This window comes from Salvelinus fontinalis, unplaced genomic scaffold (assembly GCF_029448725.1).
Source record: "Salvelinus fontinalis isolate EN_2023a unplaced genomic scaffold, ASM2944872v1 scaffold_0272, whole genome shotgun sequence".
NCBI classification, from domain to species: Eukaryota; Metazoa; Chordata; class Actinopteri; order Salmoniformes; family Salmonidae; genus Salvelinus; species Salvelinus fontinalis.
In genome coordinates this window covers 1-118,715 of record NW_026600481.1, presented here as the reverse complement: position 1 = coordinate 118,715, position 118,715 = coordinate 1, and the positions used below count along the sequence as shown (strand labels likewise).

At 44.1% G+C, this 118,715-nt stretch overlaps 10 protein-coding genes and 1 long non-coding RNA gene across 13 annotated transcripts; 2 read left to right on the top strand and 9 right to left on the bottom strand.

Annotated features, from left to right (window-relative positions):
• Nucleotides 1-2,517: 2,517 nt before the first annotated feature.
• On the bottom strand, nucleotides 2,518-4,393 carry LOC129845302 (fatty acid-binding protein, adipocyte-like). The gene is made up of 4 exons (XM_055913185.1): nucleotides 4,223-4,393; nucleotides 3,938-4,110; nucleotides 3,708-3,809; nucleotides 2,518-2,719 (listed from the first exon to the last, which is right to left on the bottom strand). Exons 1-4 carry the CDS (start codon nucleotides 4,293-4,295, stop codon nucleotides 2,666-2,668), a joined length of 402 nt encoding a protein of 133 aa, XP_055769160.1. The 5' UTR covers nucleotides 4,296-4,393; the 3' UTR covers nucleotides 2,518-2,665.
• A 9,792-nt stretch (nucleotides 4,394-14,185) lies between these two features.
• On the bottom strand, nucleotides 14,186-16,683 carry LOC129845303 (hairy/enhancer-of-split related with YRPW motif protein 1-like). The gene is made up of 5 exons (XM_055913186.1): nucleotides 16,463-16,683; nucleotides 16,159-16,234; nucleotides 15,953-16,036; nucleotides 15,719-15,800; nucleotides 14,186-15,562 (listed from the first exon to the last, which is right to left on the bottom strand). The coding sequence occupies exons 1-5, from the start codon at nucleotides 16,549-16,551 to the stop codon at nucleotides 14,931-14,933; spliced, it is 963 nt and encodes a 320-aa protein (XP_055769161.1). The 5' UTR covers nucleotides 16,552-16,683; the 3' UTR covers nucleotides 14,186-14,930.
• A 33,934-nt stretch (nucleotides 16,684-50,617) lies between these two features.
• On the top strand, nucleotides 50,618-52,399 carry LOC129845313 (uncharacterized). Its single transcript, XM_055913198.1, has 2 exons — nucleotides 50,618-50,886; nucleotides 51,619-52,399. Exons 1-2 carry the CDS (start codon nucleotides 50,767-50,769, stop codon nucleotides 52,225-52,227), a joined length of 729 nt encoding a protein of 242 aa, XP_055769173.1. The 5' UTR covers nucleotides 50,618-50,766; the 3' UTR covers nucleotides 52,228-52,399.
• Nucleotides 52,400-52,761: 362 nt separating this feature from the next.
• LOC129845314 (uncharacterized) lies at nucleotides 52,762-56,486 on the bottom strand. Its single transcript, XR_008758035.1, has 2 exons — nucleotides 53,361-56,486; nucleotides 52,762-53,195 (listed from the first exon to the last, which is right to left on the bottom strand). It is a non-coding gene; the product is annotated as an uncharacterized LOC129845314 (long non-coding RNA).
• Nucleotides 56,487-59,718: 3,232 nt separating this feature from the next.
• On the top strand, nucleotides 59,719-61,220 carry LOC129845311 (uncharacterized). The gene is made up of 2 exons (XM_055913196.1): nucleotides 59,719-59,907; nucleotides 60,430-61,220. The coding sequence occupies exons 1-2, from the start codon at nucleotides 59,788-59,790 to the stop codon at nucleotides 61,012-61,014; spliced, it is 705 nt and encodes a 234-aa protein (XP_055769171.1). The 5' UTR covers nucleotides 59,719-59,787; the 3' UTR covers nucleotides 61,015-61,220.
• Nucleotides 61,221-61,586: 366 nt separating this feature from the next.
• On the bottom strand, nucleotides 61,587-72,138 carry LOC129845312 (stathmin-2-like). Its single transcript, XM_055913197.1, has 5 exons — nucleotides 71,959-72,138; nucleotides 68,201-68,299; nucleotides 66,014-66,186; nucleotides 65,429-65,620; nucleotides 61,587-63,262 (listed from the first exon to the last, which is right to left on the bottom strand). The coding sequence occupies exons 1-5, from the start codon at nucleotides 71,975-71,977 to the stop codon at nucleotides 63,203-63,205; spliced, it is 543 nt and encodes a 180-aa protein (XP_055769172.1). The 5' UTR covers nucleotides 71,978-72,138; the 3' UTR covers nucleotides 61,587-63,202.
• A 1,392-nt stretch (nucleotides 72,139-73,530) lies between these two features.
• On the bottom strand, nucleotides 73,531-77,192 carry LOC129845304 (uridine phosphorylase 1-like). The gene is made up of 4 exons (XM_055913187.1): nucleotides 76,732-77,192; nucleotides 76,016-76,225; nucleotides 75,606-75,752; nucleotides 73,531-74,767 (listed from the first exon to the last, which is right to left on the bottom strand). Exons 1-4 carry the CDS (start codon nucleotides 76,892-76,894, stop codon nucleotides 74,613-74,615), a joined length of 675 nt encoding a protein of 224 aa, XP_055769162.1. The 5' UTR covers nucleotides 76,895-77,192; the 3' UTR covers nucleotides 73,531-74,612.
• Nucleotides 77,193-78,765: 1,573 nt separating this feature from the next.
• Nucleotides 78,766-79,924, bottom strand: LOC129845300 (uridine phosphorylase 1-like). The gene is made up of 3 exons (XM_055913182.1): nucleotides 79,854-79,924; nucleotides 79,480-79,597; nucleotides 78,766-79,026 (listed from the first exon to the last, which is right to left on the bottom strand). Exons 1-3 carry the CDS (start codon nucleotides 79,922-79,924, stop codon nucleotides 78,796-78,798), a joined length of 420 nt encoding a protein of 139 aa, XP_055769157.1. The 3' UTR covers nucleotides 78,766-78,795.
• Nucleotides 79,925-83,390: 3,466 nt separating this feature from the next.
• LOC129845297 (uridine phosphorylase 1-like) lies at nucleotides 83,391-98,889 on the bottom strand. Of its 2 annotated transcripts, XM_055913180.1 has the most exons (9): nucleotides 98,836-98,889; nucleotides 98,329-98,397; nucleotides 98,044-98,100; nucleotides 97,428-97,545; nucleotides 96,563-96,721; nucleotides 88,513-88,627; nucleotides 85,419-85,628; nucleotides 85,009-85,155; nucleotides 83,391-84,625 (listed from the first exon to the last, which is right to left on the bottom strand). In XM_055913180.1, exons 3-9 carry the CDS (start codon nucleotides 98,094-98,096, stop codon nucleotides 84,471-84,473), a joined length of 957 nt encoding a protein of 318 aa, XP_055769155.1. In that variant the 5' UTR covers nucleotides 98,097-98,100; nucleotides 98,329-98,397; nucleotides 98,836-98,889; the 3' UTR covers nucleotides 83,391-84,470. The 2 variants fall into 2 exon arrangements, with proteins under 2 accessions (XP_055769155.1, XP_055769154.1); XM_055913179.1 differs by lacking the exon at nucleotides 98,836-98,889 and having other exon boundaries at nucleotides 98,329-98,804.
• Nucleotides 98,890-99,062: 173 nt separating this feature from the next.
• LOC129845310 (uncharacterized protein C8orf88-like) lies at nucleotides 99,063-103,703 on the bottom strand. The gene is made up of 7 exons (XM_055913194.1): nucleotides 103,306-103,703; nucleotides 102,386-102,465; nucleotides 101,937-101,992; nucleotides 101,728-101,812; nucleotides 101,403-101,509; nucleotides 101,139-101,191; nucleotides 99,063-100,893 (listed from the first exon to the last, which is right to left on the bottom strand). Exons 2-7 carry the CDS (start codon nucleotides 102,462-102,464, stop codon nucleotides 100,884-100,886), a joined length of 390 nt encoding a protein of 129 aa, XP_055769169.1. The 5' UTR covers nucleotide 102,465; nucleotides 103,306-103,703; the 3' UTR covers nucleotides 99,063-100,883.
• Nucleotides 103,704-105,004: 1,301 nt separating this feature from the next.
• Nucleotides 105,005-111,279, bottom strand: LOC129845309 (RNA-binding protein 12B-A-like). Of its 2 annotated transcripts, none has more exons than XM_055913193.1 (2): nucleotides 111,001-111,279; nucleotides 105,005-107,858 (listed from the first exon to the last, which is right to left on the bottom strand). In XM_055913193.1, the coding sequence occupies exon 2, from the start codon at nucleotides 107,830-107,832 to the stop codon at nucleotides 105,457-105,459; it is 2,376 nt and encodes a 791-aa protein (XP_055769168.1). In that variant the 5' UTR covers nucleotides 107,833-107,858; nucleotides 111,001-111,279; the 3' UTR covers nucleotides 105,005-105,456. The 2 variants fall into 2 exon arrangements, with proteins under 2 accessions (XP_055769168.1, XP_055769167.1); XM_055913192.1 differs by having other exon boundaries at nucleotides 111,133-111,279.
• Nucleotides 111,280-118,715: the final 7,436 nt, after the last annotated feature.

Below are 118,715 nucleotides of genomic sequence, written 5' to 3'. Positions count from 1 at the left end.
CTTTTGACCAGAGCCCTATGGACCCCCCTATGGGCCCTAGTCAAAAGTAGTGCACTATATAGGGAATTGGCTGCCATTTGGGATGAAGTCTTTGCATCCACAACAATTAGCCTGTTACAGATGAGAGGTCACAACGTAGACCTTAAACTGGGAGCTTTCTGATCCAATAGTTATGTGCATACTTGATACATTTGGCAAACACAATGTTCGAGGAATAGGTTGGTCTTGGTTTTCAAGAAACACTCCCGGATGTGTTGACTGAACTATCGTGTGTGTGTGTGTGTGTGTGTGTGTGTGTGTGTGCGTGTGGGTGTAACCAACTAGCTTGCAACTGTAGTGACGCTATCATGACAAATCAACACTTAGTTTCAAAAAGCACATGAGATCATGTGTGAAAAATCTGACCATGAAGCAAAAGACAGTTGGTCTTCTCTCAAGGTCTGCATCCCAAATGACACCCGATTCCCTTTATAGTGCATTGGGCTCTGGTCGAAAGTAGTGCACTATGCAGGGAATAGGGGGACATTTGTGATGCAGAAGGTTAGGCCCGGGTCAAAAGTAGTGCACTATGCAGGGAATAGGGAGACATTTGTGATGCAGAAGGTTAAGGTTTACAATTGCATCTCAACCCAGAGCCAGATACAAAAAGGTGCTTGTCATTCATTCATTCATCAGTCTAGCTCCATTAGGCAGCAACAGCAATACTAATCCAGTGGTATTACAACTTTAATACTCAGAACTTACTCTGTATATAAAGAAGAGCTTTTTGCTGTGTTCCTAACCAAGTGGGAGGTGGGATGTTACCAGTTGTGAAGCCTTACTCTGTTCATGAACAAGAGACTGTTATTGCTGTGTTCCTAACCAAGTGGGAGGTGGGATGTTACCAGTTGTGAAGCCTTACTCTGTTCATGAACAAGAGACTGTTATTGCTGTGTTCCTAACCAAGTGGGAGGTGGGATGTTACCAGTTGTGAAGCCATAAATACCAGTTAGATGCATTCGCGTGCTTTGAACTTGAGGAACGCTGATTGGCTAATGGCTAACAAGCTACGTAAACCATAATCTAACATCAGAGGTCCGCATGTGGGAGAAGTGGGAGCTCAGGATGATAGTTTCCCACTAGTAATTACCAGTTGGAAGGGCGTTCAAATGGATTTTCCCCCAGTCGTATGTGGTAAATTCCCACTTAGTTACGTACGCAGCATAAGGCGTCAGGCATCATCTAATGGGTGCTGGAAGGCTATGAAGAGGGCTGGACAGTACTCCCTCTTGCATTGTGCATTCTTATTGGATGCAACATTTTTGGGACCAGTTGGAAATGAGCTCATTTGGACTAATCTTTCTGGGAGATTTCTGTATTTGGTTAGCCCATAACAGTAGGGCGATATTGGTCAGTCTTATGGGAGATGGCATAACCTTTACTTTTTGGACTACATGACTCCTCCCAAATGAGCACCCCATTCCATAGAAGCACTGGCACATCTAAACCTCTGACAAACTTAACTTTGTCTTGAAATGTCACAATTTCTGGTCTTGGGTCTACATACTAACCTGTCAGGGCTCATTTATCCCAGAGGTAGGCCTACAACAGAACAGTCAAACCAGAATAAGTACTATGTAGAATGTAAGCCAATGATATATTTTTTTAAATAGTCAACTTGGCACCTGTACTTGTAGTTTGAGAATTTTAAAATTTGGCACCCAGCCTGGGTAAGCTTGTGATTTCCCACCCACGATGAATGGGTTCTGGATTCATTACAAAAGTAATGAACAAAAGTTGACAAGGGCCCTTAAGGCTTGTGAAAACTAGTGCACTATAAAGCTAACAGGGTGCCATTTAGGACACAGCCAAGTGAGATGATCACTTTCAAGTAGGACCTTTCCTAGAGAGTCTTGGAACAAACAGCAGTGATGCAGTCATAACAGCAGCAGTACCACTGGGCAGACCACTTGTCCCAGTAATCAAATTCAGAAGCACCTGAATGGTGCTGAAAAGTTTACAGCATAGAACAGTCCTAAATGGGCAAAGACACTCAATACAGGTTTTAAAGTTCAGTAATATATAATTAGCAGCAGCAAGCCAAATATGAAGGCATCCAGGGTTTAGTTTCCATGCCATTGCTCAGACAATACTTGGTGTTCCTCAGTTTAGGAATGGTGATAGCAGTTTCACAATAAAAATAATTTCCCCCCACTAGTCAGTCATGTAATTTTTTGCTTAATATTGTAGACAAAAGGTCCATTTTGGACATTCTCTGTCACCAGTCCTCAAAATAGGTACATTGTGAAATCAATGTATTTTGCAGTGAACACTTAGTGTAGCGCACTCAGAGCAAGCTAACATCAATTTATTGGAGAAATTGACACTGAAATGTATTGAATGTTAGCACCACCTACAACCAAGGTACTCAGGATAGACCTTCAGAGATTTGCCCGTTTGTAATCCACATTGATTAAGTTCAATGAATAGGCCTTAGCCTCCAAACTGGCCTACATATTGCAATGAAGGAAATACCACTTTTCACTAAGGAGAACAATTGACTTTATTGAAAGCTTCATGGGATTTTGGTACCAATTGAGTCAGTGAATTTAACATGGTAGGTATTGAACAGATAATATGCATGTTTTTGATTTGCTGGTGAGGTCTTCAATTCAGCAGACTGGATTCACACCTCTTTCTCATAGGTCCTTAGCGCCACCACATCATCCATTACACATTTCTGGAAAAGAGAGCAGTACACGCTTTAGGTCATGCAATGACACCCATGTCAGAACCTAAAACTCAAAATGTAATGACACATTCAGTGCGCAGTGATGAACAAACCACCAAATCATCCTGAGTGCATCAGTCGTTCCACTAAACTGCAGTCTGAATGAGCCAAACCATGTTAACTTCCTTTAAACTGAAGGGCATCAGAAGCTAAATGTGACAGGGTAGGAGTTAAAATATCAAATATAAAAAGGGAACTGACAATGTTGGTCAATGAACAGAGCGTAGATAAGTTAACAGGTTTTATACAACGCTGTCTAAACCCTGGATGACTGACAGGGGCACTGTATTGATGCCACTGTGCAGGCACCTTAGTACTCAATTATAAAATATGTTGGAATCTATATTAATTCATTCTATAAGACAATTTTAAATTATGTGAGCTAAATAGTGCATTATAAAACTGATGTTACTGTCCCCACTACAACCCCCCCCCCCCAAAAAAAAACATTCCATTGAAATACTGTAGAATTCCATTCATTCCTATGGAGGACTGCTCCTACTGGAAAGTGCCAATATGGCGAACAGCAGCAAAGCCTCGCAATGGCAAAGCCAACACATGCATCAGCAATCCCGGGGTTATGTAAGTCATTGGTTTTATTAGCACTCGATTACCAATTAATCCTTTAGTTTAAAAAAGGTAGCGTGTTGCACATGACTGCAATTGTTTATCAAGCCACGCTTCCCAGCCAAAATTATAAAGGACATTTTGAACACGTCCGTGCGTAAAAACGCGTGCCATCCTTGTTGGTACCCCAGGAGAACGCAATTTGCAAGAGATGGACGACAACGTGTATTGCATATTGACGATAACATGCACCATTGAACAATATTGCAATATCAAGCATGGACATATTCCAAAATACGCGTATCAAAAAGGCATATTTTATGTCCAACCAAGCAGAGAAGGGAAAAGCAATAAAGAGATTAAACCTTACCGCAATCAATTTTCCATCTTGCAACTCCCGCTCGAGCGTGGTAGTCTTGCCGTCCCAAGTCTGTTTTTGCACCAGTTTTCCGTTCTCAAAAGTCACCAGAGTCTGGAAATAGAGTAGTGTCACGAGGGCACATGACTCCATCAAGTTTAAAGTAAAAAATAAATGCAACTCAATTGTAAACCACACTACTGTAACAACCGGCATGTCTATGGTGTGGATTCTGCACCCACCTTGGTTTTCCTGTCATCTGCAGTCATCTCGTCGAATTCTTCATTCAATTTAAACTTGGTCTCTGTGGTTTTGAAAGTGCTCTGGGATTTCATTGATATTACACCGTCGTCGATGCTGAACAGCAAATTGGGCTTCGCCATATTCCCCATCTGCCGAGTAGCAAAGCCCACACCTGTGAAACAAACGGATATTTATCTAGCCAATTTTAGTAGGGTTCTAGATCGACATGCAACATTGTCTTTCATTTAAAAAAAACAGCTTCATTTATAAAGGTAAGACTTTACCTATTGCCTTCATATATTCATCAAAATTCTCGCTGGAAGTCATCTTCCAAGTTCCAACGAATGCCTCGACCATGTTGTAAATGTTAGCTAATCAACAACACAAACCACGTTATTCACTCACAAACTCACACTGCTTCGACTCTGCAATAATTACATCTGGGCCTGTTGTCATATTTGAAGCCTCCCCTAGCACGTGCTTACCCATGCAAGCCAATCAAGTGCTAGAACTGGTTCTTCCATGGAAACGGAGAGGATGAGGGGCGGGGAATAAATTATATTCGGGCAGGGGCACAGACTGCACTGTCTTTGGCAGGGGTCTTCAACCTTTTCTTACCCAGAGACCCCCCTGCCAGGCAAACCGGAGACCAAGGAACCCCAATCACATGTTAGCAAAAATAGATTTAAAAACATCACGTACTGTATCTTGTCTTATCATCAGGTGAATGATAATGTCAAGGAGTAGTAATCAACATTTTCAAATGAATAGATTTGGTAGATAGTTTTTCATTATTTTGACCTCAACACATGATAGCCTAATTGGAAGAGAACGTGTAAACCCTAACATAGCCAATTAGCTAGAAAGGTAACTCATTTTCACTAAGAGCAGCTGTTTAGCTGGTAAAACAGAGATTAAAGACAACAAGGATGTGTTGGCATAAATGAATGTACACGTCAAGAAAGCCTACCAGCAGCCAGCGGCTCTTGAAGCAATGGCCGCCTATTCCAGGCGCTTTTTGAAATTGTGATTTGCTCAATATTAGGAATTGGAGAAAAAAAAACAATTTTCTACTGTGGGTACGTAATACACATTTTGTTTATTCCATTATTCCATTATATTATTCCATTATATTCATAAAAACATTTAAATAAATACAAATATTTTTCACTTTTTTATTTATTTTAATATATACACTACCCTTCAAAAGTTTGGGGTCACTTAGAAATGTCCTTGTTTGTGAAAGAAAAGCACATTTTTGCACATTAAAATAACATACAATTTATCAGAAATACAGTGTAGACATTGTTAACGTTGTAAATGACTATTGTAGCTGGAAACGGCAGAAGTTTTATGGAATATCTACATAGACGTACAGAGGCCCATTATCAGCAACCATCACTCCTGTGTTCCTATGGCATGTTGTGTTAGCTAATCCAAGTCTATCATTTGAAAAGGCTAATTGATCATTAGAAAACTCTTTTGCAATTATGTTAGCACAGCTGAAAACTGTTGTGATGAATAAAGAAGCAAGAAAACTGTCATTCTTTAGACTAGTTGAGTGTCTGGAGCATCATCATTTGAGTGTCTGGAGCATCATCAAAATGGCCAGAAACAAAGACCTTTCTTCTGAAATTATATTCTTGTTCTGAGAAATTAAGGCTATTCCATGTGAGAAATTGCCAAGAAACTGAAGATCTCGTACAACGCTGTGTACTACTCCCTTCACAGAACAGCGCAAACTGGCTCTAACAGGAATAGAAAGAGGAGTCGGAGGCCCCGGTGCACAACTGAGAAGAGGACAAGTACATTAGAGTGTCTAGTTTGAGAAACAGACGCCTCACAAGTCCTCAACTGGCAGCTTCATTAAATAGTACCCGCAAAACACCAGTCTCAACGTCAACAGTGAAGAGGCTGGGATGCTGGCCTTCTAGGCAGAGTTGCAAAGAAAAAGCCATATCTCAAACTGGCCAATAAAAGATTAAGGTGGTCAAAGAACACAGACACTGGACAGAGGAGCCCCACGGTGGAGGTGTCATAATACCCATTAAACTTAGAGGTCAAACAGGGAAATGGTTCCAAACGTTTTTCCACCATTCATTTTTCCCATAGTGGATTTTAGAAACACTTAAAATAAGGGCTGTGTATCATGTAGACTTAACCTGGCGTGATGTTTTGATAACCATGTCAATCAAGTTCGGACAAGGTGACTTTTATCAATATATTCTTCTCTATTTGCTCTCAGATTCTAAAATGCTAATTTTAATCAAACTAGACATCAAATCAAATCAAACTTTATTTGTCACATGCACCGAATACAACAAGTGTAGACTTTACCGTGAAATGCTTACTTACAAGCCCTTAACCAACAGTGCAGTTCAAGAAGAGTTAAGAAAATATTTACCAATGTCACGTTCCTGACCTATTTCTGTTAATTTGTTATATGTGTTAGTTGGTCAGGACGTGAGTTTGGGTGGGCATTCTATGTTTTCTGTTTCTGTGTTGGTTTTGGGTTGCCTGGTATGGCTCTTAATTAGAGGCAGGTGTTTGGCGTTCCTCTAATTAAGAGTCATATTTAGGTAGGCGTTGTCACAGTGTTCGTTGTGGGTGATTGTCTTCCGTGTCTGTGTATATGTTTGCACCATACGGGACTGTTTACGGTTTGTTCGGTTTATGTAGTCTGTTCCCTATTCGTGTGTTCTTCTTGTTTTATGTAAGTTCGTCGTCTAGGTCTGTCTACACCGTTTGTTGTTTTGTTAGTTTAGTTAAGTTCGTGTTTTCTTTAATAAATTATGTGTTCAAACTCCACTGCGCCTTGGTTCGATCAATACTCCTCCTTTTCGGGCGAAGAGGAGGAGGACCACCGTTACAGAATCACCCACCAAATCTCCAGAACCAAGCAGTGGAGTAAACGGAGTAAGGGACAGGAAAAGAAGGAGGAATGGACTTGGGACGATATATTGGACGGGAAAGGTTGCTACACATGGGAGGAGATCCTGGCTGGTAGGGATCGCCTTCCATGGGAACAGCTGGAGGCACTGAGGAGAGCAGAGGCTACCGGAGAGAGGAACCGGAGTTATGAGGGAATGCAAAAGCCCATGAGTAACACCCAAAAATTTCTTGGGGGGGGCTAAGAGGTAGTGGGCCAAGGGCAGGTAGGAGACCTGCGCCCACTTCCCAGGCTTACCGTGGAGAGCGGGAGTACGGGCAGGCGCCGTGTTAAGCAGTAGAGCGCACGGTGTCTCCTGTACGAGTGCATAGCCCAGTGCGGGTTATTCCACCTCCCCGCACTGGTAGGGCTAGATTGGGTATTGAGCCAGGTGTCATGAGGCCGGCTCAACGCGTCTGGTCTCCAGTGCGTCTCCTCGGGCCGGCATACATGGCACCTGCCTTATGCATGGTTTCCCGGTTCGCCTACATAGGCCGGTGCGGGTTATTCCACCTCCCCGCACTGGTCGGGCGACCGGGAGCATTCAACCAGGTAAGGTTGGGCAGGCTCAATGCTCAAGAGTGCCAGTACGCCTCCATGGTCCAGTATTTCCGGCGCCACCTCCCCGCCCCAGCCTAGTACCTACAGTGCCTACACTACGCACTAGGCTACCAGTGCGTCTCCTGAGCCCAGTTCCTCCTCCACGCACTCTCCCTGTAGTGCGTGTATCCAGTTCGGTGCCTCCAGTTCCGGCACCACGCACTAAGCCTCCTGTGCGTCTCCAGAGCCCTGTACACACTGTTTCTTCTCCCCCTACTAATCCTGATGTGCTTGTCCTCAGCCCGGTGTCACCAGTGCCGGTACCACGCACCAGGTATAGAGTGGGCTTTGAGAGTACAGTGTGCCCTGTCCCTGCTCCCCGCACTAGTATGAAGGTGCGTGTCCTTAGCCCGGTGCCTCCAGTTCCGGCACCACGCACCAGGTCTACAGTGCGCCTTATCCGGCCAGAGCCATCCGTCTCCCCAGCGCCATCTGAGCCATCCGTCTCCCCAGCGCCATCTGAGCCATCCGTCTCCCCAGCGCCATCTGAGCCATCCGTCTCCCCAGCGCCATCTGAGCCATCCGTCTCCCCAGCGCCATCTGAGCCATCCGTCTCCCCAGCGCCATCTGAGCCATCCGTCTCCCCAGCGCCGTCTGAGCCATCCGTCTGCCATGAGCCTGCAAAGCCGCCCGTCTGCCATGAGCCTGCAAAGCCGCCCGTCTGCCATGAGCCTACAGAGCCGCCCGCCAGACAGGAGCCGCTAGAGCCGCCCGCCAGACAGGAGCCGCTAGAGCCGCCCGCCAGACAGGAGCCGCCAGAGCCGCCCGCCAGACAGGAGCCGCCAGAGCCGCCCGCCAGACAGGAGCCGCCAGAGCCGCCCGCCAGACAGGAGCCGCCAGAGCCGCCCGCCAGACAGGAGCCGCCAGAGCCGCCCGCCAGACAGGAGCCGCCAGAGCCGCCCGCCAGAGCCGCCCGCCAGACAGCAGCCGCCAGAGCCGCCCGCCAGACAGCAGCCGCCAGAGCCGCCCGCCAGACAGGATCCGCCAGAGCCGCCCGCCAGACAGGAGCCGCCAGAGCCGCCCGCCAGACAGGAGCCGCCAGAGCCGCCCGCCAGACAGGAGCCGCCAGAGCCGCCCGCCAGACAGGAGCCGCCAGAGCCACCCGCCAGACAGGAGCCGCCAGAGCCGCCCGCCAGACAGGAGCCGCCAGAGCCGCCCGCCAGACAGGAGCCGCCAGAGCCGCCCGCCAGACAGGATCCGCCAGAGCCGCCCGCCAGACAGGAGCCGCCAGAGCCGCCCGCCAGACAGGAGCCGCCAGAGCCGCCCGCCAGACAGGAGCCGCCAGAGCCGCCCGCCAGACAGCAGCCGCCAGAGCCGCCCGCCAGACAGGATCCGCCAGAGCCGCCCGCCAGACAGGAGCCGCCAGAGCCGCCCGCCAGACAGGAGCCGCCAGAGCCGCCCGCCAGACAGGAGCCGCCAGAGCCGCCCGCCAGACAGGAGCCGCCAGAGCCGCCCGCCAGACAGGATCCGCCAGAGCCGCCCGCCAGACAGGATCCGCCAGAGCCGCCCGCCAGACAGGATCCGCCAGAGCCGCCCGCCAGACAGGATCCGCCAGAGCCGCCCGCCAGACAGGATCCGCCAGAGCCGCCCGCCAGACAGGATCCGCCAGAGCCGCCCGCCAGACAGGATCCGCCAGAGCCGCCCGCCAGACAGGATCCGCCAGAGCCGCCCGCCAGACAGGATCCGCCAGAGCCGCCCGCCAGACAGGATCCGCCAGAGCCGCCCGCCAGACCGGATCCGCCAGAGCCGCCCGCCAGACAAGATCCGCCAGAGCCGCCCGCCAGACAGGATCCGCCAGAGCCGCCCGCCAGACAAGATCCGCCAGAGCCGCCCGCCAGACAGGATCCGCCAGAGCCGCCCGCCAGACAGGATCCGCCAGAGCCGCCCGCCAGACAGGATCCGCCAGAGCCGCCCGCCAGACAGGATCCGCCAGAGCCGCCCGCCAGACAGGATCCGCCAGAGCCGCCCGCCAGACAGGATCCGCCAGAGCCGCCCGCCAGACAGGATCCGCCAGAGCCGCCCGCCAGACAGGATCCGCCAGAGCCGCCCGCCAGACAGGATCCGCCAGAGCCGCCCGCCAGACAGGATCCGCCGAGAGCCGCCCGCCAGACAGGATCCGCCGAGAGCCGCCAACCAGACAGGATCCGCCGAGAGCCGCCAACCAGCCAGGATCCTCCGAGAGCCGCCAGCCAGCCAGGATCCTCCGAGAGCCGCCAGCCAGCCAGGATCCTCCGAGAGCCGCCAGCCATGAGCGTCGAGAGCCGCCAGCCAGCCATGATCGTCGAGACCCGCCAGCCAGCCATGAGCGTCGAGAGCCGCCAGCCAGCCATGAGCGTCGAGAGCCGCCAGCCAGCCATGAGCGTCGAGCCGTCAGCCTGCCATGAGCGTCGAGAGCCGTCAGCCTGCCATGAGCGTCGAGAGCCGTCAGCCTGCCATGAGCGCCGAGAGCCGTCAGCCTGCCATGAGCGTCGAGAGCCGTCAGCCTGCCATGAGCGTCGAGAGCCGTCAGCCTGCCATGAGCGTCGAGAGCCGTCAGCCTGCCATGAGCGCCGAGAGCCGTCAGCCTGCCATGAGCGCCGAGAGCCGTCAGCCTGCCATGAGCGCCGAGAGCCGTCAGCCTGCCATGAGCGCCGAGAGCCGTCAGCCTGCCATGAGCGCCGAGAGCCGTCAGCCTGCCATGAGCGCCGAGAGCCGTCAGCCTGCCATGAGCGCCGAGAGCCGTCAGCCTGCCATGAGCGCCGAGAGCCGTCAGCCTGCCATGAGCGCCGAGAGCCGTCAGCCTGCCATGAGCGCCGAGAGCCGTCAGCCTGCCATGAGCGCCGAGAGCCGTCAGCCTGCCATGAGCGCCGAGAGCCGTCAGCCTGCCATGAGCGTCGAGAGCCGTCAGCCTGCCATGAGCGTCGAGAGCCGTCAGCCTGCCATGAGCGTCCAGATTCGTCAGTCAACCATGAGCGTCCAGATTCGTCAGTCAGCCATGAGCTGCCCTTCAACCTGAAACGGCTATATACCCAGAACTGCCCCTCAGTCCAGAGCTGTCTCTCTTTCCGGAGCTGCCTTTCAGTCCGGAGTTGCCCCTCTATCGTGATCTCCCTCTCTATCTTGATCTACCTCTATTTTCTGATCTATCCCTCTGTCTGGTGCTATCCCTCTGTGTTGATTTATCTCTCTGTCCCGGTGCTGTCCATGTCATTGATGTTACTAAAAGGATTTTGTGGGGGTAAATTGAGGGTGGACATTTTTAGGGGGAGAGGGAGGTTAGGATTGATTATGGTGGGGTGGGGACCTCGCCCGGAGCCTGAGCCACCACCGTGGTCAGATGCCCACCCAGACCCTCCCCTAGACTTTGTGCTGGTGCGCCCAGAGTTCGCACCTTATGGGGGGGGTTTATGTCACGTTCCTGACCTATTTCTGTTAATTTGTTATATGTGTTAGTTGGTCAGGACGTGAGTTTGGGTGGGCATTCTATGTTTTCTGTTTCTGTGTTGGTTTTGGGTTGCCTGGTATGGCTCTTAATTAGAGGCAGGTGTTTGGCGTTCCTCTAATTAAGAGTCATATTTAGGTAGGCGTTGTCACAGTGTTCGTTGTGGGTGATTGTCTTCCGTGTCTGTGTATATGTTTGCACCATACGGGACTGTTTACGGTTTGTTCGGTTTATGTAGTCTGTTCCCTATTCGTGTGTTCTTCTTGTTTTATGTAAGTTCGTCGTCTAGGTCTGTCTACACCGTTTGTTGTTTTGTTAGTTTAGTTAAGTTCGTGTTTTCTTTAATAAATTATGTGTTCAAACTCCACTGCGCCTTGGTTCGATCAATACTCCTCCTTTTCGGGCGAAGAGGAGGAGGACCGCAGTTACAACCAAGTAGACTCAAACTAAAAGTAATAAATCAAAGTAACACAATAAGAATAACAATAATGAGGCTCTATACAGGGGGCACCGGTACCGAGTCAGTGTGCGGGGGTACAGGTTAGTTGAGGTAATTTGTAGATGTACTGTAGGTGGGGGTGAAGTGACTATGCATAGATAATAAACAGCGAGTAGCAGCAGTGTACAAAAAGGAAGGGGGGTCAATGTAAATTGTCCAGTGGCAATTTTATTAATTGTTCAGCGGTCTTATGGCTTGGGGGTGGAAGCTGTTGAGGAGCCTTTTTTAAATTTAAATTTAAATTTCACCTTTATTTAACCAGGTAGACTAGTTGAGAACAAGTTCTCATTTGCAACTGCAACCTGGCCAAGATAAAGCAAAGCAGTTCGACGCATACAACAACACAGTTACACATAGATTAAACAAATATACAGTAAAAAAAGTCTATATACAGCATGTGGAAATGAGGTAGGATAAGGGAGGTAAGGCAATAAATAGGCCATGGTGGCAAAGTAATTCCAATATAGCAATTCAACACTGGAATGGTAGATGTGCAGAAGAGGAATGAGTAAGTAGAGATACTGGGGTGCAAAGGAGCAATATAAATGAATAAATACAGTATGGGGATGAGGTAGTTGGGTGGGCTATTTACAGATGGGCTATGTACAGGTGCAGTGATCTGTGAGCTGCTCTGACAGCTGGTGCTTAAAGCTAGTGAAGGAGATATGAGTCTCCAGCTTCAGCTTTTGGTCCTAGACTTGGTATCATGCAAGACTACAAATCCTGCACGTCATCTGTAGCTGACATCTTTGCTAACAGATATTGTGTAAATTTAAAATGTACACAAGACAGTTCACAGATTTGTCAATTTAAATACAATTTTCCAATTTATTAATCTATTCATTACTACATTTAGCTAACATTAGATATCTAATCTTCTTTGCTTCGTTTCAGCAGTCCCGTCCAGATCATCATGGCATGTGTAGTTCTTTATGATAGACACATTAGCCACTAATTAGCATTTCATTTTTTGGGGTGGTAAATACAGGCAAATTTATTGATAAAAGTCACCTTGTCCTAGAGAGATTTACAGTTATCAAAAATCACGCCAGGGTAAGCTTACACGAAACATAACACTTTTAAGTGTTTCTAAAATCCCCAATGGGAAACATTAATGGTGGGGAAATTATTGGAACCATTTCCGTGATTGACCGCTAGTTTTTATGGGTATTATGACTCATCCTGGGGTACTTTATCTCCACCCTGCAAATTCTATTAAATTCTGTTATATTCTGTTCTATTCTATTTTGTTTTGTTCTGTTCTATTCTGTTTTGTTCTATTCTGTTCTGTTCTGTTCTATTCTGTATTGTTCTGTTCTATTCTGTTCTATTCTATTCTGTTCTGTTCTGTTCTATTCTATTGTAAAGCAGTGAGGTCCATTGAGCCAGCAGATGGAGCCAATGAACACCATATTGAACGATATTCCACGTCTTTATTTATTTTTCACAGAAAAACTCCATATTTTCATCCAACATAGTTTGTGTGACTGAGTAACAGATTGTAAAGAACAGGGAGGGAAGAAAAATCTTGAGGGACCTGCATGGTTACTGTTATTAACATGATTGTCCTTTATGTACGCTGAACAGTTCATGACTCCAGGTCCAATAAAATACATTTCAAAATAGCTTTTGAAGTTTTGTGATTGTATGTTCATAAATGGTAGAATATGGCTTTTTTTTTTATTCCTGAAAAGTTTCAGTTTTGGAGATATTATGTTTTTCTTTCCGCCGGGACGCTATAAACCGTACACTAATGATTTGGCTGCAGCAAGTCTCCATCACTAGTTTTCTACTGCCACCCAATAGTATCTAGTGGATAAATTGCATACTACCACAGCAGGAACTTAAAGGGCACATTGGAAACCTATTCCCTACTGTACACTACTTTTGACCAGAACCCCATGAGCCCTAGTCCAAAGTGATCTACTGTTGTCTACAGGCTTCAGTATGTGTCATCAAGCTGCCATCTATACCTCAGTCTTGGTCCCACTATAGTCTCCTGCCCAGACCAGACCATATTAGTGGGGTCAGACCAGACTATATTAGTGGGGTCAGACCAGGCCAGTCCATATGAGTGGGGTCAAGGGGCATTGATGAATTCCTCAAGGATTTCCTTTTAAACACTTCCTGGGTATTCATGGAGGCAACAATGGCGCTAAAACGAAGTTTGGAGACTGTGTCTCGACCAACCCTAATCTCGTCAACCCAGAACCAAAATCTTGCGTCTGTCCATGAGAGATCTCTCTGCTATATTACTGTTAGCTACCACTTTGCTCATGTATAAAACATATAGTACATACAGATGTAGGATCTTAATTTGAGCCAGGTTGTTACAACAGGAAAATAATCCTGCAGCAACAGAAAATGTGAATTATTATGTGGATTATAATTAATGGACTATTTTGTAGGGGTTGATAAATTTTTCTGTAGGGCAAATCAAGTCTGACATTTCAATGTGGAAATTACACACTTTAGAAGCCTTTTTAAAACTCGAATTTGAGCCAGGTTGTTACAACAGGAAAATAATCCTGCAGCAACAGAAAATGTGAATTATTATGTGGATTATAATTAATGGACTATTTTGTAGGGGTTGATACATTTTTCTGTAGGGCAAATCAAGTCTGACATTTCAATGTGGAAATTACACACTTTAGAAGCCTTTTTAAAACTCGAATAACAATACAAGTTTGCATTTCCTGCTGTGTAGGACGATGCTCAGCAACAGAAGAGTGATCAAATGAAGATCCTACATCTGTATGCAACTCCTTCATTCACCTAAAACCAAGGACAAAACGCAGTTGAAACTGATAAATGATTTGAGTTTATTTGAAGTGATGTGGGAAGTGGACAACATACTCTAAGCCCCACAGCAACTCATACTGTAGGTAAAACACATGAATCCTGAGCATTGATCAAAAAAACATGTATCTTCTTACAAACTCAGTTTATTGGTACAAAAATATTACAAAACTAGTTTTTTTCAACGTTGCTTTCTATATAAAGCATGTTCGACAATCCCATATAGACATAACTAAAGTGTTAGCAGATCCAGTTCATGTGTAACTCTATTTATGCTATGTTGCAGATGTCTTCATTCTCTTTCAAAGATGCAGGAGTTATATTTTTTACAATATTGTATTTGACCTACAAATACCCCAAAATCCTTCTCTTAGTCCACTCTGATAATAAACTAAATGAAATCAGTTAGTGGTCATGAAACAATAGTCAGTCCTTTCCTACCTTGGAGGCCATACCTGGGCTCACAACAACATTTAACATGAATTACTCATGATAAAAACATATAGGATAGAACACTATGTTATCTATGTTCCTTTATACAGCAGTACTGACAAAGGGAGGTGGCATTAGCTTCAGCCCATCCCCCTCATTGCCAGAGGGGGAAAACAGATGAGACAGCCAGGTACTCCTGCTGGGTTTGTGGAGTGTTGGCGGGAGGCAGATTGGCGGGTGGCAGATTGGCGGGAGGCAGGTTAGCGGGAGGTGTGGATTTTAGCTGTTGCATTCCGTCCTGATCACAAGAGTTCAGAAGGCCCCGATCTCTGTCCCCCAGGGCCTGTAAGGCTGATTTCTCAGGGCTGTGGAGGAGCCTGCTGAGTTGAGGGCTGCCGGGGATACTAGGGGAAAAGTACTGAAGGAGAAGGCAGACAGGGAGGAGAGGGAGGAGAGGAGGGGTGGTGGTTGGGAGAGCTTGGAGGCTGAGACTGGCAGGGCCAGCCCCAGGGGTAGATTGTCATTCGGGGGCACCCTGAGTGCCTCTGAGGGGGCCGTCACACTGAGTCTGGAGGTCACTGAGGTATCAGTAGAACAGGGGGATGACATGGAGGAGAAGATGGAGCAGGAGGAGGGTGGGCTGCTGGTACTGTGGGGGGCTTGTGTCCGTCCCTGGGGGAGTGGTAAGAGGAGGGGGGGTTGCAGGTGGGCGGAGGGAGTCCTCAAAGCGGAGCCCCAGGCTAGTTGTCCAGGGTGTCCAGTCAATACAGTGTGGATGTCTCTCTGAGAGGCGTAGTTGTTGAGGTGGGAGACCAGGCGTACGCGGAGTGGGTCGACACTATTCCAGCCCTCCATGATGCTTAGGTAACGGGCCGTCTCTGACAGACACTCCCTGAAGCCCAGGCTGCGGTAATCCTTGGCCCGGGCGTGGGCTTCAAAATACCCTACCAGGAGAGGGAGGCAGAGGGTCAGGAACAGGAACTACTACTAGTTCCCTACAAATATGCAGAAGTTTTTCTAGAAGTTTCCCTATCACAACATATTTTTTTACAGGCTTTCATCATAAATCAAATCTTTGTATTGTTTTGGTATTGACTCACCTTGTCCGCTGGCAGCATGTATCATCTTCAAATGATCCACAGTAATCTGCAAAATTTCAGCTTTTTCCAATTTTGACGATCCCTGTGACAAAAGGCAACATTCGATTAGATTGTGTTACTGGTAAAATAACAGTCCTAACCAAAGATGTAGAAAAGGCGGAAGTTGACTACTGAGATGAATGTACTCTGAATCCAATCGGTCTGTATGGTATATACACTTGTACTGTAGCCTACCTGCTTCTCAAACGCACTTGGCACAAGTCTTCTGAGATCAGTCAGGCTGTTGTTGATTCGGTCACGTCGCCGTTTCTCAATAATCTGTGGATGAGAGCGAGGTATAATATGATTTTTGGGGTCTCCGACAGCATATCAAGGTGATGGTGAACCTTAATAATGGCAATATTTGGTGCGTAATTACGCAAGTGAAATGTAATACTCACTCCTCTGCGTCGTTTTCTGGCTTGAGTTTGAGTGGTTTTCGGGGGTGACATCAAGTCATGCGGAGAGTCAAGGTTTCTGAAATAATCAAAGTAATTTTCATTTAGTTTCAATAACATATTGGTGACGATAGGCTTCTGTCACGCATAGCCTGTTTTTCAAGAGAGATACAATGTGTAGAGATGCGTGATTTAGATTAGCCTACCACAAAAAAATACACACTAGGCCTATATCAGAATTACAAATAAATTGATTTTCTCATTTAAAAAAGATTGAATTATGTTGAAAACTGAATTTTCAACATACACATTTTCGTCACCACTGTCCTTCTCCACTTCTATATTGTCATCAAGTTCGCTATCAGACGAACAGCTGTAATTGTGATTTCGTCTCATTTTGCTCCAGAATCCCAAGTAACAATATTCAGTATAGATTGTCCCTCAATGTGAACTCCGCAAATCCTGTGAAAGCGACGTGTCCGCGCAACTGTTTAAAGTCAAGCCTTGTTCTCAGGGTATTATTTTCAGACCATGTAGCTTAAAATGAGAGGGGTGGGGAATAGGCGGCCTCTAAAAGTACTAAGCCTATTAAAATCAAGCTGACGTTTGAGTGACATGTTTTGTTGTTTTTGCTCAATGAGGGCGGGGCCTCTCTGGGTGCCAGTATGGGCGATACAAATATAATCTGTAGACTCCAAATGTAGGCCTAACATTAGTTAAAGATGCACTAGGCAGAAATCGCTCCGCAATTTCCTGGTCACTAAAATTCTAATAGTTCGCCTAATTTCAGTTTACGCAAAAAAACAAATGTTTTATTTTATTTCATAATTTTTTTTGTACCCTTATTTTACAATGTAAATTTACTGAGAACAGGTTCTCATTTACAGCAATGACCTGGAGAATAGTTACAGGGAGAGGAGGGGAGATGAATGAGCCAATTGGAAACGTAAGAACGGGAAGCATAGCAATAGCACACATAGAACAGATCTAACGCTTCTTAGACTTGCTTTCAACAAGAATGACATATCTATAACACCATTTTCTATGTGAATTTGGTCAAGTCGCCCAAAAAGTGACATATTGCAGCTTTAAGACAACCCACAGAATATATTTTCAATCACCACTCAATAAATCGTTTTAACCTCCTCAAGGATGTGTCCCAAATAGCAGGCTATTCTCCATAAAATGCACTACTGTTGACCAGATCCCTATAGGGGTGCCACTTGGGGCTCAAACCAAGACTCCCAGGCAGCCAGCCTGTCAGTCGGTCCTCAGCCCCCCTGTTGAGCTCCCAGTCAGGGGCCACAGGAACCATTAGCCCAAGAGCTCTCGCCTTCTTCACTGGTGTGTAACAGGACTCATGGGCCATTAGGCAGAGTGTGTTGTTCATTGTATGCTGTCAGCTGTGTGGGTCAACAGCAGCATTGATCGGACTGGAGGCCCCAGTGGCTCTTGTTGCTTCAGTTGCCAAGCACTTCTAGGAAGTTCCCTGTTCTGAAGAGCAACCAGGTGAATTGACTGGCTCAAGGAGCCTGAATGGTACCCTCACCTGGGAAACATTCAGCCAGTAATTGGAGAAAGAAAAGCATGACACTGACAGATCTTTACCATGGGCAAAACTAGATGTTTCTCCAGAGTTGAATCAACAGTTGTCTGTCTCTGTTCTGTTCCCAGCAGCACCTTGGAGCAGGTCTCTGCCCTGTCTGTCTCTGTTCTGTTCCCAGCAGCATCTTGGAGCAGGTCTCTCCCCTGTCTGTCTCTGTTCTGTTCCCAGCAGCACCTTGGAGCAGGTCTCTCCCCTGTCTGTCTCTGTTATGTTCCCAGCAGCACCTTGGAGCAGGTCTCTCTCCCTGTCTGTCTCTGTTATGTTCCCAGCAGCATCTTGGAGCAGGTCTCTCCCCTGTCTGTCTCTGTTCTGTTCCCAGCAACACCTTGGAGCAGGTCTCTCCCCTGTCTGTCTCTGTTCTGTTCCCAGCAGCACCTTGGAGCAGGTCTCTCCCCTGTCTGTCTCTGTTCTGTTCCCAGCAGCACCTTGGAGCAGGTCTCTCCCCTGTCTGTCTCAGTTCTGTTCCCAGCAGCACCTTGGAGGAGAGCACCTGTTTCCCTGGCCTGTCCATCATTCTCCCTGCATGACATTCTCCCTGCATGACAGTCTCCCTGCTGGACAGTCTCCCTGCTGGACAGTCTCCCTGCTAGACAGTCTCCCTGCTAGACAGACTCCCTGCTGGACATTCTCCCTGCTGGACAGTCTCCCTGCTGGACAGTCTCCCTGCTGGACAGTCTCCCTGCTGGACAGACTCCCTGCTGGACATTCTCCCTGCTGGACAGTCTCCCTGCTGGACAGACTCCCTGGACAGCCGCCCTGAACAGTCTCCCTCGACTGCCTCCCTGAACAGTCTCCCTGGACAGTCTCCCTGGACTGCCTCCCTGGACAGCCTCGCCTGGACGGCCTCCCTGGACGGCCTCCCTGGACGGACTCCTGGACAGTCTCCCTGGACAGCCTCCCTGGACAGCCTCCCTGGACAGCCTCCCTGGACAGCCTCCCTGGACTGCCACCCTGGACAGTCTCCCTAGACAGCCTCCCCTGGACTGTCTTCCTGGACGGTCTCCCTGAACGGCTTCCCTGGACAGTCTCCCTGGACAGCCTCCCTGGACAGCCTCCCTGGACAGCCTCCCTGGACAGCCTCCCTGGACAGCCTCCCTGGACAGTCTCCCTGGACAGCCTCCCTGGACAGCCTCCCTGGACAGTCTCCCTGGACAGTCTCCCTGGACAGTCCCTGGACAGCCTCCATGGACAGCCTCCCTGGACAGTCTCCCTAGACAGCCTCCCCTGGACTGTCTTCCTGGACGGTCTCCCTGAACGGCTTCCCTGGACAGTCTCCATGAACAGTCTCCCTGGACAGTCTCCCTGAACAGTCTCCCTGGACAGTCTCCCTGGACAGCCTCCCTGGACAGCCTCCGTGGACAGCCTCCCTGGACAGCCTCCCTGAATGGCCTCCTGGACAGCCTCCCTGGACGGCCTCCCTGGACAGCCTCCCTGTGTTATTCTCTCTGTATTCCAGAATGCTTAGGGAGTTCTGACAGGCGTTTGGCAGAACAGTCCACAGACCTAACAACTCAGCCAGATCAACGATAACCACTTGCTTTACCTTGACCCCAGACAGAAGCCGTACATGGCCCCTCTGTGACTTTTCCCTGAGCTTCAGTGGATTTTAGAGGCGTCGCTCCAACTCTGTTTATGGAGCTGTTAGCACTAATCAGGCTCTACGGTGGTGCTGCTACATCAACACTATGTAATCGTAACAAATGGCACCCTATTCCTTATATAGTGCACCACTTTTGCATGACCCTGTTTAAAAGTAGTGCACTATATACACTTTAGGGTGCCATTTGGGACACAGACTAGCCAAGACTGGTGGTCAGATGGTTTCCATTACCCAGACACAAACCGTTCTCCTCACACTGACTACTGTCAAGGCCTTCTGTATTGGTACTGAATTATTTGTGTTCATTACACACAGTTATGTTACTTTCCCCAGCAAACCAATTATGTTACTTTCCCCAGCAAACCAATTATGCTACTTTCCCCAGCAAACCAATTATGTTACTTTCCCCAGCAAACCTATTATGTTGCTTCCCAGCAAACCAATTGTTACTTTCAACAGCAAACCAATTATGTGGCTTTCCCCAGCAACCAATTATGTTGCTTTTCCCAGCAAACAAATTGTTACTTTCCCCAGCAAACCTATCATGTTGCTTTTCCCAGCAAACCAATTGTTACTTTCCCCAGCAAACCTATCATGTTGCTTTTCCCAGCAAACCAATTGTTACTTTCCCCAGCAAACCAATTGTGTTACTTTCCCCAGCAAACCTATTTCAACTCTCATATCTCTTCTGGATACTTGGATGTTTGCCCTCATGGCATTGGAACAATTATGTCTTCTGATTTGCAATGATTTGCCCTTAGTTCGTTTGCTTCGTCTTTATGTTACATGATTGTAATATTTTGACCTTACTGTAAAGAACTATAAATATGGCACCAGAACTATTATAATGAACTAATTCAAGAATCCCATGGACCATGAGCCTCATACTGCTTCTCAAGGCAGAGCCAGGAAGTTAAAAGCTATGAGAAAGCATTTGTTAGAGAACTGGCGTGTGCCCAGCTGCCTTCTTCAGTCTTCCCTCAGGTTTCCCTTAGTGACTGTTTGTGTGTGTGTGTGTCTCAATGAGTGTGTGTGTGTGTGTGTGTGTCTCAGTGAGTGTGTGTGTGTGTTCAGGAGGTGCTGCTTCCCACAGCCCTGAGCTAATTCCGCGGTAACTCAATCTCCGTGTGAGCGGGTCCCGGTTAGCGTTATCCCACCCGTCTACAGGCCCTCTCTGGCTGGCTGAGTGTGACACACACACACACACACACACACACACACACACACACACACACACACACACACACACACACACACACACACACACACACACACACACACACACACACACACACACACACACACACACACACACACAGCAGGTAAGTCTCACAGGAACCTCCCCAGGGTTGATTTACTGTGTCGACTGTGGGGTCTGTCGGCAGCAACAGCACTCAAGACTTATCATCTTATCTGTCATGCAACAACTGCAAGAGAATAAGGGTGTGTGTGTGTGTGTGTCTGATATGTCGAGACACGTGTGTGAGCACTGTGAAAGCTGGTTTCTGAGAGTTAGGCATAAGGAGAGGTCTCTGCTGAATTTGTGCGTGTGTGTGTGTGTGTGTGTGTGTGTGTGTGTGTGTGTGTGTGTGTGTGTGTGTGTGTGTGTGTGTGTGTGTGTGTGTGTGTGTGTGTGTGTGTGTGTGTGTGTGTGTGTGTGTTGACTGACTGCATGGTAAGGATTTATTTCTTGATCATCATTCTTAACCTACTAGTGTAAGAGAACACATTAGTAAATCAATAATTCAAAGTTCTCATTTAATGTAATAATTAGAATCCTAAATAGACAAAGACATTTAAAAGAGTAAATAAATGCCACACAATATACCACATAGTGACTCCAGAGACTTAGAGGGTGTCCCAAATAGCACCCTATTTCCTATGTAGTGCACTACTTTTGATGAGGTCTCTGGTCAAAGTAGTGCACTATATAGGGAATAGGGTGTTATTTGGGACAGAACTTTAGACATGCATCTCGGCGCTACCCATGGTGCTCCTAACCTGCCTGTGTCCCCCCAGACACCCTCAGTACAACAATGTTATCCTGTGGGCCACAGCTTCCTGTCTCCCTCCCACTGGTTCCAGTCTACACCCAGTCAGTCAGTCAGTCAGTCAGTCAGTCAGTCAGTCAGTTAGTCAGTTTGCACTCAGTCAGTCAGTCAGTCAGTCAGTTTGCACTCAGTCAGTCAGTCAGGTAGTCAGTACCCAGTCAGTCAGTCAAGCAGTCAGGTAGTCAGTACCCAGTCAGTCAAGCAGTCAGTCAGTCAGTCAGTCAAGCAGTCAGTCAAGCAGTCAGTCAGTCAGTCTGTACCCAGTCATTTAGTCAGTACCCAGTCAGTCAAGCAGTCAGTCAGTCTGTACTCTGATCCACCAGGGGTCTATAATATAACGTGTGTCGGCCGGTCGCCCAGTCAGTCAGCTTCTATACCAGGACCAGACCAGACCAATTCCTACCAGCCATCAGACCAAAATACACCTTCCTTCTCACTGTTCACCTTCCTACCTTTGTTGGCATCCATTCATTTTAGTCTGCGGTTGTATTTGGACAGATAAGGCCTTGTAAAAGCATCCATTAAGTTTAGTCTGCGGTGGTATTTCGACAGATAAGGCCTTGTAAAAGCATCAATTCATTTAAGTCTGTGGTTGTATTTGGACAGATAAGGCCTTATAAAGTTATCCATTCATTTTAGTCTGTGGTTGTATTTTGACAGGTAAAGCCTTGTAAAGTCATACCTTCATTGTAGTATGCGTGGTTTCTGGGCAGGTGAAGCCTTGTAAAGTCATACCTTCATTGTAGTATGTGTGGTTTCTGGGCAGGTGAAGCCTTGTAAATTCTTACATTCATTGTAGTATGCGTGGTTTCTGGACAGGTAAAGCCTTGTAAATTCTTACATTCATTGTAGTATGTGTGGTTTCTGGGCAGGTGAAGCCTTGTAAAGTCAGACCTTCATTGTAGTATGCGTGGTTTCTGGACAGGTAAAGCCTTGTAAAGTCATACCTTCATTGTAGTATGTGTGGTTTCTGGACAGGTAAAGCCTTGTAAAGTCTTACATTCATTGTAGTATGCGTGGTTTCTGGACAGGTGAAGTCTTGTAAAGGAGGATGTGTTCACTTCCGTGTTCCTCTGTTTAGTCAAAGGTTTGTTTTGATTTGACGACAGCTCCTCAGGTTACACACCAGTGACATCACATGGACGCGTCCTAAATGGCATCCTAGTCCCTAAACCCTACATATAGTGCACTACGTTGGACCATGTAGCAAATAGGGTGCCTTTAAATTAAACACTAACCTTCTCTTGAATTCTAGAATCTTCAAAGAATGTTTTCATAAACTATTCAAACCATTAACCCAAAATAAAAAATATATATTTTAAACACAAAGTATTGGCAACACAATATGTATGTTTGGTAGACTTGGTGCATTCTTCCAAACCTACTGCCATATCTCCCCTGTAACAGAGTTCAGATCACACCATAAGCAGGCACACAGTAATCCGACACACCTACTACCAGCATCCAGCCTTAAGCAATGACACAATGGTTGGAAGGCAGGCAAGGCAGCCCTAAAGACTGGTTCCCAAACCAGCACAACAGGAGACAGCACGTGAAGTCCTCACCAGGGAAGTGAGGACCAAAGAGCAAACAGCTTTTGAGGCCACACATTGTCCCCCGACCTACATTCCTGAAAAACTATGTTTGCATATCAATGGGAAAGTGGCAAAAACAAAAACTGGAGTGAAACGTAACTCTGGCTGGCTAAGATCACAAAGTAAGAGGCTGGACCTGCTGCTACTATAGAGAGAGACTGGAACTGCTACTATAGAGAGAGAGACTGGACCTGCTACTATATAGAGAGAGACTGGAACTGCTACTACTATAGAGAGAGACTGGAACTGCTACTATATAGAGAGAGACTGGACCTGCTACTATATAGAGAGAGACTGGGTCTGCTACTGTATAGAGAGAGACTGGACCTGCTACTATATAGAGAGAGACTGGACCTGCTACTATATAGAGAGAGACTGGACCTGCTAATATATAGAGAGAGACTGGACCTGCTACTACATAGAGAGAGACTGGACCTGCTAATATATAGAGAGAGACTGGACCTGCTACTACATAGAGAGAGACTGGACCTGCTACTACATAGAGAGAGACTGGACCTGCTACTATATAGAGAGAGACTGGACCTGCTAATATATAGAGAGAGACTGGACCTGCTACTACATAGAGAGAGACTGGAACTGCTAATATATAGAGAGAGACTGGACCTGCTACTATATAGAGAGAGACTGGACCTGCTACTATATAGAGAGACACTGGACCTGCTACTATATAGAGAGAGACTGGACCTGCTACTATATAGAGAGAGACTGGACCTGCTACTATATAGAGAGAGACTGGACCTGCTACTATATAGAGAGAGACTGGACCTGCTACTATATAGAGAGAGACTGGACCTGCTACTATATAGAGAGAGACTGGACCTGCTAATATATAGAGAGAGACTGGACCTGCTACTACATAGAGAGAGACTGGACCTGCTAATATATAGAGAGAGACTGGACCTGCTACTATATAGAGAGAGACTGGACCTGCTATTATATAGAGAGACACTGGACCTGCTAATATATAGAGAGAGACTGGACCTGCTACTACATAGAGAGAGACTGGACCTGCTACTATAGAGATAAACTGGACCTGCTACTATATAGAGAGAGGCTGGACCTGCTACTACATAGAGAGAGACTGGACCTGCTACTATATAGAGAGAGACTGGACCTGCTACTATAGAGATAAACTGGACCTGCTACTATATAGAGAGAGAGACTGGACCTGCTAATATACAGAGAGAGACTGGAGACAGAAAGAGACAGGACCTGTTGCTATAGAGTGAGACTGGACCTGTTACTATAGAGTGAGAGAGACTGGACCTGCTACTATACAGAGAGAGACTGGACCTGCTACTATACAGAGAGAGACTGGAGACAGAAAGAGACAGGACCTGTTGCTATAGAGTGAGACTGGACCTGTTACTATAGAGTGAGAGAGACTGGACCTGTTACTATATAGAGTGAGACTGGACCTGTTACTATATAGAGAGAGAGACTGGACCTGTTACTATAGAGAGAGAGAGACTGGACCTGTTACTATAGAGTGAGAGAGACTGGAGACGGAAAGAGACAGGACCTGTTGCTATAGAGTGAGACTGGACCTGTTACTATAGAGTGAGACTGGACCTGTTACTATAGAGTGAGACTGGACCTGTTACTATAGAGTGAGAGAGACTGGACCTGTTACTATATAGAGTGAGACTGGACCTGTTACTATATAGAGAGAGAGACTGGACCTGTTACTATAGAGAGAGAGAGACTGGACCTGTTACTATAGAGAGAGACTGGACCTGTTACTATAGAGAGAGACTGGACCTGTTACTATATAGAGAGAGACTGGAGACAGAAAGAGACAGGACCTGTTGCTATAGAGTGAGACTGGACCTGTTACTATAGAGTGAGAGAGACTGGACCTGCTACTATATAGAGAGAGACTGGACCTGCTACTATATAGAGAGAAACTGGACCTGCTACTATAGAGTGAGATTGGAGACAGAAAGAGACAGGACCTGTTGCTATAGAGTGAGACTGGACCTGTTGCTATAGAGTGAGTGAGACTGGAGACAGAAAGAGACAGGACCTGTTGCTATAGAGTGAGACTGGACCTGTTACTATAGAGTGAGAGAGACTGGACCTGCTACTATATAGAGAGAGACTGGACCTGCTACTATATAGAGAGAGACTGGACCTGCTACTATAGAGTGAGACTGGAGACAGAAAGAGACAGGACCTGTTGCTATAGAGTGAGACTGGACCTGTTGCTATAGAGTGAGTGAGACTGGAGACAGAAAGAGACAGGACCTGTTACTATAGAGTGAGAGAGACTGGACCTGCTACATGTCAGCTGCCTTTGCTGCAGTAAAGTCTTCCTTTCCCAGTGGAAGCACAGTGCTAGCTGGCAGCCTCAGACCTGTGGGAAAATCTGTTGTGGCTAACAATTGATTCCGCCCTGCCAGCCCCATTACTTTCTACTGCATTCAAACTTTCCCCGGCCTGCAGAAAGCCTTTTGGTGTTAGTACAGCCCCTTTCTCTCTCTCTCTCTCTCTCTCTCTCTCTCTCTCGCTCTCTCTCTGTCTCTCTCTGTCTCTCTCTCTGTCTTTCTGTCTCTCTCTCCGTCTCTCTCAATTTCAATTTCAATTTCAATTTAAGGGGCTTTATTGGCATGTTTTCTCATGATTTGGTTGGGTCTAATTGTGTTGCTGTCCTTGGGATCTGTGGGGTCTGTTTGTGTTTGTGAACAGAGTCCCAAGACCAGCTTGCTTAGGGGACTCTTCTCCAGGTTCATCTCTCTGTAGGTGATGGCTTTGTTATGGAAGGTTTGGGAATCGCTTCCTTTTAAGTGGTTGTAGAATTTAACGTCTCTTTTCTGGATTTTGCTAATTAGCGGGTATCGGCCTAATTCTGTTCTGCATGCATTATTTGGTGTTTTACGTTGTACACAGGATATTTTTGCAGAATTCTGCATGCAGAGTCTCAATTTGGTGTTTTCCCCATTTTGTGAAGTCGTGGTTGGTGAGAGGACCCCAGACCTCACAACCTTAAAGGGCAATGGGTTCTATAACTGATTCAAATATTTTTAGCCAGATCCTAATTGGTATGTCGAATTTTATGTTCCTTTTGATGGCATCGAAGGCTCTTCTTGCCTTGTCTCTCAGATCGTTCACAGCTTTGTGGAAGTTACCTGTGGGGCTGATGTTTAGGCCGAGGTATGTTTAGTTTTTTGTGTGCTCTAGGCAACGGTGTCAAGATGGAATTTGTATTTGTGGTTGTCGTGGTCATTTCCTGTATTACTCAATGATGAGAGAGCAAACCACACACAAGTCAGAGTTATATTATAAAGTCTATCTTTAATTATATATGAGCTTCGTGGTCATTTCCTGTATTACTCAATGATGAGAGAGCAAACCACACACAAGTCAGAGTTATATTATAAAGTCTATCTTTAATTATATATGAGCTTCACCATAGCCCTTTTTGACTCTCAGATCAATTCAGTGTCTATAAATGAATTCTCTGAGAGTCCCTACAAAACAATTCTTAGTATCATTTATAGCCAAGACACAACCCTCTCAACTCACATGATGAAACACAGATCTTAGGAACAGTTCACAAATAACCTTTTACTTGAAAGAGGAGTATCCCATAATTCATAGCATTAGCTATAAATTATCGTTCAGTTTGGTCTCTTTAAACCGAGGTTCTAATCTCGTTCTTGGTACCACTTAGGACCAAAACATTACCTCATCCAATGGCATATATCAATTGTCAATTCTAGATACTCCCATCTCAAATACACCCCCTCCTGGACAAGCTCAGAAAGGGGAGTGATTCTCTAGGTCATATACCATGAAAGATAAGTTCAACACATCAGAGGAGTAATACAATGGTTCCAGACACTGCCATTCTCCTCCCCTCTCTGGGCCCCAAGTGACTTTTCCCTAGAGAGAAAGAAAATGCAACAGTCAACAGTATAGTCCAAAAGAAGACATTCTAATGACAAGCATAAAGATAAATAAAACATCCTATTTATATATGTTACCTAACTAATTCTGATTCAGCTACGACATGGTCCTGGACCTTTTTTGGAACACCATTATTTTGGTCTTTCTGAGATTTACTGTCAGGGCCCAGGTCTGACAGAATCTGTGCAGAAGATCTAGGTGCTGCTGTAGGCCCTCCTTGGTTGGTGACAGAAGCACCAGATCATCAGCAAACAGTAGGCATTTGACTTCAGATTCTATTAAGATGAGGCCAGGTGCTGCAGAATGTTCTAGTGCCCTCACCAATTTGTTGATATATATGTTGAAGAGGGTAGGGCTTGAGCTGCATCCCTGTCTCACCCCCCAGCCCTGTGGTCTTTTGCCAATTTTAACCACACACCTGTTGTTTGTGTACATGGATTTTATAATGTCGTATGTTTTTCCCCCAACACCACTTTCCATCAATTTGTATATCAGACCCTCATGCCAAATTGAGTCAAATACTTTTTTGAAATCAACAAAGCATGAGTAGACTTTGCCTTTGTTTTGGTTTGTTTGTCAATTAGAGTGTGCAGGGTGAATACGTGGTCTGTCGTACAGTAATTTGGTAAAAAGCCAATTTGACATTTGCTCAGTTGTCATGCCCTGGCCATAGAGAGGTTTTTTATTCTCTATTTTGGAAAGGCCAGGGTGTGACTAGGGTGGGCATTCTAGTTTATTTCTATGTTTTCTATTTCTTTGTTTTTGGCCGAGTGTGGTTCCCAATCAGAGGCAGCTGTCTATCGTTGTCTCTGATTGGGAATCATACTTAGGCAGCCCTTTTTCCCTCCTTCAGTGTGGGATCTTGTCTTTGTTTTGAGTGCATGTAGTTTGCACGACGAAGCTGTTTGGTCGTATTGTTTTTTGGTGTACATTTAAATTAAAGAAGAATGTACGCCTACCACGCTGCACCTTGGTCTCATTCCGACGACAAACGTTACATCAGTACATTGTTTTCACTGAGGAAATGTACGAGTCTGCTGTTAGATATAATGCAGAGGATTTCCCCAAGGTTGCTGTTGATGTATACCCCACGGTAGTTATTGGGGTCAAATTTGTCTCCACTTTTGTGTATTGGGGTGATCAGTCCTTGGTTCCAAATATTGGGGAAGATGCCAGAGCTAAGGATGATGTTTAAAAGTTTAAGTACGAGCCAATTGAAATTTGTTGTCTGTATATTTTATCATTTCATTGAGACCATCAAAACCACAGACCTTTTTGGGTTGGAGGTTTGTATTTTGTCCTTGTTAGGAATTTTGTTAATAAATAGTTAAAACAAATTCTAGCTTTAGATAAAACTATAAGGAATTGAACTCTGCACGCCTGGTGATGAGAGATTTGTGTTGTGGGTCATAAAATAAGCAGAAAGGGTCGTTAAACTATGGTTGAACTGACCCAACTTAGCCCTGAGGTGTTTAGATAAGGCTGTGGGTAGCTTTATAGGTCTTCCTAAAGTGGTAATAAATTATAGTGAGCCTTCAGAATAATTGATTATATGTGTGTCATGTGTGTGCCCTGTGAAGTTGGAATGAACTTTTGAACCTGTTTTCTATTTGTCAGGACAATGAGACTTATTCTGTAACCTATGACGTCATATCTTGTATATAAACCTGTGTTTATGATCAAATGGCAGCGTGCTCCGAGAATAAACACTATTATCTAATTTTAATAAGACTGTATCCTGTCTATTTTATGTTAATAAGTATCTTACAAATTATCATAAATAGACAGATTGAATTTAATTAATGAGTACATTAGAGGAATTATTTAATTCCACTAACAGTCCTGTAGTTAATTCAATGTAATTGGAGAATCCATTGGGTTCTGGTAGTGTCACGCCCTGACCATAGAGAGCCTTTTTTACTCTCTATTTTGGTTTGGTCGGGGTGTGACTAGGGGGGGGTGTTCCTATCTAGGTTGTCTAGTTCTATGTTGGCCTGGTATGGTTCCCAATCAGAGGCAGCTGTTTATCGTTGTCTCTGAATGTGGATCATATTTAGGCAGCCATTTACCCCATTGTGCTATGAGGGATCTTGTTTTTGTGTAGCTGCCTGTGAGCAGCCCAGAACGTTACGTTTCATTTTCTTCTGTATTGTTTTTGGTGAGTTTCATATTTATTAAACATGTGAAACTCTAAGTACGCTGCGCCTTGGTCCATTCATTCAGACGAGTGTGACAGGTAGTCTTTATAAATAGAAAAAATTAAACAAACAATAAAAGAATAAACACAACCCCCTAAAGACATCATCTCTTAGAAAAAACAAACAAGAGTGGAGAGATTTTGGTATTTTTCAACAGGTAATGCCTCCTCTCAGACAGACTACTGTGTGTGTGTGTGTGTGTGTGTGTGTGTGTGTGTGTGTGTGTGTGTGTGTGTGTGTGTGTGTGTGTGTGTGTGTGTGTGTGTGTGTGTGTGTGTGTGTGTGTGTGTGTGTGTGTGTCTAAGATTTGTATTTGATCGTGTTTATATTTTTGCTGTTTGTTCCATACATCTCCATTTTGGATAGATAACTCTTCGTGTTGTTTGTTTAGTGTTTTTCAATTTTCCCAGAAGTGGTTTCAGTCTATGGATTATTCAATTACATTGAGCTGATTTCTGACGTGCTGTTCCTTCTTTTTCCGTCGTGTATTTCTGTATTGTTTTAGTGATTCACCATAGTGAAGGCGTAGACTGAGGTTTTCTGGGTCTCTATGTTTTTGGTTGGATAGCTTTCTCAATTTTGTTCTTATGTGTTTGAATTCTTCATCAAACCATTTGTCATTGTTGTTTGATTTGATAGGGAAGCTGAGAGGTCAAATATACTGTTAAGATTTTCTACTGCCAAGTTTACACCTTCACTATTACAGTGGAACGTTTTGTCCAGGAAGTTGTCTAAAAGGGATTGAATTTGTTGTTGCCTAATTGTTTTTTCGTAGGTTTCCACAATACATTCCTTCCATCTATAGCATTTCTTAATATTATTCAGTTCCTTTGGCTTTGATGCCTCATGATTGAGTATTGCTCTGTTCAAGTAGACTGTGATTTTGCTGTGATCTGATAGGGGTATCAGTCTCTCTCTGTCTCTCTCTCTTCCTTCTCTCTCTATCTCTATCTCTCTCTCTCTTCCTTCTCTCTGTCTCTCTTCCTCTCTCCCTCTGTGTCTCTCTCTATCTATCTCTGTCTCTCTCTTTCTCTCTTCCTTCTCTCTTGTCTCTCTTCATTCTCTCTCTTTCTCTCTTCCTTCTCTCTCTCTCTTCCTTCTCTCTCTCTCTATCTATCTCTGTCTCTCATTCTCTGTGACACCCTACTTATTCTCTCTTTTCCTCCTTTCTTTTTCCTTTCTCATTATTTCTCCCTTACTCCCTCTCATTTTTAATCCCAATTCCACCATCTGTTAAGGTACTTACATACAATACACCAGACAGCCAACCCACTGATGGTGAATACAGAGAGAGAGTTAATGTAGTTATATACAATACACCAGACAGCCAACCCACTGATGGTGAATACAGAGAGAGAGTTAATGTAGTTATATACAATACACCAGACAGCCAACCCACTGATGGTGAATACAGAGAGAGAGAGAGAGAGAGAGAGAGAGCTAATGTAGTTATATACAGTACACCAGACAGCCTGATGGTGAATACAGAGAGAGAGAGAGTGAGAGAGAGAGTGAGAGTGAGAGAGGGAGAGAGAGCTAATGTAGTTACACACAGTACACCAGACAGCCAATGCTTTTGGGATTTTGCCCAATTGCCTCCTGTTTACGTAGGACCACAGTCAACCACGACCAGCAACAGGCAAGACACACACACCCAAGCACACACAGACGCACACATCACACCAAACACACCCACACACAAACACACCACACACCCCACACACACATGCACTTCCCCTCTATGAAAGCGTGGCATCACAACATGTTGTACCATTAATAATAAATGAATACTAAACACCTTACTACTATGTCTAGTGCCAATCCTTCCAATCCAACACTGCCATTCAATGTTAAGGAGATTGGCTCTGAAATGCAGGGATAAGGTGCGGTGGCTTGTTGTCATGGCAATTCACCAGTCTGTCGTTGTTACCTCCAATGGGATAATCATCACACATGTTATTAGAAAAGAGACACCCCCCATATCATCACACTATATTATTAGAACAGAGAAACCCCCCATATCATCACACTATATTATTAGAACAGAGACACCCCCCATATCATCACACTGTTATTAGAACAGAGACACCCCCCATATCATCACACTATGTTATTAGAACACAGAAACCCCCCATATCATCACACTATGTTATTAGAACACAGAAACCCCCCATATCATCACACTATGTTATTAGAACAGAGAAACCCCCCATATCATCACACTATATTATTAGAACAGAGAAACCCCCCATATCATCACACTATATTATTAGAACACAGAAACCCCCCATATCATCACACTATGTTATTAGAACAGAGAAACCCCCCATATCATCACACTATATTATTAGAACAGAGAAACCCCCCATATCATCACACTATATTATTAGAACAGAGAAACCCCCCATATTCACACTATATTATTAGAACACAGAAACCGCCCATATCATCACACTATATTATTAGAACAGAGAAACCCCCCATATCATCACACTATGTTATTAGAACACAGAAACCCCCCCATATCATCACACTATATTATTAGAACAGAGAAACCCCCCATATCATCACACTATATTATTAGAACAGAGACACCCCCCATATCATCACACTATATTATTAGAACACAGGCACCCCCCCATATCATCACACTATATTATTAGAACAGAGACACCCCCCATATCATCACACTATATTATTAGAACAGAGACACCCCCCATATCATCACACTATATTATTAGAACACAGGCACCCCCCCATATCATCACACTATATTATTAGAACAGAGACACCCCCCATATCATCACACTATATTATTAGAACAGAGACACCCCCCATATCATCACACTATATTATTAGAACAGAGACACCCCCCATATCATCACACTATATTATTAGAACAGAGACACCCCCCATATCATCACACTATATTATTAGAACACAGGCACCCCCCATATCATCACACTATATTATTAGAACAGAGACACCCCCCATATCATCACACTATATTATTAGAACAGAGACACCCCCCATATCATCACACTATATTATTAGAACAGAGACACCCCCCATATCATCACACTATATTTTTAGAACACAGACACCCCCCATATCATCACACTATATTATTAGAACAGAGACACCCCCCATATCATCACACTATATTATTAGAACACAGGCACCCCCCCATATCATCACACTATGTTATTAGAACAGAGACACCCCCCATATCATCACACTATGTTATTAGAACACAGAAACCCCCCATACAATCACACTATATTATTAGAACACAGGCACCCCCCCATATCATCACATTATGTTATTAGAACAATGACACCCCCCATATCATCACACTATGTTATTAGAACACAGAAACCCCCCATACAATCACACTATATTATTAGAACAGAGACACCCCCCATATCATCACACTATATTATTAGAACACAGACACCCCCCATATCATCACACTATATTATTAGAACACAGACACCCCCCATATCATCACACTATGTTATTAGAACAGAGAAACCCCCCATATCATCACACTATATTATTAGAACACAGGCACCCCCCATATCATCACACTATATTATTAGAACACAGACACCCCCCCATATCATCACACTATATTATTAGAACACAGACACCCCCCCATATCATCACACTATATTATTAGAACAGAGACACCCCCCATATCATCACACTATATTATTAGAACAGAGAAACCCCCCATATCATCACACTATATTATTAGAACAGAGACACCCCCCATATCATCACACTATATTATTAGAACACAGACACCCCCCGATATCGTCACATTATGTTATTAGAACAATGACACCCCCCATATCATCACACTATGTTATTAGAACAGAGACACCCCCCATATCATCACACTATATTATTAGAACACAGAAACCCCCCATACAATCACACTATGTTATTAAAACACAGACACCCCCCGATATCGTCACATTATGTTATTAGAACAATGACACCCCCCATATCATCACACTATGTTATTAGAACAGAGACACCCCCCATATCATCACACTATATTATTAGAACACAGAAACCCCCCATATCATCACACTATATTATTAGAACACAGACACCCCCCATATCATCACACTATATTATTAGAACAGAGAACCCCCCCATATCATCACACTATATTATTAGAACACAGGCACCCCCCATATCATCACACTGTGTTATTAGAACAGAGACACCCCCCACATCATCACACTATATTATTAGAACAGAGACACCCCCCATATCGTCACACTATTATTACAACAGAGACAGCCCCCATATCATCACACTATATTATTAGAACAGAGAACCCCCCCCCCATATCATCACACATGTTATTAGAACAGAGAAACCCCCCATATCATCACACTATATTATTAGAACACAGACACCCCCCCATATCATCACATTATGTTATTAGAACACAGAAACCCCCCATATCATCACACTATATTATTAGAACAGAGACACCCCCCATATCATCACACTATATTATTAGAACACAGACAACCCCCGATATCGTCACACTATTATTAGAACAGAGACACCCCCCATATCATCACACTATATTATTAGAACAGAGACACCCCCCATATCATCACACTATATTATTAGAACAGAGAACCCCCCCATATCATCACACTATATTATTAGAACACAGACACCCCCCCATATCATCACATTATGTTATTAGAACACAGAAACCCCCCATATCATCACACTATGTTATTAGAACACAGAAACCCCCCATATCATCACACTGTGTTATTAGAACACAGAAACCCCCCATATCATCACATTATGTTATTAAAACACAGACACCCCCCGATATCGTCACATTATGTTATTAGAACAATGACACCCCCCATATCATCACACTGTATTATTAGAACACAGAAACCCCCCATATCATCACACTGTGTTATTAGAACACAGAAACCCCCCATATCATCACATTATGTTATTAAAACACAGACACCCCCCATATCATCACACTATGTTATTAGAACAGAGACACCCCCCGATATCGTCACATTATGTTATTAGAACAATGACACCCCCCATATCATCACACTATATTATTAGAACAGAGACACCCCCCATATCATCACACTATATTATTAGAACACAGAAACCCCCCATACAATCACACTATATTATCAGAACTGAGAAACCCCCCATATCATCACACTATATTATTAGAACAGAGAAACCCCCCATATCATCACACTATATTATTAGAACAGAGACACCCCCCATATCATCACACTATATTATTAGAACACAGAAACCCCCCATATCATCACACTATGTTATTAGAACAGAGAAACCCCCCATATCATCACACTATATTATTAGGACAGAGACACCCCCCATATCATCACACTATTATTAGAACAGAGACACCCCCCATATCATCACACTATATTATTAGAACTGAGAAAACCCCCATATCATCACACTATATTATTAGAACAGAGAAACCCCCCATATCATCACACTATGTTATTAGAACAGAGAAACCCCCCATATCATCACACTATATTATTAGGACAGAGACACCCCCCATATCATCACACTATTATTAGAACAGAGACACCCCCCATATCATCACACTATGTTATTAGAACACAGAAACCCCCCATATCGTCACATAATGTTATTAGAACAATGACACCCCCCATATCGTCACATTATGTTATTAGAACAGAGAAACCCCCCATATCATCACACTATATTATTAGAACACAGACACACCCCATATCATCACACTATATTATTAGGACACAGACACCCCCCATATCATCACACTATATTATTAGAACAGAGAAACCCCCCATATCATCACACTATATTATTAGAACACAGACACCCCCCATATCATCACACTATATTATTAGAACACAGACACCCCCCATATCATCACACTATATTATTAGAACACAGACACCCCCCATATCATCACACTATGTTATTAGAACAGAGAAACCCCCCATATCATCACACTATATTATTAGAACACAGGCACCCCCCATATCATCACACTATATTATTAGAACACAGACACCCCCCCCATATCATCACACTATATTATTAGAACACAGACACCCCCCCATATCATCACACTATATTATTAGAACAGAGACACCCCCCATATCATCACACTATATTATTAGAACAGAGAAACCCCCCATATCATCACACTATATTATTAGAACAGAGACACCCCCCATATCATCACACTATATTATTAGAACACAGACACCCCCCGATATCGTCACATTATGTTATTAGAACAATGACACCCCCCATATCATCACACTATGTTATTAGAACAGAGACACCCCCCATATCATCACACTATATTATTAGAACACAGAAACCCCCCATACAATCACACTATGTTATTAAAACACAGACACCCCCCGATATCGTCACATTATGTTATTAGAACAATGACACCCCCCATATCATCACACTATATTATTAGAACAGAGACACCCCCCATATCATCACACTATATTATTAGAACACAGAAACCCCCCATACAATCACACTATATTATCAGAACTGAGAAACCCCCCATATCATCACACTATATTATTAGAACAGAGAAACCCCCCATATCATCACACTATATTATTAGGACAGAGACACCCCCCATATCATCACACTATATTATTAGAACACAGAAACCCCCCATACAATCACACTATGTTATTAAAACACAGACACCCCCCGATATCGTCACATTATGTTATTAGAACAATGACACCCCCTATATCATCACACTATGTTATTAGAACAGAGACACCCCCCATATCATCACACTATATTATTAGAACACAGAAACCCCCCATATCATCACACTATATTATTAGAACAGAGAAACCCCCCATATCATCACACTATATTATTAGGACAGAGACACCCCCCATATAATCACACTATTTTATTAGAACACAGACACCCCCCCCTCCCTCCCTCCCTCCTCCCTCCCTCCCCGCAGACCTAAATGTGTTGGTCATGCATTATTAAGTGCAGCCATGTGTTGAGATGGTGTTGTTGGTCGGTGGTTGGTTGTCAGGGTCTAACACTAGCCACATGTCTAATGAAAGGTAAGTGTTCTACCCATCCAATTAGTCCACAATTAGGGTCACCACTCTGTGCTTTCGCATCTGTGCCCCTCACTCAGCCCATGGCTGACTGCTGACTAGCCAGCAGGGAGTGAAAGGGGAGGATGAGGGTGATTGGGGGAGGGGGGGTGGGGACTGTCACATTAAATTAGCTGGCTGTCACATTATGTCTTGTGTTGCAATATCCTGATTTCGAGAACAAATGTTGTTTTGGAGGGGTTTTCCACTTTGTGTGTGTAATGTGTGGGGCATTTGTTTGAGGATCATAGTAATGACAGACACCCTGTACATAGAAAAGTGCATGCCTTGTTTATGGAATAGATATAAGATATACTGAACAAGATATACAGCTGCAAACACACAAACATTGAGCACATCTTAAGTATAAGATAAGGTTTTGACTTCTAAAGTAAGAGCCCATGTTTTTACCATGTGAGACGTGCAGTCACAGCTGGACAGGAGGACAGAGGGACAGGGGGACAGAGGGACAGAGGGACAGGGGGACAGAGGGACAGAGGGACAGAGGGACAGTGAGACAGGGAGACAGGGGGACAGGGGGACAGAGGGACAGGGGGACAGAGAGACAGAGGGACAGGGGGACAGGGGGACAGAGGGACAGAGGGACAGGGGGACAGGGGGACAGGGGGACAGAGGGACAGGGGGACAGGGGGACAGGGGGACAGAGGGACAGGGGACAGGGGGACAGAGGGACAGAGGGACAGGGGGACAGGGGGACAGAGGGACAGAGGGACAGGGGGACAGGGGGACAGAGGGACAGAGGGACAGGGGGACAGGGGGACAGAGGGACAGGGGGACAGGGGGACAGAGGGACAGAGGGACAGGGGGACAGGGGGACAGAGGGACAGGGGGACAGGGGGACAGAGGGACAGAGGGACAGGGGGACAGGGGGACAGAGGGACAGAGGGACAGAGGGACAGTGAGACAGGGAGACAGGGAGACAGAGGGACAGGGGGACAGAGGGACAGTGAAACAGAGGGACAGGGGGACAGGGAGACAGGGGGACAGAGGGACAGGGGGACAGGGAGACAGGGGGACAGGGGGACAGAGGGACAGGGGGACAGGGAGACAGGGGGACAAGGGGACAGGGGGACAGGGGGACAGAGGGACAGGGGGACAGGGAGACAGAGGGACAGGGGGACAGAGGGACAGGGAGACAGGGGGACAAGGGGACAGGGAGACAGGGGGACAGAGAGACAGAGGGACAGGGGGACAGGGAGACCGAGGGACAAGGGGACAGGGAGACAGGGGGACAGTGAGACAGGGGGACAGGGGGACAGGGGGACAGAGGGACAGAGGGACAGGGGGAGGCCTCACGCCCAGGGATTTATCAGTGATTCTCATGACTTGGGCAAGAGCAGAGCCAGTCAGTCTTTATATAACAAGCAGCTGGGGGAGGGGGCACTTTCCCATGTTGTCAGGGTCAGGGGTCAACTCTCTAAGTACTGTAGCAGTTGTTTTTCGTCACAATAATCTGGGCCTACTGTTGCAGATCTGAGGGGAGCATAAAAGGGAAGTACACACTTCTCTACTCTCACGACAAGCCCTCCCCTCCTCCGACTACACTCCATAACTGGGGCTCTGCTCTCCTCTCCTCCACTCCATAACTGGGTCTCTCCTCTCCTCCACTCCATAACTGGGGCTCTGCTCTCCTACACTCCATAACTGGGGCTCTGCTCTCCTCCACTCCATAACTGGGCCTCTCCTCTCCTCCACTCCATAACTGGGGCTCTCCTCTCCTCCACTCCATAACTGGGGCTCTGCTCTCCTCCACTCCATAACTGGGTCTCTCCTCTCCTCCACTCCATAACTGGGGCTCTGCTCTCCTCCACTCCATAACTGGGGCTCTGCTCTCCTCCACTCCACAACTGGGGCTCTCCTCTTCTCCACTCCACAACTGGGGCTCTGCTCTCCTCCACTCCATAACTGGGTCTCTCCTCTCCTCCACTCCATAACTGGGGCTCTGCTCTCCTCCACTCCATAACTGGGTCTCTCCTCTCCTCCACTCTACAACTGGAGCTCTGCTCTCCTCCACTCCATAACTGGGGCTCTCCTCTCCTCCACTCCATAACTGGGGCTCTGCTCTCCTCCACTCCATAACTGGGGCTCTCCTCTCCTCCACTCCACTCCAAAACTGGGGCTCTGCTCTCCTCCACTCCATAACTGGGCCTCTCCTCTCCTCCACTCCATAACTGGGCCTCTCCTCTCCTCCACTCCATAACTGGGGCTCTGCTCTCCTCCACTCCATAACTGGGCCTCTCCTCCACTCCATGACTGGGGCTCTCCTCTCCTCCACTCCATAACTGGGGCTCTGCTCTCCTCCACTCCATAACTGGGGCTCTGCTCTGCTCTCCTCCACTCCATAACTGGGGCTCTGCTCTCCTCCACTCCATGACTGGGGCTCTGCTCTCCTCCACTCCATAACTGGGGCTCTGCTCTCCTCCACTCCATAACTGGGGCTCTGCTCTCCTCCACTCCATAACTGGGGCTCTGCTCTGCTCTCCTCCACTCCATGACTGGGGCTCTGCTCTCCTCCACTCCATAACTGGGGCTCTGCTCTCCTCCACTCCATAACTGGGGCTCTGCTCTCCTCCACTCCATAACTGGGGCTCTGCTCTCCTCCACTCCATAACTGGGGCTCTGCTCTGCTCTCCTCCACTCCATAACTGGGGCTCTGCTCTCCTCCACTCCATAACTGGGCCTCTCCTCTCCTCCACTCCATAACTGGGGCTCTGCTCTCCTCCACTCCATAACTGGGGCTCTGCTCTCCTCTCCTCCACTCCTTAACTGGGGCTCTGCTCTCCTCCACTCCATAACTGGGGCTCTGCTCTCCTCTCCTCCACTCCTTAACTGGGGCTCTGCTCTCCTCCACTCCATAACTGGGGCTTTGCTCTGCTCTCTGTGTCTGCATCCAAAATGGAACCCTATGTTCCCTATATAGTGCACTATTTTTGACCAGGGCCCATGGTAGTGCACTATGTAGGGTGCCATTTGGGATGCACCTTGTGATTGCATTGTACCATGTGCAGCTTGCAGCACCTCCCAGTGTTATGGACACAGAACAAGCAGCGTCTCAGTGAGAGGAGCAGCGGCCGCCCCCTAACGCCCCCCCCCCCCCCCCCCCCCCCCCCGTCCATCGGTGTGCTCTGAAGACTGGGGGCCCGAGGCACAGAGACAAGATCAAAGCAGGAAGCATGAAAAGGCTCCCATCACACAAGTAAGCCTCCTTCCTACATACACACACACACAGAGCCTTGAGCCTCTCGTCCCCCTTCATGCAGCAGCCGCCCGTGGAGGCTGTGAGGAGAGGGCAGGTCCCAAGGCCGTGTGAGCCTGACAACAGATGGCTGAGACTGGGGAGCACGGACCATAACACATGCCCCCTGCTGGAGCTCAGAGCTGGCAACAACATCTCAAGGACATTCTCCGTGCCTGTGAGAGAAAGTGGGCTTGTTTGACTTTACAGCTGACATGATGCATTTAGGGTAACTGACTGTGATCTTCATATAATAATGAGTAGTTATTTAGGATGCAAAGTGTTCAGTAGATCAGACATGTGTATATTCCACAATTGGCAGCACTCCATGCCCAGAAATGGGCACCATGGCTCTTCCTATAGATAGTATAAATAGTTGTGGTTAAATCACACTGCAGTCTGTGCTTTCATACAAACTCAAATCAATCACAACGTTCCCATTTATAAAAAACATTTGTCATTCTCAGAGTTATCTGTTTAGACAAGTGACTTTCCCTGGACAAAGATTTTTTCCATCACGTTGTGGGTTGAGAAGGTACCGTTGTTGACACAGGCCTGTCATAACTAAATAAAAGGCAGTACTAAAGCATCTAGAGTAATCCTGTAGGATTAGGTGGAAGGTCCTGGTCTACAGGTGAAGGATTACTCCTCTATACACAGAGCAGGGACAGGTGGATTACTCCTCTATACACAGAGCAGGGACATGTGGATTACTCATCTATACACAGAGCAGGGACAGGTGGATTACTCCTCTATACACAGAGCAGGGACAGGGGAAGGATTACTCCTCTATACACAGAGCAGGGACAGGTGGATTACTCCTCTATACACAGAGCAGGGACAGGGGAAGGATTACTCCTCTATACACAGAGCAGGGACAGGGGAAGGATTACTCCTCTATACACAGAGCAGGGACAGGTGGATTACTCCTCTATACTCAGAGCAGGGACAGGTGGATTACTCCTCTATACACAGAGCAGGGTCAGGGGAAGGATTACTCCTCTATACACAGAGCAGGGACAGGGGAAGGATTACTCCTCTATACACAGAGGAGGGACAGGGGAAGGATTACTCCTCTATACACAGAGCAGGGACAGGTGGATTACTCCTCTATACTCAGAGCAGGGACAGGGGAAGGATTACTCCTCTATACACAGAGCAGGGACAGGTGGATTACTCCTCTATACACAGAGCAGGGACAGGTGGATTACTCCTCTATACACAGAGCAGGGACAGGGGAAGGATTACTCCTCTATACACAGAGCAGGGACAGGTGGATTACTCCTCTATACACAGAGCAGGGACAGTTGGATTACTCCTCTATACACAGAGAAGGGACAGTTGGATTACTCCTCTATACACAGAGCAGGGACAGGGGAAGGATTACTCCTCTATACACAGAGCAGGGACAGGGGAAGGATTACTCCTCTATACACAGAGCAGGGACAGGTGGATTACTCCTCTATACACAGAGCAGGGACAGGGGAAGGATTACTCCTCTATATACAGAGCAGGGACAGGGGAAGGATTACTCCTCTATACACAGAGCAGGGACAGGTAAGGATTACTCCTCTATACACAGAGCAGGGACAGGGGAAGGATTACTCCTCTATACACAGAGCAGGGACAGGTGGATTACTCCTCTATACACAGAGCAGGGACAGGGGAAGGATTACTCCTCTATACACAGAGCAGGGACAGGGGGATTACTCCTCTATACACAGAGCAGGGGCAGGGGAAGGATTACTCCTCTATACACAGAGCAGGGACAGGGGAAGGATTACTCCTCTATACTCAGAGCAGGGACATGTGGATTACTCCTCTATACACAGAGCAGGGACAGGGGAAGGATTACTCCTCTATACACAGAGCAGGGACAGTTGGATTACTCCTCTATACTCAGAGCAGGGACAGGGGAAGGATTACTCCTCTAGACACAGAGCAGGGACAGGTGGATTACTCCTCTATACACAGAGCAGGGACAGTTGGATTACTCCTCTAGACACAGAGCAGGGACAGGTGGATTACTCCTCTATACACAGAGCAGGGACAGGGGGAGGATTACTCCTCTATACACAGAGAAGGGACAGGTGGATTACTCCTCTATACACAGAGCAGGGACAGGGGGTGGATTACTCCTCTATACACAGAGCAAGGACAGGTGGATTACTCCTCTATACACAGAGCAGGGACAGGTGGATTACTCCTCTAGACACAGAGCAGGGACAGGGGAAGGATTACTCCTCTATACACAGAGCAGGGACAGGGGGAGGATTACTCCTCTATACACAGAGCAGGGACAGGGGGAGGATTACTCCTCTATACACAGAGCAGGGACAGGGGGAGGATTACTCCTCTATACACAGAGCAGGGACAGGTGGATTACTCCTCTATACACAGAGCAGGGACAGTTGGATTACTCCTCTAGACACAGAGCAGGGACAGGTGGATTACTCCTCTATACACAGAGCAGGGACAGGGGGAGGATTACTCCTCTATACACAGAGAAGGGACAGGTGGATTACTCCTCTATACACAGAGCAGGGACAGGGGGTGGATTACTCCTATATACACAGAGCAAGGACAGGTGGATTACTCCTCTATACACAGAGCAGGGACAGGTGGATTACTCCTCTAGACACAGAGCAGGGACAGGGGAAGGATTACTCCTCTATACACAGAGCAGGGACAGGGGGAGGATTACTCCTCTATACACAGAGCAGGGACAGGGGAAGGATTACTCCTCTAGACACAGAGCAGGGACAGGGGGAGGATTACTCCTCTATACACAGAGCAGGGACAGGTGGATTACTCCTCTATATACAGAGCAGTGACATGTTGATTACTCCTCTATACACAGAGCAGGGACAGTTGGATTACTCCTCTATACACAGAGCAGGGACAGGGGAAGGATTACTCCTCTATACACAGAGAAGGGACAGTTGGATTACTCCTCTATACACAGAGCAGGGACAGGTGGATTACTCCTCTATACACAGAGCAGGGACAGGTGAATTACTCCTCTATACACAGAGCAGGGACAGGTGAAGGATTACTCCTCTATACACAGAGCAGGGACAGGTGAATTACTCCTCTATACACAGAGCAGGGACAGGTGGATTACTCCTCTATACACAGAGCAGGGACAGGTGGATTACTCCTCTATACACAGAGCAGGGACAGGTGAAGGATTACTCCTCTATACACAGAGCAGGGACAGGTGAAGGATTACTCCTCTATACACAGAGCAGGGACAGGGGAAGGATTACTCCTCTATACACAGAGCAGGGACAGGTGAAGGATTACTCCTCTATACACAGAGCAGGGACAGGGGAAGGATTACTCCTCTATACACAGAGCAGGGACAGGTGAAGGATTACTCCTCTATACACAGAGCAGGGACAGTTGGATTACTCCTCTATACACAGAGCAGGGACAGTTGGATTCCTCCTCTATACACAGAGCAGGGACAGGTGGATTACTCCTCTATACACAGAGAAGGGACAGGTGGATTACTCCTCTTGACACAGAGCAGGGACAGGTGGATTACTCCTATATACACAGAGCAGGGACAGTTGGATTACTCCTCTATACACAGAGCAGGGACAGGTGGATTACTCCTCTATACACAGAGCAGGGACAGGTGGATTACTCCTCTATACACAGAGCAGGGACAGGTGGATTACTCCTCTATACACAGAGCAGGGACAGGGGAAGGATTACTCCTCTATACACAGAGCAGGGACAGGTGGATTACTCCTCTATACACAGAGCAGGGACAGGGGAAGGATTACTCCTCTATACACAGAGCAGGGACAGGTGGATTACTCCTCTATACACAGAGCAGGGACAGGTGGATTACTCCTCTATACACAGAGAAGGGACAGGTGGATTACTCCTCTAGACACAGAGCAGGGACAGGGGAAGGATTACTCCTCTATACACAGAGAAGGGACAGGTGAAGGATTACTCCTCTAGACACAGAGCAGGGACAGGGGGAGGATTACTCCTCTATACACAGAGCAGGGACAGGTGGATTACTCCTCTATACACAGAGAAGGGACAGGTGGATTACTCCTCTAGACACAGAGCAGGGACAGGGGAAGGATTACTCCTCTATACACAGAGCAGGGACAGGGGGAGGATTACTCCTCTATACACAGAGCAGGGACAGGGGGAGGATTACTCCTCTATACACAGAGCAGGGACAGGGGGAGGATTACTCCTCTATACACAGAGCAGGGACAGGTGGATTACTCCTCTATACACAGAGCAGGGACATGTGGATTACTCCTCTATACACAGAGCAGGGACAGTTGGATTACTCCTCTATACACAGAGCAGGGACAGGGGAAGGATTACTCCTCTATACACAGAGAAGGGACAGGTGGATTACTCCTCTATACACAGAGAAGGGACAGTTGGATTACTCCTCTATACACAGAGCAGGGACAGGTGGATTACTCCTCTATACACAGAGCCGGGACAGGTGAATTACTCCTCTATACACAGAGCAGGGACAGGTGAAGGATTACTCCTCTATACACAGAGCAGGGACAGGTGAATTACTCCTCTATACACAGAGCAGGGACAGGTGGATTACTCCTCTATACACAGAGCAGGGACAGGTTGATTACTCCTCTATACACAGAGCAGGGACAGGTGAAGGATTACTCCTCTATACACAGAGCAGGGACAGGTGAAGGATTACTCCTCTAGACACAGAGCAGGGACAGGGGGAGGATTACTCCTCTATACACAGAGCAGGGACAGGGGAAGGATTACTCCTCTATACACAGAGCAGGGACAGGGGAAGGATTACTCCTCTATACACAGAGCAGGGACAGGTGAAGGATTACTCCTCTATACACAGAGCAGGGACAGGTGGATTACTCCTCTATACACAGAGCAGGGACAGTTGGATTACTCCTCTATACACAGAGCAGGGACAGGTGGATTACTCCTCTATACACAGAGCAGGGACAGGTGGATTACTCCTCTTTACACAGAGCAGGGACAGGGGAAGGATTACTCCTCTATACACAGAGCAGGGACAGGGGAAGGATTACTCCTCTATACACAGAGCAGGGATAGGGGAAGGATTACTCATCTGTACACAGAGCAGGGACAGGGGAAGGATTACATGCACATTTGTGGTCTGCTGGAGGTCATTTTGCAGGGCTCTGGCAGTGCACCTCCTTGCACAAAGGCGGAGGTAGCGGTCCTGCTGCTGGGTTTTTGCCCTCCTACGGCCTCATCCACGTCTCCTGATGTACTGGCCTGTCTCCTGGTAGCGCCTCCATGCTCTGGACACTACGCTCACAGACACAGCAAACCTTTTTGCCACAGCTCGCATTGATGTGCCATCCTGGATGAACTGCACTACCTGAGCCACTTGTGTGGGTTGTAGACTCCGTCTCATGCTACCACTAGAGTGAGAGCACCGCCAGCATTCAAAAGTGACCAAAACATCAGCCAGGAAGCATAGGAACTGAGAAGTGGTCTGTGGTCACCACCTGCAGAATCACTCCTTTTTTGGGGGTGTCTTGCTAATTGCCTATAATTTCCACCTTTTGTCTATTCCATTTGCACAACAGCATGTGAAATTTATTGTCAATCAGTGTTGCTTCCTAAGTGGACAGTTTGATTTCACAGAAGTGTGATTGACTTGGAGTTACATTGTGTTGTTTAAGTGTTGCCTTTATTTTTTTGAGCGGTGTACATTGCATACACACAAACTGCAGCTATCTGACTCCAGGTTTCAGCAGACACACTGGTAGTGATTACCATTACTCATTTGCTTAAAAAGTTAAAACTTCAGATTTGAAATAACCCCACTTCGTCAAATGTTGTGTCCCGAATGGCACCCTTTTCCCTATGGGCCCTGGTCAAAAGTAGTGCACTAAATAGTGAATAGTGTGTCAACCTCCCTCTGCCCCCGAGGATCCTGTCTCCATTATTCATGAGCCCTCAGGTTGGGCCCTGGGAACAAGCCTGGCGAGGCCCTGAGTCAATAAGAGGCACTGGCCTCCACAATGGCCTCAACCTCCAACTACACAACTACACTGTTGACAGACACCAACACAAAGGAGCAGACAGGGGCTCCCCCTACGTTCTCACATAAAGAAGAATGAGTCAGTGTGCTGCGGCTCCTAGCTGCTGTTTGTACAGCATATAAAGCCACTGTTGGCCCCATCAATAGGGGACTGGAGTGTTGATGAAACGCTGGGAGAAAGGCCTCCGCTGTGACTGCCAGGGAGAGTTCATGTTCATTACAGGGTATCTCGGGGCTCTACAGCCTGCTAGATGACACCTGACTCCACCCTGGGTGAGAAGACAACAACTTATCCTTTTATTAGGGTGGTAAACAGCATGCTATAGAATACTGGGATGTTAGACTATAGAATACTGGGATGTTAGACTAGAATACTGGGATGTTAGACTATAGAATGCTGGGATGTTAGACTATAGAATACTGGGATGTTAGACTAGAATACTGGGATGTTAGACTATAGAATGCTGGGATGTTAGACTATAGAATGCTGGGATGTTAGACTTTAGAATACTGGGATGTTAGACTTTAGAATACTGGGATGTTAGACTTTAGAATGCTGGGATGTTAGACTAGAATACTGGGATGTTAGACTAGAATACTGGGATGTTAGACTATAGAATGCTGGGATGTTAGACTTTAGAATGCTGGGATGTTAGACTAGAATACTGGGATGTTAGACTATAGAATGCTGGGATGTTAGACTTTAGAATACTGGGATGTTAGACTTTAGAATGCTGGAATGTTAGACTTTAGAATACTGGGATGTTAGACTTTAGAATGCTGGAATGTTAGACTTTAGAATACTGGGATGTTAGACTTTAGAATACTGGGATGTTAGACTTTAGAATGCTGGAATGTTAGACTTTAGAATACTGGGATGTTAGACTTTAGAATACTGGGATGTTAGACTTTAGAATACTGGGATGTTAGACTTTAGAATGCTGGGATGTTAGACTTTAGAATGCTGGGATGTTAGACTAGAATACTGGGATGTTAGACTTTAGAATACTGGGATGTTAGACTAGAATACTGGGATGTTAGACTTTAGAATACTGGGATGTTAGACTTTAGAATACTGGGATGTTAGACTTTAGAATGCTGGGATGTTAGACTAGAATACTGGGATGTTAGACTATAGAATACTGGGATGTTAGACTAGAATACTGGGATGTTAGACTATAGAATGCTGGGATGTTAGACTATAGAATACTGGGATGTTAGACTATAGAATACTGGGATGTTAGACTAGAATACTGGGATGTTAGACTATAGAATGCTGGGATGTTAGACTTTAGAATGCTGGGATGTTAGACTAGAATACTGGGATGTTAGACTATAGAATGCTGGGATGTTAGACTTTGGAATACTGGGATGTTAGACTTTAGAATGCTGGAATGTTAGACTTTAGAATACTGGGATGTTAGACTTTAGAATACTGGGATGTTAGACTTTAGAATACTGGGATGTTAGACTTTAGAATGCTGGGATGTTAGACTTGAAATTACAAGTGCTGCACCAGATCAAGACACTCACATACAAGACTTAAGACTTCAATAATGGCACTATAGGGAATCTGAAAAGCCCCTTTCATTCAATGCAATACGGTATTGTCAATACAATAAAGTTCAATATAAGCTTGTCAAAAGGTTTTACTGCCCCCTGCTGGAAACAATAGCACTCTGTGTTTGCCATTTAGGAATGGGTTCATCTTGGAAAACCCAGAACAAAAATTGGGTCAGATACTCGATTTATGTAACATAGTCTGTCCACAAGAGATCAGGAATGGGACTTTGGGTTGATTAGATTTAGCAACCGTTGTAGAACTGGAAACCTTGATGGAGCAAACAGGAAATGTTCCTGAAACAAGAGAGTAAACATCATAGCTATCAGTATGTCCACATGTCTGTCTGTCTGTCTGTCTGTCTGTCTGTCCTGGTCTGTCCTGGTCTGTCCTGGTCTGTCCTGGTCTGTCCTGGTCTGTCTGTCTGTCTGTCTGTCTGTCTGTCTGTCTGTCTGTCTGTCTGTGTCAGTCCGTCTGTCTGTCTCTCCACCCAAGGTTAGGGAGACAGGGTTGTTTGTGTCAGCTAACCCAGTTATTGTCTATCTGCCTTTCCATCTTGCAGACTCTGGGGAAGTGGGTGTCTATTGTTGAAAGTTCAGGCCGTCCTTCCTGGTAGCTAATACTGAATACATTGTTACACAGTGCCTGGATAAGGGACGTAGACTTCTATGGCTTCAGTATTCTGGATCAGAGGATTCTGATGCTCCAGGATCAACTCTAACTTTACTCTGCATGACAATAACACATGGACCTCAGTGACCCCCATCCCTGTTACTGAGGTTCTCCTAACAACGTGCTCAGACTGCCTCCTGACCCTGGAGAGATGGGATGAGGATGAGAAGTCCTACACCTCTCTAACGCTCTACAGTAGGAGAAGGGAGCTCACCGCTACTGAACTGGACTTCTATAAGAAACAGATGGATTGTCTCAATCTGCCACCAGCGACGTTCATGGAGCCACAGAAAGATCTTTGTCCCGACCCAACTTCATTTTTCTCGTAACAGAAGTAGTGTTTACCACTGCGGTTTCATACTCTTTAAAAAATATATATATATTTCTTCCCCTTTTTCGTAGTATATAATTGATAGTTACAGTCTTGTCCCATCACTGCAACTCCCGTACGGACTCGGGAGAGGCGAAGGTCGAGAGCCGTGTGTCCTCCAAAACACAACCCAACCAAGCCGCACTGCTTCTTGACACAATGCCCACTTAACCCGGAAGCCAGACGCACCAATGTGTTGGAGGAAACACAATACACCTGGCGATAGTGTCAGCATGCACTGCACTAGAGCACGATGGGACAAAAACATCCCTGCCCGGCCAAACCCTCCTCTAACACGGACGTCGCTGGGCCAACTGTTCGCCACAGGCTGCGACAGAGCCTGGACTCGAACAAGGATCTCTAGTGGCACAGCAAGCACTGCGATGCAGTGCCTTAGATCACTGTGCCACTCAGGAGGCGCCTGGTTTCATAACCTCTTGTCAACAAAACCCACTGGGTGTTGGTGTCCAGACCGACCTCATAATCTAGCCACATACCCAGCAAATACACTTGTTACAGTCCCAATTATTATCTCTTTCACAGTCAGTATGTTATGTTGACCCCTGAGTTCAGGTTGTTTTTACAGTCAGTATGTTATATTGACCCCTGAATTCAAGTTGTTTTTACAGTCAGTATGTTGTGTTGACCCCTGAGTTCAGGTTGTTTTTACAGTCAGTATGTTACATCGACTCCTGAGTTCAGGTTGTTTTTAAAGTCAGTATGTTATATTGACCCCTGAATTCAAGTTGTTTTTACAGTCAGTATGTTATGTTGACCCCAGAGTTCAGGTTGTTTTTACAGTCAGTTTGTTATGTTGACCCCTGAGTTCAGGTTGTTTTTACAGTCAGTATGTTGTGTTGACCCCTGAGTTCAGGTTGTTTTTACAGTCAGTATGTTACATTGACCCCAGAGTTCAGGATGTTTTTACAGTCAGTATGTTACATTGACCCCAGAGTTCAGGTTGTTTTTACAGTCAGTATGTTATGTTGACCCCTGAGTTTAGGTTGTTTTTACAGTCAGTATGTTACGTTGACCCCTGAGTTCAGGTTGTTTTTAGTCAGTATGTTATGTTGACCCCTGAGTTCAGGTTGTTTATACAGTCAGTATGTTATGTTGACCCCTGAGTTCAGGTTGTTTTTACAGTCAGTATGTTATGTTGACCCCTGAGTTCAGGATGTTTTTACAGTCAGTATGTTATGTTGACCCCTGAGTTCAGGTTGTTTTTACAGTCAGTATGTTATGTTGATCCCTGAGTTCAGGTTGTTTTTACAGTCAGTATGTTATGTTGACCCCTGAGTTCAGGTTGTTTTTACAGTCAGTGTGTTACATTGACCCCAGAGTTCAGGATGTTTTTACAGTCAGTATGTTACATTGACCCCAGAGTTCAGGTTGTTTTTACAGTCAGTATGTTATGTTGACCCCTGAGTTTAGGTTGTTTTTACAGTCAGTATGTTACGTTGACCCCTGAGTTCAGGTTGTATTTAGTCAGTATGTTATGTTGACCCCTGAGTTCAGGTTGTTTATACAGTCAGTATGTTATGTTGACCCCTGAGTTCAGGTTGTTTTTACAGTCAGTATGTTATGTTGACCCCTGAGTTCAGGATGTTTTTACAGTCAGTATGTTATGTTGACCCCTGAGTTCAGGTTGTTTATACAGTCAGTATGTTATGTTGACCACTGAGTTCAGGTTGTTTTTACAGTCAGTATGTTATGTTGACCCCAGAGTTCAGGTTGTTTTTACATTCAGTATGTTATGTTGACCCCTGAGTTCAGGATGTTTTTACAGTCAGTATGTTACGTTGACCCCTGAGTTCAGGTTGTTTTTACATTCAGTATGTTATGTTGACCCCTGAGTTCAGGATGTTTTTACAGTCAGTATGTTATGTTGACCCCAGAGTTCAGGTTGTTTTTACAGTCAGTATGTTATGTTGACCCCTGAGTTCAGGTTGTTTTTACAGTCAGTATGTTATGTTGACCCCTGAGTTCAGGTTGTTTATACAGTCAGTATGTTACATTGACCCCAGAGTTCAGGTTGTTTTTACAGTCAGTATGTTGTGTTGATCCCTGAGTTCAGGATGTTTTTACAGTCAGTATGTTGTGTTGACCCTTGAGTTCAAGTTTTGTTTAAGAATAGGTTAATTTCAGAAACTCAGAACTAAAATGTTCCTTATTTGCTCCAGATACTCATTTTAAATTATGTAGTCTGTCCACACAAGATTAGGAGTCGTTTTAGATGAAGCAACAGTGGTGGAACTGTGAACCCAGACAGCAGAGCAGGACAGTGGGAGGAGCTATAGGAGGACGACCTCATTTGACTGGCTGATCTGATGTACCATGAAAGGCAGAGGAGAGCAAACATTAGATCATATAAAGACTGGAACTATCCTTGGCATCACTGAAACATCAACAGGCAGAGTGAGACAGACTTACTGTACAGAGACACAGGGAGATTCATTATAGTGAGTGAGACAGACTTACTGTACAGAGACACATTATAGTGAGTGAGACATATTGAGATATGTTGCTGGCTGTGTGTGTCACTGTTGTCCTGGGCCTTCTCTCAGTGAGTGGCTCCCAGGCGGCCCCTTTAACCTGTGAGGATCTCCTGAGACCACTGGAGCTGAGCAGTGTCACTCAGGTACTATCTACTGAACTGTACTGTCTGTCTGTCCATCCACCTGTCTGTATGTCTGTCCGCCTGTCTGTCCGTCCGTCCGTCCACCTGTCTGTCTGTCCGCCTGTCCGCCTGTCCGTCTGTCCGTCTGTCCGTCTGTCCGTCTGTCCGTCTGTCTGTATGTCTGTCCACCTGTCCGTATGTCCGTCCGCCTGTCTGTCCGTCTGTCCGTCTGTCCGTCTGTCCGTCTGTCCGTCTGTCCGTCCGTCCACCTGTCCGTATGTCTGTCCGCCTGTCTGTCCGCCTGTCCGTCTGTCCGTCTGTCCGTCCGTCTGTCCGTCTGTCCGTCTGTCCGTCTGTCTGTCCGTCTGTCTGTCTGTCAGTACGTCCGTCCGTCCGTCCGTCTGTCCGTCTGTCCGTCTGTCCGTCTGTCCGTCTGTCTGTCTGTCTGTCTGTCTGTCTGTCTGTCTGTCAGTCAGTACGTCCGTCCGTCTGTCTGTCTGTCTGTCTGTCTGTCTGTCCGTCCGTCCGTCCGTCCGTCCGTCTGTCTGTCTGTCTGTCTGTCTGTCTGTCAGTCAGTACGTCCGTCCGTCTGTCTGTCTGCCTGTCTGTCTGCCTGTCTGTCTGTCTGTCTGTCTGTCCGTCTGTCTGTCAGTACGTCCGTCCGTCCGTCTGTCTGTCCACCCATGGTTAGGGAGACAGGGTTGTTTGTGTCAGCTAACCCAGTTATTGTCTATCTGCCTTTCCATCTTGCAGACTCTGGGGAAGTGGGTGTATATTGCTGAGAGTTCAGACCGTCCATTCTGGGAACAAATACTGTATACCTTATTACACAGTGCCTGGATAGAGCTCTCTGTGCCGGTCGGTACCCAGAACAACATTCTTGACATCGCCCAGTTCTATGGCTTCGGTATTCCACATCAAAATGCTTTTGGATTCGGATGCTCCAGGATCGACTCTAACTTTACTCTGCATGACAATAGCACATGGAGCTCAGTGAACCCCATCCCTGTTACTGAGAGCCTCCTGACAACGTGCTCAGACTGCCTCCTGACCCTGGAGAGATGGGATGAGGATGAGAAGTCCTACACCTCTCTAACGCTCTACAGTAGGAGAAGGGAGCTCACCGCTACTGAACTGGACTTCTATAAGAAACAGGTGGATTGTCTCAGTCTGCCACCAGCGACGTTCATGGATCCACAGAAAGATCTCTGTCTCGACACAACTCCACTCATAGAAGATCAAATTGCGAAGGAAGTTGAGAATGCAGTTAATTTTATTTCAGAGATTCCAAGAATGCTCAGAAATGCATTTGAACAAGTAAAGAATTCTGTTTATCAGCCATTTTCTGAAATGTTCGGTTAATGAGTAGTTGCCTCCTCCCTGATAGGAGGGAGCATGTAGGCAGCAGTAACCCAGGGTTACAGTACCTAACCCAGCAAGCCTGTAAACAGTGTCTGATGCCTTGATGTGGGACCAAACTCCACTCTGCTCGTGTTGCTCTACATTCAACACAATAAATACAGATTAAGACAAATGTGATTTACATTGTTTTGTTTGTCCCAATAATCAGCTACAATCGGGAGCATTTAAAAAGAAAAGGAAATATAATGGGTGATAGTCTACTTCAGGGTTTCTCAAACTGGGTCCTGGGGCCCCCAAGGGAACATTCAGTTTTTCCCCTAGCACTACACAGCTGATTCAAATCATCAAAGCTGGATGATTGGTTGATTATTTGAATCAGCTGTGTAGTGCTAGGGCAAGAATCAAAAGGTGCACCCCTCAGAGTCCCCAGCGCCGAGTTTGGGGAACCCTGTTCTACTGACATCACTTACAGTAGCCAACTCAACGTCTCTTGTCGACAGCAGGACAGTCATTCCTAAAACATCAACTACTCAATATGTTTAGGTCATTGGTTCTTTTATTTGGCAGTTTACATGTTTCCTTGACTTTAGCACAGAAAATAATGAGATGGTACTTATCCAATTAAAAATACTGTTAATACTGATTGTGTGTGTGTGTGTGTGTGTGTGTGTGTGTGTGTGTGTGTGTGTGTGTGTGTGTGTGTGTGTGTGTGTGTGTGTGTGTGTGTGTGTGTGTGTGTGTGTGTGTGTGTGTGTGTGTGTGTGTGTGTGGAGGGGTCGGGTGGGTGGTGCAGTGTGGTGGTAGTGAAGTCCTCCACCCTCCAGGTCTTGGTGTCTGCTGTGGAGTTTCCAGGGGTTGGGCGGCTGGGTGGAGGGACGTGGTTGGTGGACATTGGGGAGAGGTGGGGCTCACGCTGTCAGCTCGTCCCTCAGCTCTTTGTTCCTGCGCACCACGGCTGCATGTCTCTCCTGAAACACAGGACACAGACACCACAGATAGAGAGGACGAAGTTAACATCCACACTGGACAGGAAGTAGAGCTATAGCATATGCAGTCAGGATGACCCCTAGTGGTCTCTTAGAATGAAGACTCTATTTTAATTGTAGTTCTATCATTCTAATTCTAGATCACACCTTCTCCTGCAGGCGTTCCATCATGGCTGCCAGGTGGGCCTGGCGGTTCTCCTTGATCTGCTCCATCTTACATTAATATTACGTTACTACCCTGCTACACCATTACTACTACACCATTACTACTACTACTACTGCAGTACATTTACATTTACATTTTAGTCATTTAGCAGACGCTCTTATCCAGAGCGACTTACAGTAGAGTGCATACATTTTATTACATTTTTTACATACTGAGACAAGGATATCCCTACCGGCCAATCCCTCCCTAACCCCTAACCCGGACGACGCTATGCCAATTGTGCTACTACTACTACTACTACTACTACTACTACTACTACTAGTACTACTACTACTACTACTACTACTACTACTACTACTACTACAGTACTACTACTACAACGACTACTAGTAATAGTACTACTACTACTACTACTACTACTACTACTACTACTACTACTACAGCACTACTACTACTACTTCAATAGTATTACTACTAACACTGCTACTACTACAGTATTACTACTACTACTACAGAACTACTACTACTACTGCAGTACTACTACTACTACTACTGGCAATCTTCTGTTTTGGCATATTTCTGCTTTACCAAATGAGCAGAGTTACAAACTTCACACACCAGTCGTTATACTTAAACTACATAATTTTTAATAAGAGCTTTGCAATAGCCTTTTTTGACTTTCAATGATGCGCTATCTCTAATAAACCATTGAAAAGTACCAACAGAAAAGTACAAAGATCTTTTATAGCCAAGATACACCCCTCTCAACTTATACTGACGAACCACAGATCTTAGGAACAGTTCACAAAGGTTAAGATTTGTATGAAAGATATCTATAAAACTTAGCAGACAGTTACTGCTGTGTCAACAGTTTTCATTGTAAAGACCAGTGTCTGGCCCCCTTACTCCAAAAGGGAACTGTCTCTCCCTGGTACGGCATAGAACAGAACCATTAGCTCATGTTCTCTGGAATGCTCTTTAGGTTTTATCACCCAAAGACATCGCAAATCTCCTCTGTCAGTGCTATCTCATAGAGGCCCATCCTCAGTGGAACACACACACACACAATAGTTAACAGAATATTCTATTCTGTCGAATAAAACAACCATTATAATGCAATACAAGCATTATAACATAATCTTGCAATTTTCCACGACACTTCTCTCAACTTCTCCTGCAGGCGTTCCATCATGGCTGCCAGGTGGGCCTCCCGGTTTTCCTTGATCTGCTCTGTCTTTGTGGTGTCTCAGTCTGCCACCAGCGACGTTCATGGATCCACAGAAAGATCTCTGGCCCGACACAACTTCCTGTTTCTCATAACAGAAGTAGTGTTTACCACTATGGTTTCATACCCTCTGGTTAACAAAACCCACTGGGTGTTGGTGTCCAGACTGACCTCATAATATAGCTACATATCCAGCAAGCACACTTGTTACAGTCCCTATTATTGTCTCTTTTACAGTCAGTATGTTATGTTGACCCCTGAGTTTAGGTTGTTTTTACAGTCAGTATGTTATGTTGACCCCTGAGTTCAGGTTGTTTTTACAGTCAGTATGTTGTGTTGACCCCTGAGTTCAGGTTGTTTTTACAGTCAGTATGTTATGTTGACCCCTGAGTTCAGGTTGTTTTTACAGTCAGTATGTTGTGTTGACCCCTGAGTTCAGGTTGTTTTTACAGTCAGTATGTTATGTTGACCCGTGAGTTCAGGTTGTTATTAGTCAGTATGTTACATGAACCTTGGAGTTCAGGTTGTTTTTACAGTCAGTATGTTACATTGACCCCTGAGTTCAGGTTTTGTTGAGGAATGGGTTCGTTCGGGGCTGTGGTAGAGCAGGTTGAGAGCTTCAAGTTCCTTGGTGTCCACATCACCAACAAACTATCATGGTCCAAACACACCAAGACAGTCATGAAGAGGGCACAACAAACCCTATTCCCCCTCAGGAGACCGAAAAGATTTGGCATGAGTCCTCAGATCCTCAAAAAGATTTACAGCTGCACCATCGAGAGCATCCTGACTGGCTGCATCACTGCCTGGTAAGGCAACTGCCTCCGACCGTAAGGCACTACAGAGGGTATTCAGCTAGTTAAGGTCTTGTTGAGCAGCCAATTAGTAGAATCAGGTGTGTTAAATCAGGGTTGGACTGAAAACCCACAGTACGGTAGATCTCCGGGAAGAGGGTTGGGCAGCCCTGAGCTAATCAAATGGCTACATTTAACATTTACATTTAAGTCATTTAGCAGACGCTCTTATCCAGAGCGACTTACAAATTGGTGCGTTCACCTTATGACATCCAGAAGGCTACCCAGACTATTTGCATTGCACCCCCCCCCCCCCTGTAAATGCTGCTTCTCTGTTTATTTTCTATGCATAGTCACTTTAATTGACTATGTACCAGTACCCCCTGTATATAGCCTCCACATTGACTCTGTACCGGTACCCCCTGTACATAGCCTCCGCATTGACTCTGTACCGGTACCCCCTGTATATAGCCTCCACATTGACTCTGTACCGGTACCCCCTGTATATAGCCTCCACGTTGACTCTGTACCGGTAACCCCTGTATATAGCCTCCACATTGACTCTGTACCGGTACCCCATGTATATAGCCTCCACATTGACTCTGTACCGGTACCCCCTGTGTATAGCCTCCACATTGACTCTGTACCGGTACCCCCTGTATATAGCCTCCACGTTGACTCTGTACCGGTACCCCCTGTATATAGCCTCCACATTGACTCTGTACCGGTACCCCATGTATATAGCCTCCACATTGACTCTGTACCGGTACCCCATGTATATAGCCTCCGCATTGACTCTGTACCGGTACCCCCTGTATATAGCCTCCACATTGACTCTGTACCGGTACCCCCTGTATATAGCCTCCACATTGACTCTGTACCGGTACCCCATGTATATAGCCTCCACATTGACTCTGTACCGGTACCCCCTGTATATAGCCTCCACATTGACTCTGTACCGGTACCCCATGTATATAGCCTCCACATTGACTCTGTACCGGTACCCCCTGTATATAGCCTCCACATTGACTCTGTACCGGTACCCCATGTATATAGCCTCCACATTGACTCTGTACCGGTACCCCCTGTATATACCCTCCACATTGACTCTGTACCGGTACCCCCTGTATATAGCCTCCGCATTGACTCTGTACCGGTACCCCCTGTATATAGCCTCCACATTGACTCTGTACCGGTACCCCCTGTACATAGCCTCCACATTGACTCTGTACCGGTACCCCCTGTATATAGCCTCCACATTGACTCTGTACCGGTACCCCATGTATATAGCCTCCACATTGACTCTGTACCGGTACCCCCTGTACATAGCCTCCACATTGACTCTGTACCGGTACCCCCTGTATATAGCCTCCACATTGACTCTGTACCGGTACCCCCTGTATATAGCCTCCACATTGACTCTGTACCGGTACCCCATGTATATAGCCTCCACATTGACTCTGTACCGGTACCCCATGTATATAGCCTCCACATTGACTCTGTACCGGTACCCCCTGTATATAGCCTCCACATTGACTCTGTACCGGTACCCCCTGTATATAGCCTCCACATTGACTCTGTACCGGTACCCCCTGTATATAGCCTCCACATTGACTCTGTACCGGTACCCCCTGTATATAGCCTCCACATTGACTCTGTACCGGTACCCCCTGTATATAGCCTCCACATTGACTCTGTACCGGTACCCCCTGTATATAGCCTCCACATTGACTCTGTACCGGTACCCCCTGTATATAGCCTCCACATTGACTCTGTACCGGTACCCCCTGTATATAGCCTCCACATTGACTCTGTACCGGTACCCCCTGTATATAGCCTCCACATTGACTCTGTACCGGTACCCCCTGTATATAGCCTCCACATTGACTCTGTACCGGTACACCCTGTATATAGCCTCCACATTGACTCTGTACCGTAACACCCTGTATATAGCCTCCACATTGACTCTGTACCGGTACCCCCTGTATATAGCCTCCACATTGACTCTGTACCGGTACCCCCTGTATATAGCCTCCACATTGACTCTGTACCGGTACCCCCTGTATATAGCCTCCACATTGACTCTGTACCGGTACCCCCTGTATATAGCCTCCACATTGACTCTGTACCGGTACCCCCTGTATATAGCCTCCACATTGACTCTGTACCGGTACCCCCTGTACATAGCCTCCACATTGACTCTGTACTGGTACACCCTGTATATAGCCTCCACATTGACTCTGTACCGGTACACCCTGTATATAGCCTCCACATTGACTCTGTACCGTAACACCCTGTATATAGCCTCCACATTGACTCTGTACCGGTACCCCCTGTATATAGCCTCCACATTGACTCTGTACTGGTACCCCCTGTATATAGCCTCCACATTGACTCTGTACCGGTACACCCTGTATATAGCCTCCACATTGACTCTGTACCGGTACCCCCTGTATATAGCCTCCACATTGACTCTGTACCGGTACCCCCTGTATATAGCCTACACATTGACTCTGTACCGGTACCCCATGTATATAGCCTCCACATTGACTCTGTACCGGTACCCCCTGTATATAGCCTCCACATTGACTCTGTACCGGTACCCCCTGTATATAGCCTCCACATTGACTCTGTACCGGTACCCCATGTATATAGCCTCCACATTGACTCTGTACCGGTACCCCATGTATATAGCCTCCACATTGACTCTGTACCGGTACCCCCTGTATATAGCCTCCACATTGACTCTGTACCGGTACCCCCTGTATATAGCCTCCACATTGACTCTGTACCGGTACACCCTGTATATAGCCTCCACATTGACTCTGTACCGGTACCCCCTGTATATAGCCTCCACATTGACTCTGTACCGGTACCCCCTGTATATAGCCTCCACATTGACTCTGTACCGGTACCCCCTGTATATAGCCTCCACATTGACTCTGTACCGGTACCCCCTGTATATAGCCTCCACATTGACTCTGTACCGGTACCCCCTGTATATAGCCTCCACATTGACTCTGTACCGGTACCCCCTGTATATAGCCTCCACATTGACTCTGTACCGGTACCCCCTGTATATAGCCTCCACATTGACTCTGTACCGGTACCCCCTGTATATAGCCTCCACATTGACTCTGTACCGGTACACCCTGTATATAGCCTCCACATTGACTCTGTACCGGTACCCCCTGTATATAGCCTCCACATTGACTCTGTACCGGTACCCCCTGTATATAGCCTCCACATTGACTCTGTACCGGTACCCCCTGTATATAGCCTCCACATTGACTCTGTACCGGTACCCCATGTATATAGCCTCCACATTGACTCTGTACCGGTACCCCCTGTATATAGCCTCCACATTGACTCTGTACCGGTACCCCCTGTATATAGCCTCCACATTGACTCTGTACCGGTACACCCTGTATATAGCCTCCACATTGACTCTGTACCGTAACACCCTGTATATAGCCTCCACATTGACTCTGTACCGTAACACCCTGTATATAGCCTCCACATTGACTCTGTACCGGTACCCCCTGTATATAGTCTCGCTGTTGTTATTTCACTGCTGCTCTTTAATATACTTTTTTATTCATCTATTTTTTACTTAACACTTACTTTTCTTAAACTGCATTGTTGGTTCAGGGCTTGTAAGTGAGCATTTCACTATAATACAACTACACCTGGTGCATTCAGCACATGTAACAAATAAATCATGTGATTTGATTTCAGAAACTCACAACTAAAATGGTGCATAATTGCGTCAGAAACTAATTTTATGTTATGTAGTCTGTCCACAAGAGATTAGGAGTGGGACTTTGTCTTGTTTAGATTTAGCAACAGTGGTGGAACTGTGAACCCAGACAGCAGAGCAGGGAGGAGCTATAGGAGGACGGCCTCATTGTATTGGCTGGAATGTAGTCAAATGGAACGGAGTCAAACATGGTTTCCATATGCCTGATGTGTTTGATACCGTTCCAATTATTCCATTCCAGCCATTACAATGAGCTCGTCCTCCTATAGATCCTCATACCAGCCTCCTCTGCCAGACAGTACAAACAGTAAATGTCCCTGACATCTGATCTGATGTACCATGAAAGGTAGAGGAGAGCAAACATTAGATCATATAAAGACGGGAACTATCCTTGGCATCACTGAAACATCAACAGGCAGAGTGAGACAGACTTACTGTACAGAGACACAGGGAGATTCATTATAGTGAGTGAGACAGACTTACTGTACAGAGACACAGGGAGATTCATTATAGTGAGTGAGACAGACTTACTGTACAGAGACACAGGGAGATTCATTATAGTGAGTGAGACAGACTTACTGTACAGAGACACAGGAAGATTCATTATAGTGAGTGAGACATATTGAGATATGTTGCTGGCTGTGTGTGTCACTGTTGTCCTGGGCCTTCTCTCAGTGAGTGGCTCCCAGGCGGCCCCTTTAACCTGTGAGGATCTCCTGAGACCACTGGAGCTGAGCAGTGTCTCTCAGGTACTATCTACTGAACTGTACTGTCTGTCTGTCTGTCTGTCTGTCTGTCTGTTTGTTTGTCTTTTTGTCCGCCTGTCTGTCTGTCCATCCACCTGTCCGTCTGTCTGTCTGTCTGTCTGTCTGTCTGTCTGTCTGTTTGTTTGTCTTTCTGTCTGCCTGTCTGTCCGCCTGTCTGTCTGTCTGTCTGTCCATCCACCTGTCTGCCTGTCCGTCTGTCGAACGGTCGGTCGGTCCGTCGGTCCGTCTGTCTGTCTGTTTGTTTGTCTTTCTGTCCGCCTGTCTGTCCGCCTGTCTGTCTGTCTGTCCATCCACCTGTCCGCCTGTCCGTCCATCCGTCCGTCCGTCCGTCTGTCCGTCCGTCCGTCTGTCTGTCTGTCTGTCTGTCTGTCATCTGTCTGTCACTCCATCTGTCTGTCCATACGTCTGCCTGTCCGTCGTCTGTCTGTCCACCCATGGTTAGGGAGACAGGGTTGTTTGTGTCAGCTGACCCAGTTATTGTCTATCTGCCTTTCCATCTTGCAGACTCTGGGGAAGTGGGTGTATATTGCTGAGAGTTCAGATGGTCCTTTCTGGGAACAAATACTGTATACCTTATTACACAGTGCCTGGATAGAGGTCTCTGTGCCGGTCGGTACCCAGAACAACATTCTTGACATCGCCCAGTTCTTTGGCATCAGTATTCCGCATCAAAATGCTTTTCGATTCAGATGCTACAGGATCAACTCTAACTTTACTCTGCATGACAACAGCCAATGGAGCTCAGTGACCCCCATCCCTGTTACTGAGGTTCTCCTGACAACATGCTCAGACTGCCTCCTGACCCTGGAGAGACGGGTTGAGGATGAGAAGTCCTACACCTCTCTAACGCTCTACAGTAGGAGAAGGGAGCTCACCGCTACTGAACTGGACTTCTATAAGAAACAGGTGGATTGTCTCAGTCTGCCACCAGCGATGTTCATGGATCCACAGAAAGATCTCTGTTCCCAAGCAACTCCACTCTTAGAAGATAAAATTGCAAAGGAATTTGAGAATGCAGTTAATTTTATTTCAGAGATTCCAAGAATACTCAGAAATATTTTTAACGAATTAAAGAATTATGTTTATTAGGCATTTTCAATGTTTTTTGTGTTTGATGAGTAGTTGCCTCCTCCTCCCTGATTGGTTTCTGCCCACCATGTATTCTACAGTAACCCAGGGTTACAGTACCTAACCCAGCAAGCCTGTAAACAGTGTCTGATGCCTTGATGTGGGACCAAACTCCACTCTGCTCGTGTTGCTCTACATTCAACACAATAAATCCAGATTAAGACAAATGTGATTTACATTGTTTTGTTTGTCCCAATAATCAGCTACAATCGGGAGCATTTAAAAAGAAAAGGAAATATAATGGGTGATAGTCTACTTCAGGGTTTCTCAAACTGGGTCCTGGGGCCCCCAAGGGAACGTTCAGTTTTTCCCCTAGCACTACACAGCTGATTCAAATCATCAAAACTGGATGATTGGTTGATTATTTGAATCAGCTGTGTAGTGCTTGGGCAAGAATCAAAAGGTGCACCCCTTAGAGTCCCCAGCGCCGAGTTTGGGGAACCTTGTTCTACTGACATCACTTACAGTAGCCAACTCAACGTCTCTTGTCGACAGCAGGACAGTCATTCCTAAAACATCAACTACTCAATATGTTTAGGTCATTGGTTCTTTTATTTGGCAGTTTACATGTTTCCTTGACTTTAGCACAGAAAATAATGAGATGGTACATGCCATGTTGACAGAACCCCAAAGCTTTATTCAGCGAAGCTTGAGACACATGGAGGCAGAACACTTGTACTGTAATAGTCAGCTTGTGGAGGATGCAGGCAGATCGTTGTGACATATCTAAAAAGAGTCATTTTTGTGTGCTGAATGTGGAGCATCCATTCTCTGTCTATGGAACTACCAGAGAGAGGACGCTGATGATATGACACCTCACTTGAAACACACACACACACACAAACACACACATGTAGACTTAGAGTGAACACGTGTGTCGTGTCAGTCTATCAAGATAAAGGAAAGGGGGCTTTAGAACATTCTACTGGCCAGGATGTCATGTATGGTGGCTCTATGATGTCATAACATTCAAGTCTCCAGATTCAGTGGACATATCAGACTAGAGTAAACTAAAGTTAATCACCTGGCTTGCATCCCAAATGGAACACTATACCCTTTTTACTGCACTACTCTGGTCAACAGTAGTGCACTTTATAGGGAACAGGCTGCCATAGTATATAGTCAGGGGTCAGTCTGGAGGAAGTGATAAACAGTTGATCCCTCTGGAGACAAATTGTTAAAGAGGACCAATCACCTCTCTTGTTCCAGCTACCTCAAGATCATTTGAGGACATGTGGACATTTTAAGCCGAGAGTTTGGCAGATTGTTAATGTGCGTTCATAGCGTGTGTGCAAATGTTTGTGTGTGTGTGGATGTGTGTGTGTGTGTGAGTGTGTGCATGTGTGTGGATGTGTGTGTGTGGATGTGTGTGTGCGTGTGTGTGTGAATGTGTGTGCGTGTGTGTGTGCGTGTGTGTGGATGTGTGCGTGTGCATGTGTGTGGATGTGTGTGTGTGCGTGTGTGTGGATGTGTGTGAGGTGATCAAATGGGATGCGCTGTCAGGAGTCTGAGTTCACTACCTGTTAACATTCTTCACAAAGACACAGAAACTGACATGATCAGAAAACAATGCAAACGTCAGCTAACAACCAACTCACAACACCAAAAAAGACTTTCACAAAAAAAATTATTGTAGATTCAAATTTCAAGAACCAATAAATAATTAGATAACAAATTAAACATTTGAAATTGTACAACGCAGTACATTTGATACACTGGTTTGCGCTCAATCAGCCTAGCCTACCCATCAAGATAGATACAAAAATGAAGTATTTACAAAATAATACCCATGTTTTCATGTTGTTCATTTTTTCCCCTTCCAAAAAAAGTAAATCATTAATTATCCAATTAAAAATACTGTTAATACTGATTGTGTGTGTGTGTGTGTGTGTGTGTGTGTGTGTGTGTGTGTGTGTGTGTGTGTGTGTGTGTGTGTGTGTGTGTGTGTGTGTGTGTGTGTGTGTGTGTGTGTGTGTGTGTGTGTGTGTGTGTGTGTGTGTGTGTGTGTGTGGAGGGGTCGGGTGGGTGGTGCAGTGTGGTGGTAGTGAAGTCCTCCACCCTCCAGGTCTTGGTGTCTGCTGTGGAGTTTCCAGGGGTTGGGCGGCTGGGTGGAGGGACGTGGTTGGTGGACATTGGGGAGAGGTGGGGCTCACGCTGTCAGCTCTTCCCTCAGCTCTTTGTTCCTGCGCACCACGGCTGCATGTCTCTCCTGAAACACAGGACACAGACACCACAGATAGAGAGGACGAAGTTAACATCCACACTGGACAGGAAGTAGAGCTATAGCATATGCAGTCAGGATGACCCCTAGTGGTCTCTTAGAATGAAGACTCTATTATAATTGTAGTTCTATCGTTCTAATTCTAGATCACACCTTCTTCTGCAGGCGTTCCATCATGGCTGCCAGGTTGGCCTGGCGGTTCTCCTTGATCTGCTCCATCTTACATTACTATTACGTTACAACCCTGCTACACCATTACTACTACACCATTACTACTAATACCACAGAACTACTACTACTACTGCAGTACTACTACTACTACCACTACTACTATTACTACTACTACTACTACTACTACTACTACTACTACTACTACTACTACAGTACTACTAGTATTACTACTACTACTTCTACTACTACTACAGTATTACTACTACTACTACAGTACTACCACTACAACTACTACTATTACTACTACTACTTCTACTACCACTACAGTACTAATACCACCACTACTACTACTACTACTACTACTACTACTACCACTACAACTACTACAGTACTACTACTACTACTTCAATAGTACTACTACTAATACTACTACTACTATGACAGTACTACTACTACTACGACAATAGTAGTACTACTACTACCACTACTACTACTACTACTACTACTCCTACCACAGTAGTACTGGTACTACTACAGTACTACTACTACTTCAATACTACTACTACTACTACTACTACTACTACTACTACTACTACTACTACTACTACAGTATTACTACTACTACTATTATTACTACTACTAATACTACTGCAACTACTACAGAACTGCTACTGCCAGTGCTATAAAAGTACTACTACAGTATTACTATTACGACAGTAGTACTAATACAGTTCTACTATTACTACAGTACTCATACTACTACTACTACTGGTAGCTAATACTGAATACATTATTACACAGTGCCTGGATAAAGGACTTTGTGCCGTTCAATGTCGTAGACTTCTATGGCTTCAGTATTCCGGATCAGAGGACTCTGACGCTCCAGGATCAACTCTAACTTTACTCTGCATGACAATAACACAAGGAGCTCAGTGATCCCCATCCCTGTTACTGAGGTTCTCCTTACAACATGCTCAGACTGCCTCCTGACCCTGGAGAGATGGGATGAGGATGAGAAGTCCTACACCTCTCTAATGCTCTACAGTAGGAGAAGGGAGCTCACCGCTACTGAACTGGACTTCTATAAGAAAGAGGTGGATTGTCTCTACACTACTACTACTACTACTACTACTACTACTACTACTACTACTACTACTACTACTACTACTTCTACTACTTCTACTACTCCATCGATACTACTACAGTACTACTACTACTATTATGACTACTATACTACTACTACATTACTACTACTACTACTACTACTACCACACTACTACCACACTACTACTACTACTACTACTACTACTACTAGTAGTAGTAGTACTACTACTACTACTACTACTACTACAGTACTGCTACCACTACTACTACTACTACATTACTACTACTACTACCACCACTACTACTACTACTCCATTACTACTTATACCACTACATTACTACTACTACTACTATATTACTACTACTACCACTACTACTCCATTACCACTACTACTACTACATTACTACTTCTACTACTACTACTCCATTACTACTACTACTCCATTACTACTTCTACTACTACTACCACCACATTACTACTACTACTACTACTACTACTACAGTAGTACTACTACTACTACACTACTACTACTACTACTACTACTACTACTCCATGAATACTACTACTACTACTACTACAGTAGTACTACTACTACTAACGCTACTACTGTTACTACTACTACTCCATTATTACTACTACTACTCCATTACTACTACTACTACTCCATTACTACTACTACTACTACTACTACTACTACTACTACTACTACTACTACTACTACTCCATTACTACTGCTACTACTACGACTACTACTACTCCATTACTACTACTACTACTACTACTACTACTACTACTACTACTACTCCATTACTACTGCTACTACTACTACTACTACTCCATTACTACTGCTACAGTACTACTGGCCAGTCTTCTCTCACCTTCTCCTGCAGGCGTTCCATCATGGCTGCCAGGTGGGCCTCCCGGTTCTCCTTGATTTGCTCCATCTTCATGGTCAGCTTCTCTTCTGCCATTTTGCTGAAGTTGTTGTTCTCTTCCATGGCCTTGAGCAGCACATCCCTCTCATGCTCCCTCTTCTCTGCCAGGGCCCTCAGCACCTGGGCCTCCTGGGACTGGACCACAGAGAGACCATGGATGTCACCATAGAGTTGGCATCACTAGAATGGTCAAAGCACCTCCGACCACAGTAATTTGAAGGGTACATTCAATATGGCCGCCGATCCATTCACCACGGAATATGAACTTGAATGGGACAGCTGTTCTGTTGATTCTAATTATATGGATATTAATTATTATATCAACATGCTTTGCCCTGGGATTGCCTACTCAAAGATCTATAAGTATATACACTCTAAGGGAAAAAAGGTGCTATCGGACAACAGACATTTTGGTTGCAGGTAGAACCACGGAACCAAAAAGGGTTCTACTACGGGGACAGCCGAAGATCACTTTTGGGATCTTTTTTCTTAGTTTTATCATTCTAGTTCTATAGTTCTACTACTCACCCTCCTCCGGTCCTCAGCTGCCTCCAATTTCTTCTGGATGTCCTCTAGGGACACCTCCCTCTTGGGGGGCGAAGCGATGCTGTGGGCCACATCTGACACCGGGGAGGGGGGCTTCAGAATCACCTCAAAGGCTTGGCCCGACGCCCGCTTGTTGATTGGCTTCACCTCCATGTCTGAAAACAAGTGAAAAAGTTTATAATTTTTTTCTGTGGTCTGGTATTCTGGGGTCTGGTCTTCTGGGTTCTGGTCTTCTGGGTTCTGGTCTTCTGGGTTCTGGTCTTCTAAGTTCTGGGTTTTGGTCTTCTGGGTTCTGGTCTTCTGGGGTCTGGTCTTCTGGGGTCTGGTCTTCTGGGGTCTGGTCTTCTGTGTTTTGGGGTCTGGTCTTCTGGGTTCTGGTCTTCTGTGTTCAGGATGGTTGGTAATTGAGGTGATAGCCAGTGTCTTCCTATTGCATTCTTACTCACGGCTAAAACGATTTTAGAGAGCAGTTTGTCAGTATTGTTGAGTGCTTGTGGAGAAATTCCGAGATACGTTATGTTATTTGGATGTCCACTTTAAACATGTCTTTGAGTTTAGAGATTATGTTTGTCCAGGAGAGTTGTAATTTAGGACATGTCCAAAAGATATGGGAAGATACGTGCATGTGAAACCACTTCATTTCATATGTGTCTTGTGTATGTTTTTCTGAGGGGTTGGAATTAAGCATGAGACAGTTCTCTGTTGGACATCCATGTACTTTGGACATTAAAGTCATGTTCTTCAATTCAGGAGGACATCCAAAACAATAAATAAATATCCACAAATACAATAAAGGGCACAGCTCCTGGATTGACCTGAAATGGCATCAGGTCAACTACAGTGAAATTCAGACTACAATGCTTTGACTTGATCTGAAAGATGACGCATTGGAATTAAAAAGTGTTGTGTTACGTTCCCCAGCAAAGACACCAAAAATGTCGCTCAAACAAAAGGGGGAACAAAGAGTCCCTGACCAACAAGCAAAACAAAACAGGTGGGGTTTAAGGAGGGGTTCTGAAAGACACTCATGGGGGTGTCCACTGGAAGGTGACTAGCAACAACAACTGGAACAGAAAAGATACCCACCATGAGACCCACTAAATTCACCCAAGAAGAGGCAAACAAAAGAAAAACTAACACCAAACTTAAAGACAGGAAGCAAACCAAAAAGGAGGAGCAAAATAAAAGCAATTAAAGGATTATTTTTGTCTAGAAATCAAAACAGGGAGCGCCAACTAAAGGAGTTAACACTCCATGTCTATACAGTACCAGTACAGTACCATCTATACAGTACCATCTATACAGTACCATCTATACCAGTACAGTACCATCTATACAGTACCATCTATACAGTACCAGTACAGTACCATCTATACAGTACCATCTATACAGTACCAGTACAGTACCATCTATACAGTACCAGTACAGTACCAGTACAGTACCATATATACAGTACCAGTACAGTACCATCTATACAGTACCATCTCTACAGTACCAGTACAGTACCATCTATACAGTACCATCTATACAGTACCAGTACAGTACCATCTATACCATCTATAAGTTTGGACACACCTCCTCATTCCAGGGTTCTTCTTTATTTTTTACTATTTTCTACATTGTAGAATAATAGTGAAGACATCAAAATTATGAAATAACACATATGGAATCATGGAGTAACCACAAAAGTGTTAAATAAATCAAAATATATATTATATTTAAGATTCTTCAAAGTAGACACCCTTTACCTTTGAGGTTACCTGGAGGTGTATTGGGTCATTGTCCTGTTGAAAAACCCTTGAATGAGTAGGTGTGTCAAACGTCTGACTGGTATTATATATATATATATAATTTTTTTATTTTACAATCTTCATTTTCCTCTTTTTATTTTTCTTATAATTTTTGAGTTTTTGAAAAACTCACGTACGCTTCTATAACTCTCGTCCCCTTGGAACGAGCTCAACCAAGACAATACTCAAAACAAATTGTGAGCCAGGGCAACAAACTGGCTAAACGCAAAACGTATAAACTGCCCACCCTTGGGAGATAATCAGCAACCAAGTTGTCCTTACCACAGACATGTCTGATTTCAAGAGGAAAGTCCTGCAATATCTGTAGTAACTTTCCTGTCCTGATTGGTTCTTACCTCTCGTGTGACCTGGTTCTTACCTTCGAACTCACAGACGACCAGCTTGTTGCGTGCCTCTGGATAGAAGCAGGAGCAGATGAGGGAGAAAACAGACAGCTCCTTCATCTTCTCTTTGTATGCTGAGGGAATACAAGCACACCAGACGGTTAACACTGCTACGTGGAGGAGTCCAAAATGGCCCCCTATTCCCTATATAGTGCTTTATCACACTATTCTCTATATAGTGCTTTATTTCACTATTCTCCATATAGTGCTTTATCACACTATTCTCTATATAGTGCTTTAGCACACTATTCTCTATATAGTGCTTTATCACACTATTCTCTATATAGTGCTTTATTTCACTATTCTCTATATAGTGCTTTATCACACTATTCCCTATATAGTGCTTTATCACACTATTCTCTATATAGTGCTTTATCACCCTATTCCCTATATAGTGCTTTATCACACTATTCTCTATATAGTGCTTTATCACCCTATTCTCTATATAGTGCTTTATCACACTATTCTCTATATAGTGCTTTATCATACTATTCTCTATATAGTGCTTTATCATACTATTCTCTATATAGTGCTTTATCACACTATTCTCTATATAGTGCTTTATCATACTATTCTCTATATAGTGCTTTATCATACTATTCTCTATATAGTGCTTTATCACACTATTCTCTATATAGTGCTTTATCACACTATTCTCTATATAGTGCAAAAGTAAAACACTATAGGGAACAGGGTGCCATTTTTGACACAACCAAAGTCAGACACTATAATGGCACCTATAGGAGATAACATTGTCATTATGCTGTTTATTGACTGTGGAAAAAAGAGCATTCATACAGACTTGCTTCACACCGACAGAATTAAAGCCTTGTCCGAGCTGGAGCGGCTCATACAGAACATTCATACAGACTTGCTTCACACCGACAGAATTAAAGCCTTGTCCGAGCTGGAGCGGCTCATACAGAACATTCATACAGACTTGCTTCACACCGACAGAATTAAAGCCTTGTCCGAGCTGGAGCGGCTCATACAGAACATTCATACAGACTTGCTTCACACCGACAGAATTAAAGCCTTGTCCGAGCTGGAGCGGCTCATACAGAACATGACAGATTTGGTTCACACCGACAGTATTAAAGCCTTGTCCGAGCCGGAGCGGCTCATACAGAACATTCATACAGGCTTGCTTCACACCGACAGTATTAAAGCCTTGTCCGAGCTGGAGCGGCTCATACAGAACATACAGATTTGGTTCACACCGACAGTATTAAAGCCTTGTCCGAGCCGGAGCGGCTCATACAGAACATTCATACAGGCTTGCTTCACACCGACAGTATTAAAGCCTTGTCTGAGCCGGAGCGGCTCATACAGAACATTCATACAGACTTGCTTCCCGCTGACAGTATTAAAGCCTTGTCTGAGCCGGAGCGGCTCATACAGAACATTCATACAGACTTGCTTCACGCTGACAGTATTAAAGCGGCAGGTAGGTAGCCTAGTGGGTAGTGGTTGGGGCGGCAGGTAGCCTAGTGGTTAGAGCGTTGAGCTAGCCTGAAAGGTTGCTAGATCGAATACCCAAGCTGACAAGGTAAAAATCTGTGGTTCTGCCCCTGAACAAGGAAGTTAACCCACTGTTCCTAGGCCGTCATTGTAAATAAGAGTTTGTTCTTAACTGACTTGCCTGGTTAAATAAAGGTTAAATAACATAATAAAAAGCCTTGCCAGAGCAGCCCATAACTGATCATGAATTTTTGTTGAACTTGAGCGCTACTAATGAATTGTATCATGATCTGATAACAGTAAGCTAATGAGCATTAGCTAAAGGCTAGATGCTACTCTATCTTAATAGAGTTTTAATCGTCATTATTACGAGGAAGTCGTCACTTCAATAGTGATGGAGGGATTTAGAAGAGACAGGCTGTGTCCAAATTCAAAATGGCACCCTACTCGCTTTATAGGGCACCACTTTGGATCAGGGCACCATATGGCACAAAGTCTCTCAACACCAACACCAAAATAAATACCTACTGTATTACTATCACCCTGCTGTATTAGGTACCAGTAGCCCTGACTTCACTAAGGTACAGCATCAGAGAGAGAGAGAGAGAGAGAGCTCTGTCCAAAGAGGACGGCAGATTGTCAATACTGATTAGCCAACTGCTGCAAATGCCAGCAGCGTGTGGAGCGGCCCATTGCTGCAGGGCTGGCCACTATCCCAGCCTGCTGTCTGGCGGCCTGCTACACCTGCGTGCCATGGCCCACTGCTCAACACAGCCTGCTGTCTGGCAGCCTGCTACACCTGCGTGCCATGGCCCACTGCTCAACACAGCCTGCTGTCTGGCGGCCTGCTACACCTGCGTGACATGGCCCACTGCTCAACACAGCCTGCTGTCTGGCAGCCTGCTACACCTGCGTGTCATGGCTCACTGCTCAACACAGCCTGCTGTCTGGCAGCCTGCTACACCTGCATGCCATGGCCCACTGCTCAACACAGCCTGCTGTCTGGTGGCCTGCTACAGCTGCATGACATGGCCCACTACTCAACACAGCCTGCTGTCTGGTGGCCTGCTACAGCTGCATGACATGGCCCACTACTCAACACAGCCTGCTGTCTGGTGGCCTGCTACAGCTGCATGACATGGCCCACTACTCAACACAGCCTGCTGCCACATGTCATCAGAATCACTGAGATACAATGGAACTGCATGAATCCATTTCCATTCCATAATAGAATGAAGGCCCTACTGAACATGAAATACATTCCCGCACTATGGAAACCCAGGAGCAAATATTTCTAGGTAAAACAGAGATCAGAGGAAGTAGGCCTATGACTTTTAAGTGTTGGCTATTCTATTGCCAGACTAGACAGAACAGAGAATCAACTCTTTTTGATAGTCAGTCACTTTTACAGTTCCACTGAGAAACAACTCAGAAAAATGTCAAACAAGACATAAAGCAACACTGTTTTTCTCTCCCCCTTCGTTGTGTGTTATATTGACATATAACCGTTTAATTCAGTGTAGAATCCTTCACTAAAACAAAATACTCTAGGCCATATTGTTTTGCATTGGCATATCATGGCTGATATTGATGACAAGGCCCATATTCATTTATACTTTTTGTTTAATATCTTAAATGTAACCCACATTTACTGTAATATAAAACGCACAAAACTGCCAAATGATCCTAAATCCACATCAGACAAATGATGTCATCAGACAAACAAATACATGACTAACTATTGTAGCCCAACAAATGAACCACTGAATTCAATGCATTGTCAGCATGCCCCTTTCATTCACCTAAAATTGATTCCCTTCAAATTCGAGCTCAAACAAGCGATATAACCGTTATAAGAGTATACTCATAAAAGTACATAAATGAATGAAGGAATTATATCTCAGCCTGTCAGACTGTGTTGAAATGGTAGTCAGACCGGCGTATTGGGTGGGGTCTCTCTGCATTATGCTTCTACTAGAGCCTCCGCCGTATCACCAGCAGTAGGTGCAGCGTTGTAAATAAAACCGCTATAAATAAGAAAAAAACAATCGCGCCAACATCTTAACCAGAATAAATCTTACACTTGATATAAAATCATAACATCCATAAAATGTCCAATCTGTAAGAGCAGTTTTTGTCTGCCGTCTCTATGGGCCCAAATACTGTAATAAAATAATGAGGATGATGCAGGTGTCCGCACAGATCTCAGCCTCCATCCCTATAACAAACTCTAACAATTATCCATGCTGAAAAATCGTACTCGCATCCTTACCAATTGCAGTTTTGGCCATGGCTGTCTACGGGTGTTGCGGCTATGGTCAGAGGGGCGAAAATGTTGTTTTAAGGCACTGAGTCAGCGAAAAAGACAAGACCGGGGGCTGAGATCAGGATGAGAGGTGCGGAGCGAGCTGGAAGATGGGAGCGGTTGAATTATGAGCGTCTCTGCGCACGAGCAGATTGCTTGGCCACCCTCCGTCCTTTGACGCGCATCTCTCGTCGAGATCAGACATTCCATCCACAGCAATAGAATAGGCATAGTGGTACTGTAGGAATAGCCTACAGTAAAATGTTACAGAGGTACATTTTGAGGAAAAACGTATAAAGTATTCTATTTGAAAAGTTTAAATACTTACAAATACACTACATGACCAAAAGTATGCTGACACCTGCTGGTCGAACATCTCATTCCAAAATCATGGGCTTTAATATGGAGTTGGTCCCCCTTTGCTGCTATAACAGCCTACACTCTTCTGAGAAGACTTTCCACTAGATGTTGGAACATTGCTGCGGGGACTTGCTTCCATTTAGCCACAAGGGCATTAGTGAGGTCGTGCATTACACATGGTGATCTTAGGCTTGTGTGCGGCTGCTCGGCCATGGAAACCCATTTCATGAAGCTCCCGACGAACAGTTCTTGTCCTGATGTTGCTTCCAGAGACAGTTTGGAATTCGGTAGTGAGTGTTGCAACCAAGGACAGAGAATTCTTACGCTCAACGTGCATCGGCACTTGGCGTTCCCGTTCTGTGCGCTTGTGGGTCCTACCACTTTGCGGCTGAGCCGTTGTTGCTCCTAGACGATTCCAATTCACAATAACAGCACTTACTGAACAGCTGACCAGGCTAGCTCTATCAGGGCAACAATTTGACAAACTGACTTGTTGGAAAGGTGGCATCTTATGACGGTGCCACATTGAAAGTCACTGAGCTCTTCAATAAGGCCATTCTACTGCCAAAGTTTGTCTATGGAGATTGCATGGCTTTGTGCTCGATCATATACACCTGTCAGCAACAGGTGTGGCTGGAAGTCGAATCCACTAATTTGATGGGCTGTCCACATACTTTTGTATATAGAGTGCATATTACGATATATAAACCTATGGAACTCATTCATGACCTAAACACATTCGCAGGTCCCACTTGAACGTGCCCCTAGCTCACGTATGCTAAAGGCTACCAGACTTTGTAAATGGCTTCAGACACAGCAAAAAAGAGGAAACATGGAGCATCATCACAATGTTGGTATAGAGAATTAGTGCATTTATCAATGAGACAAGGCAATGCTGCTAGGGGCATGAGTCAATCAATGATCAATGTCAATCAACTGAAATATGCATGACAGAAATCCCAAGTCCTATGGGCCAGTTTCCCGGACACAGCTAGTCCTGGACTATAAAGATAGTTTCAATGGAGAGTCTACACTGATCTTGCTTTTACGTCCAGGTCCTGGTTTAATGTGTGTCCGGGAAACCTCCCCTACAGGGACGGCTTCTGTATCTGTATTTATTAAGGATCCCCACTAGCTGCTTCCTAATGTTGATGACAGAAACCCATTTTAATCACACTGAAATATTAACAGTATTTGTGGTTTTATTACTCATTAGGTGACATTAAAAGACCTCAGTTACATATTTTCTCAGTAACAGGACAACACGCTGAATGTATGATGATGGTTTCAGAGCAACATTTGATAGTACAGTACAATGCAGTGTTCAAAGTAGCTAAAGATGTGCAGAGAAGTCTTATCTTTAATATTCATAACTTGCTCGTTACCATAGCTACAGCATATAAAACTAAAGTATACATACTGGTGAATTCAAACAAAACAATTCATGTTAAAGGCTTGGGGTTAAAAAAAAGATCAAGGAGTTTCAAAAACAAACTGTGTATAATATATTTTCTAATGTTTCTACACAAAGCAACAACTTCTGGAACAAGTTACTTTACTTCACCCAGCATTGGTTTATTTGGTATAAAAACAGAGGTGGTGTCAAGTAAGAGGTGTGTTTGATGTTTCTCATGATTACTATACTAATTTGGTTACACTTAGCTACAACCCAGAAACAATAGATACGGTAGATATATATTGTCTTCTATACGGTCAATGATTGCTATTGAGAATGATTGCTATTGAGAATGATTGCTACTGAGAATGATTGCTATTGAGAATGATTGCGAAAATACATAGTGAAAGCAGCCAGGCTATATGGAATGAAGGACAGTGCTGCCCTCGACTACACTTACACCGAGTATACAAAACATTAAGAACACCTGCTCTTTCCATGACAGACTGAACAGGTGAATCCAGGTGAAAGCTATGATCCCTTATTGATGTCACATGTTAAATCCACTTCAATCAGTGTAGATGAGGTGGAAGAGACGGGTTAAAGAAGGATTTTTAAACATAAAGACAATTGAGACATGGATTGTCTATGTGTGCCATTCAGAAGGTGAATGGGCAAGACAAACGTGCCTTTGAACGGGTCATGGTAGTAGGTGCCTGGAGCACCGTTGTTTGTCAAGAACTGCAAAGTTGTGGGGGGGGGGGGGTAACTCAATATTAGGAAAGTGATCTTCATGTTTTGTGTACTCTCTGGACAAGAGGCCTTTCATAAGTCACATAATATCAGAATGCTAAAATGCAAGAGCCTAGCTTTTGCTAGAGGCTGAGGCTTTGAGCATCTTCTTGATCAGGTGACCGACCAGTATCTGAGGACGTTGTTGGTAGCTGTGGAGAACTTCATGAGAGCTGTTCAGCTGGTCACCTTTCTGACGGTCCAATAGCGTCACACACACCACGGCCGCTTCAGAGGGACACAGAGACAGAGGACAGAGATTGATTATTTACTAGTCCTGAGGCCAGTCTGCTACAGTATCATGTCAACTCCTCAAACATGAGACAGGGAGTTGGCATGACAACACAACTATTTATTTACCAGCAACACAATACTGAACTTTGATACTACCAAAAGATTCAACATTAGGACCTTCAAGTGAATGAATATGATGTAAAACACATATATTTAATACATCTATTCAAATACATATGCATTTTTTTACATCTTTAACGCATACAAAGTCAAAGGTTTTGTTTCTTTATTTAAAAAAGCTTTATGTTTGTGAATTTATTTATTTATTTAACCGTTATTTTACCAGGTAAGTTGACTGAGAACACGTTCTCATTTGCAGCAACGACCTGGGGAATAGTTACAGGGGAGAGGAGGGGGATGAATGAGCCAATTGTAAACTGGGGATTATTAGGTGACCATGATGGTTTGAGGGCCAGATTGGGAATTTAGCCAGGACACCGGGGTTAACACCCCTACTCTTACGATAAGTGCCATGGGATCTTTAATGACCTCAGAGAGTCAGGACACCCGTTTAACGTCCCATCCGAAAGACGTCACCCTATACAGGACAGTGTCCCCAATCACTGCCCTGGGGCATTGGGATATTTTTTAGACCAGAGGAAAGAGTGCCTCCTACTGGCCCTCCAACACCACTTCCAGCAGCATCTGGTCTCCCATCCAGGGTCTGACCAGGACCAACCCTGCTTAGCTTCAGAAGCAAGCCAGCAGTGGTATGCTGTTAATATGGCTTGTACAGTCATCATGGACAGCTACAACTACACCAGTGGTGTACCTTTCAGACCGCTGAGTTGACACATGGCAGCAAACACAGAAGACTCCATCTCGATGTTACGAACCCCAGACTCATAGGCCTTGGTCAGGTAGTCCTGCTTCTCCTTCTCTGTGTAGGAGCAGAAGGCCCCATCCAGGCGCGCTTGTCCTGGACACACAAAATACCAGCTAGCTACACACAGTAACTCTAGTAGGGCACATCAATATAACCTGAGTGCCAGTCTGTTTGTGCCATCATGCCAACTCACTCATTGTCATGCCTAACATGTTGGGCTTTACAATGACGGCAATGGAGTTGACAGGAGCACAGACAGACCGGGTATCATGTTAACACAGCATAATTATTTTATTTTTAAAGACAGATTGGCAGACAACAAGCAGAAAAGTGAAGTAGCGTATAAAAACCGACACCTTCATAGAAATCCATTGTGCACATAGTGTTTCCGATGACCGTCTCAAATTGACCCAGGTCCTTGCTACACTGGAGCAGCTCTTCAGCCAGACCTTGGTGCAGGTCCGTGCTGCGCACCACAGTATTCCCCAGGATGACCTGCTCCAGCCTGGGCAGGAAGGTGGCGTCTACTGACTTCTTGGTGACAACAACCGTGCCAGGATCGAGGCCTGGAGAGAGAAAGGGGAACAGAGTGGATGGACAATGTACAGCAAATATGGCTTGTTTTAGGCCTGTGTCCCAAATGGCACCCTATTCCCTATAAAGTACACTACTTTAGAGTTCCTGAGTTGCGCAGCGGTCTAAGGCACTGCATCTCAGTGCAAGAGGCATCACTGCAGTCCCTGGTTCGAATCCAGGCTGCATCATATCTGGCTGTGATTGGGAGTCCCAGAGAGCTGGGGTAGGCCGTGATTGTGAATAAGAATTAGCTGACTTGCCTGGTTAAATAAATAAATATATAGAGAATAGGGTGCCGTTTGGGACACATATTTAGATGAATCAAAGGACTTTAATTGATTGATTGATTTAAACACCCCATATTAGTGTTATTACTAGTTTGACTACAGTGGGATTCAGATGTGCTGTGGTTAATCAGAAAGGAATTCAATCATATCCAAAGCACTTGAGAAGTACAACCAGACAGAAAACGTCTAAATAAACTCTCTAGGCCTACCTAATCCACCGGAGGTCCCAATGCGAATGATGGTAACATCAGTGCAGCGAGCATGGTGGAGGAGCTTGATGAGCTCGTGTAACATGATGGCGATGGAGGGGATACCTATGCCATGCTGAAAAACAAAGAGAGAGAGACACGTGATGTCATAGATGTACCACATTACACCACCACAGTCTCACGTCAGATAGCATGGCGACCTTGTCTGCACTAGTTCATGGCAACGCGGTTGCGTTAGAAGGACGACACTGATTAAGCCACTCAATTCATTCTGTTCGGCAGAACACACTGCTACACTAACACGTCCATTTATTTGACAAAGAAACCTTCTCTATTACTTTATATTACATTTCAAACCCAGGACATCGATTACAATTCCACCCAAAGGTGCAACATCGTGAGTGCGTCCCAAATAGCAGCATATTACCTCGTGACGGCCTTTGTCCAGAGCCCTTGTCCAAAGTAGTGCAATATAGAGTACCATTTGAGACGCAACCCGTGTTAAACTTACTAACATCTAGTGACTCTATAATAAACTACAAGTGATTGAAACCCGTGTTAAACCTACTAACATCTAGTGACTCTATAATAAACTACAAGTGATTGAAACCCGTGTTAAACCTACTAACATCTAGTGACTCTAGTGACACTATAATAAACTACAAGTGATTGAAACCCGTGTTAAACTTACTAACATCTAGTGACTCTATAATAAACTACAAGTGATTGAAACCCGTGTTAAACTTACTAACATCTAGTGACTCTATAATAAACTACAAGTGATTGAAACCCGTGTTAAACTTACTAACATCTAGTGACTCTATAATAAACTACAAGTGATTGAAACCCGTGTTAAACCGACTAACATCTAGTGACTCTATAATAAACTACAAGTGATTGAAACCCATGTTAAACCTACTAACATCTAGTGACTCTAGTGACTCTATAATAAACTACAAGTGATTGAAACCCGTGTTAAACCTACTAACATCTAGTGACACTATAATAAACTACAAGTGATTGAAACCCGTGTTAAACTTACTAACATCTAGTGACTCTATAATAAACTACAAGTGATTGAAACCCATGTTAAACCTACTAACATCTAGTGACTCTAGTGACTCTATAATAAACTACAAGTGATTGAAACCCGTGTTAAACCTACTAACATCTAGTGACACTATAATAAACTACAAGTGATTGAAACCCATGTTAAACCTACTAACATCTAGTGACTCTAGTGACTCTATAATAAACTACAAGTGATTGAAACCCGTGTTAAACTTACTAACATCTAGTGACTCTATAATAAACTACAAGTGATTGAAACCCGTGTTAAACTTACTAACATCTAGTGACTCTATAATAAACTACAAGTGATTGAAACCCATGTTAAACCTACTAACATCTAGTGACTCTAGTGACACTATAATAAACTACAAGTGATTGAAACCCGTGTTAAACTTACTAACATCTAGTGACTCTATAATAAACTACAAGTGATTGAAACCCGTGTTAAACTTACTAACATCTAGTGACTCTATAATAAACTACAAGTGATTGAAACCCGTGTTAAACCTACTAACATCTAGTGACTCTAGTGACTCTATAATAAACTACAAGTGATTGAAACCCGTGTTAAACCTACTAACATCTAGTGACTCTAGTGACACTATAATAAACTACAAGTGATTGAAACCCGTGTTAAACTTACTAACATCTAGTGACTCTATAATAAACTACAAGTGATTGAAACCCGTGTTAAACTTACTAACATCTAGTGACTCTATAATAAACTACAAGTGATTGAAACCCGTGTTAAACTTACTAACATCTAGTGACTCTATAATAAACTACAAGTGATTGAAACCCGTGTTAAACTTACTAACATCTAGTGACTCTATAATAAACTACAAGTGATTGAAACCCGTGTTAAACCTACTAACATCTAGTGACTCTATAATAAACTACAAGTGATTGAAACCCGTGTTAAACCTACTAACATCTAGTGACTCTAGTGACACTATAATAAACTACAAGTGATTGAAACCCGTGTTAAACCTACTAACATCTAGTGACACTATAATAAATCAGAAGTGATTGAAATGGCGAGTGGTATTTTATTTCTTCACGTACGCTGACGGACAGCACGGGGCCAATCTTGTACATGGCATAGCGGTCAGTTCCTGCACAGATGTTGGGGTACTCAGCCTTGGGGTCCTCCAGACTCAGCTCTCCAGCAATGTACTCTATGAAGGACTTCATTCTCCAGGGACTGCCCCCAACACACACAAACTGAGACATGAACATAAGAACAGACCATGTAAATGTTAACGTCCTGGGAATGAATACAAAAAGTTAAAAGAAATACAGGGCTGCTTTCCTGAACCCAGATGCTTTCCTGAACCCAGCAACACAACATGACAACAACATGGTAGCATCATGATAGCAGCACAAAACATGGTACAAACAATTATTGGGCACAGACAACAGCACAAAGGGCAAGAAGGTAGAGACAACAATACATTAAACCTAGTCCTGGATTAAAACACATGTTCTATGGTGAATGTCCATTGAAAGGTTTTTTTTTAGTCCAGGACTAGGCTTAATCTGTATCTGGGAAATAAGACCAATGTGTGATGAATACAGAAAAGCTGACCATATTGAATGCAGGAAATAAGATGTTATGAATGTCCATTTACTGATGCAATCTAGCTAGTAGCCTAATGAATCAATCAGTAATCTTACTTTGACGTCCCCAAACATGGCAGGCAGGTTGTGTGTGGAGGTCCCCAGGTTAAAGTGGTAGAGAAAGTCATCTTTCATCCCATCCAGGTGTGGGTTATGTACATAGAAAGTGCTTTCACTAAGAAAATCAATCATACAAGAATATTTAGGGAAGACCAGTCATTTATTTGACTACCTCCTAAACTTCTGGGCCCGTGTTCTATAAAGCAGATTTGCTTTTGGTTCAACATGTCCTCACTGTCTTCGTATTACTGTATGTCAATAGAATATAATCGCCTGGTTGTGAGTCATTTTCCTTCATCCTTGTATGGTGTAATGTATTGCTCAATGATACGTGCTTCTGTGCAGGGAGTCAATTTCTCTGAATGACACACCTCTCTGTGTAACGGCTTTCGTTGGTGGAAGGAGAGGAGGACCCAAATGCAGCGCGGTAAGTGTTCGTCATCATTTTAATCGTAAAACTGAACACTACACAAAATAACAACGAGGAGAAAACGAAACAGTTCTGCAAGGTGAACAGACACTACACAGAAAATAAACACCCACAACCAACATGGGGAAAACAGGCTACCTAAGTAAGATTCTCAATCAGAGACAACGAACGATACCTGCCTCTGATTGAGAACCATGCCAGGCCAAACACATAGAAATAAAACAACATAGATAAAAGAACATAGACTACCCAGCCCAACTCACGCCCTGACCAACCTAACACAAAGACATTAAAAAGGAACTGAGGTCAGAACGTGCCACTCGGCCGTTTCCTGGTTTTATGAATAAACTCAAATATAGTGCACTGAGGGAGTGGTTAGCCCACTGTCAAAAGTCAATGTAAAATGTACAGTACAAAAGTCAAAGCTTTATTAGGGTGTTATTTCTCATGTTGACGTTGAATTAATTACATTTTCAGACGACAACACTAATCAAATCACTTTGATGATATAGTTATAGACAATGACGTGTCCAACCATTACTTATAAGAAGTTACTGTACCTCTCCCACAATGTCTCATTCTTTTCATCACTGAAACCTGGTCCCGATGCCATATTCCTGAAAAAACTAAGAAGCCCAACCACCGGAGCAAACACATGAAATTAACTTCATTTCCAAATGTTGGATTTGTCAAATTCAGACATAGATATCTTCACTACTGGTCCAGTTAGTGATACGAACATCGGTTTCTGCCAGGATGTGATGTATCCCATATCCGTAGTCTGTAGGCTATCATCGACTACTATCAAAAATATGCCGGCTGGTATATGTCAGAGAAACAGCAATTGAATATATGTAGATTACCTGTAGCAGGTAGATGATTCGCATATGCACGATGCTGGGTTAGATGCTCCCCGTTTCCTAAATATCTATCTGCAGTGTGTAAAGGGTTGCGTCAATCAAATCTGCTATCAGGATAAAATGTGATTCAGAGTCACCGAATATACTTTAAGAGTTTTTATTGAACATAAGCAATAAATGGTAAATGCAATTTTCGTATATACGGGTTCACTGTATCACCACGCAGGGTAAAGCAGAAAACTGACTGAAATAGTACAGACATCTTCTTTTATACTGTGACAGAGGTAGTCCCAACTTTAGAGTTGGCCTGTAATTAGAGGCTTAGTGTGGTTTAAACTTGCTAGCCTATCGGTGGTGCCCAGACTGGTGCCAGCCCCACAGCACTCAGGATTCAGATGTCCGGAATGGTGTTTGTGAAGATTGACCTGAGTTGTCGGTTTCTACACATTCCTCAGTTCCTGTTTTCTTGTTATTCAGCATTTTTTTACACATTTCTCATTTCCTGTTTTCTTGTTATTCAGCATTTTTTACACATTTCTCATTTCCTGTTTTCTTGTTATTCAGCATTTTTTACACATTCCTCAGTTCCTGTTTTCTTGTTATTCAGCATTTTTTACACATTTCTCATTTCCTGTTTTCTTGTTATTCAGAATTTTTCCTACACATTCCTCAACCTTGTGGTTTGCACAGTCGACACCCTAGATTAAATTAAGAACAGCTGTTCTGCAGTCGCTCTATGTTTTGTGATTAACATGTCCTATTTCTATAAGGCATATATTTTTGTTAAAAAGAGAACAAAACCATGCTTCACAAATGTGGTAAATGTATAAGAGGCAGTAAATGAAAGCTGTGCTAAGGAACTTGTCACTGACGTTGGGTTGTCACTAGTTACCACAGCCACAAAGTCAAAATTGTGTACATCTTAAAAATTCATGAAAACTAAAATTAGTTTTTGGTCTTAATTTAAATGTTAGGCATTAAAAGGTTAGCAGTGGTGTTTCTATTTAACATCTGATTTTAAGAAGATAAATTGAAGAAATAGTCGGGGTTTAGCCATAACTATGACTTTGTGGCTGTGGCAACTAGTGATGACCCTGCCATTGTCTGTATATGAAGGTGTCACTAGTGAGTACGTTTACATGCGCACTAATAATTCGATATTAAACGGATTATGGCAGTTGGCCGAGTACGGCAATAGTCAAGTAAACACTTTAATCTGTTTATCTTAATCGTCATGAAGTCAAAATAGAAGCATACACCGATTAAACCCTGCTTTTTGTTTTTTTAGCAATCTTTCGAATTATCATCACATCTAACCAGTTTAATTGGAGTATCTGGTCTGCGCATGTGCTAGCACCGGTAGCGCAACCCACCTCTTATGAGCGAGTGACTCTGGAATTATGCAATTTACAAATAGTTCACATACAAACTTTATGTCCCAACTCAGAGTCAAATAGACTTGGCAAAAATAACATGATCTCGGTGGAAGAACTTTTATTGGCAATTTTTGGAATTTATTGAAGTCCCATCAGGTAGCCTGATTTCAGATGCGTCCAATCAAACATGTTTAGGAAAATCGTTCTTGCAAAACATGTACACGTTTTAAAACGAACTATTATATTAATCTGACTATACTCAATAATCGTATTGTGTGCATGTAACTGGACTCACTGTAGACGTAACTCATGAACATCAAAACGCCAGCAGGGAAGATGTTACACAGGATCTGTGCGCACCACTGGCGCAGTTTTCACACTAGTGAATGACCACTTGAATGGTTATTGTCTCTGGTTTCTCGTTTACGCAGTGTGACTCAAATTGCTGTTTTATTCTTACATGTAAACTGGATTACATGGCGAGGTTTCATTTTTACAGATTTTGATAATGCAAGGTTCGAATTTGAGGTATAGTCAGCATTTGAGCTGCTTTTGGTGTAAAATGACACTTCACAGGACAACATTTGTCATCCAAATATATATTTTTTTGTATAAGAGCAGAGAAATGTACAGGGCTATTAGGGCAGATCCCTGATCAGCTCATACGTCTTGGAGCAAGGAGAGGATGTGCACCATAGTACACTAAATTAAATAGGCTATCTTCACAATGTGCAACTTGAAAGTCAAAATCAATGGGGGGGGGGGGGCACTTATTTAACCTACTGCATCTCTGAAAATACATGGTTACACTTTGGCAGTCCCTTTACATTAGCATAGGAAAGTCCTCTCAGCCTTGTATCAACAAACAGCCAACATCTTGGAATGAAGCCCGCCATCATGACTAAGCCTCGATAGGCAAATAGCTTATAACAAAATAAGGATAACTCAAATAAATACACTTCAAAAATAAACAGCCACTCAATTTTACCATTCCACACTACAACAGTCTCCGAACACAAGTTGCATAATAAAGTACCCCTTATGTGCACAGGCAAGTCAAGGCGGCGGGTTTCGCTAACTTTGTGCTAATTTAGACTGCCGTTATTCACATTCATCAACTACTATAGAATAAACTGAGAAAATGTGCCCTACAGGGACGGCTTCTGTATCTGTATTTATTAAGGATCCCCACTAGCTGCTTCCTAATGTTGATGACAGAAACCCATTTTAATCACACTGAAATATTAACAGTATTTGTGGTTTTATTACTCATTAGGTGACATTAAAAGACCTCAGTTACATATTTTCTCAGTAACAGGACAACACGCTGAATGTATGATGATGGTTTCAGAGCAACATTTGATAGTACAGTACAATGCAGTGTTCAAAGTAGCTAAAGATGTGCAGAGAAGTCTTATCTTTAATATTCATAACTTGCTCGTTACCATAGCTACAGCATATAAAACTAAAATATACATACTGGTGAATTCAAACAAAACATTTCATCTTAAAGGCTTGGGGTTAAAAAAAGATCAAGAACTTTAAAAAACAAACTGTGTATAATATATTTTCTAATGTTTCTACACAAAGCAACAACTTCTGGAACAAGTTACTTTACTTCACCCAGCATTGGTTTATTTGGTATAAAAACAGAGGTGGTGTCAAGTAAGAGGTGTGTTTGATGTTTCTCATGATTACTATACTAATTTGGTTACACTTAGCTACAACCCAGAAACAATAGATACGGTAGATATATATTGTCTTCTATACGGTCAATGATTGCTATTGAGAATGATTGCTATTGAGAATGATTGCTACTGAGAATGATTGCTATTGAGAATGATTGCGAAAATACATAGTGAAAGCAGCCAGGCTATATGGAATGAAGGACAGTGCTGCCCTCGACTACACTTACACCGAGTATACAAAACATTAAGAACACCTGCTCTTTCCATGACAGACTGAACAGGTGAATCCAGGTGAAAGCTATGATCCCTTATTGATGTCACATGTTAAATCCACTTCAATCAGTGTAGATGAGGTGGAAGAGACGGGTTAAAGAAGGATTTTTAAACATAAAGACTATTGAGACATGGATTGTCTATGTGTGCCATTCAGAAGGTGAATGGGCAAGACAAACGTGCCTTTGAACGGGTCATGGTAGTAGGTGCCTGGAGCACCGTTGTTTGTCAAGAACTGCAAAGTTGTGTGGGGGGGGGGGGGTAACTCAATATTAGGAAAGTGATCTTCATGTTTTGTGTACTCTGTGGACAAGAGGCCTTTCATAAGTCACATAATATCAGAATGCTAAAATGCAAGAGCCTAGCTTTTGCTAGAGGCTGAGGCTTGGAGCATCTTCTTGATCAGGTGACCGACCAGTATCTGAGGACGTTGTTGGTAGCTGTGGAGAACTTCATGAGAGCTGTTCAGCTGGTCACCTTTCTGACGGTCCAATAGCGTCACACACACCACGGCCGCTTCAGAGGGACACAGAGACAGAGGACAGAGATTGATTATTTACTAGTCCTGAGGCCAGTCTGCTACAGTATCATGTCAACTCCTCAAACATGAGACAGGGAGTTGGCATGACAACACAACTATTTATTTACCAGCAACACAATACTGAACTTTGATACTACCAAAAGATTCAACATTAGGACCTTCAAGTGAATGAATATGATGTAAAACACATATATTTAATACATCTATTCAAATACATATGCATTTTTATTACATCTTTAACGCATACAAAGTCAAAGGTTTTGTTTCTTTATTTAAAAAAGCTTTATGTCTGTGAATAACACTGTTAATATGGCTTGTACAGTCATCATGGATAGCTACAACTACACCAGTGGTGTACCTTTCAGACCGCTGAGTTGACACATGGCAGCAAACACAGAAGACTCCATCTCGATGTTACGAACCCCAGACTCATAGGCCTTGGTCAGGTAGTCCTGCTTCTCCTTCTCTGTGTAGGAGCAGAAGGCCCCATCCAGGCGCGCTTGTCCTGGACACACAAAATACCAGCTAGCTACACACAGTAACTCTAGTAGGGCACATCAATATAACCTGAGTGCCAGTCTGTTTGTGCCATCATGCCAACTCACTCATTGTCATGCCTAACATGTTGGGCTTTACAATGACGGCAATGGAGTTGACAGGAGCACAGACAGACCGGGTATCATGTTAACACAGCATAATTATTTTATTTTTAAAGACAGATTGGCAGACAACAAGCAGAAAAGTGAAGTAGCGTATAAAAACCGACACCTTCATAGAAATCCATTGTGCACATAGTGTTTCCGATGACCGTCTCAAATTGACCCAGGTCCTTGCTACACTGGAGCAGCTCTTCAGCCAGACCTTGGTGCAGGTCCGTGCTGCGCACCACAGTATTCCCCAGGATGACCTGCTCCAGCCTGGGCAGGAAGGTGGCGTCTACTGACTGCTTGGTGACAACAACCGTGCCAGGATCGAGGCCTGGAGAGAGAAAGGGGAACAGAGTGGATGGACAATGTACAGCAAATATGGCTTGTTTTAGGCCTGTGTCCCAAATGGCACCCTATTCCCTATAAAGTACACTACTTTAGAGTTCCTGAGTGGCGCAGCGGTCTAAGGCACTGCATCTCAGTGCAAGAGGCATCACTGCAGTCCCTGGTTTGAATCCAGGCTACATCATATCTGGCTGTGATTGGGAGTCACAGAGAGCCGGGGTAGGCCGTGATTGTGAATAAGAATTAGCTGACTTGCCTGGTTAAATAAATATATAGAGAATAGGGTGCCGTTTGGGACACATATTTAGATGAATCAAAGGACTTTAATTGATTGATTGATTTAAACACCCCATATTAGTGTTATTACTAATTTGACTACAGTGGGTGTAAAGGCTTTCTTCCAGGGGTGAAGGAGAGGACCAAAATGCAGCGCGGCTAGTGTTAAACATGTTTAATACAAACACAAGTGAAACACTACAAACAACATACAAAATAACAAACGTGCAAAACCGATACAGACCTATCTGGTGCAGAACACAAACACAGAGACAGGCAACAAACACCCACAAAATCCCAACACAAAACAAGCCTCCTATATATGAGTCTCAATCAGAGACAACGACTACCATCTGTCTCTGATTGAGAACTCACACTAGGCTGACATAGAAACAGACAAACTAGACACACAACATAGAATTCCCACCCAGCTCATGTCCTGACCAACTAAACACACAAAATAACAGAAAACAGGTCAGGAACGTGACAGAACCCCCCCCTCAAGGTGCGAACTCCGGGGGCACCCCTAAAACTCAAGGGGAGGGTCTGGGTGGGCATCTGTCCGCGGTGGCGGCTCCGGCGGTGGATGAGGGCACCACTCCACCATTGTCTTTGTCCACCTCCTTAGCGTCCCTTGAGTGGCAACCCTCGCCCCCGACCATGGTCCAGGAACCTTCACCAACTCCCCTCTACAATAGAGGAGACAACTCAGGACAGAGAGGTAGTTCAGGACAAAGAGGTAGCTCAGGCCAGAGAGGTAGCCCAGGACAGAGAGGTAGCCCAGGACAGAGGGACAACTCCGGACTAGTGGCAGCTCCGGACTGAGTGGCAGCTCATGACTGGAGGGCAGCTCATGACTGGAGGGCAGCTCTGGCAGCTCCTGACTGGCTGGCGGCTCTGGCAGCTCCTGACTGGCTGGCGGCTCTGGCAGCTCCTGACTGGCTGGCGGCTCTGGCAGCTCCTGACTGGCTGGCGGCTCTGGCGGCTCCTGACTGACGGACGGCTCTAGCGGCTCCTGACTGACGGACGGCTCTAATGGCTCGGGACAGACGGGCGGCTCTAATGGCTCGTGGCAGACGGATGACTCAGATGGCGCTGGGCAGACAGATGGCTCAGACGGCGCTGGGCAGACGGATGGCTCAGACGGCGCTGGGCAGACGGATGGCTCAGACGGCGCTGGGCAGACGGATGGCTCAGACGGCGCTGGGCAGACGGATGGCTCAGACGGCGCTGGGCAGACGGATGGCTCAGACGGCGCTGGGCAGACGGATGGCTCAGACGGCGCTGGGCAGACGGATGGCTCAGACGGCGCTGGGCAGACGGATGGCTCAGACGGCGCTGGGCAGACGGCAGACTCTGGCCGGCTGAGACGCACTATAGGCCTGATGCGTGGTGTAGGCACTGGTGGTACTGGGCTGGGGCGGGAAGGTGGCGCCGGATATACCGGACCGTGAAGGAGGACACGCGCTCTTGAGCACCGAGCCTCTCCAACCTTACCAGGTTGAATGGTCCCCGTAGCCCTGCCAGTGCGGCGAGGTGGAACAACCCGCACTGGGCTATGCAGGCGAACCGGGGACACCACCTGTAAGGCTGGTGCCATGTACGCCGGCCCGAGGAGACGTACTGGAGGCCAGATACGTTGGGCCGGCTTCATGACATCCGGCTCGATGCCCAACCTAGCCCTCCCAGTGCGGCAAGGTGGAATAGCCCGCACTGGGCTAAGCACGCGTACTGGGGACACCGTGCGCTTTACCGCATAACATGGTGTCTGACCAGTACGACGCCCTCTCACTCCACGGTAAGCCCGGGGAGTTGGCTCAGGTATCCAACCCGGCTTCGCCACACTCCCCTTTACCCCCCCCCCCCCCCCAAATTTTTGGGTGAGCCTCTCGGGTTTCCAGCCACTCTGCCTTGCAAGCACCTCATAATGCCGCCTCTCCGCTTTTGATGCCTCCAGCTCCGCTTTGGGACGACGACACTCCTCTGGCTCTGCCCAGGGTCCTTCTCCGTCCAGAATCTCCCCCCATGTCCATTCCTCCTTGTACTGCTGCTGCTGTTGCTGCTGCCCGTTGCCACGCTGCTTGGTCCGGGTTTGGTGGGTGTTTCTTTAAAGGCTTTCTTCCAGGGGTGAAGGAGAGGACCAAAATGCAGCGCGGCTAGTGTTAAACATGTTTAATACAAACACAAGTGAAACACTACAAACAACATACAAAATAACAAACCGTGAAAACCGAGACAGTCCTATCTGGTGCAGAACAAACACAGAGACAGGAAACAAACACCCACAAAATCCCAACACAAAACAAGCCTCCTATATATGAGTCTCAATCAGAGACAACGACTACCATCTGCCTCTGATTGAGAACCCACACTAGGCTGACATAGAAACAGACAAACTAGACACACAACATAGAATTCCCACCCAGCTCACGTCCTGACCAACTAAACACATACAAAACAACAGAAAACAGGTCAGGAACGTGACAGTGGGATTCAGATGTGCTGTGGTTAATCAGAAAGGAATTCAATCATATCCAAAGCACTTGAGAAGTACAACCAGACAGAAAACCTCTAAATAAATTCTCTAGGCCTACCTAACCCACCGGAGGTCCCAATGCGAACGATAGTAACATCAGTGCAGCGAGCATGGTAGAGGAGCTTGATGAGCTCGTGTAACATGATGGCGATGGAGGGGATACCCATGCCATGCTGAAAAACAAAGAGAGAGACACATGATGTCATAGATGTACCACATTACACCACCACAGTCTCACGTCAGATAGCGTGGCGACCTTGTCTGCACTAGTTCATGGCAACGCGATTGCGTTAGAAGGACGACACTGATTAAGCCACTCAATTCATTCTGTTCGGCAGAACACACTGCTACACTAACACGTCCATTTATTTGACAAAGAAACCTTCTCTATTACTTTATATTACATTTCAAACCCAGGACATCGATTACAATTCCACCCAAAGGTGCAACATCGTGAGTGCGTCCCAAATAGCAGCATATTACCTCGTGACGGCCTTTGTCCAGAGCCCTTGTCCAAAGTAGTGCAATATAGAGTACCATTTGAGACGCAACCCGTGTTAAACTTACTAACATCTAGTGACTCTATAATAAACTACAAGTGATTGAAACCCGTGTTAAACCTACTAACATCTAGTGACTCTATAATAAACTACAAGTGATTGAAACCCGTGTTAAACCTACTAACATCTAGTGACTCTATAATAAACTACAAGTGATTGAAACCCGTGTTAAACCTACTAACATCTAGTGACACTATAATAAACTACAAGTGATTGAAACCCGTGTTAAACCTACTAACATCTAGTGACTCTAGTGACACTATAATAAACTACAAGTGATTGAAACCCGTGTTAAACTTACTAACATCTAGTGACACTATAATAAACTACAAGTGATTGAAACCCGTGTTAAACCTACTAACATCTAGTGACTCTATAATAAACTACAAGTGATTGAAACCCGTGTTAAACTTACTAACATCTAGTGACTCTAGTGACACTATAATAAACTACAAGTGATTGAAACCCGTGTTAAACTTACTAACATCTAGTGACTCTATAATAAACTACAAGTGATTGAAACCCGTGTTAAACTTACTAACATCTAGTGACTCTATAATAAACTACAAGTGATTGAAACCCGTGTTAAACCTACTAACATCTAGTGACTCTATAATAAACTACAAGTGATTGAAACCCGTGTTAAACTTACTAACATCTAGTGACTCTATAATAAACTACAAGTGATTGAAACCCGTGTTAAACCTACTAACATCTAGTGACTCTATAATAAACTACAAGTGATTGAAACCCGTGTTAAACCTACTAACATCTAGTGACTCTATAATAAACTACAAGTGATTGAAACCCGTGTTAAACTTACTAACATCTAGTGACTCTATAATAAACTACAAGTGATTGAAACCCGTGTTAAACCTACTAACATCTAGTGACACTATAATAAACTACAAGTGATTGAAACCCGTGTTAAACCTACTAACATCTAGTGACTCTAGTGACACTATAATAAACTACAAGTGGTTGAAACCCGTGTTAAACCTACTAACATCTAGTGACTCTATAATAAACTACAAGTGGTTGAAACCCGTGTTAAACCTACTAACATCTAGTGACACTATAATAAATCAGAAGTGATTGAAACCCATGTTAAACCTACTAACATCTAGTGACTCTAGTGACACTATAATAAACTACAAGTGGTTGAAACCCATGTTAAACCTACTAACATCTAGTGACTCTATAATAAACTACAAGTGATTGAAACCCGTGTTAAACCTACTAACATCTAGTGACTCTATAATAAACTACAAGTGATTGAAACCCGTGTTAAACCTACTAACATCTAGTGACTCTAGTGACACTATAATAAACTACAAGTGATTGAAACCCGTGTTAAACCTACTAACATCTAGTGACTCTATAATAAACTACAAGTGATTGAAACCCGTGTTAAACCTACTAACATCTAGTGACTCTATAATAAACTACAAGTGATTGAAACCCGTGTTAAACTTACTAACATCTAGTGACTCTATAATAAACTACAAGTGATTGAAACCCGTGTTAAACCTACTAACATCTAGTGACACTATAATAAACTACAAGTGATTGAAACCCGTGTTAAACCTACTAACATCTAGTGACTCTAGTGACACTATAATAAACTACAAGTGGTTGAAACCCGTGTTAAACCTACTAACATCTAGTGACTCTATAATAAACTACAAGTGGTTGAAACCCGTGTTAAACCTACTAACATCTAGTGACACTATAATAAATCAGAAGTGATTGAAACCCATGTTAAACCTACTAACATCTAGTGACTCTAGTGACACTATAATAAACTACAAGTGGTTGAAACCCATGTTAAACCTACTAACATCTAGTGACTCTATAATAAACTACAAGTGATTGAAACCCGTGTTAAACCTACTAACATCTAGTGACTCTATAATAAACTACAAGTGATTGAAACCCGTGTTAAACCTACTAACATCTAGTGACTCTAGTGACACTATAATAAACTACAAGTGATTGAAACCCGTGTTAAACCTACTAACATCTAGTGACTCTATAATAAACTACAAGTGATTGAAACCCGTGTTAAACCTACTAACATCTAGTGACTCTATAATAAACTACAAGTGATTGAAACCCGTGTTAAACTTACTAACATCTAGTGACTCTAGTGACACTATAATAAACTACAAGTGATTGAAACCCGTGTTAAACTTACTAACATCTAGTGACTCTATAATAAACTACAAGTGATTGAAACCCGTGTTAAACCTACTAACATCTAGTGACTCTATAATAAACTACAAGTGATTGAAACCCGTGTTAAACTTACTAACATCTAGTGACTCTATAATAAACTACAAGTGATTGAAACCCGTGTTAAACTTACTAACATCTAGTGACACTATAATAAACTACAAGTGATTGAAACCCATGTTAAACCTACTAACATCTAGTGACTCTAGTGACACTATAATAAACTACAAGTGATTGAAACCCGTGTTAAACCTACTAACATCTAGTGACACTATAATAAACTACAAGTGATTGAAACCCGTGTTAAACCTACTAACATCTAGTGACTCTAGTGACACTATAATAAACTACAAGTGGTTGAAACCCGTGTTAAACCTACTAACATCTAGTGACTCTATAATAAACTACAAGTGATTGAAACCCGTGTTAAACCTACTAACATCTAGTGACACTATAATAAACTACAAGTGATTGAAACCCGTGTTAAACCTACTAACATCTAGTGACACTATAATAAACTACAAGTGATTGAAACCCGTGTTAAACTTACTAACATCTAGTGACTCTATAATAAACTACAAGTGATTGAAACCTGTGTTAAACTTACTAACATCTAGTGACTCTATAATAAACTACAAGTGATTGAAACCCGTGTTAAACTTACTAACATCTAGTGACTCTATAATAAACTACAAGTGATTGAAACCCGTGTTAAACCTACTAACATCTAGTGACTCTATAATAAACTACAAGTGATTGAAACCCGTGTTAAACTTACTAACATCTAGTGACTCTAGTGACACTATAATAAACTACAAGTGGTTGAAACCCGTGTTAAACCTACTAACATCTAGTGACACTATAATAAACTACAAGTGATTGAAACCCGTGTTAAACCTACTAACATCTAGTGACTCTATAATAAACTACAAGTGATTGAAACCCGTGTTAAACCTACTAACATCTAGTGACTCTAGTGACACTATAATAAACTACAAGTGGTTGAAACCCGTGTTAAACCTACTAACATCTAGTGACACTATAATAAACTACAAGTGATTGAAACCCGTGTTAAACCTACTAACATCTAGTGACTCTATAATAAACTACAAGTGATTGAAACCCGTGTTAAACCTACTAACATCTAGTGACTCTATAATAAACTACAAGTGATTGAAACCCGTGTTAAACCTACTAACATCTAGTGACTCTATAATAAACTACAAGTGATTGAAACCCGTGTTAAACTTACTAACATCTAGTGACTCTAGTGACACTATAATAAACTACAAGTGGTTGAAACCCGTGTTAAACCTACTAACATCTAGTGACTCTAGTGACACTATAATAAACTACAAGTGGTTGAAACCCGTGTTAAACCTACTAACATCTAGTGACTCTATAATAAACTACAAGTGATTGAAACCCGTGTTAAACCTACTAACATCTAGTGACTCTATAATAAACTACAAGTGATTGAAACCCGTGTTAAACTTACTAACATCTAGTGACTCTATAATAAACTACAAGTGATTGAAACCCGTGTTAAACCTACTAACATCTAGTGACTCTATAATAAACTACAAGTGATTGAAACCCGTGTTAAACCTACTAACATCTAGTGACACTATAATAAACTACAAGTGATTGAAACCCATGTTAAACCTACTAACATCTAGTGACACTATAATAAACTACAAGTGATTGAAACCCGTGTTAAACCTACTAACATCTAGTGACTCTAGTGACACTATAATAAACTACAAGTGGTTGAAACCCGTGTTAAACCTACTAACATCTAGTGACACTATAATAAACTACAAGTGATTGAAACCCGTGTTAAACCTACTAACATCTAGTGACACTATAATAAACTACAAGTGATTGAAACCCATGTTAAACCTACTAACATCTAGTGACTCTATAATAAACTACAAGTGATTGAAACCCGTGTTAAACTTACTAACATCTAGTGACTCTAGTGACACTATAATAAACTACAAGTGATTGAAACCCGTGTTAAACTTACTAACATCTAGTGACTCTATAATAAACTACAAGTGATTGAAACCCGTGTTAAACCTACTAACATCTAGTGACTCTATAATAAACTACAAGTGATTGAAACCCGTGTTAAACTTACTAACATCTAGTGACTCTATAATAAACTACAAGTGATTGAAACCCGTGTTAAACCTACTAACATCTAGTGACACTATAATAAACTACAAGTGATTGAAACCCGTGTTAAACCTACTAACATCTAGTGACTCTAGTGACACTATAATAAACTACAAGTGATTGAAACCCGTGTTAAACTTACTAACATCTAGTGACTCTATAATAAACTACAAGTGATTGAAACCCGTGTTAAACTTACTAACATCTAGTGACTCTATAATAAACTACAAGTGATTGAAACCCGTGTTAAACCTACTAACATCTAGTGACTCTATAATAAACTACAAGTGATTGAAACCCGTGTTAAACTTACTAACATCTAGTGACTCTATAATAAACTACAAGTGATTGAAACCCGTGTTAAACCTACTAACATCTAGTGACTCTATAATAAACTACAAGTGATTGAAACCCGTGTTAAACTTACTAACATCTAGTGACTCTAGTGACACTATAATAAACTACAAGTGGTTGAAACCCGTGTTAAACCTACTAACATCTAGTGACACTATAATAAACTACAAGTGATTGAAACCCGTGTTAAACCTACTAACATCTAGTGACTCTAGTGACACTATAATAAACTACAAGTGATTGAAACCCATGTTAAACCTACTAACATCTAGTGACTCTATAATAAACTACAAGTGATTGAAACCCGTGTTAAACTTACTAACATCTAGTGACTCTAGTGACACTATAATAAACTACAAGTGGTTGAAACCCGTGTTAAACCTACTAACATCTAGTGACTCTAGTGACTCTATAATAAACTACAAGTGATTGAAACCCGTGTTAAACCTACTAACATCTAGTGACTCTATAATAAACTACAAGTGATTGAAACCCGTGTTAAACCTACTAACATCTAGTGACTCTATAATAAACTACAAGTGATTGAAACCCGTGTTAAACTTACTAACATCTAGTGACTCTAGTGACACTATAATAAACTACAAGTGGTTGAAACCCGTGTTAAACCTACTAACATCTAGTGACTCTAGTGACACTATAATAAACTACAAGTGGTTGAAACCCGTGTTAAACCTACTAACATCTAGTGACTCTATAATAAACTACAAGTGATTGAAACCCGTGTTAAACCTACTAACATCTAGTGACTCTATAATAAACTACAAGTGATTGAAACCCGTGTTAAACTTACTAACATCTAGTGACTCTATAATAAACTACAAGTGATTGAAACCCGTGTTAAACCTACTAACATCTAGTGACTCTATAATAAACTACAAGTGATTGAAACCCGTGTTAAACCTACTAACATCTAGTGACTCTAGTGACACTATAATAAACTACAAGTGATTGAAACCCGTGTTAAACCTACTAACATCTAGTGACACTATAATAAACTACAAGTGATTGAAACCCGTGTTAAACCTACTAACATCTAGTGACTCTATAATAAACTACAAGTGATTGAAACCCGTGTTAAACTTACTAACATCTAGTGACACTATAATAAACTACAAGTGATTGAAACCCGTGTTAAACTTACTAACATCTAGTGACTCTATAATAAACTACAAGTGATTGAAACCCGTGTTAAACTTACTAACATCTAGTGACTCTAGTGACACTATAATAAACTACAAGTGATTGAAACCCGTGTTAAACCTACTAACATCTAGTGACACTATAATAAACTACAAGTGATTGAAACCCATGTTAAACCTACTAACATCTAGTGACACTATAATAAACTACAAGTGATTGAAACCCGTGTTAAACCTACTAACATCTAGTGACTCTAGTGACACTATAATAAACTACAAGTGGTTGAAACCCGTGTTAAACTTACTAACATCTAGTGACACTATAATAAACTACAAGTGATTGAAACCCGTGTTAAACTTACTAACATCTAGTGACACTATAATAAACTACAAGTGATTGAAACCCGTGTTAAACCTACTAACATCTAGTGACTCTATAATAAACTACAAGTGGTTGAAACCCGTGTTAAACCTACTAACATCTAGTGACTCTATAATAAACTACAAGTGGTTGAAACCCGTGTTAAACCTACTAACATCTAGTGACTCTAGTGACTCTATAATAAACTACAAGTGATTGAAACCCGTGTTAAACCTACTAACATCTAGTGACACTATAATAAATCAGAAGTGATTGAAACCCATGTTAAACCTACTAACATCTAGTGACTCTAGTGACACTATAATAAACTACAAGTGATTGAAACCCGTGTTAAACTTACTACCATCTAGTGACTCTATAATAAACTACAAGTGATTGAAACCCGTGTTAAACTTACTAACATCTAGTTACACTATAATAAACTACAAGTGATTGAAACCCGTGTTAAACCTACTAACATCTAGTGACACTATAATAAACTACAAGTGATTGAAACCCGTGTTAAACTTACTAACATCTAGTGACTCTAGTGACACTATAATAAACTACAAGTGATTGAAACCCGTGTTAAACCTACTAACATCTAGTGACACTATAATAAACTACAAGTGATTGAAACCCGTGTTAAACCTACTAACATCTAGTGACTCTAGTGACACTATAATAAACTACAAGTGATTGAAACCCGTGTTAAACCTACTAACATCTAGTGACACTATAATAAACTACAAGTGATTGAAACCCGTGTTAAACTTACTAACATCTAGTGACACTATAATAAATCAGAAGTGATTGAAACCCATGTTAAACCTACTAACATCTAGTGACTCTAGTGACACTATAATAAACTACAAGTGATTGAAACCCGTGTTAAACTTACTACCATCTAGTGACTCTATAATAAACTACAAGTGATTGAAACCCGTGTTAAACTTACTAACATCTAGTGACACTATAATAAACTACAAGTGATTGAAACCCGTGTTAAACCGACTAACATCTAGTGACTCTATAATAAACTACAAGTGATTGAAACCCGTGTTAAACCTACTAACATCTAGTGACACTATAATAAACTACAAGTGATTGAAACCCGTGTTAAACTTACTACCATCTAGTGACTCTATAATAAACTACAAGTGATTGAAACCCGTGTTAAACCTACTAACATCTAGTGACACTATAATAAATCAGAAGTGATTGAAATGGCGAGTGGTATTTTATTTCTTCACGTACGCTGACGGACAGCACGGGGCCAATCTTGTACATGGCATAGCGGTCAGTTCCTGCACAGATGTTGGGGTACTCAGCCTTGGGGTCCTCCAGACTCAGCTCTCCAGCAATGTACTCTATGAAGGACTTCATTCTCCAGGGACTGCCCCCAACACACACAAACTGAGACATGAACATAAGAACAGACCATGTAAATGTTAACGTCCTGGGAATGAATACAAAAATCAAAAGAAATACAGGGCTGCTTTCCTGAAACCAGATTAAACTTACTTTATTTTATTTAACCGTTATTTAACTAGGCAGGTCAGTTAAGAACAAATTTTTATTTAGAATGACGGCCTACCAAAAGGCAAAAGGCCTCCTGCGGGAAATGGGGCTGGGATTAAAATAAAAAATATAGGACAAAACACACATCACGACAAGAGAGACACTACAACACTACCTAAAGAGAGACCTAAGACAACAACATAGCATGGCAGCAACACATGACAACACAGCATGGTAGCAACACAACATGACAACAACATGGAAGCAACACAACATGACAACAACATGGTAGCAACATGATAGCAGCACAAACATGGTACAAACAATTATTGGGCACAGACAACAGCACAAAGGGCAAGAAGGTAGAGACAACAATACATTAAACCTAGTCCTGGATTAAAACACATGTTCTATGGTGAATGTCCATTGAAAGGTTTTTTTTTAGTCCAGGACTAGGCTTAATCTGTATCTGGGAAATCAGCCCAATTTGTGATGAATACAGAAAAACTGACCATATTGAATGCAGGAAATAAGATGTTATGAATGTCCATTTACTGATGCAATCTAGCTAGTAGCCTAATGAATCAATCAGTAATCTTACTTTGACGTCCCCAAACATGGCAGGCAGGTTGTGTGTGGAGGTCCCCAGGTTAAAGTGGTAGAGAAAGTCATCTTTCATCCCATCCAGGTGTGGGTTATGTACATAGACAGTGCTTTCACTAAGAAAATCAATCATACAAGAACATTTAGGGAAGACCAGTCTTTTATTTGACTATCTCCTAAACTTCTGGGCCCGTGTTCATAAAGCAGATTTGCTTTTGGTTCAACATGTCCTCACTGTCTTCGTATTACTGTATGTCAATAGAATATAATCGCCTGGTTGTGAGTCATTTCCCTTCATCCTTGTATGGTGTAATGTAATGCTCAATGATACGTGCTTCTGTGCAGGAAGTCAATTTCTCTGGATGACACACCTCCCTGCCGTTTCCTGGTTTTACGAATGAACTCAAATATAGTGCACTGAGGGAGTGGTTAGCCCACTGTCAAAAGTCAATGTAAAATGTACAGTACAAAAGTCAAAGCTTTATTAGGGTGTTATTTCTCATGTTGACGTTGAATTAATTACATTTTCAGACGACAACACTAATCAAATCACTTTGATGATATAGTTATAGACAATGACGTGTCCAACCATTACTTATAAGAAGTTACTGTACCTCTCGCACAATGTCTCATTCTTTTCATCACTGAAACCTGGTCCCGATGCCATATTCCTGAAAAAAGTAAGAAGCCCAACCACCGGAGCAAACACATGAAATTAACTACATTTCCAAATGTTGGATTTGTCAAATTCAGACAGATATCTTCACTACTGGTCCAGTTAGTGATACGAACATGTGATGTATCCCATATCCGTAGTCTGTAGGCTAACATCGACTACTACCAAAAATATGCCGGCTGGTATATGTCAGAGAAACAGCGATTGAATATATGTAGATTACCTGTAGCAGGTAGATGATTCGCATATGCACGATGCTGCGTTAGATATTTAGGAAACGGGGCGCATCTATCTGCAATGTGGTTAATGTATAAGAGGCAGTAATTGAAAGCTGTGCTATGGAACTTGTCACTGACATTGGGTTGTCACTAGTTACCACAGCCACAAAGTCAAAATTGTGTACATCTTAAAAATTCATGAAAACTAACATTTGTTTTTGGTCTTAATTTGTTAGACATTAAAGGTTAGCAGTGGTGTTTAGGTTTAACATCTGATTTTAAGAAGATAAATTGAAGAAATAGTCGGGGTTTAGCCATAACTATGACTTTGTGACAACTAGTGATGACCCTGCCATTGTCTGTATATGAAGGTGTCACTAGTGAGTACGTTTACATGCGTACTAATAATTCGATATTAAACGGATTATGGCAGTTGACCGAGTACGGCAATAGTCAAGTAAACACTTTAATCTGTTTATCTTAATCGTCGTAAAGTCCAAATAGAAGCATACACCGATTAAACCCTGCTTTTTTGTTTTGTTGTTGCAATCTTTCGAAGTATCATCACATCTAACCAGTTTAATCGGAGTATCTGGTCTGCGCATGTGCTAGCACCGGTGGCGCAACCCACCTCTTTCTTATGCGCGAGTGACTCTGAAATTATGCAATTTACAAATAGTTCACATACAAACTTTATGTCCCAACTCAGAATCAAATAGACTTGGCAAAAATAACATGATCTCGGTGGTAGAACTTTTATTGACAATTTTTGGAATTTATTGAAGTCCCATCAGGTAGCCTGATTTCAGATGCGTCCATGCAAACATGTTTAGGAAAATCGTTCTTGCAAAACATGTACACGTTTTAAAACGAACTATTATATTAATCTGACTATACACAATAATCGTATTGTGTGCATGTAACTGGACTCACTGTAGACGTAACTCATGAACATCAAAACGCCAGTAGGGAAGATGGTACACAGGATCTGTGCGCACCACTGGCGCAGTTTTCACACTAGTGAATGACCACTTGAATGGTTATTGTCTCTGGTTTCTCGTTTACGCAGTGTGACTAAAATTGCTGTTTTATTCTTACATGTAAACTGGATTACATGGCGAGGTTTCATTTTTACAAGATTTTGATAATGCAAGGTTCGAATTTGAGGTATAGTCAGCATTTTAAGCTGCTTTTGGTGTAAAATGACACTTCACAAGACAACATTTGTCATCCAAATATAATTTTTTTGTATAAGAGCAGAGAAATGTACAGGGCTATTAGGGCAGATCCCTGATCAGCTCATACGTCTTGGAGCAAGGAGAGGATGTGCACCATAGTACACTAAATTAAATAGGCTATCTTCACAATGTGCAACTTGAAAGTCAAAATCAATGGGGGGGGGGGGGCACTTATTTAACCTACTGCATCTCTGAAAATACATGGTTACACTTTGGCAGTCCCTTTACATTAGCATAGGAAAGTCCTCTCAGCCTTGTATCAACAAACAGCCAACATCTTGGAATGAAGCCCGCCATCATGACTAAGCCTCGATAGGCAAATAGCTTGTAACAAAATAAGGATAACTCAAATAAATACACTTCAAAAATAAACAGCCACTCAATTTTCCCATTCCACACTACAACCACAACAGTCGCCGAACACAAGTTGCATAATAAAGTACCCCTTATGTGCACAGGCAAGTCAAGGCGGCGGGTTTCGCTAACTTTGTGCTAATTTAGACTGCCGTTATTCACGTTCATCAACTACTATAGAATAAACTGAGAAAATGTGCAGTAGGGGAGAGATGTACTATTTGATGTGACTACAGGACTGACCCTCAGAAGGATAGTGTGCAAAGGCGGGCTTAGAAGCCTAATCATTTCAAGCAACAGTTTTCAATGGGGGAATACAGACAAGTTATGCAGCAGGCAGTAGCCTATACTTCAACATTCAATTCGTTGATATACGTCAATAATCAAGCTTCAGTGACAATATCAAAGCTAAAACACCCATACTCCAACATATCAAAAAGTGAAAGGGTTAAATGAATGTATTGTTTGTCTTGGAGGTCGTTGTAAGGTTATTCAGAGTCAATGGCCTCCACTGAGGCATTATTAGTATTATGCCATATGTAAACATCACACAGTGAAAGGGGCATTTGTTAGCATCAAGGCACATCATTCAACTATGCATTATTATTTTAGACTGAAGCACACAATTTAAAACGTAGGCTATGGTATATTTTCAGGTTTATGTCCACCAAAGGATCCAACATTTGTCAAAGGAACTAAAAAATAATAATTATACCCCTCGCTTACAACTCTCATGGTCATGGGTGTTTATGATCTGAACCCTATCGGCCCTGGTCAAAAGTATTGCACTAATTAGGACATAGGGCGCTATTTGGGACACAACCCATGCCTGTAGTATTCTGGGCTCAACTGGGAATTTTTTGTTGTTGTTGTTGGAATATCACTCAATGGCAGAGCAAGTTGTAGTGGTGTGTGGGTTGAAAAGCAGCAGCAGCAGCAGCAACCAGACTTCCTGGCTCCAAGTTAGCCTAGGCAAGCCTAAACAAGAACATATTCACACAAACATGTAGGATTAATAAGTCATTCATGATTTCTAAAATTGTGTTAAAATAGATATTGCACCAAAAAAAAGCTTTATGACCTCTACAGAAGCTGTGGTAAAGGAAAACATTTTGGTCCAATTTCACAGAATCTCCAAAATCTTCATCTAATACTGAAGATATTCTTTACAAATGCATCTTCGCACCAGGCAAGATCATTGACACACTTGTATTTTTACTTACATTTCATTGTTTTCATCAAACCTCTTCTCCAACCTTGGCACACCAGGTTCTCTCTGTGGAAATGAATGAACATTGAATATCAGGAGTTTGCAATAAGACATGTTAAGCTATGGCACTGAGAACAGGTTAAAGGTAAAAATACAGAGCAGGTTGGCAAGTGATTCGAAAGGTAAATCAAAAGGAGAGGCTTCTAAATTTACTCTGATTCAATAAAGGAACTACTAAACAAGTCATAATTGAGTATGAGACAAATGACGAGCCTACCGCCTTTTCCAAAACAACAGGATGTTCTGGTAAGAAGTCCGGTTTTCTTTTGGCAATGGGGGAATTGGCCAGTTGAATCAGGAAGTCTCTAGTGTAAGATATCCTCACTAGGAGAGAGAATCACTTGAATCAGTCAACATCCACACACGATAACATGTGGTTCTGTATCCCAAATGGCACCCTATTCCCTATATAGTGCACTTCCTTTGAGCCTTGGTCAACAGTAGTGCACTATAGGGAACAGAGTGCCATTTGGGACACAACTATGGACTAAAGTAATTCAAACATTGCAACTCACACTTCTATAGATAGCTAGCTAGCTTACCTTTAGTTGGGGTGGAGTCTTTTTGTGGAGTCTGAGTTTGGAGATGGAGGATTTGAAAAAACTGTTCCACTCCAATACTGTTAATCTTTCCACAGGATAAAAACATGGTCAATGCAAGAAATAGATTAATCTTATAGACTAACTGCAGACTTACTACTTATCTGAGCAAGTAATTGTCAGTTCTCTGGGTAAAACTATGCATCACTCACTGTTTTTTCTCCTGCTTGTCCACACGCAGATGGCTCAGCATTTCTAAAGCAGGGGTCTGTATAAAGAGAAAGTGAGACACTAGCTGCAGTCTGATTCTTTACCCTTCTCTTTGAAGTGTGCACTCACTCACTCACTTCCCCTCAAGGACTAAAAATGAATTGACTTGAGTAAGAAATATCGTAAAAACTGACAACCTTTGCCTACACCAATCCTATGCTTTTAAATATAACAGGGAGGGAGCAAGAACACACTTTGGGTAAAAGGGTAGGTAGGGAATCGGATCTTGAATACTGCCCGTTAGCCGACACATTCATTCATTTTGTTCTTAGTCCACGACTGTTTGTGAGGATCACACTCCATAAAATTGGGTCAAGGAAGACTTAAAAAATAGCAAGATGTGTAGGTTGACAGTTGAACATGAGAGAGTGAACTAGTCCAGTTAGTTTACCCTGGTCAGTACTGCAGCGCCGCAGTGGTCTGGCTGGCTGCAGGTGCTTCTGTAAGATCCGCCTCCTTGACACCTCCATCCTGTAACAGCAAAGTGTTACGAAGCCATCTAACTTAGGATGTCATGGTCAAGTCTATTTAAAGTTAGTCTGGTCCCAGATCTGTTTGTGCTCTTGCCTGCTCTGATTGTCAAGCTACAATGAGAAACAATTGTATGATATGACAGCACAGATTGTCACTCTAGCTAATTCAAAGTGCTGCCTGTCACCCACTATATGTGATAAAAACACGACCTCAGGTCTTTCATCACTCACTCATCAGCACTGCAATAGCAAAAGCTCAAATGTTGACTTGATTGATTCGTTTTGCCTCCATAAAAAGGTGATAGAAGTTTATTATTCTAGGAAGTTTGATGTTTTGACCTGGGCTAGTTACATAAGATGTGAATGTTGTCTTTAATAAACCAGCAACAAATAATTTGACAGATTGAGATAAACTAGCCTAAAAACTCTCCCAGTCAGCTGATTTTGCCTAGCTAGCTAGCACCGGCAAACCCCTTAGAAATCCAACGGATAACGTTAGAAAAACTAGCTATGCTTTATCAACTTTGATTTATGGGTTTTATCCATTGAACTTAGCTAAGTTAGTTATTAAGTTGTGACAGTCATTTCGCGTGAAATAGCTACTAAATGGATGCAGTATCTCGGTGAAAACTTTTAGCACTAGTATCCCCATCACCGCTAGGCGGCTGGCTAAATAGCCATGGCTGCCACCTAACGTTAGCTAGCTAAGTTATCTCGTTGGCCATTTTTCGAATAATGCTGACCGCAACTTATTTATCATGGCAAAAAAAGTTACTCAAGTTCTGTTTACTATGAAAACCCTAGAAGTATACCATTATTGTGTCTAGGTCATATTTACCTGACCCTGTATGTTCGGCGACACAGGAGTGCCTTCCCTTCCGAGAGATGCCACACTGAAGAGGTGCTGCTTCTGCTGTGGTTACCCCCACAAAGGTTCAACACCAAACGCGCAGCAAAGTAATGTTTTCAACGAAATACACGAGAGCGGGGTACGGACGCAATCTTTCCCTATTGAAATCCGTGCAGAACAAATTCTTAGAATATCATACTGATATGAAACGGATGCTTTATCATCCAAGTATCGATATGTTCACGTTACAATACTTGTTTGATAAAATAACTTAAAAGTTCTGCTGCACATTTTCAAAGGCAAATCTGTCTGTTCAGTTATCTGGCCTTATTGCTTAAATATACATTTGTGTTACAGAAATATGATAATTGACAATAATTATTTCAATAAATGTAATTGGCGTGTAAGTATGTGTAAAGTTCATTTTTATGCCACAAGAGCGCGCTATGGTACAACTCCATGGGCCATTTGACTGGAAAGATTAAATGTACCTATCGATTAATTTGATAATAAATATATATAACATTTTTAAATATTGTCACATATACCGGATAGCTGCAGTGAAATGTGTTGTATTAGAGGGTCAGCCATAGTAGTACGGCGTCCTTGGAGAAAAATAAAATAATAATCAGGCAATGTGCAGGGGTACGAGGTAGTTGAGGTAATTTGTACATGTAGGTAGGGGTAAAAGAGAATGAATCAGGATAAAATAACAACAGCATGTGATGTGTGAGAAAGTGTCCGTATGAGTTTCTCAGCTGCCTTATGGCTTGGGGGTAGAAGCGGTTAAGGAGCCTTTTGGTTCCCGACCTGGCGTTCCGGTAGAGCTTTTTATTATTTTTTTTATTTAACCTGGCAAGTCAGTTAAGAACAAATTCTTATTTACAATGACGGCCTACACCAGCCCTACCCGGACGATGCTGGGCCAATTGTGCGCTGCCCTATGGGACTCCAATCATGGCTGGGTGTGATACAGCCTGGATTCGAACCAGGGTGCCTGTAGTGACGCCTCAAGCACTGAGATATTGTGCCTTAGACCGCTGCACCACTCGGGAGGCCGAGATTGCTGTGCGGTAGCAGAATGAACAGTCTGTGACTTGGGTGGGCGGAGTTCTTGACAATTCTTAGGGACCTTCTCCAAGGTATTCGAAACAGTGAGCTTTTGATTACTGGCCCAATGCTCTAACCGCTAGGCTACCGGCCACCCAGTTATTACTTCAAGGTTGAAAGTGGAAAACCAGAACTTCTGTGAGAATAGTGAACAACATTCTGTCCTTTGGTCACCGTAGTCCAACTCTAGGTTACTTCTGGAAATAATGTAGGTGCAATTCACGGATTCTCAGTAAAGCGTGAAAGTCTCCTGCATTCTAAACTCACGTTCTATTCTCACTGCTCCTGATGAACGAAATATATGCATCTGCATCAGAATATAAAGGGAGTTAATGCAGACAGTTGCGCCCTTTGCTTGTGTTAAATCTTGTATAACTTGGCGTATGATTTGGGGAATACCTAACGTATATAGATACTTAACCATGTCTACCCCAGCTAAAGTAAAATAACATTGCATTCATGGTCATTCTGAGTCCAAAGACCACCAGATTGACCACAGGAAAAAAATAGGACCATGGGCAATGCAGTATTTATCATACAACAAAAACATATTAGACAATCTTGAAAGACAACAGGAGAACATTATCAATTTTAATCAAAGAATTTCCACTAAGTTTAAATTGACAACTTTTACACTACATAATGCAACAAACATTTAAACACATAAGTGCAAAATTAAGTTCTACCTTCACCCAGCTGTTAAAGAAAATACAATTTCAGGCAAATTTCATAAAATAAAAAGCTTCAGAAACAGGCTACATGGCAAGCAAGCGATGGGCAAAATACAAATAAATCATTGTTATTCTTTAAGGGGGGGGGGGGGGGGACTATGGACAAAAGGTTTGTCCGTTACACATTGAGTAGAAGGCTATATATACACACACACAGTATTTTTTAAATCTAAAATTGTTCAGTCACCATCTGTTGGAATCCACCAAACTAACCAAATACTGTCTGAGTTGTTCTTCCTAAAACATCAAATTTTAAAGCCCAAAAAGGTTCTTTCATGTTCTATACAGAGGACAAATTTCACACAAAAACTAGTTTTACTTTTTTGTTGCCTATTGGTCTTTCACTCAATTCCTCAACTGCCGTTAACGCCTCCAAGCGAGATCCAAAAACAACTGTTGCTGAGCCTTTGGGAATCCCTTTGTTGTCATACTGCAATGAGACCGATCCAGGAATTACACTATATCCATAGCAAAAGTCATAGATTTCGTCAATTCTGATAGTCGAAGGCAGATTTACCAGTTTCAGGCATGTTGGACCATCAAACTGCTGCGGTGCAGAAGGTCCATAGCCTCCATGTCTATGAGCAGAGCCATTGCCCCAGTTGTCAAGCAGAACAGGGCTTTCCATCATTTGATAATCGAGACGCAGACCGCTGCCTCCAGGAATATGAGCCTGCAGGTCGTTCATAGGAAGATGGCCTATATCAGGGTTGACCCTGTAATCAGTGTAATCAGTGTACAGATGGGACATCGCCTCACTGTTCCTGGCCAAGTACCTCTCTGAGCTTCTCTCCATCTTTTGCTCTTTCACTGCAGGTTCACCAACACCAAATTCATGCATCTGAGCCAGAGAAATGCATTTCAGGATGAGATTTGTTCCAAGAAACCCTTGCCCATTCAGAGACTGTGCCCTCATAGCCTCCTCCTCAGTCTTAAAGATCACCAAAGCCTCTCCAAGCCCATTGCCCCTATGGTCAAGCAGCAAAACAACAGCCTCCTCTGAGATCCTGAAGCCTAGGAAGAAGTCCACAATCTCAACTTTGCGCACGTCAAAAGGCAGGTTTCGCACATACAGGCAAATCTTCTCAGATTCATACACATCCTTCTCGGTCTCTCTTGGAAGCCTTTCCTGAGATCTGCTGTAAGACCTTTTAGAGGGTGGTGTGCCATCCACTGGATTTCCCCCAGATTCTAGCATGGCGACCATTTTCTCTTTCGAGATAGGAGAGATGTACACACATCGTTTGAAAAATGTCTTCTTGTGAAGAGTCAAGGCAGCACCGTAGTCCCTCAGGCTATTGAACAGCACAAATACTGACCTTGTCTCTGACCCATACTTGTCAAGAAGGTGAAGGATCTGATCATACTTGAGGTCTGCATGTTGGAAGATCTCCCTTATGTCCTTCTTCTCCACTAAGTAGGGAAGGTTTTCCACCAAGACACAGAACTCATCATTGGGAGGAGAAGAGGACTTTGTAGACCCGTAGGCCACTGGTGAGAAAGACCTAGCACGGCCTGGAGGAGACCTCTCAGTGTGAGCTGAGGATGGCCCTCTTCTAAACTTACCACCGCTGTCTCTACCAGGTGCACGGTCTGGAGTAGACCTCTCAGTGTGAGCTGAGGAAGGCCCTCTTCTAAACTTACCACTGCTGTCTCTACCAGGTGCACGGCCTGGAGTAGACCTCTCAGTGTGAGCTGAGGAAGGCCCTCTTCTAAACTTACCACTGCTGTCTCTACCAGGTGCACGGCCTGGAGTAGATCTCTCAGTGTGAGCCGAGGAAGGCCCTCTTCTAAACGTACCACTGCTGTCTCTACCAGGTGCACGGCCTGGAGGAGACCTCTCAGTGTGAGCCGAGGAAGGCCCTCTTCTAAACTTACCACTGCTGTCTCTACCAGATGCACGGCCAGGAGACCTCTCACTGTGAGCCGAGGATGGCCCTCTTCTAAACGTACCACTGCTGTCTTTACCAGGTTCCCTACCACCACCAGCCTTAAACCACTGCTCTTCTGAGCATGCATCGAGTTCCGCAAACATAGTTCCAAAGTAATCCCGATTTCTTTTCAGACCCTCTCTAGCATCCAGTCTGGATCCGAACTTGACAATTCCTTTCACATTTGGTTGGCCGCGGTCATTTCTCATCATAATAATGTCCTCCACCAATAATCCGTGAAAGAAATCTCTCACATTCTCTTCGGTCGTAGTAAAAGGCATGCCTTGCATAAGCAAATACAAGGCATCTTGTCTGCTTGGCTTCGAGGAAGGCTTTCGGGCCTGACTACGTACGTTACTGTAAGACACTGATCTACTGCCCATCTTCACAAGCTCTTTTCTGCCAGGTTCCTCATTCCTGCCTTCTCTTTCCGGTCTTCTGAAACCTTCCTTATATGGCCTCTTTTTGGTCACCTCAGGTTTTATACTTTGCTTGAGAACAGCCTGCATTTCTGACTTGCTGCTCAGCCGTAAGCGAACCGGAGAACCTTTGATGGATCCCTCCGAACGTGTCATCGCCCGCCTCGCGTCTTCATCGGAAGCAAAGATTATGAAAGCCTCCTCACGCTCCCCACCAATAATGTGCACCCCACCATCTGGGATTTTGAGGCCAGTGAAGAAATCGCGAACGTCATCAGAACCTGCAGTGATTCTAAGCCCCTGTAAATGGATGACCACCGCCATGCCGACAACAGCACAAACAACAGCACCTGTAGACAGAGGGGTACATAATAGCATTATTGCAGAACAGTCGTGTCCAGCTCACCAATGCTCTCCAGACCATTCCACTATAACATCCCCAAAACAGGTAACACCTTGAGAATGAAAACAGCAACTGAAAACGTTCTGAAAGGACTACGCTGTGCACAAACCTGAAGGTCCCAATACGACACTTACGCCACTACAAAATGGAAACACCATAAAAAAATGTACACGCAACAACAGTAGGTTGGAGATTCTAACATCTGAAAGATTAGTATGTTGTCTCCAGGAGTGACAAAGTTCAACCATTAAACTGGATGTCCCCTTCACAAATTGTTCCATCTCAATTCAGCTGTGCATACATTAAATGCATCACCACTTGTCCCTCGCCATAGTATAATGACAGGCTTCCAATCTACAATTCCAGGCGTCACTTTACAACTATTCAATTCGATCAAGTGTTAAAAGGTTCACAAGTTTCATACAATATTCTCCTTCGTTAAGTCACATATACACTACATGACCAAAAGTATGTGGACACCTGCCCGTCGAACATGTCATTCCAAAACCACAGACATTAATATGGAGTTGGTCCCCCCCTTTGCCGATATAACAGCCTCCACTCTTCTGGGAAGGATTTCCACTAGATGTTGGAACATTTCTGCGGGGACTTGCTTGCATTCAGGCACAAGAGCATTGGTGAGGTCGGGCAATTCGGGCAGTCTGCGTTTCAATTTATCCCAAAGGTGTTCAACGGTGTTGAGATCAGGGCTCTGTGCAGACCAGTCAAGTTCTTCCACACGACAAACCATTTCTGTTTGCACCTCACTTTGTGCACGGGGTCATTTTCATGCTGAAACAGGAAAGGGCCCTCCCCAAATTGTGTCCGCAAAGTTGGAAACACAGAATCATCTAGAATGGAATTGTATGCTATAGTGTTAAGATTTCCCTTCACTGGAACCAAGGGGCCTAGCCCGAACCATGAAAAACAGCCCCAGACCATTATTCCTCCTCCCCCAAACTTTACAGTTGGCACTATGCAACGAGGCAGGTAGGGTTCAACTGGCATCCGCCAAACCCAGATTTGTCCGTCGGACTGCCAGATGGTGGCCCGCGATTCATCCCGCCAGAGAACGCATTTCCACTGCTACAGAGTCCAATGGCGGCGAGCTTTACACCACTCCAGCCGACACTTGGCATTGCGCATGGTGATCTTAGGTTCGTGTGCGGCTGCTCGGCCATGTGCTCAATTTTATACACCTGTCTACAACGAGTGTGGCTGAAATGACAAAATCCACTAATTTGAAGGTGTGTCCACATACTTGTGTATATAGTGTATTTCTTCTCTGCGTCGCTGGCATGAAATCGTGTATTTGCCACAAACTCTCCAATCTATATGAGAAACAGACATTTATTCAGACTATCAGAATACCCAAACCACAAAAAAACGAAAGGCACAATTTCTGTAGATACTTAATATCTAGCAATAACCCATCAATCATTAGGCCTACATCTCGACATACCATACACCATAATTGATAAAGAGGGAAATGACATTAGCCATGAACATAGTTAAGCGCTTTTCGGACAGCGGAACATCGCCTAGTACCCCTCTGAGTACACCACTTGTCCCTCAAATCAAAGCGACTAGTGTCTCCGGCAGCTGTTCCAAAGTCTGTGACCATAGCAACGAAATAAACATTATCGACGTAAGAACGAAGAAACGCTATAACGCCATAAGCATTCATAAAAAAGTATTTACACGTAACAGAAATGATAAATCCAAAAATGGATTAGGGTGGAAAAAATGATATTGTTAAACGTGACTCTAAATTGACAAGTGTTTGCCAGCGGGCAAGTTAGCTGATCCTGCTGTTGGACGTAAGTGTTGATATATCACCACGCAGGCTACATGTTCTACTGTGATTGGTCAACAAAGGCACCCCTTGAAAAACAAGAGCAGAATCCTATTTTCTCTGGCTGAGGGGCTTCCATGTGCACGAGAACCACCGACCGCTCCGCCTGGATAGAATTGTGCCACCCCGTGCTTTATGTCCGTGCCTTTAATCCTTTCTTTGATATGTATCAGTCCACAGTCAGATATGGGCTTTTCCAATACGGCAGTGTTGTTACTCCAGTCCATACACCCTGGTGTATTACTAATAAGGAAAGTGTTTCCATCACTACGGCTAAGGACTTGGAACAGTTGCTTTGTGAGGTGTGTTAACCATGCCCAGAAAAAAATAAGTCTTCCCAGGTCTGGCACCAAGTCTGAGTAGGGTCACGGCCCAAGACCTTTCAATTTTTTTGGGCCAGGCCTCAGAGGTGGAAAAAACAAGTCTTATGACTTCAGTCCAAACACCAGGGTAAAATCTATTGGAAATGCACCATGGGCATAAGAGTAATAACTGGCATACTTGAGCATGCTTTGTTGTTTTGTTGCACAAATCAAAAAGAAGCAGCCCACACCCAGCAGAGCTATAAATAAAAAAAGTACCCTACTGTGACTGCTACTAGTCAAAACGTCATTCCACATTTCATGTAGAGCACACACACGCCATTGGTCAATTTAACGTCAACATATACTGACAACTTTAAAAATATAATTTGTAAAACTAGATAGATTACTTTTTACGGCACGCGAGATACAAATATCTCCAGTCCAACTCGCACACACAAATATCTCCAGTCCAACTCGCACACCGTGATCCAGGGTTGCATAATCATCGTCCATTAACATAATTGGAGGCGACATTTAATTTAAGCCAAGTTAAATGCGAGAAAAGAGAAGAAAACCGTCACAAAGCAACCGTATCCGGATTTGTTCTAGCCAGATGAAACTAGCTAGAAAATACAAAAGCTATGCCATCACTTGAGGAAGTTAGCACACTGTTCCTAGGCCGTATTTGAAAATAAGAATTTGTTCTTAATTAACTGACTTGCCTAGTTAAATAAAAGGTAAAATAAAAAATAAACAGCCCACCATAGCACGGTTCCTAACGTTACCTAGCTAGCCACTGTGTATGCTAGCCGGTTAGTTCACAGTTGAACAGCCACATTGTCAGCGTTTTAGTCACCTAAGAAAATGCACAAGCAAAATACACCATACAACACTAAAAACTGAAGTAGTATAAAAACGTCGCAATTTACCGTTAGCTAGTTAAATATCAGCTAGCGTAGTTAACGCTAGTTAGCAGGGCCTTGCAGCCTGGCTACTCGTAAAATAACGCTACGCTAGAATGATAATTCCATCCCAAGAGTCACACCGAAGAGAGAACTTACACAGGCAGCGAGAGAAAAAGTTATTTCTTAGAAAATTTGACAAAAATCAAAAGGATGGCTGGAAACAATAGATTTGGCCCTTCTCGAGTATAGAACACGTTTGGAAATACGGAAACTTAGACGGAGAAGTTATACGATCTCGCAATGTCAGTGTTACCAACTCCTCAGTAAGAACGTAGCTATTGGCTGTCCTAAAAGTCGCGAGAAGTCTATAAATGACGTCATGTCTAATTTGCATAATTGGCGATGTGCATGTACGCTGTAGGAAAGAGGAATAACGTCGTGATAGAAACAAAACATGAGGGAAAAACACCATAAATATGTTTAGAACTACAAATGAACGTTCTTCTGTCGATTCTTGTTTTTTTTATGTCACAATTCCAACCCTCCTCCTTTATCCGGGCTTGGGACCGGCAAAAGTGACCCAAAAGAGACACTCTGGCAGAGTTACTTAGTTTTCAAATTTTTAATTTTTTCAAATTGTTATATTTTTTATTTATTTTATTTTTCTAAATTTGGTTTGGTTTTTAACCTTATGGTCCACTTAGGAGCCTACAACAAGTCAACATTTTTAACCATAACATTTTTTTGTATACAATCTACATTAACAATCTAAATGGACCAAAAAGAGACAATAGAAAAAACTGTCAATGGCAATGTGAGAAAATTATGTTAACTAGTCTGGCCCTAATTCAGGTACATTTTTATTTTTTATGTAAACCAGGGCGGGATCAGCCAGATGCGGCTTCCCGCATTCATTTGCAGTCTGGACTCGAAGGGGTGAACATCTCCTGTTCTGACTGCAGCTGGGAGGGACTGCTGCGTGAGGACTGGGCCGCCTGTGAGTGCTTTGGGACGGGGGTGGGGCCAAGAGCAGCATCCGCTGCTCGTTGAGAAGAGTAAGAACGATAAGTGCTTTCATGTCAGAGTCTCCAAAAGTCTCCAATAACACCAGAAAACGTCGCTAGATTTGTCGCTAGTCGCTTTTTGAAAATGTGTCGCTAGAGGGGTTGGCCACACTGTCTCGCATGTCATTTCTTCTTGTTCTTCTTCTTTGGCATCATGGCGTTCACACATTTTGCTTGTGCATGTCGCCACCTACTTTGTGGTAGTGTGTGTTAAATCACGTTACATTTTGTGATACAAAATATATATATATATATATATACACTGCTCAAAAAAATAAAGGGAACACTTAAACAACACAATGTAACTCCAAGTCAATCACACTTCTGTGAAATCAAACTGTCCACTTAGGAAGCAACACTGATTGACAATACATTTCACATGCTGTTGTGCAAATGGAATAGACAAAAGGTGGAAATTATTGGCAATTAGCAAGACACCCCCAATAAAGGAGTGGTTCTGCAGGTGGTGACCACAGACCACTTCTCAGTTCCTATGCTTCCTGGCTGATGTTTTGGTCACTTTTGAATGCTGGCGGTGCTTTCACTCTAGTGGTAGCATGAGACAGAGTCTACAACCCACACAAGTGGCTCAGGTAGTGCAGCTCATCCAGGATGGCACATCAATGCGAGCTGTGGCAAGAAGGTTTGATGTGTCTGTCAGCGTAGTGTCCAGAGCATGGAGGCGCTACCAGGAGACAGGCCAGTACATCAGGAGACGTGGAGGAGGCCGTAGGAGGGCAACAACCCAGCAGCAGGACCGCTACCTCCGCCTTTGTGCAAGTGTAACGGATGTGAAATGGCTAGCTAGTTAGCGGGTACGCGCTAGTAGCATTTCAATCAGTTACGTCACTTGCTCTGAGACTTAAGTAGTGTTGCCCCTTGCTTTGCAAGGGCCGTGGCCTTTGTGGAGCGATGGGTAACGATGCTTCGTGGGCGACCGTCGTCGATGTGTGCAGAGGGTCCCTGGTTCGCGCCCGTGTCGGGGCGAGGGGACGGTTTAAAGTTATACTGTTACATTGATGCTGTTGACCCGGATCACTGGTTGCTGCGGAAAAAGGAGGAGGTTGAAAGGGGGGTGAGTGTAACGGATGTGAAATGGCTAGCTAGTTAGCGGGTACGCGCTAGTAGCATTTCAATCAGTTACGTCACTTGCTCTGAGACTTAAGTAGTGTTGCCCCTTGCTTTGCAAGGGCCGTGGCTTTTGTGGAGCGATGGGTAACGCTGCTTCGTGGGTGACTGTTGTCGATGTGTGCAGAGGGTCCCTGGTTCGCGCCCGGGTCGGGGCGAGGGGACGGTTTAAAGTTATACTGTTACACAAGGAGGAGCACTGCCAGATCCCTGCAAAATGACCTCCAGCAGGCCACAAATGTGCATGTGTCAGCATATGGTCTCACAAGGGGTCTGAGGATTTCATCTCGGGAGCTGCCGCTGGCTGATCCCGCCCTGGTTTACATAAAAAAAAAAGGGAATATTTGACTGTACAATGACCATTGAAGCAAAGCCATAACCTGCTTCTATGGCTCTGAATTGAAGTCCATTCTGGTTCATCATGTCCACTTCACACAAGTGTTAAGTTGACCTTATGACTGTTTTCCATTCCAACACTGCCATCATTTTTTCAGACTTTTTATTAGCAGCCCTAACAGGATGCCACTGAGTGTCATCTTCCTGCATGACAGCTGAGCATGCGTCCTGCTCCTCCACACCATAGTGCTGGTACCAGTGCAGGCAGGCCCTTGCTTGCAGCATCTCCCCAGCACGCTGCACAACGTGGCCAAGCAGGCAGGAAACACTGCTGTGATTGGAGCAGACAGTGAGGAGGCGAGAGGAAGGGGTTTGTCCCACCTTGATCAAAGGGTCTGGAATCAAACACGGGAGAGAAAAAACCTCACTAATTGATTGGGGTTAAAACAGACAACTATTTTGGGATATACATTTTTAGTTAATTAAATACATTTCTTCTCTCAATTAATTCAATCAAAGGCTCATATTATCCAGAACTTTCTATTTTGATACAATAACCCCAAGGGATACCTAGTCAGTTGTACAACTGAATGCATTCAACTGAGGGGGGTGTTTGAATGTTAAATGACGAGACAGAGACATTCATGAGTAACCAGCCTTGTTCTGTACATCACAACACATCCGGGTATCTCAAGCACCCCGGTATAAATACATGAGTTGCAGTAATGACCATTTACCAACAGATGGCATCACTGTGCCATCTTACACCCATAACATCTTCCCTTTAATAAAATAGGACAGGAGGTGTCAATTCACTAACAAAACAAACCTAATAATAATTTCCAACATGAACAGTTTAGTATTTTTTTTTTCTTCCAGGTAACAACTTAACACATTTTGATAGTCTCTTTACTTTTTATCTCTGTCTGTCAACAATCCCTGATGGAAACCTACAGATTAAGTCTTTTTGGTGGCTGAGACAAACGCCCGTAGCGTGAAAAGACAGGGGGCTTGTCTGCGAGGACTGCGGGTTCCCGCACAAGCATGTTACCTGACTGTCTAAGGGGAGTATTGATGGGCGAAGGAGCAGCCGACCTGTGATCACCTGGCTCTTCGCCCAGTGCCTCAGGCCCCATGTGACTTGACCTGTGATCACCTGGCTCTTCGCCCAGTGCCTCAGGCCCCATGTGACTTGACCTGTGATCACCTGGCTCTTCGCCCAGTGCCTCAGGCCCCATGTGACTTGACCTGTGATCACCTGGCTCTTCGCCCAGTGCCTCAGGCCCCATGTGACTTGCTGGGGTTCCGTCTTTTGTCATGCGACCCCTTTGACCATCAGGGTTCTGAGTAGGTGCTGGCTCAGCAATCCGAAGGTCAACCCTGTTGTGACGGTACAGTGATTCAATCACTTCGACCAAGTAGGAGCGTGGTGACACTTTCTGTACACAGGATCCGAGTCTCCAGAGGCCCGTCCGGTCCCCTGGTAGTGGCTTCATTCGCACCGTTTCACCCACCCTGAGCTCAGGTAAGTCTTTTGCTGATTTGTCGTAGATGAACTTGGAGACCTGTCTTCTGTGACGTAGTTTCACCAGCATGTCTGTCACCACACATGGCTCCAGGAGAGTGCTGGCTACTGGCAGAGCTGCTTTTAAGCGCCGTGCCATGAGGCGCTGGGCCGGGCTGCTATCCATGCCTTCTGTCGGGGTATTGCGCCACTGCAGGATTGCTTTCCAGGCATCTTTGCCCTCTCGCAGAGCCTTTTTGCAGAGGTTCTTTGCGATTTTTACTGCGGACTCCGCCTTCCCATTAGCTTTTGGGTGTCGTGGTGATGAAGTGACGTGCTCAAATTCCCACCCTGCAGCAAATTTTCGGAACTCAACTCCTGAGAATTGGGGTCCATTGTCTGAAATTACCCTATCTGGCTGGCCATAGCGGGCAAACTGAGCCTTGCAGCGTTTGATCGTTGTCTCTGCTGAGAGGTCGGGGAGGAGGTCAATCTCCCAAAAGTCTGAGTAATGATCGACTACCAGCAGAAAGTCTTTGCCACTGTGCTGGAAGAGATCTAGACTTACTATCTGCCAGGGGCGCATCGGTAGCTAGTGGGACATCATCGTCTCTCTCTGTTGCTCAATGGCATATTCATTGCAGATTGTGCATTTGCTGACATAGTCTTTGATTTCACTCTGCATTCCTGGCCAATACAGTGTGTCACGTGCTTGTCTGTAACAGGCCTCACCTCCTATGTGACTTGAGTGCACACGCGCCAACATCTCAGGGCACAGAGACCGGGGAATAACGACTCTCTGACACTTGAATATTACTCCGTTTTGAACACTGAGCTCCTCTTTGACTGGCCAATATTCTCTGACGGCTAGAGCAGTTTCTTCCTTGGAGTCGGGCCAGCCCATCATAATCACAGACCTCAATGCCTGGAGTTGTCCATCCCTGTCTGTGTGCTGTCTGATTTGTATAAGGCGCTGGTCCGTAACATTGAGGTAGTCAGCCTGGTTGATGTGTTCAACATCCACTTGCTCTGTTTGTAAGCTGCACACTGCGTGTTGTTCATGCATGCAGCGTGTGTAAATGCCTGATGCAGTAGCCCTGCTGAGCGTGTCACTCACATACATCTCTGGCCCTGGCTTATACACCACCTTGAGGTTGTAGTTTTGTAGGGCCAGTAGCATGCTCTGCAGTCGTTTTGGGGCATTCAGAAGAGGCTTGCTGAATATAGCAATAAGGGGCTTGTGATCTGTCTCTGCGGTAATATTGTCGCGCCCGTACAGGTAGTGGTGGAAGCGTTGGCATGCAAACACAATGCTGAGGCACTCCTTCTCTATCTGGGCATAGTTCTGCTCTGTTAGGGTGAGTGCCCTAGAGGCGAATGCCACAGGCTGGCCCTCCTGCATGAGGCAACAGCCAAGTCCATACTGGCTTGAGTCACTCTCAGGTGCAGGTGTCTGGGTGACCCGTTTTTTTATTTCCCTCACCGCTGCGTCATGTTTTGGGAGCCAATGCCAGATGGCGTCCTTGTCCATGAGCCTCCTTAGTGGCTCACACACTTCAGAGAGCCGCGGTAGGAATTTGGCCAGGTAAGTGACGAATCCGACGAAGCGCTGCACTCCCTTCACGTCAGATGGTTGGGGCATTTCCAAGACAGCCTTCACTTTTTCAGGATCCGCCTTCAATCCGGTGGAGGACAAGATGTGCCCATGAAAGCGGACCTCTGGCACTTTAAACTGAAGCTTTTTTATGCTTAGCCTTAGCTTGAACTGTCTGCATCTGACCATCAGGGCCAGTAGCTTCATGGTCACATTCTGCCTCCTCATCACTGTCCCCACAGCCCCCTACGAGGATGTCATCTGCTATAGGTTCCACGCCACTGAGTCCCATCAACAGCTCGTGCTGTTTCCAACGATACACCTCTGGAGCCACGGAGACACCAAACGGAAGCTTCAACCACCTCTTCCTGCCCCAGGGTGTCCAAAAGGTGGTCATGTAGCTGCTGGGCTCGTCGAGCTTGCACTGCAGGAAGGCATCTCTGGCGTCCACGAGCGTGAAGATTCTGGCCTTTGGGAGCTTGTAAAGAACATCCTCCAACGTGGGCATAATGTAATGTGAACGTCTCAGAGCCCGGTTGAGGTGTTTAGGATCAATGCATATCCGTAGCTTGTCTGGTTTCTTGATGATAACCATATTACTTATTCAGTCTGTGGGCTCAGTGACGGATATCATGTGGCCATCTGCTTCGTATTTGTCAAGCTGAGCCTTCGTAGCTGCTTTCATGGCCACTGGTACATTGCGGAGTGCACACTGGACAGGCTGGATTGCTGCATCCAACTCAATGTGGACTTCCCCGGGAACTGACTCAACCGGTGCGTTGAAGACATCATGGTATTTGCTTAGGAGTGTCTCCTTGCTCAGGGGCCCAGCCTTGACTTTGTCTATAATGTTAAGATCAGCTGGGATGGTGAAGTTAATAAGCCCAAGGCGCTCGCATGTAGAACCTGACAGTAATGGCTGTTGACTAGCCTCAACTATTTCAAACTCAAGGGTGTGTTTCTGGCCACGTAAAACACACTCTGTCACAAACAGGCCTAAAGAGGTCATGAACTGGCCTGAATACAGTTTCAGCTTGGTGCTACTCTGTGTGAGATTGTCTCTGGGCGCGAGCCTCCTTTTATCTTTAAGGCTCATAACGTTGCGTGTGGCCCCTGAATCTATCTGGCATTGCTGTGGTTTATTATTAAGTAGCAGAGTGACAAACAACTTTTTTCCTTTTGCCTTCACTGCCCCTATGCACTCGCTAGCATATACATCCTCTGTGCTGTTGTTCCCTTCATCTGGGTTTGTTTCAATGGAGTGCACCTTACCCTCCTTTCTCTTGCTTTTCATACAGACTCTTGCAAAGTGATTAGCTGTACCACAGGATTTGCATATTTTTCCATAGGCTGGGCAGTGTTCTTTTCCTCGTCCATGAGAAATGCCACAATATTGGCATGTATTGGGGTTGTCTACTGCAGAGTTGGCTGTAGTATTAGCATTAGCTGTGGCAAAGGGGAATTTCTTTACTGGCTGCCTGAATGTAGCATTGACATTGTCCATATGTGGCCTTTCTAGCTCCATGGACCTTATCCGTATATCAGTAAGCTCTGCTGCACGGCATGTCTCCACTGCCAAGACGTAAACGTAACCCAGTTCGTGCTCCAATCCCCGCTGAGCTTCATAACGGCGGAAGGGGGAATGTTCGCTGCCATGTCTAACCGGTGCTAACAACACTGAAGCTAACTAGCAAACTCACTCTAGCCTGTTGAGGCTAGGGGGTGCTGTTGTCACTATTTATGTAAATCGTGTAATTTTTTAAACGGCTTCCTACTAAATTCTTGATCGTACAATATGCATATTATTACTATTATTGGATAGAAAACAGTCTATAGTTTCTATAGGCGTTGGAATTTTGTCTCTGAGTGGAACAGAACTCATTCTACAGCAATTTCCCTGACATGGAGTCAGATTTCACACATTTTGGCCCCTGATCTGGAGTCAGTTTAAAGGCCACTGTTATAGCTATGAGCATACAGACACTGCTTACGTCTTCCCCTGGATGCCTTTACGTGATGACGATTTGAATGGTGTCGATTGCCCAATCACAGCCACTATAAATCAAAAAAACCTGTAGGTAGGAACTCTTTTCCAGCTGCGTCAGGCGCGCGG

Bases quoted from the DNA above. Each gene is read 5' to 3' on its own strand.
- LOC129845303 (XM_055913186.1), bottom strand. From the start codon at position 16,551: ATGAGACGAAATCACAATTACAGCTGTTCGTCTGATAGCGAACTTGAT. The intron at 15,801-15,952 runs GTAGGCTACAGT...CTTTTGTCACAG, and splicing joins CAAGTGCGTTTGAGAAGCAG to GGATCGTCAAAATTGGAAAA. The intron at 15,563-15,718 runs GTGAGTCAATAC...CTCTCCTGGTAG, and splicing joins ACATGCTGCCAGCGGACAAG to GGTATTTTGAAGCCCACGCC.
- LOC129845304 (XM_055913187.1), bottom strand. From the start codon at position 76,894: ATGTGGTACATCTATGACATCACGTGTCTCTCTCTCTTTGTTTTTCAG. The intron at 75,753-76,015 runs GTGTCGGTTTTT...TTGTGTGTCCAG, and splicing joins CACAATGGATTTCTATGAAG to GACAAGCGCGCCTGGATGGG. The intron at 74,768-75,605 runs GTACACCACTGG...GTCCCTCTGAAG, and splicing joins TCAACTCAGCGGTCTGAAAG to CGGCCGTGGTGTGTGTGACG.
- LOC129845300 (XM_055913182.1), bottom strand. From the start codon at position 79,924: ATGACGAACACTTACCGCGCTGCATTTGGGTCCTCCTCTCCTTCCACC. The intron at 79,598-79,853 runs GTGTGTCATTCA...TGATTTTCTTAG, and splicing joins GAAAGCCGTTACACAGAGAG to TGAAAGCACTTTCTATGTAC. The intron at 79,027-79,479 runs GTAAGATTACTG...TTCATGTCTCAG, and splicing joins CCATGTTTGGGGACGTCAAA to TTTGTGTGTGTTGGGGGCAG.
- LOC129845311 (XM_055913196.1), top strand. From the start codon at position 59,788: ATGTTGCTGGCTGTGTGTGTCACTGTTGTCCTGGGCCTTCTCTCAGTG. The intron at 59,908-60,429 runs GTACTATCTACT...TCCATCTTGCAG, and splicing joins AGCTGAGCAGTGTCTCTCAG to ACTCTGGGGAAGTGGGTGTA.
- LOC129845297 (XM_055913180.1), bottom strand. From the start codon at position 98,096: ATGGCATCGGGACCAGGTTTCAGTGATGAAAAGAATGAGACATTGTGC. The intron at 85,629-88,512 runs GTAGGCCTAGAG...TTCTCTCTCCAG, and splicing joins TGGGACCTCCGGTGGGTTAG to GCCTCGATCCTGGCACGGTT. The intron at 84,626-85,008 runs GTACACCACTGG...GTCCCTCTGAAG, and splicing joins TCAACTCAGCGGTCTGAAAG to CGGCCGTGGTGTGTGTGACG.
- LOC129845309 (XM_055913193.1), bottom strand. From the start codon at position 107,832: ATGGCGGTGGTCATCCATTTACAGGGGCTTAGAATCACTGCAGGTTCT.
- LOC129845310 (XM_055913194.1), bottom strand. From the start codon at position 102,464: ATGGAGGTGTCAAGGAGGCGGATCTTACAGAAGCACCTGCAGCCAGCC. The intron at 101,993-102,385 runs GTAAACTAACTG...CTCTTTATACAG, and splicing joins GCGCTGCAGTACTGACCAGG to ACCCCTGCTTTAGAAATGCT. The intron at 101,192-101,402 runs GTAGGCTCGTCA...TCATTTCCACAG, and splicing joins CTGTTGTTTTGGAAAAGGCG to AGAGAACCTGGTGTGCCAAG.
- LOC129845302 (XM_055913185.1), bottom strand. From the start codon at position 4,295: ATGGTCGAGGCATTCGTTGGAACTTGGAAGATGACTTCCAGCGAGAAT. The intron at 4,111-4,222 runs GTAAAGTCTTAC...TTTGTTTCACAG, and splicing joins TGAATATATGAAGGCAATAG to GTGTGGGCTTTGCTACTCGG. The intron at 2,720-3,707 runs GTAAGGTTTAAT...TCTCTTTTCCAG, and splicing joins AAGATGGAAAATTGATTGCG to AAATGTGTAATGGATGATGT.
- LOC129845313 (XM_055913198.1), top strand. From the start codon at position 50,767: ATGTTGCTGGCTGTGTGTGTCACTGTTGTCCTGGGCCTTCTCTCAGTG. The intron at 50,887-51,618 runs GTACTATCTACT...TCCATCTTGCAG, and splicing joins AGCTGAGCAGTGTCACTCAG to ACTCTGGGGAAGTGGGTGTA.
- LOC129845312 (XM_055913197.1), bottom strand. The intron at 66,187-68,200 runs GTAAGAACCAGG...ACTTGTTTTCAG, and splicing joins GGTCGTCTGTGAGTTCGAAG to ACATGGAGGTGAAGCCAATC. The intron at 63,263-65,428 runs GTGAGAGAAGAC...CCTGTGTTTCAG, and splicing joins TGGAACGCCTGCAGGAGAAG to GAGAGACATGCAGCCGTGGT.